The following is a 144,179-nucleotide window of genomic DNA, read 5'->3' as shown; positions in this document are numbered from 1 at the left end:
CAAACATGCATTTCTGAGCTGTGAACATGCGCATGACAGATGTTTCAACCACCAAACAAGTTACTTATGCACTTTGAAATAGTTCCTTGGACTTCGTTGCTTCTCCTATCACCAGTTTCAAGAATCACACTTTGATCCCAGAAAAACCCTCTTGGAGCGAATTCAACCCTAGAGATATGTAATTTGAATAGATTCCTTCAACATGATATTCCGTGTTCCGTACATGTTACATGCATGACGGATTCGACAAACATGCATTCCTGAGTTGTGAGCATGTGGATTACTGATTTTTCATCCTCTATAAAAGGAATAATTTCATATAGACTCGTGTACACATTTTCACAAGCTTTCCCTAACACAAGTTTCGAATTCGTACATTTTTCACCGAAGAATACTTCTGGAGTGTATTCAACCTTATAGATGTATAATTTACATGAATTCCATCAACATGGCCTTCCGGGTTCCGTACATGATACATGCATGACGGATTCGAGAAACATGCGTTTCTGAGTTGTGAGCATGTGGATTAGTGAACTTTCATCCACCAAAGAAGGCATATATTACACTTTGAAATATTTACTCTGACTTCATAAGTTTTTTGTATCACCAGGTTCTAAAATCGGACATGTGGCAGTAGAAAACACTCTTTGAGCGAATTCTCACCAATACACATGTAATTTACTTTGTTTACATAACCATGGCATTCCGTATTCCGAACATGTTTCATGCATCACGGATTCCTCAAACATGCATTTCTGAGCTGTGAACATGCGCATGACAGATGTTTCAACCACCAAACAAGTTACTTATGCACTTTGAAATAGTTCCTTGGACTTCGTTGCTTCTCCTATCACCAGTTTCAAGAATCACACTTTGATCCCAGAAAAACCCTCTTGGAGCGAATTCTACCCTAGAGATATGTAATTTGAATAGATTCCTTCAACATGATATTCCGTGTTCCGTACATGTTACATGCATGACAGATTCGACAAACATGCATTCCTGAGTTGTGAGCATGTGGATTACTGATTTTTCATCCTCTATAAAAGGAATAATTTCATATAGACTCGTGTACACATTTTCACAAGCTTTCCCTAACACAAGTTTCGAATTCGTTCATTTTTCACAGAAGAATACTTCTGGAGTGTATTCAACCTAATAGATATATAATTTACATGAATTCCATCAACATGGCATTCCGGGTTCCGTACATGATACATGCATGACGGATTCGAGAAACATGCGTTTCTGAGTTGTGAGCATGTGGACTAGTGAACTTTCATCCACCAAAGAAGGCATATATTACACTTTGAAATATTTACTCTGACTTCATAAGTTTTTTGTATCACCAGGTTCTAAAATCGGACATTTGGCAGTAGAAAACACTCTTTGAGCGAATTCTCACCAACACACATGTAATTTACATTGTTTACATAACCATGGCATTCCGTATTCCGAACATGTTTCATGCATCACGGATTCCTCAAACATGCATTTCTGAGCTGTGAACATGCGCATGACAGATGTTTCAACCACCAAACAAGTTACTTATGCACTTTGAAATAGTTCCTTGGACTTCGTTGCTTCTCCTATCACCAGTTTCAAGAATCACACTTTGATCCCAGAAAAACCCTCTTGGAGCGAATTCAACCCTAGAGATATGTAATTTGAATAGATTCCTTCAACATGATATTCCGTGTTCTGTACATGTTACATGCATGACGGATTCGGCAAACATGCATTCCTGAGTTGAGAGCATGTGGATTACTGATTTTTCATCCTCTATAAAAGGAATAATTTCATATAGACTCGTGTACACATTTTCACAAGCTTTCCCTAACACAAGTTTCGAATTCGTTCATTTTTCACAGAAGAATACTTCTGGAGTGTATTCAACCTTATAGATGTATAATTTACATGAATTCCATCAACATGGCCTTCCGGGTTCCGTACATGATACATGCATGACGGATTCGAGAAACATGCGTTTCTGAGTTGTGAGCATGTGGATTAGTGAACTTTCATCCACCAAAGAAGGCATATATTACACTTTGAAATATTTACTCTGACTTCATAAGTTTTTTGTATCACCAGGTTCTAAAATCGGACATTTGGCAGTAGAAAACACTCTTTGAGCGAATTCTCACCAATACACATGTAATTTACATTGTTTACATAACCATGGCATTCCGTATTCCGAACATGTTTCATGCATCACGGATTCCTCAAACATGCATTTCTGAGCTGTTAACATGCGCATGACAGATGTTTCAACCACCAAACAAGTTACTTATGCACTTTGAAATAGTTCCTTGGACTTCGTTGCTTCTCCTATCACCAGTTTCAAGAATCACACTTTGATCCCAGAAAAACCCTCTTAGAGCGAATTCTACCCTAGAGATATGTAATTTGAATAGATTCCTTCAAAATGATATTCCGTGTTCCGTACATGTTACATGCATGACGGATTCGGCAAACATGCATTCCTGAGTTGAGAGCATGTGGATTACTGATTTTTCATCCTCTATAAAAGGAATAATTTCATATAGACTCGTGTACACATTTTCACAAGCTTTCCTTAACACAAGTTTCGAATTTGTTCATTTTTCACAGAAGAATACTTCTGGAGTGTATTCAACCTAATAGATATATAATTTACATGAATTCCATCAACATGGCATTCCGGGTTCCGTACATGATACATGCATGACGGATTCGAGAAACATGCGTTTCTGAGTTGTGAGCATGTGGATTAGTGAACTTTCATCCACCAAAGAAGGCATATATTACACTTTGAAATATTTACTCTGACTTCATAAGTTTTTTGTATCACCAGGTTCTAAAATCGGACATTTGGCAGTGGAAAACACTCTTTGAACGAATTCTCACCAATACACATGTAATTTACATTGTTTACATAACCATGGCATTCCGTATTCCGAACATGTTTCATGCATCACGGATTCCTCAAACATGCATTTCTGAGCTGTGAACATGCGCATGACAGATGTTTCAACCACCAAACAAGTTACTTATGCACTTTGAAATAGTTCCTTGGACTTCGTTGCTTCTCCTATCACCAGTTTCAAGAATCACACTTTGATCCCAGAAAAACCCTCTTGGAGCGAATTCAACCCTAGAGATATGTAATTTGAATAGATTCCTTCAACATGATATTCCGTGTTCCGTACATGTTACATGCATGACGGATTCGACAAACATGCATTCCTGAGTTGTGAGCATGTGGATTACTGATTTTTCATCCTCTATAAAAGGAATAATTTCATATAGACTCGTGTACACATTTTCACAAGCTTTCCCTAACACAAGTTTCGAATTCGTTCATTTTTCACAGAAGAATACTTCTGGAGTGTATTCAACCTTATAGATGTATAATTTACATGAATTCCATCAACATGGCCTTCTGGGTTCCGTACATGATACATGCATGACGGATTCGAGAAACATGCGTTTCTGAGTTGTGAGCATGTGGATTAGTGAACTTTCATCCACCAAAGAAGGCATATATTACACTTTGAAATATTTACTCTGACTTCATAAGTTTTTTGTATCACCAGGTTCTAAAATCGGACATTTGGCAGTAGAAAACACTCTTTGTGCGAATTCTCACCAATACACATGTAATTTACATTGTTTACATAACCATGGCATTCCGTATTCCGAACATGTTTCATGCATCACGGATTCCTCAAACATGCATTTCTGAGCTGTGAACATGCGCATGACAGATGTTTCAACCACCAAACAAGTTACTTATGCACTTTGAAATTGTTCCTTGGACTTCGTTGCTTCTCCTATCACCAGTTTCAAGAATCACACTTTGATCCCAGAAAAACCCTCTTAGAGCGAATTCTACCCTAGAGATATGTAATTTGAATAGATTCCTTCAACATGATATTCCGTGTTCCGTACATGTTACATGCATGACGGATTCGGCAAACATGCATTCCTGAGTTGAGAGCATGTGGATTACTGATTTTTCATCCTCTATAAAAGGAATAATTTCATATAGACTCGTGTACACATTTTCACAAGCTTTCCTTAACACAAGTTTCGAATTCGTTCATTTTTCACAGAAGAATACTTCTGGAGTGTATTCAACCTAATAGATATATAATTTACATGAATTCCATCAACATGGCATTCCGGGTTCCGTACATGATACATGCATGACGGATTCGAGAAACATGCGTTTCTGAGTTGTGAGCATGTGGATTAGTGAACTTTCATCCACCAAAGAAGGCATATATCACACTTTGAAATATTTACTCTGACTTCATAAGTTTTTTGTATCACCAGGTTCTAAAATCGGACATTTGGCAGTGGAAAACACTCTTTGAGCGAATTCTCACCAATACACATGTAATTTACATTGTTTACATAACCATGGCATTCCGTATTCCGAACATGTTTCATGCATCACGGATTCCTCAAACATGCATTTCTGAGCTGTGAACATGCGCATGACAGATGTTTCAACCACCAAACAAGTTACTTTTGCACTTTGAAATAGTTCCTTGGACTTCGTTGCTTCTCCTATCACCAGTTTCAAGAATCACACTTTGATCCCAGAAAAACCCTCTTGGAGCGAATTCTACCCTAGGGATATGTAATTTGAATAGATTCCTTCAACATGATATTCCGTGTTCCGTACATGTTACATGCATGACGGATTAGACATACATGCATTCCTGAGTTCTGAGCATGTGGATTACTGATTTTTCATCCTCTATAAAAGGAAAAATTTCATATAGACTTGTGTGCACATTTTCACAAGCTTTCCTTAACACAAGTTTCGAATTCGTTCATTTTTCACAGAAGAATACTTCTGGAGTGTATTCAACCTAATAGATATATAATTTACATGAATTCCATCAACATGGCATTCCGGGTTCCGTACATGATACATGCATGACGGATTCGAGAAACATGCGTTTCTGAGTTGTGAGCATGTGGATTAGTGAACTTTCATCCACCAAAGAAGGCATATATTACACTTTGAAATATTTACTCTGACTTCATAAGTTTTTTGTATCACCAGGTTCTAAAATCGAACATTTGGCAGTGGAAAGCACTCTTTGAGCGAATTCTCACCAATACACATGTAATTTACATTGTTTACATAACCATGGCATTCCGTATTCCGAACATGTTTCATGCATCACGGATTCCTCAAACATGCATTTCTGAGCTGTGAACATGCGCATGACAGATGTTTCAACCACCAAACAAGTTACTTATGCACTTTGAAATAGTTCCTTGGACTTTGTTGCTTCTCCTATCACCAGTTTCAAGAATCACACTTTGATCCCAGAAAAACCCTCTTGGAGCGAATTCTACCCTAGAGATATGTAATTTGAATAGATTCCTTCAACATGATATTCCGTGTTCCGTACATGTTACATGCATGACGGATTCGACAAACATGCATTCCTGAGTTGTGAGCATGTGGATTACTGATTTTTCATCCTCTATAAAAGGAATAATTTCATATAGACTCGTGTACATATTTTCACAAGCTTTCCCTAACACAAGTTTCGAATTCGTTCATTTTTCACAGAAGAATACTTCTGGAGTGTATTCAACCTAATAGATATATAATTTACATGAATTCCATCAACATGGCATTCCGGGTTCCGTACATGATACATGCATGATGGATTCGAGAAACATGCGTTTCTGAGTTGTGAGCATGTGGATTAGTGAACTTTCATCCACCAAAGAAGGCATATATTACACTTTGAAATATTTACTCTGAGTTCATAAGTTTTTTGTATCACCAGGTTCTAAAATCGGACATTTGGCAGTGGAAAGCACTCTTTGAGCGAATTCTCACCAATACACATGTAATTTACATTGTTTACATAACCATGGCATTCCGTATTCCGAACATGTTTCATGCATCACGGATTCCTCAAACATGCATTTCTGAGCTGTTAACATGCGCATGACAGATGTTTCAACCACCAAACAAGTTACTTATGCACTTTGAAATAGTTCCTTGGACTTCGTTGCTTCTCCTATCACCAGTTTCAAGAATCACACTTTGATCCCAGAAAAACCCTCTTGGAGCGAATTCAACCCTAGAGATATGTAATTTGAATAGATTCCTTCAACATGATATTCCGTGTTCCGTACATGTTACATGCATGACGGATTCGACAAACATGCATTCCTGAGTTGTGAGCATGTGGATTACTGATTTTTCATCCTCTATAAAAGGAATAATTTCATATAGACTCGTGTACACATTTTCACAAGCTTTCCTTAACACAAGTTTCGAATTCGTTCATTTTTCACAGAAGAATACTTCTGGAGTGTATTCAACCTAATAGATATATAATTTACATGAATTCCATCAACATGGCATTCCGGGTTCCGTACATGATACATGCATGACGGATTCGAGAAACATGCGTTTCTGAGTTGTGAGCATGTGGATTAGTGAACTTTCATCCACCAAAGAAGGCATATATTACACTTTGAAATATTTACTCTGACTTCATAAGTTTTTTGTATCACCAGGTTCTAAAATCGGACATTTGGCAGTGGAAAACACTCTTTGAGCGAATTCTCATCAATACACATGTAATTTACATTGTTTACATAACCATGGCATTCCGTATTCCGAACATGTTTCATGCATCACGGATTCCTCAAACATGCATTTGTGAGCTGTGAACATGCGCATGACAGATGTTTCAACCACCAAACAAGTTACTTTTGCACTTTGAAATAGTTCCTTGGACTTCGTTGCTTCTCCTATCACCAGTTTCAAGAATCACACTTTGATCTCAGAAAAACCCTCTTGGAGCGAATTCTACCCTAGGGATATGTAATTTGTATAGATTCCTTCAACATGATATTCCGTGTTCCGTACATGTTACATGCATGACGGATTAGACATACATGCATTCCTGAGTTGTGAGCATGTGGATTACTGATTTTTCATCCTCTATAAAAGGAAAAATTTCATATAGACTTGTGTGCACATTTTCACAAGCTTTCCCTAACACAAGTTTCGAATTCGTTCATTTTTCACAGAAGAATACTTCTGGAGTGTATTCAACCTAATAGATATATAATTTACATGAATTCCATCAACATGGCATTCCGGGTTCCGTACATGATACATGCATGACGGATTCGAGAAACATGCGTTTCTGAGTTGTGAGCATGTGGATTAGTGAACTTTCATCCACCAAAGAAGGCATATATTACACTTTGAAATATTTACTCTGACTTCATAAGTTTTTTGTATCACCAGGTTCTAAAATCGGACATTTGGCAGTGGAAAGCACTCTTTGAGCGAATTCTCACCAATACACATGTAATTTACATTGTTTACATAACCATGGCATTCCGTATTCCGAACATGTTTCATGCATCACGGATTCCTCAAACATGCATTTCTGAGCTGTGAACATGCGCATGACAGATGTTTCAACCACCAAACAAGTTACTTATGCACTTTGAAATAGTTCCTTGGACTTCGTTGCTTCTCCTATCACCAGTTTCAAGAATCACACTTTGATCCCAGAAAAACCCTCTTGGAGCGAATTCTACCCTAGAGATATGTAATTTGAATAGATTCCTTCAACATGATATTCCGTGTTCCGTACATGTTACATGCATGACAGATTCGACAAACATGCATTCCTGAGTTGTGAGCATGTGGAATACTGATTTTTCATCCTCTATAAAAGGAATAATTTCATATAGACTCGTGTACACATTTTCACAAGCTTTCCCTAACACAAGTTTCGAATTCGTTCATTTTTCACAGAAGAATACTTCTGGAGTGTATTCAACCTAATAGATATATAATTTACATGAATTCCATCAACATGGCATTCCGGGTTCCGTACATGATACATGCATGACGGATTCGAGAAACATGCGTTTCTGAGTTGTGAGCATGTGGACTAGTGAACTTTCATCCACCAAAGAAGGCATATATTACACTTTGAAATATTTACTCTGACTTCATAAGTTTTTTGTATCACCAGGTTCTAAAATCGGACATTTGGCAGTAGAAAACACTCTTTGAGCGAATTCTCACCAATACACATGTAATTTACATTGTTTACATAACCATGGCATTCCGTATTCCGAACATGTTTCATGCATCACGGATTCCTCAAACATGCATTTCTGAGCTGTGAACATGCGCATGACAGATGTTTCAACCACCAAACAAGTTACTTATGCACTTTGAAATAGTTCCTTGGACTTCGTTGCTTCTCCTATCACCAGTTTCAAGAATCACACTTTGATCTCAGAAAAACCCTCTTGGAGCGAATTCTACCCTAGGGATATGTAATTTGTATAGATTCCTTCAACATGATATTCCGTGTTCCGTACATGTTACATGCATGACGGATTAGACATACATGCATTCCTGAGTTGTGAGCATGTGGATTACTGATTTTTCATCCTCTATAAAAGGAAAAATTTCATATAGACTTGTGTGCACATTTTCACAAGCTTTCCCTAACACAAGTTTCGAATTCGTTCATTTTTCACAGAAGAATACTTCTGGAGTGTATTCAACCTAATAGATATATAATTTACATGAATTCCATCAACATGGCATTCCGGGTTCCGTACATGATACATGCATGACGGATTCGAGAAACATGCGTTTCTGAGTTGTGAGCATGTGGATTAGTGAACTTTCATCCACCAAAGAAGGCATATATTACACTTTGAAATATTTACTCGGACTTCATAAGTTTTTTGTATCACCAGGTTCTAAAATCGGACATTTGGCAGTGGAAAGCACTCTTTGAGCGAATTCTCACCAATACACATGTAATTTACATTGTTTACATAACCATGGCATTCCGTATTCCGAACATGTTTCATGCATCACGGATTCCTCAAACATGCATTTCTGAGCTGTGAACATGCGCATGACAGATGTTTCAACCACCAAACAAGTTACTTATGCACTTTGAAATAGTTCCTTGGACTTCGTTGCTTCTCCTATCACCAGTTTCAAGAATCACACTTTGATCCCAGAAAAACCCTCTTGGAGCGAATTCTACCCTAGAGATATGTAATTTGAATAGATTCCTTCAACATGATATTCCGTGTTCCGTACATGTTACATGCATGACAGATTCGACAAACATGCATTCCTCAGTTGTGAGCATGTGGAATACTGATTTTTCATCCTCTATAAAAGGAATAATTTCATATAGACTCGTGTACACATTTTCACAAGCTTTCCCTAACACAAGTTTCGAATTCGTTCATTTTTCACAGAAGAATACTTCTGGAGTGTATTCAACCTAATAGATATATAATTTACATGAATTCCATCAACATGGCATTCCGGGTTCCGTACATGATACATGCATGACGGATTCGAGAAACATGCGTTTCTGAGTTGTGAGCATGTGGACTAGTGAACTTTCATCCACCAAAGAAGGCATATATTACACTTTGAAATATTTACTCTGACTTCATAAGTTTTTTGTATCACCAGGTTCTAAAATCGGACATTTGGCAGTAGAAAACACTCTTTGAGCGAATTCTCACCAATACACATGTAATTTACATTGTTTACATAACCATGGCATTCCGTATTCCGAACATGTTTCATGCATCACGGATTCCTCAAACATGCATTTCTGAGCTGTGAACATGCGCATGACAGATGTTTCAACCACCAAACAAGTTACTTATGCACTTTGAAATAGTTCCTTGGACTTCGTTGCTTCTCCTATCACCAGTTTCAAGAATCACACTTTGATCCCAGAAAAACCCTCTTGGAGCGAATTCAACCCTAGAGATATGTAATTTGAATAGATTCCTTCAACATGATATTCCGCGTTCCGTACATGTTACATGCATGACGGATTCGACAAACATGCATTCCTGAGTTGTGAGCATGTGGATTACTGATTTTTCATCCTCTATAAAAGGAATAATTTCATATAGACTCGTGTACACATTTTCACAAGCTTTCCCTAACACAAGTTTCGAATTCGTTCATTTTTCACAGAAGAATACTTCTGGAGTGTATTCAACCTTATAGATGTATAATTTACATGAATTCCATCAACATGGCCTTCCGGGTTCCGTACATGATACATGCATGACGGATTCGAGAAACATGCGTTTCTGAGTTGTGAGCATGTGGATTAGTGAACTTTCATCCACCAAAGAAGGCATATATTACACTTTGAAATATTTACTCTGACTTCATAAGTTTTTTGTATCACCAGGTTCTAAAATCGGACATTTGGCAGTAGAAAACACTCTTTGAGCGAATTCTCACCAATACACATGTAATTTACATTGTTTACATAACCATGGCATTCCGTATTCCGAACATGTTTCATGCATCACGGATTCCTCAAACATGCATTTCTGAGCTGTGAACATGCGCATGACAGATGTTTCAACCACCAAACAAGTTACTTATGCACTTTGAAATAGTTCCTTGGACTTCGTTGCTTCTCCTATCACCAGTTTCAAGAATCACACTTTGATCCCAGAAAAACCCTCTTAGAGCGAATTCTACCCTAGAGATATGTAATTTGAATAGATTCCTTCAACATGATATTCCGTGTTCCGTACTTGTTACATGCATGACGGATTCGGCAAACATGCATTCCTGAGTTGAGAGCATGTGGATTACTGATTTTTCATCCTCTATAAAAGGAATAATTTCATATAGACTCGTGTACACATTTTCACAAGCTTTCCTTAACACAAGTTTCGAATTCGTTCATTTTTCACAGAAGAATACTTCTGGAGTGTATTCAACCTAATAGATATATAATTTACATGAATTCCATCAACATGGCATTCCGGGTTCCGTACATGATACATGCATGACGGATTCGAGAAACATGCGTTTCTGAGTTGTGAGCATGTGGATTAGTGAACTTTCATCCACCAAAGAAGGCATATATTACACTTTGAAATATTTACTCTGACTTCATAAGTTTTTTGTATCACCAGGTTCTAAAATCGGACATTTGGCAGTGGAAAACACTCTTTGAGCGAATTCTCACCAATACACATGTAATTTACATTGTTTACATAACCATGGCATTCCGTATTCCGAACATGTTTCATGCATCACGGATTCCTCAAACATGCATTTCTGAGCTGTGAACATGCGCATGACAGATGTTTCAACCACCAAACAAGTTACTTTTGCACTTTGAAATAGTTCCTTGGACTTCGTTGCTTCTCCTATCACCAGTTTCAAGAATCACACTTTGATCCCAGAAAAACCCTCTTGGAGCGAATTCTACCCTAGAGATATGTAATTTGAATAGATTCCTTCAACATGATATTCCGTGTTCCGTACATGTTACATGCATGACGGATTAGACATACATGCATTCCTGAGTTGTGAGCATGTGGATTACTGATTTTTCATCCTCTATAAAAGGAAAAATTTCATATAGACTTGTGTGCACATTTTCACAAGCTTTCCCTAACACAAGTTTCGAATTCGTTCATTTTTCACAGAAGAATACTTCTAGGGTGTATTCAACCTAATAGATATATAATTTACATGAATTCCATCAACATGGCATTCCGGGTTCCGTACATGATACATGCATGACGGATTCGAGAAACATGCGTTTCTGAGTTGTGAGCATGTGGATTAGTGAACTTTCATCCACCAAAGAAGGCATATATTACACTTTGAAATATTTACTCTGACTTCATAAGTTTTTTGTATCACCAGGTTCTAAAATCGGACATTTGGCAGTGGAAAGCACTCTTTGAGCGAATTCTCACCAATACACTTGTAATTTACATTGTTTACATAACCATGGCATTCCGTATTCCGAACATGTTTCATGCATCACGGATTCCTCAAACATGCATTTCTGAGCTGTTAACATGCGCATGACAGATGTTTCAACCACCAAACATGTTAATAATGCACTTTGAAATAGTTCCTTGGACTTCGTTGCTTCTCCTATCACCTGTTTCAAGAATCACACTTTGATCCCAGAAAAACCCTCTTGGAGCGAATTCTACCCTAGAGATATGTAATTTGAATAGATTCCTTCAACATGATATTCCGTGTTCCGTACATGTTACATGCATGACGGATTCGACAAACATGCATTCCTGAGTTGTGAGCATGTGGATTACTGATTTTTCATCCTCTATAAAAGGAATAATTTCATATAGACTCGTGTACACATTTTCACAAGCTTTCCCTAACACAAGTTTCGAATTCGTTCATTTTTCACAGAAGAATACTTCTGGAGTGTATTCAACCTAATAGATATATAATTTACATGAATTCCATCAACATGGCATTCCGGGTTCCGTACATGATACATGCATGACGGATTCGAGAAACATGCGTTTCTGAGTTGTGAGCATGTGGACTAGTGAACTTTCATCCACCAAAGAAGGCATATATTACACTTTGAAATATTTACTCTGACTTCATAAGTTTTTTGTATCACCAGGTTCTAAAATCGGACATTTGGCAGTGGAAAACACTCTTTGAGCGAATTCTCACCAATACACATGTAATTTACATTGTTTACATAACCATGGCATTCCGTATTCCGAACATGTTTCATGCATCACGGATTCCTCAAACATGCATTTCTGAGCTGTGAACATGCGCATGACAGATGTTTCAACCACCAAACAAGTTACTTATGCACTTTGAAATAGTTCCTTGGACTTCGTTGCTTCTCCTATCACCAGTTTCAAGAATCACACTTTGATCCCAGAAAAGCCCTCTTGGAGCGAATTCTACCCTAGGGATATGTAATTTGAATAGATTCCTTCAACATGATATTCCGTGTTCCGTACATGTTACATGCATGACGGATTCGACATACATGCATTCCTGAGTTGTGAGCATGTGGATTACTGATTTTTCATCCTCTATAAAAGGAATAATTTCATATAGACTTGTGTACACATTTTCACAAGCTTTCCCTAACACAAGTTTCGAATTCGTTCATTTTTCACACAAGAATTCTTCTGGAGTGTATTCAACCTAATAGATATATAATTTACATGAATTCCATCAACATGGCATTCCGGGTTCCGTACATGATACATGCATGACGGATTCGAGAAACATGCGTTTCTGAGTTGTGAGCATGTGGATTAGTGAACTTTCATCCACCAAAGAAGGCATATATTACACTTTGAAATATTTACTCTGACTTCATAAGTTTTTTGTATCACCAGGTTTTAAAATCGGACATGTGGCAGTAGAAAACACTCTTTGAGCGAATTCTCACCAATACACATGTAATTTACATTGTTTACATAACCATGGCATTCCGTATTCCGAACATGTTTCATGCATCACGGATTCCTCAAACATGCATTTCTGAGCTGTGAACATGCGCATGACAGATATTTCAACCACCAAACAAGTTACTTATGCACTTTGAAATAGTTCCTTGGACTTCGTTGCTTCTCCTATCACCAGTTTCAAGAATCACACTTTGATCCCAGAAAAACCCTCTTGGAGCGAATTCTACCCTAGAGATATGTAATTTGAATAGATTCCTTCAACATGATATTCCGTGTTCCGTACATGTTACATGCATGACGGATTCGACATACATGCATTCCTGAGTTGTGACCATGTGGATTACTGATTTTTCATCCTCTAAAAAAGGAATAATTTCATATAGACTCGTGTACACATTTTCACAAGCTTTCCCTAACACAAGTTTCGAATTCGTTCATTTTTCACAGAAGAATACTTCTGGAGTGTATTCAACCTAATAGATATATAATTTTCATGAATTCCATCAACATGGCATTCCGGGTTCCGTACATGATACATGCATGACGGATTCGAGAAACATGCGTTTCTGAGTTGTGAGCATGTGGATTAGTGAACTTTCATCCACCAAAGAAGGCATATATTGCACTTTGAAATATTTACTCTGACTTCATAAGTTTTTTGTATCACCAGGTTCTAAAATCGGACATTTGGCAGTAGAAAACATTCTTTGAGCGAATTCTCACCAATACACTTGCAATTTACATTGTTTACATAACCATGGCATTCCGTATTCCGAACATGTTTCATGCATCACGGATTCCTCAAACATGCATTTCTGAGCTGTGAACATGCGCATGACAGATGTTTCAACCACCAAACAAGTTACTTATGCACTTTGAAATAGTTCCTTGGACTTCGTTGCTTCTCCTATCACCAGTTTCAAGAATCACACTTTGATCCCAGAAAAACCCTCTTGGAGCGAATTCTACCCTAGAGATATGTAATTTGAATAGATTCCTTCAACATGATATTCCGTGTTCCGTACATGTTACATGCATGACGGATTCGACATACATGCATTCCTGAGTTGTGAGCATGTGGATTACTGATTTTTCATCCTCTATAAAAGGAATAATTTCATATAGACTCGTGTACACATTTTCACAAGCTTTCCCTAACACAAGTTTCGAATTCGTTCATTTTTCACAGAAGAATACTTCTGGAGTGTATTCAGCCTAATAGATGTATAATTTACATGAATTCCATCAACATGGCATTCCGGGTTCCGTACATGATACATGCATGACGGATTCGAGAAACATGCGTTTCTGAGTTGTGAGCATGTGGATTAGTGAACTTTCATCCACCAAAGAAGGCATATATTACACTTTGAAATATTTACTCTGACTTCATAAGTTTTTTGTATCACCAGGTTCTAAAATCGGACATTTGGCAGTAGAAAACACTCTTTGAGCGAATTCTCACCAATACACATGTAATTTACATTGTTTACATAACCATGGCATTCCGTATTCCAAACATGTTTCATGCATCACGGATTCCTCAAACATGCATTTCTGAGCTGTGAACATGCGCATGACAGATGTTTCAACCACCAAACAAGTTACTTATGCACTTTGAAATAGTTCCTTGGACTTCGTTGCTTCTCCTATCACCAGTTTCAAGAATCACACTTTGATCCCAGAAAAACCCTCTTGGAGCGAATTCTACCCTAGAGATATGTAATTTGAATAGATTCCTTCAACATGATATTCCGTGTTCCGTACATGTTACATGCATGACGGATTCGACATACATGCATTCCTGAGTTGTGAGCATGTGGATTACTGATTTTTCATCCTCTATAAAAGGAATAATTTCATATAGACTTGTGTACCCATTTTCACAAGCTTTCCCTAACACAAGTTTCGAATTCGTTCATTTTTCACACAAGAATACTTCTGGAGTGTATTCAACCTAATAGATATATAATTTACATGAATTCCATCAACATGGCATTCCGGGTTCCGTACATGATACATGCATGACGGATTCGAGAAACATGCGTTTCTGAGTTGTGAGCATGTGGATTAGTGAACTTTCATCCACCAAAGAAGGCATATATTACACTTTGAAATATTTACTCTGACTTCATAAGTTTTTTGTATCACCAGGTTCTAAAATCGGACATGTGGCAGTAGAAAACACTCTTTGAGCGAATTCTCACCAATACACATGTAATTTACATTGTTTACATAACCATGGCATTCCGTATTCCGAACATGTTTCATGCATCACGGATTCCTCAAACATGCATTTCTGAGCTGTGAACATGCGCATGACAGATGTTTCAACCACCAAACAAGTTACTTATGCACTTTGAAATAGTTCCTTGGACTTCGTTGCTTCTCCTATCACCAGTTTCAAGAATCACACTTTGATCCCAGAAAAACCCTCTTGGAGCGAATTCTACCCTAGAGATATGTAATTTGAATAGATTCCTTCAACATGATATTCCGTGTTCCGTACATGTTACATGCATGACGGATTCGACATACATGCATTCCTGAGTTGTGACCATGTGGATTACTGATTTTTCATCCTCTATAAAAGGAATAATTTCATATAGACTCGTGTACACATTTTCACAAGCTTTCCTTAACACAAGTTTCGAATTCGTTCATTTTTCACAGAAGAATACTTCTGGAGTGTATTCAACCTAATAGATATATAATTTACATGAATTCCATCAACATGGCATTCCGGGTTCCGTACATGATACATGCATGACGGATTCGAGAAACATGCGTTTCTGAGTTGTGAGCATGTGGATTAGTGAACTTTCATCCACCAAAGAATGCATATATTGCACTTTGAAATATTTTCTCTGACTTCATAAGTTTTTTGTATCACCAGGTTCTAAAATCGGACATTTGGCAGTAGAAAACACTCTTTGAGCGAATTCTCACCAATACACATGCAATTTACATTGTTTACATAACCATGGCATTCCGTATTCCGAACATGTTTCATGCATCACGGATTCCTCAAACATGCATTTCTGAGCTGTGAACATGCGCATGACAGATGTTTCAACCACCAAACAAGTTACTTATGCACTTTGAAATAGTTCCTTGGACTTCGTTGCTTCTCCTATCACCAGTTTCAAGAATCACACTTTGATCCCAGAAAAACCCTCTTGGAGCGAATTCTACCCTAGAGATATGTAATTTGAATAGATTCCTTCAACATGATATTCCGTGTTCCGTACATGTTACATGCATGACGGATTCGACATACATGCATTCCTGAGTTGTGAGCATGTGGATTACTGATTTTTCATCCTCTATAAAAGGAATAATTTCATATAGACTCGTGTACACATTTTCACAAGCTTTCCCTAACACAAGTTTCGAATTCGTTCATTTTTCACAGAAGAATACTTCTGGAGTGTATTCAGCCTAATAGATGTATAATTTACATGAATTCCATCAACATGGCATTCCGGGTTCCGTACATGATACATGCATGACGGATTCGAGAAACATGCGTTTCTGAGTTGTGAGCATGTGGATTAGTGAACTTTCATCCACCAAAGAAGGCATATATTACACTTTGAAATATTTACTCTGACTTCATATGTTTTTTGTATCACCAGGTTCTAAAATCGGACATGTGGCAGTAGAAAACACTCTTTGAGCGAATTCTCACCAATACACATGTAATTTACATTGTTTACATAACCATGGCATTCCGTATTCCGAACATGTTTCATGCATCACGGATTCCTCAAACATGCATTTCTGAGCTGTGAACATGCGCATGACAGATATTTCAACCACCAAACAAGTTACTTATGCACTTTGAAATACTTCCTTGGACTTCGTTGATTCTCCTATCACCAGTTTCAAGAATCACACTTTGATCCCAGAAAAACCCTCTTGGAGCGAATTCTACCCTAGAGATATGTAACTTGAATAGATTCCTTCAACATGATATTCCGTGTTCCGTACATGTTACATGCATGACGGATTCGACATACATGCATTCCTGAGTTGTGACCATGTGGATTACTGATTTTTCATCCTCTATAAAAGGAATAATTTCATATAGACTCGTGTACACATTTTCACAAGCTTTCCCTAACACAAGTTTCGAATTCGTTCATTTTTCACAGAAGAATACTTCTGGAGTGTGTTCAACCTAATAGATGTATAATTTACATGAATTCCATCAACATGGCATTCCGGGTTCCGTACATGATACATGCATGACGGATTCGAGAAACATGCGTTTCTGAGTTGTGAGCATGTGGATTAGTGAACTTTCATCCACCAAAGAAGGCATATATTACACTTTGAAATATTTACTCTGACTTCATAAGTTTTTTGTATCACCAGGTTCTAAAATCGGACATTTGGCAGTAGAAAACACTCTTTGAGCGAATTCTCACCAATACACATGTAATTTACATTGTTTACATAACCATGGCATTCCGTATTCCGAACATGTTTCATGCATCACGGATTCCTCAAACATGCATTTCTGAGCTGTGAACATGCGCATGACAGATGTTTCAACCACCAAACAAGTTACTTATGCACTTTGAAATAGTTCCTTGGACTTCGTTGCTTCTCCTATCACCAGTTTCAAGAATCACACTTTGATCCCAGAAAAACCCTCTTGGAGCGAATTCTACCCTAGAGATATGTAATTTGAATAGATTCCTTCAACATGATATTCCGTGTTCCGTACATGTTACATGCATGACGGATTCGACATACATGCATTCCTGAGTTGTGACCATGTGGATTACTGATTTTTCATCCTCTATAAAAGGAATAATTTCATATAGACTCGTGTACACATTTTCACAAGCTTTCCCTAACACAAGTTTCGAATTCGTGCTTTTTTCACAGAACAATACTTCTGGAGTGTATTCAACCTAATAGATAAATAATTTACATGAATTCCATCAACATGGCATTCCGGGTTCCGTACATGATACATGCATGACGGATTCGAGAAACATGCGTTTCTGAGTTGTGAGCATGTGGATTAGTGAACTTTCATCCACCAAAGAAGGCATATATTGCACTTTGAAATATTTACTCTGACTTCATAAGTTTTTTGTATCACCAGGTTCTAAAATCGGACATTTGGCAGTAGAAAACACTCTTTGAGCGAATTCTCACCATTACACATGTAATTTACATTGTTTACATAACCATGGCATTCCGTATTCCGAACATGTTTCATGCATCACGGATTCCTCAAACATGCATTTCTGAGCTGTGAACATGCGCATGACAGATGTTTCAACCACCAAACAAGTTACTTATGCACTTTGAAATAGTTCCTTGGACTTCGTTGCTTCTCCTATCACCAGTTTCAAGAATCACACTTTGATCCCAGAAAAACCCTCTTGGAGCGAATTCTACCCTAGAGATATGTAATTTGAATAGATTCCTTCAACATGATATTCCGTGTTCCGTACATGTTACATGCATGACGGATTCGACATACATGCATTCCTGAGTTGTGAGCATGTGGATTACTGATTTTTCATCCTCTATAAAAGGAATAATTTCATATAGACTCGTGTACACATTTTCACAAGCTTTCCCTAACACAAGTTTCGAATTCGTTCATTTTTCACAGAAGAATACTTCTGGAGTGTATTCAACCTAATAGATATATAATTTACATGAATTCCATCAACATGGCATTCCGGGTTCCGTACATGATACATGCATGACGGATTCGAGAAACATGCGTTTCTGAGTTGTGAGCATGTGGATTAGTGAACTTTCATCCACCAAAGAAGGCATATATTGCACTTTGAAATATTTACTCTGACTTCATAAGTTTTTTGTATCACCAGGTTCTAAAATTGGACATTTGGCAGTAGAAAACACTCTTTGAGCGAATTCTCACCAATACACATGCAATTTACATTGTTTACATAACCATGGCATTCCGTATTCCGAACATGTTTCATGCATCACGGATTCCTCAAACATGCATTTCTGAGCTGTGAACATGCGCATGACAGATGTTTCAACCACCAAACAAGTTACTTATGCACTTTGAAATAGTTCCTTGGACTTCGTTGCTTCTCCTATCACCAGTTTCAAGAATCACACTTTGATCCCAGAAAAACCCTCTTGGAGCGAATTCTACCCTAGAGATATGTAATTTGAATAGATTCCTTCAACATGATATTCCGTGTTCCGTACATGTTACATGCATGACGGATTCGACATACATGCATTCCTGAGTTGTGAGCATGTGGATTACTGATTTTTCATCCTCTATAAAAGGAATAATTTCATATAGACTCGTGTACACATTTTCACAAGCTTTCCCTAACACAAGTTTCGAATTCGTTCATTTTTCACAGAAGAATACTTCTGGAGTGTATTCAGCCTAATAGATGTATAATTTACATGAATTCCATCAACATGGCATTCCGGGTTCCGTACATGATACATGCATGACGGATTCGAGAAACATGCGTTTCTGAGTTGTGAGCATGTGGATTAGTGAACTTTCATCCACCAAAGAAGGCATATATTACACTTTGAAATATTTACTCTGACTTCATATGTTTTTTGTATCACCAGGTTCTAAAATCGGACATGTGGCAGTAGAAAACACTCTTTGAGCGAATTCTCACCAATACACATGTAATTTACATTGTTTACATAACCATGGCATTCCGTATTCCGAACATGTTTCATGCATCACGGATTCCTCAAACATGCATTTCTGAGCTGTGAACATGCGCATGACAGATATTTCAACCACCAAACAAGTTACTTATGCACTTTGAAATACTTCCTTGGACTTCGTTGATTCTCCTATCACCAGTTTCAAGAATCACACTTTGATCCCAGAAAAACCCTCTTGGAGCGAATTCTACCCTAGAGATATGTAACTTGAATAGATTCCTTCAACATGATATTCCGTGTTCCGTACATGTTACATGCATGACGGATTCGACATACATGCATTCCTGAGTTGTGACCATGTGGATTACTGATTTTTCATCCTCTATAAAAGGAATAATTTCATATAGACTCGTGTACACATTTTCACAAGCTTTCCCTAACACAAGTTTCGAATTCGTTCATTTTTCACAGAAGAATACTTCTGGAGTGTGTTCAACCTAATAGATGTATAATTTACATGAATTCCATCAACATGGCATTCCGGGTTCCGTACATGATACATGCATGACGGATTCGAGAAACATGCGTTTCTGAGTTGTGAGCATGTGGATTAGTGAACTTTCATCCACCAAAGAAGGCATATATTACACTTTGAAATATTTACTCTGACTTCATAAGTTTTTTGTATCACCAGGTTCTAAAATCGGACATTTGGCAGTAGAAAACACTCTTTGAGCGAATTCTCACCAATACACATGTAATTTACATTGTTTACATAACCATGGCATTCCGTATTCCGAACATGTTTCATGCATCACGGATTCCTCAAACATGCATTTCTGAGCTGTGAACATGCGCATGACAGATGTTTCAACCACCAAACAAGTTACTTATGCACTTTGAAATAGTTCCTTGGACTTCGTTGCTTCTCCTATCACCAGTTTCAAGAATCACACTTTGATCCCAGAAAAACCCTCTTGGAGCGAATTCTACCCTAGAGATATGTAATTTGAATAGATTCCTTCAACATGATATTCCGTGTTCCGTACATGTTACATGCATGACGGATTCGACATACATGCATTCCTGAGTTGTGACCATGTGGATTACTGATTTTTCATCCTCTATAAAAGGAATAATTTCATATAGACTCGTGTACACATTTTCACAAGCTTTCCCTAACACAAGTTTCGAATTCGTGCTTTTTTCACAGAACAATACTTCTGGAGTGTATTCAACCTAATAGATAAATAATTTACATGAATTCCATCAACATGGCATTCCGGGTTCCGTACATGATACATGCATGACGGATTCGAGAAACATGCGTTTCTGAGTTGTGAGCATGTGGATTAGTGAACTTTCATCCACCAAAGAAGGCATATATTGCACTTTGAAATATTTACTCTGACTTCATAAGTTTTTTGTATCACCAGGTTCTAAAATCGGACATTTGGCAGTAGAAAACACTCTTTGAGCGAATTCTCACCATTACACATGTAATTTACATTGTTTACATAACCATGGCATTCCGTATTCCGAACATGTTTCATGCATCACGGATTCCTCAAACATGCATTTCTGAGCTGTGAACATGCGCATGACAGATGTTTCAACCACCAAACAAGTTACTTATGCACTTTGAAATAGTTCCTTGGACTTCGTTGCTTCTCCTATCACCAGTTTCAAGAATCACACTTTGATCCCAGAAAAACCCTCTTGGAGCGAATTCTACCCTAGAGATATGTAATTTGAATAGATTCCTTCAACATGATATTCCGTGTTCCGTACATGTTACATGCATGACGGATTCGACATACATGCATTCCTGAGTTGTGAGCATGTGGATTACTGATTTTTCATCCTCTATAAAAGGAATAATTTCATATAGACTCGTGTACACATTTTCACAAGCTTTCCCTAACACAAGTTTCGAATTCGTTCATTTTTCACAGAAGAATACTTCTGGAGTGTATTCAACCTAATAGATATATAATTTACATGAATTCCATCAACATGGCATTCCGGGTTCCGTACATGATACATGCATGACGGATTCGAGAAACATGCGTTTCTGAGTTGTGAGCATGTGGATTAGTGAACTTTCATCCACCAAAGAAGGCATATATTGCACTTTGAAATATTTACTCTGACTTCATAAGTTTTTTGTATCACCAGGTTCTAAAATTGGACATTTGGCAGTAGAAAACACTCTTTGAGCGAATTCTCACCAATACACATGCAATTTACATTGTTTACATAACCATGGCATTCCGTATTCCGAACATGTTTCATGCATCACGGATTCCTCAAACATGCATTTCTGAGCTGTGAACATGCGCATGACAGATGTTTCAACCACCAAACAAGTTACTTATGCACTTTGAAATAGTTCCTTGGACTTCGTTGCTTCTCCTATCACCAGTTTCAAGAATCACACTTTGATCCCAGAAAAACCCTCTTGGAGCGAATTCTACCCTAGAGATATGTAATTTGAATAGATTCCTTCAACATGATATTCCGTGTTCCGTACATGTTACATGCATGACGGATTCGACATACATGCATTCCTGAGTTGTGAGCATGTGGATTACTGATTTTTCATCCTCTATAAAAGGAATAATTTCATATAGACTCGTGTACCCATTTTCACAAGCTTTCCCTAACACAAGTTTCGAATTCGTTCATTTTTCACAGAAGAATACTTCTGGAGTGTATTCAGCCTAATAGATGTATAATTTACATGAATTCCATCAACATGGCATTCCGGGTTCCGTACATGATACATGCATGACGGATTCGAGAAACATGCGTTTCTGAGTTGTGAGCATTTGGATTAGTGATCTTTCATCCACCAAAGAAGGCATATATTACACTTTGAAATATTTACTCTGACTTCATAAGTTTTTTGTATCACCAGGTTCTAAAATCGGACATTTGGCAGTAGAAAACACTCTTTGAGCGAATTCTCACCAATACACATGTAATTTACATTGTTTACATAACCATGGCATTCCGTATTCCGAACATGTTTCATGCATCACGGATTCCTCAAACATGCATTTCTGAGCTGTGAACATGCGCATGACAGATGTTTCAACCACCAAACAAGTTACTTATGCACTTTGAAATAGTTCCTTGGACTTCGTTTCTTCTCCTATCACCAGTTTCAAGAATCACACTTTGATCCCAGAAAAACCCTCTTGGAGCGAATTCTACCCTAGGGATATGTAATTTGAATAGATTCCTTCAACATGATATTCCGTGTTCCGTACATGTTACATGCATGACGGATTCGACATACATGCATTCCTGAGTTGTGAGCATGTGGATTACTGATTTTTCATCCTCTATAAAAGGAATAATTTCATATAGACTTGTGTACACATTTTCACAAGCTTTCCCTAACACAAGTTTCGAATTCGTTCATTTTTCACACAAGAATACTTCTGGAGTGTATTCAACCTAATAGATATATAATTTACATGAATTCCATCAACATGGCATTCCGGGTTCCGTACATGATACATGCATGACGGATTCGAGAAACATGCGTTTCTGAGTTGTGAGCATGTGGATTAGTGAACTTTCATCCACCAAAGAAGGCATATATTACACTTTGAAATATTTACTCTGACTTCATAAGTTTTTTGTATCACCAGGTTCTAAAATCGGACATGTGGCAGTAGAAAACACTCTTTGAGCGAATTCTCACCAATACACATGTAATTTACATTGTTTACATAACCATGGCATTCCGTATTCCGAACATGTTTCATGCATCACGGATTCCTCAAACATGCATTTCTGAGCTGTGAACATGCGCATGACAGATATTTCAACCACCAAACAAGTTACTTATGCACTTTGAAATACTTCCTTGGACTTCGTTGCTTCTCCTATCACCAGTTTCAAGAATCACACTTTGATCCCAGAAAAACCCTCTTGGAGCGAATTCTACCCTAGAGATATGTAACTTGAATAGATTCCTTCAACATGATATTCCGTGTTCCGTACATGTTACATGCATGACGGATTCGACATACATGCATTCCTGAGTTGTGACCATGTGGATTACTGATTTTTCATCCTCTATAAAAGGAATAATTTCATATAGACTCGTGTACCCATTTTCACAAGCTTTCCCTAACACAAGTTTCGAATTCGTGCTTTTTTCACAGAACAATTCTTCTGGAGTGTATTCAACCTAATAGATAAATAATTTACATGAATTCCATCAACATGGCATTCCGGGTTCCGTACATGATACATGCATGACGGATTCGAGAAACATGCGTTTCTGAGTTGTGAGCATGTGGATTAGTGAACTTTCATCCACCAAAGAAGGCATATATTGCACTTTGAAATATTTACTCTGACTTCATAAGTTTTTTGTATCACCAGGTTCTAAAATCGGACATTTGGCAGTAGAAAACACTCTTTGAGCGAATTCTCACCAATACACATGTAATTTACATTGTTTACATAACCATGGCATTCCGTATTCCGAACATGTTTCATGCATCACGGATTCCTCAAACATGCATTTCTGAGCTGTGAACATGCGCATGACAGATGTTTCAACCACCAAACAAGTTACTTATGCACTTTGAAATAGTTCCTTGGACTTCGTTGCTTCTCCTATCACCAGTTTCAAGAATCACACTTTGATCCCAGAAAAACCCTCTTGGAGCGAATTCTACCCTAGAGATATGTAATTTGAATAGATTCCTTCAACATGATATTCCGTGTTCCGTACATGTTACATGCATGACGGATTCGACATACATGCATTCCTGAGTTGTGAGCATGTGGATTACTGATTTTTCATCCTCTATAAAAGGAATAATTTCATATAGACTCGTGTACACATTTTCACAAGCTTTCCCTAACACAAGTTTCGAATTCGTTCATTTTTCACAGAAGAATACTTCTGGAGTGTATTCAGCCTAATAGATGTATAATTTACATGAATTCCATCAACATGGCATTCCGGGTTCCGTACATGATACATGCATGACGGATTCGAGAAACATGCGTTTCTGAGTTGTGAGCATGTGGATTAGTGAACTTTCATCCACCAAAGAAGGCATATATTACACTTTGAAATATTTACTCTGACTTCATAAGTTTTTTGTATCACCAGGTTCTAAAATCGGACATGTGGCAGTAGAAAACACTCTTTGAGCGAATTCTCACCAATACACATGTAATTTTCATTGTTTACATAACCATGGCATTCCGTATTCCGAACATGTTTCATGCATCACGGATTCCTCAAACATGCATTTCTGAGCTGTGAACATGCGCATGACAGATATTTCAACCACCAAACAAGTTACTTATGCACTTTGAAATACTTCCTTGGACTTCGTTGATTCTCCTATCACCAGTTTCAAGAATCACACTTTGATCCCAGAAAAACCCTCTTGGAGCGAATTCTACCCTAGAGATATGTAACTTGAATAGATTCCTTCAACATGATATTCCGTGTTCCGTACATGTTACATGCATGACGGATTCGACATACATGCATTCCTGAGTTGTGACCATGTGGATTACTGATTTTTCATCCTCTATAAAAGGAATAATTTCATATAGACTCGTGTACCCATTTTCACAAGCTTTCCCTAACACAAGTTTCGAATTCGTTCATTTTTCACAGAAGAATACTTCTGGAGTGTGTTCAACCTAATAGATGTATAATTTACATGAATTCCATCAACATGGCATTCCGGGTTCCGTACATGATACATGCATGACGGATTCGAGAAACATGCGTTTCTGAGTTGTGAGCATGTGGATTAGTGAACTTTCATCCACCAAAGAAGGCATATATTACACTTTGAAATATTTACTCTGACTTCATAAGTTTTTTGTATCACCAGGTTCTAAAATCGGACATTTGGCAGTAGAAAACCCTCTTTGAGCGAATTCTCACCAATACACATGTAATTTACATTGTTTACATAACCATGGCATTCCGTATTCCGAACATGTTTCATGCATCACGGATTCCTCAAACATGCATTTCTGAGCTGTGAACATGCGCATGACAGATGTTTCAACCACCAAACAAGTTACTTATGCACTTTGAAATAGTTCCTTGGACTTCGTTGCTTCTCCTATCACCAGTTTCAAGAATCACACTTTGATCCCAGAAAAACCCTCTTGGAGCGAATTCTACCCTAGAGATATGTAATTTGAATAGATTCCTTCAACATGATATTCCGTGTTCCGTACATGTTACATGCATGACGGATTCGACATACATGCATTCCTGAGTTGTGAGCATGTGGATTACTGATTTTTCATCCTCTATAAAAGGAATAATTTCATATAGACTCGTGTACACATTTTCACAAGCTTTCCCTAACACAAGTTTCGAATTCGTGCTTTTTTCACAGAACAATACTTCTGGAGTGTATTCAACCTAATAGATAAATAATTTACATGAATTCCATCAACATGGCATTCCGGGTTCCGTACATGATACATGCATGACGGATTCGAGAAACATGCGTTTCTGAGTTGTGAGCATGTGGATTAGTGAACTTTCATCCACCAAAGAAGGCATATATTGCACTTTGAAATATTTACTCTGACTTCATAAGTTTTTTGTATCACCAGGTTCTAAAATCGGACATTTGGCAGTAGAAAACACTCTTTGAGCGAATTCTCACCAATACACATGTAATTTACATTGTTTACATAACCATGGCATTCCGTATTCCGAACATGTTTCATGCATCACGGATTCCTCAAACATGCATTTCTGAGCTGTGAACATGCGCATGACAGATGTTTCAACCACCAAACAAGTTACTTATGCACTTTGAAATAGTTCCTTGGACTTCGTTGCTTCTCCTATCACCAGTTTCAAGAATCACACTTTGATCCCAGAAAAACCCTCTTGGAGCGAATTCTACCCTAGAGATATGTAATTTGAATAGATTCCTTCAACATGATATTCCGTGTTCCGTACATGTTACATGCATGACGGATTCGACATACATGCATTCCTGAGTTGTGAGCATGTGGATTACTGATTTTTCATCCTCTATAAAAGGAATAATTTCATATAGACTCGTGTACACATTTTCACAAGCTTTCCCTAACACAAGTTTCGAATTCGTTCATTTTTCACAGAAGAATACTTCTGGAGTGTATTCAACCTAATAGATATATAATTTACATGAATTCCATCAACATGGCATTCCGGGTTCCGTACATGATACATGCATGACGGATTCGAGAAACATGCGTTTCTGAGTTGTGAGCATGTGGATTAGTGAACTTTCATCCACCAAAGAAGGCATATATTGCACTTTGAAATATTTACTCTGACTTCATAAGTTTTTTGTATCACCAGGTTCTAAAATTGGACATTTGGCAGTAGAAAACACTCTTTGAGCGAATTCTCACCAATACACATGCAATTTACATTGTTTACATAACCATGGCATTCCGTATTCCGAACATGTTTCATGCATCACGGATTCCTCAAACATGCATTTCTGAGCTGTGAACATGCGCATGACAGATGTTTCAACCACCAAACAAGTTACTTATGCACTTTGAAATAGTTCCTTGGACTTCGTTGCTTCTCCTATCACCAGTTTCAAGAATCACACTTTGATCCCAGAAAAACCCTCTTGGAGCGAATTCTACCCTAGAGATATGTAATTTGAATAGATTCCTTCAACATGATATTCCGTGTTCCGTACATGTTACATGCATGACGGATTCGACATACATGCATTCCTGAGTTGTGAGCATGTGGATTACTGATTTTTCATCCTCTATAAAAGGAATAATTTCATATAGACTCGTGTACCCATTTTCACAAGCTTTCCCTAACACAAGTTTCGAATTCGTTCATTTTTCACAGAAGAATACTTCTGGAGTGTATTCAGCCTAATAGATGTATAATTTACATGAATTCCATCAACATGGCATTCCGGGTTCCGTACATGATACATGCATGACGGATTCGAGAAACATGCGTTTCTGAGTTGTGAGCATTTGGATTAGTGAACTTTCATCCACCAAAGAAGGCATATATTACACTTTGAAATATTTACTCTGACTTCATAAGTTTTTTGTATCACCAGGTTCTAAAATCGGACATTTGGCAGTAGAAAACACTCTTTGAGCGAATTCTCACCAATACACATGTAATTTACATTGTTTACATAACCATGGCATTCCGTATTCCGAACATGTTTCATGCATCACGGATTCCTCAAACATGCATTTCTGAGCTGTGAACATGCGCATGACAGATGTTTCAACCACCAAACAAGTTACTTATGCACTTTGAAATAGTTCCTTGGACTTCGTTGCTTCTCCTATCACCAGTTTCAAGAATCACACTTTGATCCCAGAAAAACCCTCTTGGAGCGAATTCTACCCTAGAGATATGTAACTTGAATAGATTCCTTCAACATGATATTCCGTGTTCCGTTCATGTTACATGCATGACGGATTCGACATACATGCATTCCTGAGTTGTGACCATGTGGATTACTGATTTTTCATCCTCTATAAAAGGAATAATTTCATATAGACTCGTGTACCCATTTTCACAAGCTTTCCCTAACACAAGTTTCGAATTCGTGCTTTTTTCACAGAACAATACTTCTGGAGTGTATTCAACCTAATAGATAAATAATTTACATGAATTCCATCAACATGGCATTCCGGGTTCCGTACATGATACATGCATGACGGATTCGAGAAACATGCGTTTCTGAGTTGTGAGCATGTGGATTAGTGAACTTTCATCCACCAAAGAAGGCATATATTGCACTTTGAAATATTTACTCTGACTTCATAAGTTTTTTGTATCACCAGGTTCTAAAATCGGACATTTGGCAGTAGAAAACACTCTTTGAGCGAATTCTCACCAATACACATGTAATTTACATTGTTTACATAACCATGGCATTCCGTATTCCGAACATGTTTCATGCATCACGGATTCCTCAAACATGCATTTCTGAGCTGTGAACATGCGCATGACAGATGTTTCAACCACCAAACAAGTTACTTATGCACTTTGAAATAGTTCCTTGGACTTCGTTGCTTCTCCTATCACCAGTTTCAAGAATCACACTTTGATCCCAGAAAAACCCTCTTGGAGCGAATTCTACCCTAGAGATATGTAATTTGAATAGATTCCTTCAACATGATATTCCGTGTTCCGTACATGTTACATGCATGACGGATTCGACATACATGCATTCCTGAGTTGTGAGCATGTGGATTACTGATTTTTCATCCTCTATAAAAGGAATAATTTCATATAGACTCGTGTACCCATTTTCACAAGCTTTCCCTAACACAAGTTTCGAATTCGTTCATTTTTCACAGAAGAATACTTCTGGAGTGTATTCAGCCTAATAGATGTATAATTTACATGAATTCCATCAACATGGCATTCCAGGTTCCGTACATGATACATGCATGACGGATTCGAGAAACATGCGTTTCTGAGTTGTGAGCATTTGGATTAGTGAACTTTCATCCACCAAAGAAGGCATATATTACACTTTGAAATATTTACTCTGACTTCATAAGTTTTTTGTATCACCAGGTTCTAAAATCGGACATTTGGCAGTAGAAAACACTCTTTGAGCGAATTCTCACCAATACACATGTAATTTACATTGTTTACATAACCATGGCATTCCGTATTCCGAACATGTTTCATGCATCACGGATTCCTCAAACATGCATTTCTGAGCTGTGAACATGCGCATGACAGATGTTTCAACCACCAAACAAGTTACTTATGCACTTTGAAATAGTTCCTTGGACTTCGTTGCTTCTCCTATCACCAGTTTCAAGAATCACACTTTGATCCCAGAAAAACCCTCTTGGAGCGAATTCTACCCTAGAGATATGTAACTTGAATAGATTCCTTCAACATGATATTCCGTGTTCCGTTCATGTTACATGCATGACGGATTCGACATACATGCATTCCTGAGTTGTGACCATGTGGATTACTGATTTTTCATCCTCTATAAAAGGAATAATTTCATATAGACTCGTGTACCCATTTTCACAAGCTTTCCCTAACACAAGTTTCGAATTCGTGCTTTTTTCACAGAACAATACTTCTGGAGTGTATTCAACCTAATAGATAAATAATTTACATGAATTCCATCAACATGGCATTCCGGGTTCCGTACATGATACATGCATGACGGATTCGAGAAACATGCGTTTCTGAGTTGTGAGCATGTGGATTAGTGAACTTTCATCCACCAAAGAAGGCATATATTGCACTTTGAAATATTTACTCTGACTTCATAAGTTTTTTGTATCACCAGGTTCTAAAATCGGACATTTGGCAGTAGAAAACACTCTTTGAGCGAATTCTCACCAATACACATGTAATTTACATTGTTTACATAACCATGGCATTCCGTATTCCGAACATGTTTCATGCATCACGGATTCCTCAAACATGCATTTCTGAGCTGTGAACATGCGCATGACAGATGTTTCAACCACCAAACAAGTTACTTATGCACTTTGAAATAGTTCCTTGGACTTCGTTGCTTCTCCTATCACCAGTTTCAATAATCACACTTTGATCCCAGAAAAACCCTCTTGGAGCGAATTCTACCCTAGAGATATGTAATTTGAATAGATTCCTTCAACATGATATTCCGTGTTCCGTACATGTTACATGCATGACGGATTCGACATACATGCATTCCTGAGTTGTGACCATGTGGATTACTGATTTTTCATCCTCTATAAAAGGAATAATTTCATATAGACTCGTGTACACATTTTCACAAGCTTTCCCTAACACAAGTTTCGAATTCGTTCATTTTTCACAGAAGAATACTTCTGGAGTGTATTCAACCTAATAGATATATAATTTACATGAATTCCATCAACATGGCATTCCGGGTTCCGTACATGATACATGCATGACGGATTCGAGAAACATGCGTTTCTGAGTTGTGAGCATGTGGATTAGTGAACTTTCATCCACCAAAGAAGGCATATATTGCACTTTGAAATATTTACTCTGACTTCATAAGTTTTTTGTATCACCAGGTTCTAAAATTGGACATTTGGCAGTAGAAAACACTCTTTGAGCGAATTCTCACCAATACACATGCAATTTACATTGTTTACATAACCATGGCATTCCGTATTCCGAACATGTTTCATGCATCACGGATTCCTCAAACATGCATTTCTGAGCTGTGAACATGCGCATGACAGATGTTTCAACCACCAAACAAGTTACTTATGCACTTTGAAATACTTCCTTGGACTTCGTTGCTTCTCCTATCACCAGTTTCAAGAATCACACTTTGATCCCAGAAAAACCCTCTTGGAGCGAATTCTACCCTAGAGATATGTAATTTGAATAGATTCCTTCAACATGATATTCCGTGTTCCGTACATGTTACATGCATGACGGATTCGACATACATGCATTCCTGAGTTGTGAGCATGTGGATTACTGATTTTTCATCCTCTATAAAAGGAATAATTTCATATAGACTCGTGTACCCATTTTCACAAGCTTTCCCTAACACAAGTTTCGAATTCGTTCATTTTTCACAGAAGAATACTTCTGGAGTTTATTCAGCCTAATAGATGTATAATTTACATGAATTCCATCAACATGGCATTCCGGGTTCCGTACATGATACATGCATGACGGATTCGAGAAACATGCGTTTCTGAGTTGTGAGCATTTGGATTAGTGAACTTTCATCCACCAAAGAAGGCATATATTACACTTTGAAATATTTACTCTGACTTCATAAGTTTTTTGTATCACCAGGTTCTAAAATCGGACATTTGGCAGTAGAAAACACTCTTTGAGCGAATTCTCACCAATACACATGTAATTTACATTGTTTACATAACCATGGCATTCCGTATTCCGAACATGTTTCATGCATCACGGATTCCTCAAACATGCATTTCTGAGCTGTGAACATGCGCATGACAGATGTTTCAACCACCAAACAAGTTACTTATGCACTTTGAAATAGTTCCTTGGACTTCGTTGCTTCTCCTATCACCAGTTTCAAGAATCACACTTTGATCCCAGAAAAACCCTCTTGGAGCGAATTCTACCCTAGAGATATGTAACTTGAATAGATTCCTTCAACATGATATTCCGTGTTCCGTTCATGTTACATGCATGACGGATTCGACATACATGCATTCCTGAGTTGTGACCATGTGGATTACTGATTTTTCATCCTCTATAAAAGGAATAATTTCATATAGACTCGTGTACCCATTTTCACAAGCTTTCCCTAACACAAGTTTCGAATTCGTGCTTTTTTCACAGAACAATACTTCTGGAGTGTATTCAACCTAATAGATATATAATTTACATGAATTCCATCAACATTGCATTCCGGGTTCCGTACATGATACATGCATGACGGATTCGAGAAACATGCGTTTCTGAGTTGTGAGCATGTGGATTAGTGAACTTTCATCCACCAAAGAAGGCATATATTGCACTTTGAAATATTTACTCTGACTTCATAAGTTTTTTGTATCACCAGGTTCTAAAATCGGACATTTGGCAGTAGAAAACACTATTTGAGCGAATTCTCACCAATACACATGTAATTTACATTGTTTACATAACCATGGCATTCCGTATTCCGAACATGTTTCATGCATCACGGATTCCTCAAACATGCATTTCTGAGCTGTGAACATGCGCATGACAAATGTTTCAACCACCAAACAAGTTACTTATGCACTTTGAAATAGTTCCTTGGACTTCGTTGCTTCTCCTATCACCAGTTTCAAGAATCACACTTTGATCCCAGAAAAACCCTCTTGGAGCGAATTCTACCCTAGAGATATGTAATTTGAATAGATTCCTTCAACATGATATTCCGTGTTCCGTACATGTTACATGCATGACGGATTCGACATACATGCATTCCTGAGTTGTGACCATGTGGATTACTGATTTTTCATCCTCTATAAAAGGAATAATTTCATATAGACTCGTGTACACATTTTCACAAGCTTTCCCTAACACAAGTTTCGAATTCGTTCATTTTTCACAGAAGAATACTTCTGGAGTGTATTCAACCTAATAGATATATAATTTACATGAATTCCATCAACATGGCATTCCGGGTTCCGTACATGATACATGCATGACGGATTCGAGAAACATGCGTTTCTGAGTTGTGAGCATGTGGATTAGTGAACTTTCATCCACCAAAGAAGGCATATATTGCACTTTGAAATATTTACTCTGACTTCATAAGTTTTTTGTATCACCAGGTTCTAAAATCGGACATTTGGCAGTAGAAAACACTCTTTGAGCGAATTCTCACCAATACACATGTAATTTACATTGTTTACATAACCATGGCATTCCGTATTCCGAACATGTTTCATGCATCACGGATTCCTCAAACATGCATCTCTGAGCTGTGAACATGCGCATGACAGATATTTCAACCACCAAACAAGTTACTTATGCACTTTGAAATAGTTCCTTGGACTTCGTTGCTTCTCCTATCACCAGTTTCAAGAATCACACTTTGATCCCAGAAAAACCCTCTTGGAGCGAATTCTACCCTAGAGATATGTAATTTGAATAGATTCCTTCAACATGATATTCCGTGTTCCGTACATGTTACATGCATGACGGATTCGACATACATGCATTCCTGAGTTGTGAGCATGTGGATTACTGATTTTTCATCCTCTATAAAAGGAATAATTTCATATAGACTCGTGTACACATTTTCACAAGCTTTCCCTAACACAAGTTTCGAATTCGTTCATTTTTCACAGAAGAATACTTCTGGAGTGTATTCAACCTAATAGATATATAATTTACATGAATTCCATCAACATGGCATTCCGGGTTCCGTACATGATACATGCATGACGGATTCGAGAAACATGCGTTTCTGAGTTGTGAGCATGTGGATTAGTGAACTTTCATCCACCAAAGAAGGCATATATTGCACTTTGAAATATTTACTCTGACTTCATAAGTTTTTTGTATCACCAGGTTCTAAAATTGGACATTTGGCAGTAGAAAACACTCTTTGAGCGAATTCTCACCAATACACATGCAATTTACATTGTTTACATAACCATGGCATTCCGTATTCCGAACATGTTTCATGCATCACGGATTCCTCAAACATGCATTTCTGAGCTGTGAACATGCGCATGACAGATGTTTCAACCACCAAACAAGTTACTTATGCACTTTGAAATAGTTCCTTGGACTTCGTTGCTTCTCCTATCACCAGTTTCAAGAATCACACTTTGATCCCAGAAAAACCCTCTTGGAGCGAATTCTACCCTAGAGATATGTAATTTGAATAGATTCCTTCAACATGATATTCCGTGTTCCGTACATGTTACATGCATGACGGATTCGACATACATGCATTCCTGAGTTGTGAGCATGTGGATTACTGATTTTTCATCCTCTATAAAAGGAATAATTTCATATAGACTCGTGTACCCATTTTCACAAGCTTTCCCTAACACAAGTTTCGAATTCGTTCATTTTTCACAGAAGAATACTTCTGGAGTGTATTCAGCCTAATAGATGTATAATTTACATGAATTCCATCAACATGGCATTCCGGGTTCCGTACATGATACATGCATGACGGATTCGAGAAACATGCGTTTCTGAGTTGTGAGCATTTGGATTAGTGAACTTTCATCCACCAAAGAAGGCATATATTACACTTTGAAATATTTACTCTGACTTCATAAGTTTTTTGTATCACCAGGTTCTAAAATCGGACATTTGGCAGTAGAAAACACTCTTTGAGCGAATTCTCACCAATACACATGTAATTTACATTGTTTACATAACCATGGCATTCCGTATTCCGAACATGTTTCATGCATCACGGATTCCTCAAACATGCATTTCTGAGCTGTGAACATGCGCATGACAGATGTTTCAACCACCAAACAAGTTACTTATGCACTTTGAAATAGTTCCTTGGACTTCGTTGCTTCTCCTATCACCAGTTTCAAGAATCACACTTTGATCCCAGAAAAACCCTCTTGGAGCGAATTCTACCCTAGAGATATGTAACTTGAATAGATTCCTTCAACATGATATTCCGTGTTCCGTTCATGTTACATGCATGACGGATTCGACATACATGCATTCCTGAGTTGTGACCATGTGGATTACTGATTTTTCATCCTCTATAAAAGGAATAATTTCATATAGACTCGTGTACCCATTTTCACAAGCTTTCCCTAACACAAGTTTCGAATTCGTGCTTTTTTCACAGAACAATACTTCTGGAGTGTATTCAACCTAATAGATAAATAATTTACATGAATTCCATCAACATGGCATTCCGGGTTCCGTACATGATACATGCATGACGGATTCGAGAAACATGCGTTTCTGAGTTGTGAGCATGTGGATTAGTGAACTTTCATCCACCAAAGAAGGCATATATTGCACTTTGAAATATTTACTCTGACTTCATAAGTTTTTTGTATCACCAGGTTCTAAAATCGGACATTTGGCATTAGAAAACACTCTTTGAGCGAATTCTCACCAATACACATGTAATTTACATTGTTTACATAACCATGGCATTCCGTATTCCGAACATGTTTCATGCATCACGGATTCCTCAAACATGCATTTCTGAGCTGTGAACATGCGCATGACAAATGTTTCAACCACCAAACAAGTTACTTATGCACTTTGAATTAGTTTCTTGGACTTCGTTGCTTCTCCTATCACCAGTTTCAAGAATCACACTTTGATCCCAGAAAAACCCTCTTGGAGCGAATTCTACCCTAGAGATATGTAATTTGAATAGATTCCTTCAACATGATATTCCGTGTTCCGTACATGTTACATGCATGACGGATTCGACATACATGCATTCCTGAGTTGTGACCATGTGGATTACTGATTTTTCATCCTCTATAAAAGGAATAATTTCATATAGACTCGTGTACACATTTTCACAAGCTTTCCCTAACACAAGTTTCGAATTCGTTCATTTTTCACAGAAGAATACTTCTGGAGTGTATTCAACCTAATAGATATATAATTTACATGAATTCCATCAACATGGCATTCCGGGTTCCGTACATGATACATGCATGACGGATTCGAGAAACATGCGTTTCTGAGTTGTGAGCATGTGGATTAGTGAACTTTCATCCACCAAAGAAGGCATATATTACACTCTGAAATATTTACTCTGACTTCATAAGTTTTTTGTATCACCAGGTTCTAAAATCGGACATTTGGCAGTAGAAAACACTCTTTGAGCGAATTCTCACCAATACACATGTAATTTATATTGTTTACATAAACATGGCATTCCGTATTCCGAACATGTTTCATGCATCACGGATTCCTCAAACATGCATTTCTGAGCTGTGAACATGCGCATGACAGATGTTTCAACCACCAAACAAGTTACTTATGCACTTTGAAATAGTTCCTTGGACTTCGTTGCTTCTCCTATCACCAGTTTCAAGAATCACACTTTGATCCCAGAAAAACCCTCTTGGAGCGAATTCTACCCTAGAGATATGTAACTTGAATAGATTCCTTCAACATGATATTCCGTGTTCTGTACATGTTACATGCATGACGGATTCGACATACATGCATTCCTGAGTTGTGACCAAGTGGATTACTGATTTTTCATCCTCTATAAAAGGAATAATTTCATATAGACTCGTGTACCCATTTTCACAAGCTTTCCCTAACACAAGTTTCGAATTCGTTCATTTTTCACAGAAGAATACTTCTGGAGTGTATTCAACCTAATAGATATATAATTCACATGAATTCCATCAACATGGCATTCCGGGTTCCGTACATGATACATGCATGACGGATTCGAGAAACATGCGTTTCTGAGTTGTGAGCATGTGGATTAGTGAACTTTCATCCACCAAAGAAGGCATATATTGCACTTTGAAATATTTACTCTGACTTCATAAGTTTTTTGTATCACCAGGTTCTAAAATCGGACATTTGGCAGTAGAAAACACTCTTTGAGCGAATTCTCACCAATACACATGTAATTTACATTGTTTACATAACCATGGCATTCCGTATTCCGAACATGTTTCATGCATCACGGATTCCTCAAACATGCATTTCTGAGCTGTGAACATGCGCATGACAGATGTTTCAACCACCAAACAAGTTACTTATGCACTTTGAAATAGTTCCTTGGACTTCGTTGCTTCTCCTATCACCAGTTTCAAGAATCACACTTTGATCCCAGAAAAACCCTCTTGGAGCGAATTCTACCCTAGAGATATGTAATTTGAATAGATTCCTTCAACATGATATTCCGTGTTCCGTACATGTTACATGCATGACGGATTCGACATACATGCATTCCTGAGTTGTGACCATGTGGATTACTGATTTTTCATCCTCTATAAAAGGAATTATTTCATATAGACTCGTGTACACATTTTCACAAGCTTTCCCTAACACAAGTTTCGAATTCGTTCATTTTTCACAGAAGAATACTTCAGGAGTGTATTCAACCTAATAGATATATAATTTACATGAATTCCATCAACATGGCATTCCGGGTTCCGTACATGATACATGCATGACGGATTCGAGAAACATGCGTTTCTGAGTTGTGAGCATGTGGATTAGTGACCTTTCATCCACCAAATAAGGCATATATTGCACTCTGAAATATTTACTCTGACTTCATAAGTTTTTTGTATCACCAGGTTCTAAAATCGGACATTTGGCAGTAGAAAACACTCTTTGAGCGAATTCTCACCAATACACATGTAATTTACATTGTTTACATAACCATGGCATTCCGTATTCCGAACATGTTTCATGCATCACGGATTCCTCAAACATGCATTTCTGAGCTGTGAACATGCGCATGACAGATGTTTCAACCACCAAACAAGTTACTTATGCACTTTGAAATAGTTCCTTGGACTTCGTTGCTTCTCCTATCACCAGTTTCAAGAATCACACTTTGATCCCAGAAAAACCCTCTTGGAGCGAATTCTACCCTAGAGATATGTAATTTGAATAGATTCCTTCAACATGATATTCCGTGTTCCGTACATGTTACATGCATGACGGATTCGACATACATGCATTCCTGAGTTGTGACCATGTGGATTACTGATTTTTCATCCTCTATAAAAGGAATAATTTCATATAGACTCGTGTACACATTTTCACAAGCTTTCCCTAACACAAGTTTCGAATTCGTTCATTTTTCACAGAAGAATACTTCTGGAGTGTATTCAACCTAATAGATATATAATTTACATGAATTCCATCAACATGGCATTCCGGGTTCCGTACATGATACATGCATGACGGATTCGAGAAACATGCGTTTCTGAGTTATGAGCATGTGGATTAGTGAACTTTCATCCACCAAAGAAGGCATATATTGCACTTTGAAATATTTACTCTGACTTCATAAGTTTTTTGTATCACCAGGTTCTAAAATCGGACATTTGGCAGTAGAAAACACTCTTTGAGCGAATTCTCACCAATACACATGTAATTTACATTGTTTACATAACCATGGCATTCCGTATTCCGAACATGTTTCATGCATCACGGATTCCTCAAACATGCATTTCTGAGCTGTGAACATGCGCATGACAGATGTTTCAACCACCAAACAAGTTACTTATGCACTTTGAAATAGTTCCTTGGACTTCGTTGCTTCTCCTATCACCAGTTTCAAGAATCACACTTTGATCCCAGAAAAACCCTCTTGGAGCGAATTCTACCCTAGAGATATGTAATTTGAATAGATTCCTTCAACATGATATTCCGTGTTCCGTACATGTTACATGCATGACGGATTTGACATACATGCATTCCTGAGTTGTGACCATGTGGATTACTGATTTTTCATCCTCTATAAAAGGAATAATTTCATATAGACTCGTGTACACATTTTCACAAGCTTTCCCTAACACAAGTTTCGAATTCGTTCATTTTTCACAGAAGAATACTTCTGGAGTGTATTCAACCTAATAGATATATAATTTACATGAATTCCATCAACATGGCATTCCGGGTTCCGTACATGATACATGCATGACGGATTCGAGAAACATGCGTTTCTGAGTTGTGAGCATGTGGATTAGTGAACTTTCATCCACCAAAGAAGGCATATATTGCACTTTGAAATATTTACTCTGACTTCATAAGTTTTTTGTATCACCAGGTTCTAAAATCGGACATTTGGCAGTAGAAAACACTCTTTGAGCGAATTCTCACCAATACACATGTAATTTACATTGTTTACATAACCATGGCATTCCGTATTCCGAACATGTTTCATGCATCACGGATTCCTCAAACATGCATTTCTGAGCTGTGAACATGCGCATGACAGATGTTTCAACCACCAAAAAAGTTACTTATGCACTTTGAAATAGTTCCTTGAACTTCGTTGCTTCTCCTATCACCAGTTTCTAGAATCACACTTTGATCCCAGAAAAACCCTCTTGGAGCGAATTCTACCCTAGAGATATGTAATTTGAATAGATTCCTTCAACATGATATTCCGTGTTCCGTACATGTTACATGCATGACGGATTCGACATACATGCATTCCTGAGTTGTGACCATGTGGATTACTGATTTTTCATCCTCTATAAAAGGAATAATTTCATATAGACTCGTGTACACATTTTCACAAGCTTTCCCTAACACAAGTTTCGAATTCGTTCATTTTTCACAGAAGAATACTTCTGGAGTGTATTCAACCTAATAGATATATAATTTACATGAATTCCATCAACATGGCATTCCGGGTTCCGTACATGATACATGCATGACGGATTCGAGAAACATGGGTTTCTGAGTTGTGAGCATGTGGATTAGTGAACTTTCATCCACCAAATAAGGCATATATTACACTCTGAAATATTTACTCTGACTTCATAAGTTTTTTGTATCACCAGGTTCTAAATCGGACATTTCGCAGTAGAAAACACTCTTTGAGCGAATTCTCACCAATACACATGTAATTTACATTGTTTACATAACCATGGCATTCCGTATTCCGAACATGTTTCATGCATCACGGATTCCTCAAACATGCATTTCTGAGCTGTGAACATGCGCATGACAGATGTTTCAACCACCAAACAAGTTACTTATGCACTTTGAAATAGTTCCTTGGACTTCGTTGCTTCTCCTATCACCAGTTTCAAGAATCACACTTTGATCCCAGAAAAACCCTCTTGGAGCGAATTCTACCCTAGAGATATGTAATTTGAATAGATTCCTTCAACATGATATTCCGTGTTCCGTACATGTTACATGCATGACGGATTCGACATACATGCATTCCTGAGTTGTGACCATGTGGATTACTGATTTTTCATCCTCTATAAAAGGAATAATTTCATATAGACTCGTGTACACATTTTCACAAGCTTTCCCTAACACAAGTTTCGAATTCGTTCATTTTTCACAGAAGAATACTTCTGGAGTGTATTCAACCTAATAGATATATAATTTACATGAATTCCATCAACATGGCATTCTGGGTTCCGTACATGATACATGCATGACGGATTCGAGAAACATGCGTTTCTGAGTTGTGAGCATGTGGATTAGTGAACTTTCATCCACCAAAGAAGGCATATATTGCACTTTGAAATATTTACTCTGACTTCATAAGTTTTTTGTATCACCAGGTTCTAAAATCGGACATTTGGCAGTAGAAAACACTCTTTGAGCGAATTCTCACCAATACACATGTAATTTACATTGTTTACATAACCATGGCATTCCGTATTCCGAACATGTTTCATGCATCACGGATTCCTCAAACATGCATTTCTGAGCTGTGAACATGCGCATGACAGATGTTTCAACCACCAAACAAGTTACTTATGCACTTTGAAATAGTTCCTTGGACTTCGTTGCTTCTCCTATCACCAGTTTCAAGAATCACACTTTGATCCCAGAAAAACCCTCTTGGAGCGAATTCTACCCTAGAGATATGTAATTTGAATAGATTCCTTCAACATGATATTCCGTGTTCCGTACATGTTACATACATGACGGATTCGACAAACATGCATTCCTGAGTTGTGAGCATGTGGATTACTGATTTTTCATCCTCTATAAAAGGAATAATTTCATATAGACTCGTGTACACATTTTCACTAGCTTTCCCTTACACAAGTTTCGAATTCGTTCATTTTTCACAGAACAATACTTCTGGAGTGTATTCAACCTAATAGATATATAATTTACATGAATTCCATCAACATGGCATTCCGGGTTCCGTATATGATACATGCATGACGGATTCGAGAAACATGCGTTTCTGAGTTGTGAGCATGTGGATTAGTGAACTTTCATCCACCAAAGAAGGCATATATTGCAGTTTGAAATATTTACTCTGACTTCATAAGTTTTTTGTATCACCAGGTTCTAAAATCGGACATTTGGCAGTAGAAAACACTCTTTGAGCGAATTCTCACCAATACACATGTAATTTACATTGTTTACATAACCATGGCATTCCGTATTCCGAACATGTTTCATGCATCACGGATTCCTCAAACATGCATTTCTGAGCTGTGAACATGCGCATGACAGATGTTTCAACCACCAAACAAGTTACTTATGCACTTTGAAATAGTTCCTTGGACTTCGTTGCTTCTCCTATCACCAGTTTCAAGAATCACACTTTGATCCCAGAAAAACCCTCTTGGAGCGAATTCTACCCTAGAGATATGTAATTTGAATAGATTCCTTCAACATGATATTCCGTGTTCCGTACATGTTACATGCATGACGGGTTCGACATACATGCATTCCTGAGTTGTGACCATGTGGATTACTGATTTTTCATCCTCTATAAAAGGAATAATTTCATATAGACTCGTGTACACATTTTCACAAGCTTTCCCTAACACAAGTTTCGAATTCGTGCTTTTTTCACAGAAGAATACTTCTGGAGTGTATTCAACCTAATAGATATATAATTTACATGAATTCCATCAACATGGCATTCCGGGTTCCGTACATGATACATGCATGACGGATTCGAGAAACATGCGTTTCTGAGTTGTGAGCATGTGGATTAGTGAACTTTCATCCACCAAAGAAGGCATATATTGCACTTTGAAATATTTACTCTGACTTCATAAGTTTTTTGTAACACCAGGTTCTAAAATCGGACATTTGGCAGTAGAAAACACTCTTTGAGCGAATTCTCACCAATACACATGTAATTTACATTGTTTACATAACCATGGCATTCCGTATTCCGAACATGTTTCATGCATCACGGATTCCTCAAACATGCATTTCTGAGCTGTGAACATGCGCATGACAGATGTTTCAACCACCAAACAAGTTACTTATGCACTTTGAAATAGTTCCTTGGACTTCGTTGCTTCTCCTATCACCAGTTTCAAGAATCACACTTTGATCCCAGAAAAACCCTCTTGGAGCGAATTCTACCCTAGAGATATGTAATTTGAATAGATTCCTTCAACATGATATTCCGTGTTCCGTACATGTTACATGCATGACGGGTTCGACATACATGCATTCCTGAGTTGTGACCATGTGGATTACTGATTTTTCATCCTCTATAAAAGGAATAATTTCATATAGACTCGTGTACACATTTTCACAAGCTTTCCCTAACACAAGTTTCGAATTCGTTCATTTTTCACAGAAGAATACTTCTGGAGTGTATTCAACCTAATAGATATATAATTTACATGAATTCCATCAACATGGCATTCCGGGTTCCGTACATGATACATGCATGACGGATTCGAGAAACATGCGTTTCTGAGTTGTGAGCATGTGGATTAGTGAACTTTCATCCACCAAAGAAGGCATATATTACACTCTGAAATATTTACTCTGACTTCATAAGTTTTTTGTATCACCAGGTTCTAAAATCGGACATTTGGCAGTAGAAAACACTCTTTGAGCGAATTCTCACCAAAACACATGTAATTTACATTGTTTACATAACCATGGCATTCCGTATTCCGAACATGTTTCATGCATCATGGATTCCTCAAACATGCATTTCTGAGCTGTGAACATGCGCATGACAGATGTTTCAACCACCAAACAAGTTACTTATGCACTTTGAAATAGTTCCTTGGACTTCGTTGCTTCTCCTATCACCAGTTTCAAGAATCACACTTTGATCCCAGAAAAACCCTCTTGGAGCGAATTCTACCCTAGAGATATGTAATTTGAATAGATTCCTTCAACATGATATTCCGTGTTCCGTACATGTTACATGCATGACGGATTCGACATACATGCATTCCTGAGTTGTGACCATGTGGATTACTGATTTTTCATCCTCTATAAAAGGAATAATTTCATATAGACTCGTGTACACATTTTCACAAGCTTTCCCTAACACAAGTTTCGAATTCGTTCATTTTTCACAGAAGAATACTTCTGGAGTGTATTCAACCTAATAGATATATAATTTACATGAATTCCATCAACATGGCATTCCGGGTTCCGTACATGATACATGCATGACGGATTCGAGAAACATGCGTTTCTGAGTTGTGAGCATGTGGATTAGTGACCTTTCATCCACCAAAGAAGGCATATATTGCACTTTGAAATATTTACTCTGACTTCATAAGTTTTTTGTATCACCAGGTTCTAAAATCGGACATTTGGCAGTAGAAAACACTCTTTGAGCGAATTCTCACCAATACACATGTAATTTACATTGTTTACATAACCATGGCATTCCGTATTCCGAACATGTTTCATGCATCACGGATTCCTCAAACATGCATTTCTGAGCTGTGAACATGCGCATGACAGATGTTTCAACCACCAAACAAGTTACTTATGCACTTTGAAATAGTTCCTTGGACTTCGTTGCTTCTCCTATCACCAGTTTCAAGAATCACACTTTGATCCCAGAAAAACCCTCTTGGAGCGAATTCTACCCTAGAGATATGTAATTTGAATAGATTCCTTCAACATGATATTCCGTGTTCCGTACATGTTACATGCATGACGGATTCGACATACATGCATTCCTGAGTTGTGACCATGTGGATTACTGATTTTTCATCCTCTATAAAAGGAATAATTTCATATAGACTCGTGTACACATTTTCACAAGCTTTCCCTAACACAAGTTTCGAATTCGTTCATTTTTCACAGAAGAATACTTCTGGAGTGTATTCAACCTAATAGATATATAATTTACATGAAATCCATCAACATGGCATTCCGGGTTCCGTACATGATACATGCATGACGGATTCGAGAAACATGCGTTTCTGAGTTGTGAGCATGTGGATTAGTGACCTATCATCCACCAAAGAAGGCATATATTACACTTTGAAATATTTACTCTGACTTCATAAGTTTTCTGTATCACCAGGTTCTAAAATCGGACATTTGGCAGTAGAAAACACTCTTTGAGCGAATTCTCACCAATACACATGTAATTTACATTGTTTACATAACCATGGCATTCCGTATTCCGAACATGTTTCATGCATCACGGATTCCTCAAACATGCATTTCTGAGCTGTGAACATGCGCATGACAGATGTTTCAACCACCAAACAAGTTACTTATGCACTTTGAAATAGTTCCTTGGACTTCGTTGCTTCTCCTATCACCAGTTTCAAGAATCACACTTTGATCCCAGAAAAACCCTCTTGGAGCGAATTCTACCCTAGAGATATGTAATTTGAATAGATTCCTTCAACATGATATTCCGTGTTCCGTACATGTTACATGCATGACGGATTCGACATACATGCATTCCTGAGTTGTGACCATGTGGATTACTGATTTTTCATCCTCTATAAAAGGAATAATTTCATATAGACTCGTGTACACATTTTCACAAGCTTTCCCTAACACAAGTTTCGAATTCGTTCATTTTTCACAGAAGAATACTTCTGGAGTGTATTCAACCTAATAGATATATAATTTACATGAAATCCATCAACATGGCATTCCGGGTTCCGTACATGATACATGCATGACGGATTCGAGAAACATGCGTTTCTGAGTTGTGAGCATGTGGATTAGTGACCTATCATCCACCAAAGAAGGCATATATTACACTTTGAAATATTTACTCTGACTTCATAAGTTTTCTGTATCACCAGGTTCTAAAATCGGACATTTGGCAGTAGAAAACACTCTTTGAGCGAATTCTCACCAATACACATGTAATTTACATTGTTTACATAACCATGGCATTCCGTATTCCGAACATGTTTCATGCATCACGGATTCCTCAAACATGCATTTCTGAGCTGTGAACATGCGCATGACAGATGTTTCAACCACCAAACAAGTTACTTATGCACTTTGAAATAGTTCCTTGGACTTCGTTGCTTCTCCTATCACCAGTTTCAAGAATCACACTTTGATCCCAGAAAAACCCTCTTGGAGCGAATTCTACCCTAGAGATATGTAACTTGAATAGATTCCTTCAACATGATATTCCGTGTTCTGTACATGTTACATGCATGACGGATTCGACATACATGCATTCCTGAGTTGTGACCAAGTGGATTACTGATTTTTCATCCTCTATAAAAGGAATAATTTCATATAGACTCGTGTACACATTTTCACAAGCTTTCCCTAACACAAGTTTCGAATTCGTGCTTTTTTCACAGAACAGTACTTCTGGAGTGTATTCAACCTAATAGGTAAATAATTTACATGAATTCCATCAACATGGCATTCCGGGTTCCGTACATGATACATGCATGACGGATTCGAGAAACATGCGTTTCTGAGTTGTGAGCATGTGGATTAGTGAACTTTCATCCACCAAAGAAGGCATATATTGCACTTTGAAATATTTACTCTGACTTCATAAGTTATTTGTATCACCAGGTTCTAAAATCGGACATTTGGCAGTAGAAAACACTCTTTGAGCGAATTCTCACCAATACACATGTAATTTACAATGTTTATATAACCATGGCATTCCGTATTCCGAACATGTTTCACGCATCACGGATTCCTCAAACATGCATTTCTGAGCTGTGAACATGCGCATGACAGATGTTTCAACCACCAAACAAGTTACTTATGCACTTTGAAATAGTTCCTTGGACTTCGTTGCTTCTCCTATCACCAGTTTCAAGAATCACACTTTGATCCCAGAAAAACCCTCTTGGAGCGAATTCTACCCTAGAGATATGTAATTTGAATAGATTCCTTCAACATGATATTCCGTGTTCCGTACATGTTACATGCATGACGGATTCGACAAACATGCATTCCTGAGTTGTGAGCTTGTGGATTACTGATTTTTCATCCTCTATAAAAGGAATAATTTCATATAGACTCGTGTACACATTTTCACAAGCTTTCCCTAACACAAGTTTCGAATTCGTTCATTTTTCACAGAAGAATACTTCTGGAGTGTATTCAACCTAATAGATATATAATTTACATGAATTCCATCAACATGGCATTCCGGGTTCCGTACATGATACATGCATGACGGATTCGAGAAACATGCGTTTCTGAGTTGTGAGCATGTGGATTAGTGAACTTTCATCCACCAAAGAAGGCATATATTGCACTTTGAAATATTTACTCTGACTTCATAAGTTTTTTGTATCACCAGGTTCTAAAATCGGACATTTGCCAGTAGAAAACACTCTTTGAGCGAATTCTCACCAATACACATGTAATTTACATTGTTTACATAACCATGGCATTCCGTATTCCGAACATGTTTCATGCATCACGGATTCCTCAAACATGCATTTCTGAGCTGTGAACATGCACATGACAGATGTTTCAACCACCAAACAAGTTACTTATGCACTTTGAAATAGTTCCTTGGACTTCGTTGCTTCTCCTATCACCAGTTTCAAGAATCACACTTTGATCCCAGAAAAACCCTCTTGGAGCGAATTCTACCCTTGAGATATGTAATTTGAATAGATTCCTTCAACATGATATTCCGTGTTCCGTACATGTTACATGCATGACGGATTCGACATACATGCATTCCTGAGTTGTGACCATGTGGATTACTGATTTTTCATCCTCTATAAAAGGAATAATTTCATATAGACTCGTGTACACATTTTCACAAGCTTTCCCTAACACAAGTTTCGAATTCGTGCTTTTGTCACAGAACAATACTTCTGGAGTGTATTCAACCTAATAGATAAATAATTTACATGAATTCCATCAACATGGCATTCCGGGTTCCGTACATGATACATGCATGACGGATTCGAGAAACATGCGTTTCTGAGTTGTGAGCATGTGGATTAGTGACCTTTCATCCACCAAAGAAGGCATATATTGCACTTTGAAATATTTACTCTGACTTCATAAGTTTTTTGTATCACCAGGTTCTAAAATCGGACATTTGGCAGTAGAAAACACTCTTTGAGCGAATTCTCACCAATACACATGTAATTTACATTGTTTACATAACCATGGCATTCCGTATTCCGAACATGTTTCATGCATCACTGATTCCTCAAACATGCATTTCTGAGCTGTGAACATGCGCATGACAGATGTTTCAACCACCAAACAAGTTACTTATGCACTTTGAAATAGTTCCTTGGACTTCGTTGCTTCTCCTATCACCAGTTTCAAGAATCACACTTTGATCCCAGAAAAACCCTCTTGGAGCGAATTCTACCCTAGAGATATGTAATTTGAATAGATTCCTTCAACATGATATTCCGTGTTCCGTACATGTTACATGCATGACGGATTCGACATACATGCATTCCTGAGTTGTGACCATGTGGATTACTGATTTTTCATCCTCTATAAAAGGAATAATTTCATATAGACTCGTGTACACATTTTCACAAGCTTTCCCTAACACAAGTTTCGAATTCGTTCATTTTTCACAGAAGAATACTTCTGGAGTGTATTCAACCTAATAGATATATAATTTACATGAATTCCATCAACATGGCATTCCGGGTTCCGTACATGATACATGCATGACGGATTCGAGAAACATGCGTTTCTGAGTTGTGAGCATGTGGATTAGTGAACTTTCATCCACCAAAGAAGGCATATATTGCACTTTGAACTATTTACTCTGACTTCATAAGTTTTTTGTATCACCAGGTTCTAAAATCGGACATTTGGCAGTAGAAAACACTCTTTGAGCGAATTCTCACCAATACACATGTAATTTACATTGTTTACATAACCATGGCATTCCGTATTCCGAACATGTTTCATGCATCACGGATTCCTCAAACATGCATTTCTGAGCTGTGAACATGCGCATGACAGATGTTTCAACCACCAAACAAGTTACTTATGCACTTTGAAATAGTTCCTTGGACTTCGTTGCTTCTCCTATCACCAGTTTCAAGAATCACACTTTGATCCCAGAAAAACCCTCTTGGAGCGAATTCTACCCTAGAGATATGTAATTTGAATAGATTCCTTCAACATGATATTCCGTGTTCCGTACATGTTACATGCATGACGGATTCGACATACATGCATTCCTGAGTTGTGACCATGTGGATTACTGATTTTTCATCCTCTATAAAAGGAATAATTTCATATAGACTCGTGTACACATTTTCACAAGCTTTCCCTAACACAAGTTTCGAATTCGTTCATTTTTCACAGAAGAATACTTCTGGAGTGTATTCAACCTAATAGATATATAATTTACATGAATTCCATCAACATGGCATTCCGGGTTCCGTACATGATACATGCATGACGGATTCGAGAAACATGCGTTTCTGAGTTGTGAGCATGTGGATTAGTGAACTTTCATCCACCAAAGAAGGCATATATTACACTCTGAAATATTTACTCTGACTTCATAAGTTTTTTGTATCACCAGGTTCTAAAATCGGACATTTGGCAGTAGAAAACACTCTTTGAGCGAATTCTCACCAATACACATGTAATTTACATTGTTTACATAACCATGGCATTCCGTATTCCGAACATGTTTCATGCATCACGGATTCCTCAAACATGCATTTCTGAGCTGTGAACATGCGCATGACAGATGTTTCAACCACCAAACAAGTTACTTATGCACTTTGAAATAGTTCCTTGGACTTCGTTGCTTCTCCTATCACCAGTTTCAAGAATCACACTTTGATCCCAGAAAAACCCTCTTGGAGCGAATTCTACCCTAGAGATATGTAATTTGAATAGATTCCTTCAACATGATATTCCGTGTTCCGTACATGTTACATGCATGACGGATTCGACATACATGCATTCCTGAGTTGTGACCATGTGGATTACTGATTTTTCATCCTCTATAAAAGGAATAATTTCATATAGACTCGTGTACACATTTTCACAAGCTTTCCCTAACACAAGTTTCGAATTCGTTCATTTTTCACAGAAGAATACTTCTGGAGTGTATTCAACCTAATAGATATATAATTTACATGAATTCCATCAACATGGCATTCCGGGTTCCGTACATGATACATGCATGACGGATTCGAGAAACATGCGTTTCTGAGTTGTGAGCATGTGGATTAGTGACCTTTCATCCACCAAAGAAGGCATATATTGCACTTTGAAATATTTACTCTGACTTCATAAGTTTTCTGTATCACCAGGTTCTAAAATCGGACATTTGGCAGTAGAAAACACTCTTTGAGCGAATTCTCACCAATACACATGTAATTTACATTGTTTACATAACCATGGCATTCCGTATTCCGAACATGTTTCATGCATCACGGATTCCTCAAACATGCATTTCTGAGCTGTGAACATGCGCATGACAGATGTTTCAACCACCAAACAATTTACTTATGCACTTTGAAATAGTTCCTTGGACTTCGTTGCTTCTCCTATCACCAGTTTCAAGAATCACACTTTGATCCCAGAAAAACCCTCTTGGAGTGAATTCTACCCTAGAGATATGTAATTTGAATAGATTCCTTCAACATGATATTCCGTGTTCCATACATGTTACATGCTTGACGGATTCGACAAACATGCATTCCTGAGTTGTGAGCATGTGGATTACTGATTTTTCATCCTCTATAAAAGGAATAATTTCATATAGACTCGTGTACACATTTTCACAAGCTTTCCCTAACACAAGTTTCGAATTCGTGCTTTTTTCACAGAACAATACTTCTGGAGTGTATTCAACCTAATAGGTAAATAATTTACATGAATTCCATCAACATGGCATTCCGGGTTCCGTACATGATACATGCATGACGGATTCGAGAAACATGCGTTTCTGAGTTGTGAGCATGTGGATTAGTGAACTTTCATCCACCAAAGAAGGCATATATTGCACTTTGAAATATTTACTCTGACTTCATAAGTTATTTGTATCACCAGGTTCTAAAATCGGACATTTGGCAGTAGAAAACACTCTTTGAGCGAATTCTCACCAATACACATGTAATTTACAATGTTTATATAACCATGGCATTCCGTATTCCGAACATGTTTCACGCATCACGGATTCCTCAAACATGCATTTCTGAGCTGTGAACATGCGCATGACAGATGTTTCAACCACCAAACAAGTTACTTATGCACTTTGAAATAGTTCCTTGGACTTCGTTGCTTCTCCTATCACCAGTTTCAAGAATCACACTTTGATCCCAGAAAAACCCTCTTGGAGCGAATTCTACCCTAGAGATATGTAATTTGAATAGATTCCTTCAACATGATATTCCGTGTTCCGTACATGTTACATGCATGACGGATTCGACAAACATGCATTCCTGAGTTGTGAGCTTGTGGATTACTGATTTTTCATCCTCTATAAAAGGAATAATTTCATATAGACTCGTGTACACATTTTCACAAGCTTTCCCTAACACAAGTTTCGAATTCGTTCATTTTTCACAGAAGAATACTTCTGGAGTGTATTCAACCTAATAGATATATAATTTACATGAATTCCATCAACATGGCATTCCGGGTTCTGTACATGATACATGCATGACGGATTCGAGAAACATGCGTTTCTGAGTTGTGAGCATGTGGATTAGTGAACTTTCATCCACCAAAGAAGGCATATATTGCACTTTGAAATATTTACTCTGACTTCATAAGTTTTTTGTATCACCAGGTTCTAAAATCGGACATTTGCCAGTAGAAAACACTCTTTGAGCGAATTCTCACCAATACACATGTAATTTACATTGTTTACATAACCATGGCATTCCGTATTCCGAACATGTTTCATGCATCACGGATTCCTCAAACATGCATTTCTGAGCTGTGAACATGCACATGACAGATGTTTCAACCACCAAACAAGTTACTTATGCACTTTGAAATAGTTCCTTGGACTTCGTTGCTTCTCCTATCACCAGTTTCAAGAATCACACTTTGATCCCAGAAAAACACTCTTGGAGCGAATTCTACCCTTGAGATATGTAATTTGAATAGATTCCTTCAACATGATATTCCGTGTTCCGTACATGTTACATGCATGACGGATTCGACATACATGCATTCCTGAGTTGTGACCATGTGGATTACTGATTTTTCATCCTCTATAAAAGGAATAATTTCATATAGACTCGTGTACACATTTTCACAAGCTTTCCCTAACACAAGTTTCGAATTCGTGCTTTTGTCACAGAACAATACTTCTGGAGTGTATTCAACCTAATAGATAAATAATTTACATGAATTCCATCAACATGGCATTCCGGGTTCCGTACATGATACATGCATGACGGATTCGAGAAACATGCGTTTCTGAGTTGTGAGCATGTGGATTAGTGACCTTTCATCCACCAAAGAAGGCATATATTGCACTTTGAAATATTTACTCTGACTTCATAAGTTTTTTGTATCACCAGGTTCTAAAATCGGACATTTGGCAGTAGAAAACACTCTTTGAGCGAATTCTCACCAATACACATGTAATTTACATTGTTTACATAACCATGGCATTCCGTATTCCGAACATGTTTCATGCATCACTGATTCCTCAAACATGCATTTCTGAGCTGTGAACATGCGCATGACAGATGTTTCAACCACCAAACAAGTTACTTATGCACTTTGAAATAGTTCCTTGGACTTCGTTGCTTCTCCTATCACCAGTTTCAAGAATCACACTTTGATCCCAGAAAAACCCTCTTGGAGCGAATTCTACCCTAGAGATATGTAATTTGAATAGATTCCTTCAACATGATATTCCGTGTTCCGTACATGTTACATGCATGACGGATTCGACATACATGCATTCCTGAGTTGTGACCATGTGGATTACTGATTTTTCATCCTCTATAAAAGGAATAATTTCATATAGACTCGTGTACACATTTTCACAAGCTTTCCCTAACACAAGTTTCGAATTCGTGCTTTTTTCACAGAAGAATACTTCTGGAGTGTATTCAACCAAATAGATATATAATTTACATGAATTCCATCAACATGGCATTCCGGGTTCCGTACATGATACATGCATGACGGATTCGAGAAACATGCGTTTCTGAGTTGTGAGCATGTGGATTAGTGAACTTTCATCCACCAAAGAAGGCATATATTGCACTTTGAACTATTTACTCTGACTTCATAAGTTTTTTGTATCACCAGGTTCTAAAATCGGACATTTGGCAGTAGAAAACACTCTTTGAGCGAATTCTCACCAATACACATGTAATTTACATTGTTTACATAACCATGGCATTCCGTATTCCGAACATGTTTCATGCATCACGGATTCCTCAAACATGCATTTCTGAGCTGTGAACATGCGCATGACAGATGTTTCAACCACCAAACAAGTTACTTATGCACTTTGAAATAGTTCCTTGGACTTCGTTGCTTCTCCTATCACCAGTTTCAAGAATCACACTTTGATCCCAGAAAAACCCTCTTGGAGCGAATTCTACCCTAGAGATATGTAATTTGAATAGATTCCTTCAACATGATATTCCGTGTTCCGTACATGTTACATGCATGACGGATTCGACATACATGCATTCCTGAGTTGTGACCATGTGGATTACTGATTTTTCATCCTCTATAAAAGGAATCATTTCATATAGACTCGTGTACACATTTTCACAAGCTTTCCCTAACACAAGTTTCGAATTCGTTCATTTTTCACAGAAGAATACTTCTGGAGTGTATTCAACCTAATAGATATATAATTTACATGAATTCCATCAACATGGCATTCCGGGTTCTGTACATGATACATGCATGACGGATTCGAGAAACATGCGTTTCTGAGTTGTGAGCATGTGGATTAGTGAACTTTCATCCACCAAAGAAGGCATATATTGCACTTTGAAATATTTACTCTGACTTCATAAGTTTTTTGTATCACCAGGTTCTAAAATCGGACATTTGCCAGTAGAAAACACTCTTTGAGCGAATTCTCACCAATACACATGTAATTTACATTGTTTACATAACCATGGCATTCCGTATTCCGAACATGTTTCATGCATCACGGATTCCTCAAACATGCATTTCTGAGCTGTGAACATGCACATGACAGATGTTTCAACCACCAAACAAGTTACTTATGCACTTTGAAATAGTTCCTTGGACTTCGTTGCTTCTCCTATCACCAGTTTCAAGAATCACACTTTGATCCCAGAAAAACACTCTTGGAGCGAATTCTACCCTTGAGATATGTAATTTGAATAGATTCCTTCAACATGATATTCCGTGTTCCGTACATGTTACATGCATGACGGATTCGACATACATGCATTCCTGAGTTGTGACCATGTGGATTACTGATTTTTCATCCTCTATAAAAGGAATAATTTCATATAGACTCGTGTACACATTTTCACAAGCTTTCCCTAACACAAGTTTCGAATTCGTGCTTTTGTCACAGAACAATACTTCTGGAGTGTATTCAACCTAATAGATAAATAATTTACATGAATTCCATCAACATGGCATTCCGGGTTCCGTACATGATACATGCATGACGGATTCGAGAAACATGCGTTTCTGAGTTGTGAGCATGTGGATTAGTGACCTTTCATCCACCAAAGAAGGCATATATTGCACTTTGAAATATTTACTCTGACTTCATAAGTTTTTTGTATCACCAGGTTCTAAAATCGGACATTTGGCAGTAGAAAACACTCTTTGAGCGAATTCTCACCAATACACATGTAATTTACATTGTTTACATAACCATGGCATTCCGTATTCCGAACATGTTTCATGCATCACTGATTCCTCAAACATGCATTTCTGAGCTGTGAACATGCGCATGACAGATGTTTCAACCACCAAACAAGTTACTTATGCACTTTGAAATAGTTCCTTGGACTTCGTTGCTTCTCCTATCACCAGTTTCAAGAATCACACTTTGATCCCAGAAAAACCCTCTTGGAGCGAATTCTACCCTAGAGATATGTAATTTGAATACATTCCTTCAACATGATATTCCGTGTTCCGTACATGTTACATGCATGACGGATTCGACATACATGCATTCCTGAGTTGTGACCATGTGGATTACTGATTTTTCATCCTCTATAAAAGGAATAATTTCATATAGACTCGTGTACACATTTTCACAAGCTTTCCCTAACACAAGTTTCGACTTCGTGCTTTTTTCACAGAAGAATACTTCTGGAGTGTATTCAACCAAATAGATATATAATTTACATGAATTCCATCAACATGGCATTCCGGGTTCCGTACATGATACATGCATGACGGATTCGAGAAACATGCGTTTCTGAGTTGTGAGCATGTGGATTAGTGAACTTTCATCCACCAAAGAAGGCATATATTGCACTTTGAACTATTTACTCTGACTTCATAAGTTTTTTGTATCACCAGGTTCTAAAATCGGACATTTGGCAGTAGAAAACACTCTTTGAGCGAATTCTCACCAATACACATGTAATTTACATTGTTTACATAACCATGGCATTCCGTATTCCGAACATGTTTCATGCATCACGGATTCCTCAAACATGCATTTCTGAGCTGTGAACATGCGCATGACAGATGTTTCAACCACCAAACAAGTTACTTATGCACTTTGAAATAGTTCCTTGGACTTCGTTGCTTCTCCTATCACCAGTTTCAAGAATCACACTTTGATCCCAGAAAAACCCTCTTGGAGCGAATTCTACCCTAGAGATATGTAATTTGAATAGATTCCTTCAACATGATATTCCGTGTTCCGTACATGTTACATGCATGACGGATTCGACATACATGCATTCCTGAGTTGTGACCATGTGGATTACTGATTTTTCATCCTCTATAAAAGGAATAATTTCATATAGACTCGTGTACACATTTTCACAAGCTTTCCCTAACACAAGTTTCGAATTCGTTCATTTTTCACAGAAGAATACTTCTGGAGTGTATTCAACCTAATAGATATATAATTTACATGAATTCCATCAACATGGCATTCCGGGTTCCGTACATGATACATGCATGACGGATTCGAGAAACATGCGTTTCTGAGTTGTGAGCATGTGGATTAGTGACCTTTCATCCACCAAAGAAGGCATATATTGCACTTTGAAATATTTACTCTGACTTCATAAGTTTTTTGTATCACCAGGTTCTAAAATCGGACATTTGGCAGTAGAAAACACTCTTTGAGCGAATTCTCACCAATACACATGTAATTTACATTGTTTACATAACCATGGCATTCCGTATTCCGAACATGTTTCATGCATCACGGATTCCTCAAACATGCATTTCTGAGCTGTGAACATGCGCATGACAGATGTTTCAACCACCAAACAAGTTACTTATGCACTTTGAAATAGTTCCTTGGACTTCGTTGCTTCTCCTATCACCAGTTTCAAGAATCACACTTTGATCCCAGAAAAACCCTCTTGGAGCGAATTCTACCCTAGAGATATGTAATTTGAATAGATTCCTTCAACATGATATTCCGTGTTCCGTACATGTTACATGCATGACGGATTCGACATACATGCATTCCTGAGTTGTGAGCATGTGGATTACTGATTTTTCATCCTCTATAAAAGGAATAATTTCATATAGACTCGTGTACACATTTTCACAAGCTTTCCCTAACACAAGTTTCGAATTCGTTCATTTTTCACAGAAGAATACTTCTGGAGTGTATTCAGCCTAATAGATGTATAATTTACATGAATTCCATCAACATGGCATTCCGGGTTCCGTACATGATACATGCATGACGGATTCGAGAAACATGCGTTTCTGAGTTGTGAGCATGTGGATTAGTGAACTTTCATCCACCAAATAAGGCATATATTGCACTCTGAAATATTTACTCTGACTTCATAAGTTTTTTGTATCACCAGGTTCTAAAATCGGACATTTGGCAGTAGAAAACACTCTTTGAGCGAATTCTCACCAATACACATGTAATTTACATTGTTTACATAACCATGGCATTCCGTATTCCGAACATGTTTCATGCATCACGGATTCCTCAAACATGCATTTCTGAGCTGTGAACATGCGCATGACAGATGTTTCAACCACCAAACAAGTTACTTATGCACTTTGAAATAGTTCCTTGGACTTCGTTGCTTCTCCTATCACCAGTTTCAAGAATCACACTTTGATCCCAGAAAAACCCTCTTGGAGCGAATTCTACCCTAGAGATATGTAATTTGAATTGATTCCTTCAACATGATATTCCGTGTTCCGTACATGTTACATGCATGACGGATTCGACATACATGCATTCCTGAGTTGTGACCATGTGGATTACTGATTTTTCATCCTCTATAAAAGGAATAATTTCATATAGACTCGTGTACACATTTTCACAAGCTTTCCCTAACACAAGTTTCGAATTCGTTCATTTTTCACAGAAGAATACTTCTGGAGTGTATTCAACCTAATAGATATATAATTTACATGAATTCCATCAACATGGCATTCCGGGTTCCGTACATGATACATGCATGACGGATTCGAGAAACATGCGTTTCTGAGTTGTGAGCATGTGGATTAGTGACCTTTCATCCACCAAAGAAGGCATATATTGCACTTTGAAATATTTACTCTGACTTCATAAGTTTTTTGTATCACCAGGTTCTAAAATCGGACATTTGGCAGTAGAAAACACTCTTTGAGCGAATTCTCACCAATACACATGTAATTTACATTGTTTACATAACCATGGCATTCCGTATTCCGAACATGTTTCATGCATCACGGATTCCTCAAACATGCATTTCTGAGCTGTGAACATGCGCATGACAGATGTTTCAACCACCAAACAAGTTACTTATGCACTTTGAAATAGTTCCTTGGACTTCGTTGCTTCTCCTATCACCAGTTTCAAGAATCACACTTTGATCCCAGAAAAACCCTCTTGGAGCGAATTCTACCCTAGAGATATGTAATTTGAATAGATTCCTTCAACATGAAATTCCGTGTTCCGTACATGTTACATGCATGACGGATTCGACATACATGCATTCCTGAGTTGTGACCATGTGGATTACTGATTTTTCATCCTCTATAAAAGGAATAATTTCATATAGACTCGTGTACACATTTTCACAAGCTTTCCCTAACACAAGTTTCGAATTCGTTCATTTTTCACAGAAGAATACTTCTGGAGTGTATTCAACCTAATAGATATATAATTTACATGAATTCCATCAACATGGCATTCCGGGTTCCGTACATGATACATGCATGACGGATTCGAGAAACATGCGTTTCTGAGTTGTGAGCATGTGGATTAGTGAACTTTCATCCACCAAAGAAGGCATATATTGCACTCTGAAATATTTACTCTGACTTCATAAGTTTTCTGTATCACCAGGTTCTAAAATCGGACATTTGGCAGTAGAAAACACTCTTTGAGCGAATTCTCACCAATACACATGTAATTTACATTGTTTACATAACCATGGCATTCCGTATTCCGAACATGTTTCATGCATCACGGATTCCTGAAACATGCATTTCTGAGCTGTGAACATGCGCATGACAGATGTTTCAACCACCAAACAAGTTACTTATGCACTTTGAAATAGTTCCTTGGACTTCGTTGCTTCTCCTATCACCAGTTTCAAGAATCACACTTTGATCCCAGAAAAACCCTCTTGGAGTGAATTCTACCCTAGAGATATGTAATTTGAATAGATTCCTTCAACATGATATTCCGTGTTCCGTACATGTTACATGCTTGACGGATTCGACAAACATGCATTCCTGAGTTGTGAGCATGTGGATTACTGATTTTTCATCCTCTATAAAAGGAATAATTTCATATAGACTCGTGTACACATTTTCACAAGCTTTCCCTAACACAAGTTTCGAATTCGTGCTTTTGTCACAGAACAATACTTCTGGAGTGTATTCAACCTAATAGGTAAATAATTTACATGAATTCCATCAACATGGCATTCCGGGTTCCGTACATGATACATGCATGACGGATTCGAGAAACATGCGTTTCTGAGTTGTGAGCATGTGGATTAGTGAACTTTCATCCACCAAAGAAGGCATATATTGCACTTTGAAATATTTACTCTGACTTCATAAGTTTTTTGTATCACCAGGTTCTAAAATCGGACATTTGGCAGTAGAAAACACTCTTTGAGCGAATTCTCACCAATACACATGTAATTTACAATGTTTACATAACCATGGCATTCCGTATTCCGAACATGTTTCACGCATCACGGATTCCTCAAACATGCATTTCTGAGCTGTGAACATGCGCATGACAGATGTTTCAACCACCAAACAAGTTACTTATGCACTTTGAAATAGTTCCTTGGACTTCGTTGCTTCTCCTATCACCAGTTTCAAGAATCACACTTTGATCCCAGAAAAACCCTCTTGGAGCGAATTCTACCCTAGAGATATGTAATTTGAATAGATTCCTTCAACATGATATTCCGTGTTCCGTACATGTTACATGCATGACGGATTCGACAAACATGCATTCCTGAGTTGTGAGCATGTGGATTACTGATTTTTCATCCTCTATAAAAGGAATAATTTCATATAGACTCGTGTACACATTTTCACAAGCTTTCCCTAACACAAGTTTCGAATTCGTGCTTTTGTCACAGAACAATACTTCTGGAGTGTATTCAACCTAATAGGTAAATAATTTACATGAATTCCATCAACATGGCATTCCGGGTTCCGTACATGATACATGCATGACGGATTCGAGAAACATGCGTTTCTGAGTTGTGAGCATGTGGATTAGTGAACTTTCATCCACCAAAGAAGGCATATATTGCACTTTGAAATATTTACTCTGACTTCATAAGTTTTTTGTATCACCAGGTTCTAAAATCGGACATTTGGCAGTAGAAAACACTCTTTGAGCGAATTCTCACCAATACACATGTAATTTACAATGTTTACATAACCATGGCATTCCGTATTCCGAACATGTTTCACGCATCACGGATTCCTCAAACATGCATTTCTGAGCTGTGAACATGCGCATGACAGATGTTTCAACCACCAAACAAGTTACTTATGCACTTTGAAATAGTTCCTTGGACTTCGTTGCTTCTCCTATCACCAGTTTCAAGAATCACACTTTGATCCCAGAAAAACCCTCTTGGAGCGAATTCTACCCTAGAGATATGTAATTTGAATAGATTCCTTCAACATGATATTCCGTGTTCCGTACATGTTACATGCATGACGGATTCGACAAACATGCATTCCTGAGTTGTGAGCATGTGGATTACTGATTTTTCATCCTCTATAAAAGGAATAATTTCATATAGGCTCGTGTACACATTTTCACAAGCTTTCCCTAAGACAAGTTTCGAATTCGTTCATTTTTCACAGAAGAATACTTCTGGAGTGTATTCAACCTAATAGATATATAATTTACATGAATTCCATCAACATGGCATTCCGGGTTCCGTACATGATACATGCATGACGGATTCGAGAAACATGCGTTTCTGAGTTGTGAGCATGTGGATTAGTGAACTTTCATCCACCAAAGAAGGCATATATTGCACTTTGAAATATTTACTCTGACTTCATAAGTTTTTTGTATCACCAGGTTCTAAAATCGGACATTTGGCAGTAGAAAACACTCTTTGAGCGAATTCTCACCAATACACATGTAATTTACATTGTTTACATAAACATGGCATTCCGTATTCCGAACATGTTTCATGCATCACGGATTCCTCAAACATGCATTTCTGAGCTGTGAACATGCGCATGACAGATGTTTCAACCACCAAACAAGTTACTTATGCACTTTGAAATAGTTCCTTGGACTTCGTTGCTTCTCCTATCACCAGTTTCAAGAATCACACTTTGATCCCAGAAAAACCCTCTTGGAGCGAATTCTACCCTAGAGATATGTAATTTGAATAGATTCCTTCAACATGAAATTCCGTGTTCCGTACATGTTACATGCATGACGGATTCGACATACATGCATTCCTGAGTTGTGACCATGTGGATTACTGATTTTTCATCCTCTATAAAAGGAATAATTTCATATAGACTCGTGTACACATTTTCACAAGCTTTCCCTAACACAAGTTTCGAATTCGTTCATTTTTCACAGAAGAATACTTCTGGAGTGTATTCAACCTAATAGATATATAATTTACATGAATTCCATCAACATGGCATTCCGGGTTCCGTACATGATACATGCATGACGGATTCGAGAAACATGCGTTTCTGAGTTGTGAGCATGTGGATTAGTGAACTTTCATCCACCAAAGAAGGCATATATTACACTCTGAAATATTTACTCTGACTTCATAAGTTTTCTGTATCACCAGGTTCTAAAATCGGACATTTGGCAGTAGAAAACACTCTTTGAGCGAATTCTCACCAATACACATGTAATTTACATTGTTTACATAACCATGGCATTCCGTATTCCGAACATGTTTCATGCATCACGGATTCCTCAAACATGCATTTCTGAGCTGTGAACATGCGCATGACAGATGTTTCAACCACCAAACAAGTTACTTATGCACTTTGAAATAGTTCCTTGGACTTCGTTGCTTCTCCTATCACCAGTTTCAAGAATCACACTTTCATCCCAGAAAAACCCTCTTGGAGTGAATTCTACCCTAGAGATATGTAATTTGAATAGATTCCTTCAACATGATATTCCGTGTTCCATACATGTTACATGCTTGACGGATTCGACAAACATGCATTCCTGAGTTGTGAGCATGTGGATTACTGATTTTTCATCCTCTATAAAAGGAATAATTTCATATAGACTCGTGTACACATTTTCACAAGCTTTCCCTAACACAAGTTTCGAATTCGTGCTTTTTTCACAGAACAATACTTCTGGAGTGTATTCAACCTAATAGGTAAATAATTTACATGAATTCCATCAACATGGCATTCCGGGTTCCGTACATGATACATGCATGACGGATTCGAGAAACATGCGTTTCTGAGTTGTGAGCATGTGGATTAGTGAACTTTCATCCACCAAAGAAGGCATATATTGCACTTTGAAATATTTACTCTGACTTCATAAGTTTTTTGTATCACCAGGTTCTAAAATCGGACATTTGGCAGTAGAAAACACTCTTTGAGCGAATTCTCACCAATACACATGTAATTTACAATGTTTATATAACCATGGCATTCCGTATTCCGAACATGTTTCACGCATCACGGATTCCTCAAACATGCATTTCTGAGCTGTGAACATGCGCATGACAGATGTTTCAACCACCAAACAAGTTACTTATGCACTTTGAAATAGTTTCTTGGAGTTCGTTGCTTCTCCTATCACCAGTTTCAAGAATCACACTTTGATCCCAGAAAAACCCTCTTGGAGCGAATTCTACCCTAGAGATATGTAATTTGAATAGATTCCTTCAACATGATATTCCGTGTTCCGTACATGTTACATGCATGACGGATTCGACAAACATGCATTCCTGAGTTGTGAGCATGTGGATTACTGATTTTTCATCCTCTATAAAAGGAATAATTTCATATAGACTCGTGTACACATTTTCACAAGCTTTCCCTAACACAAGTTTCGAATTCGTTCATTTTTCACAGAAGAATACTTCTGGAGTGTATTCAACCTAATAGATATATAATTTACATGAATTCCATCAACATGGCATTCCGGGTTCCGTACATGATACATGCATGACGGATTCGAGAAACATGCGTTTCTGAGTTGTGAGCATGTGGATTAGTGAACTTTCATCCACCAAAGAAGGCATATATTACACTCTGAAATATTTACTCTGACTTCATAAGTTTTCTGTATCACCAGGTTCTAAAATCGGACATTTGGCAGTAGAAAACACTCTTTGAGCGAATTCTCACCAATACACATGTAATTTACATTGTTTACATAACCATGGCATTCCGTATTCCGAACATGTTTCATGCATCACGGATTCCTCAAACATGCATTTCTGAGCTGTGAACATGCGCATGACAGATGTTTCAACCACCAAACAAGTTACTTATGCACTTTGAAATAGTTCCTTGGACTTCGTTGCTTCTCCTATCACCAGTTTCAAGAATCACACTTTCATCCCAGAAAAACCCTCTTGGAGTGAATTCTACCCTAGAGATATGTAATTTGAATAGATTCCTTCAACATGATATTCCGTGTTCCATACATGTTACATGCTTGACGGATTCGACAAACATGCATTCCTGAGTTGTGAGCATGTGGATTACTGATTTTTCATCCTCTATAAAAGGAATAATTTCATATAGACTCGTGTACACATTTTCACAAGCTTTCCCTAACACAAGTTTCGAATTCGTGCTTTTTTCACAGAACAATACTTCTGGAGTGTATTCAACCTAATAGGTAAATAATTTACATGAATTCCATCAACATGGCATTCCGGGTTCCGTACATGATACATGCATGACGGATTCGAGAAACATGCGTTTCTGAGTTGTGAGCATGTGGATTAGTGAACTTTCATCCACCAAAGAAGGCATATATTGCACTTTGAAATATTTACTCTGACTTCATAAGTTTTTTGTATCACCAGGTTCTAAAATCGGACATTTGGCAGTAGAAAACACTCTTTGAGCGAATTCTCACCAATACACATGTAATTTACAATGTTTATATAACCATGGCATTCCGTATTCCGAACATGTTTCACGCATCACGGATTCCTCAAACATGCATTTCTGAGCTGTGAACATGCGCATGACAGATGTTTCAACCACCAAACAAGTTACTTATGCACTTTGAAATAGTTTCTTGGAGTTCGTTGCTTCTCCTATCACCAGTTTCAAGAATCACACTTTGATCCCAGAAAAACCCTCTTGGAGCGAATTCTACCCTAGAGATATGTAATTTGAATAGATTCCTTCAACATGATATTCCGTGTTCCGTACATGTTACATGCATGACGGATTCGACAAACATGCATTCCTGAGTTGTGAGCATGTGGATTACTGATTTTTCATCCTCTATAAAAGGAATAATTTCATATAGACTCGTGTACACATTTTCACAAGCTTTCCCTAACACAAGTTTCGAATTCGTTCATTTTTCACAGAAGAATACTTCTGGAGTGTATTCAACCTAATAGATATATAATTTACATGAATTCCATCAACATGGCATTCCGGGTTCCGTACATGATACATGCATGACGGATTCGAGAAACATGCGTTTCTGAGTTGTGAGCATGTGGATTAGTGAACTTTCATCCACCAAAGAAGGCATATATTGCACTTTGAAATATTTACTCTGACTTCATAAGTTTTTTGTATCACCAGGTTCTAAAATCGGACATTTGGCAGTAGAAAACACTCTTTGAGCGAATTCTCACCAATACACATATAATTTACATTGTTTACATAACCATGGCATTCCGTATTCCGAACATGTTTCATGCATCACGGATTCCTCAAACATGCATTTCTGAGCTGTGAACATGCGCATGACAGATGTTTCAACCACCAAACAAGTTACTTATGCACTTTGAAATAGTTCCTTGGACTTCGTTGCTTCTCCTATCACCAGTTTCAAGAATCACACTTTGATCCCAGAAAAACCCTCTTGGAGCGAATTCTACCCTAGAGATATGTAATTTGAATAGATTCCTTCAACATGAAATTCCGTGTTCCGTACATGTTACATGCATGACGGATTCGACATACATGCATTCCTGAGTTGTGACCATGTGGATTACTGATTTTTCATCCTCTATAAAAGGAATAATTTCATATAGACTCGTGTACACATTTTCACAAGCTTTCCCTAACACAAGTTTCGAATTCGTGCTTTTGTCACAGAACAATACTTCTGGAGTGTATTCAACCTAATAGATAAATAATTTACATGAATTCCATCAACATGGCATTCCGGGTTCCGTACATGATACATGCATGACGGATTCGAGAAACATGCGTTTCTGAGTTGTGAGCATGTGGATTAGTGAACTTTCATCCACCAAAGAAGGCATATATTGCACTTTGAAATATTTACTCTGACTTCATAAGTTATTTGTATCACCAGGTTCTAAAATCGGACATTTGGCAGTAGAAAACACTCTTTGAGCGAATTCTCACCAATACACATGTAATTTACAATGTTTACATAACCATGGCATTCCGTATTCTGAACATGTTTCATGCATCACGGATTCCTCAAACATGAATTTCTGAGCTGTGAACATGCGCATGACAGATGTTTCAACCACCAAACAAGTTACTTATGCACTTTGAAATAGTTCCTTGGACTTCGTTGCTTCTCCTATCACCAGTTTCAAGAATCACACTTTGATCCCAGAAAAACCCTCTTGGAGCGAATTCTACCCTAGAGATATGTAATTTGAATAGATTCCTTCAACATGAAATTCCGTGTTCCGTACATGTTACATGCATGACGGATTCGACATACATGCATTCCTGAGTTGTGACCATGTGGATTACTGATTTTTCATCCTCTATAAAAGGAATAATTTCATATAGACTCGTGTACACATTTTCACAAGCTTTCCCTAACACAAGTTTCGAATTCGTGCTTTTGTCACAGAACAATACTTCTGGAGTGTATTCAACCTAATAGATAAATAATTTACATGAATTCCATCAACATGGCATTCCGGGTTCCGTACATGATACATGCATGACGGATTCGAGAAACATGCGTTTCTGAGTTGTGAGCATGTGGATTAGTGAACTTTCATCCACCAAAGAAGGCATATATTGCACTTTGAAATATTTACTCTGACTTCATAAGTTATTTGTATCACCAGGTTCTAAAATCGGACATTTGGCAGTAGAAAACACTCTTTGAGCGAATTCTCACCAATACACATGTAATTTACATTGTTTACATAACCATGGCATTCCGTATTCCGAACATGTTTCATGCATCACGGATTCCTCAAACATGCATTTCTGAGCTGTGAACATGCGCATGACAGATGTTTCAACCACCAAACAAGTTACTTATGCACTTTGAAATATTTCCTTGGACTTCGTTGCTTCTCCTATCACCAGTTTCAAGAATCACACTTTGATCCCAGAAAAACCCTCTTGGAGCGAATTCTAACCTAGAGATATGTAATTTGAATAGATTCCTTCAACATGATATTCCGTGTTCCGTACATGTTACATGCATGACGGATTCGACATACATGCATTCCTGAGTTGTGACCATGTGGATTACTGATTTTTCATCCTCTATCAAAGGAATAATTTCATATAGACTCGTGTACACATTTTCACAAGCTTTCCCTAACACAAGTTTCGAATTCGTTCATTTATCACAGAAGAATACTTCTGGAGTGTATTCAACCTAATAGATATATAATTTACATGAATTCCATCAACATGGCATTCCGGGTTCCGTACATGATACATGCATGACGGATTCGAGAAACATGCGTTTCTGAGTTGTGAGCATGTGGATTAGTGAACTTTCATCCACCAAAGAAGGCATATATTACACTCTGAAATATTTACTCTGACTTCATAAGTTTTTTGTATCACCAGGTTCTAAAATCGGACATTTGGCAGTAGAAAACACTCTTTGAGCGAATTCTCACCAATACACATGTAATTTACATTGTTTACATAACCATGGCATTCCGTATTCCGAACATGTTTCATGCATCACGGATTCCTCAAACATGCATTTCTGAGCTGTGAACATGCGCATGACAGATGTTTCAACCACCAAACAAGTTACTTATGCACTTTGAAATAGTTTCTTGGAGTTCGTTGCTTCTCCTATCACCAGTTTCAAGAATCACACTTTGATCCCAGAAAAACCCTCTTGGAGCGAATTCTACCCTAGAGATATGTAATTTGAATAGATTCCTTCAACATGATATTCCGTGTTCCGTACATGTTACATGCATGACGGATTCGACATACATGCATTCCTGAGTTGTGACCATGTGGATTACTGATTTTTCATCCTCTATAAAAGGAATAATTTCATATAGACTCGTGTACACATTTTCACAAGCTTTCCCTAACACAAGTTTCGAATTCGTTCATTTTTCACAGAAGAATACTTCTGGAGTGTATTCAACCTAATAGATATATAATTTACATGAATTCCATCAACATGGCATTCCGGGTTCCGTACATGATACATGCATGATGGATTCGAGAAACATGCGTTTCTGAGTTGTGAGCATGTGGATTAGTGAACTTTCATCCACCAAAGAAGGCATATATTGCACTTTGAATTATTTACTCTGACTTCATAAGTTTTCTGTATCACCAGGTTCTAAAATCGGACATTTGGCAGTAGAAAACACTCTTTGAGCGAATTCTCACCAATACACATGTAATTTACATTGTTTACATAACCATGGCATTCCGTATTCCGAACATGTTTCATGCATCACGGATTCCTCAAACATGCATTTCTGAGCTGTGAACATGCGCATGACAGATGTTTCAACCACCAAACAAGTTACTTATGCACTTTGAAATAGTTCCTTGGACTTCGTTGCTTCTCCTATCACCAGTTTCAAGAATCACACTTTGATCCCAGAAAAACCCTCTTGGAGCGAATTCTACCCTAGAGATATGTAATTTGAATAGATTCCTTCAACATGAAATTCCGTGTTCCGTACATGTTACATGCATGACGGATTCGACATACATGCATTCCTGAGTTGTGACCATGTGGATTACTGATTTTTCATCCTCTATAAAAGGAATAATTTCATATAGACTCGTGTACACATTTTCACAAGCTTTCCCTAACACAAGTTTCGAATTCGTGCTTTTCTCACAGAACAATACTTCTGGAGTGTATTCAACCTAATAGATAAATAATTTACATGAATTCCATCAACATGGCATTCCGGGTTCCGTACATGATACATGCATGACGGATTCGAGAAACATGCGTTTCTGAGTTGTGAGCATGTGGATTAGTGAACTTTCATCCACCAAAGAAGGCATATATTGCACTTTGAAATATTTACTCTGACTTCATAAGTTATTTGTATCACCAGGTTCTAAAATCGGACATTTGGCAGTAGAAAACACTCTTTGAGCGAATTCTCACCAATACACATGTAATTTACAATGTTTACATAACCATGGCATTCCGTATTCCGAACATGTTTCACGCATCACGGATTCCTCAAACATGCATTTCTGAGCTGTGAACATGCGCATGACAGATGTTTCAACCACCAAACAAGTTACTTATGCACTTTGAAATAGTTCCTTGGACTTCGTTGCTTCTCCTATCACCAGTTTCAAGAATCACACTTTGATCCCAGAAAAACCCTCTTGGAGCGAATTCTACCCTAGAGATATGTAATTTGAATAGATTCCTTCAACATGATATTCCGTGTTCCGTACATGTTACATGCATGACGGATTCGACAAACATGCATTCCTGAGTTTTGAGCATGTGGATTACTGATTTTTCATCCTCTATAAAAGGAATAATTTCATATAGACTCATGTACACATTTTCACAAGCTTTCCCTAACACAAGTTTCGAATTCGTTCATTTTTCACAGAAGAATACTTCTGGAGTGTATTCAACCTAATAGATATATAATTTACATGAATTCCATCAACATGGCATTCCGGGTTCCGTACATGATACATGCATGACGGATTCGAGAAACATGCGTTTCTGAGTTGTGAGCATGTGGATTAGTGAACTTTCATCCACCAAAGAAGGCATGTATTACACTTTGAAATATTTACTCTGACTTCATAAGTTTTTTGTATCACCAGGTTCTAAAATCGGACATTTGGCAGTAGAAAACACTCTTTGAGCGAATTCTCACCAATACACATGTAATTTACATTGTTTACATAACCATGGCATTCCGTATTCCGAACATGTTTCATGCATCACGGATTCCTCAAACATGCATTTCTGAGCTGTGAACATGCGCATGACAGATGTTTCAACCACCAAACAAGTTACTTATGCACTTTGAAATAGTTCCTTGGACTTCGTTGCTTCTCCTATCACCAGTTTCAAGAATCACACTTTGATCCCAGAAAAACCCTCTTGGAGCGAATTCTACCCTAGAGATATGTAATTTGAATAGATTCCTTCAACATGATATTCCGTGTTCCGTACATGTTACATGCATGACGGATTCGACATACATGCATTCCTGAGTTGTGACCATGTGGATTACTGATTTTTCATCCTCTATAAAAGGAATAATTTCATATAGACTCGTGTACACATTTTCACAAGCTTTCCCTAACACAATTTCGAATTCGTTCATTTTTCACAGAAGAATACTTCTGGAGTGTATTCAACCTAATAGATATATAACTTACATGAATTCCATCAACATGGCATTCCGGGTTCCGTACATGATACATGCATGACGGATTCGAGAAACATGCGTTTCTGAGTTGTGAGCATGTGGATTAGTGAACTTTCATCCACCAAAGAAGGCATATATTACACTCTGAAATATTTACTCTGACTTCATAAGTTTTTTGTATCACCAGGTTCTAAAATCGGACATTTGGCAGTAGAAAACACTCTTTGAGCGAATTCTCACCAATACACATGTAATTTACATTGTTTACATAACCATGGCATTCCGTATTCCGAACATGTTTCATGCATCACGGATTCCTCAAACATGCATTTCTGAGCTGTGAACATGCGCATGACAGATGTTTCAACCACCAAACAAGTTACTTATGCACTTTGAAATAGTTCCTTGGACTTCGTTGCTTCTCCTATCACCAGTTCCAAGAATCACACTTTGATCCCAGAAAAACCCTCTTGGAGCGAATTCTACCCTAGAGATATGTAATTTGAATAGATTCCTTCAACATGATATTCCGTGTTCCGTACATGTTACATGCATGACGGATTCGACATACATGCATTCCTGAGTTGTGACCATGTGGATTACTGATTTTTCATCCTCTATAAAAGGAATAATTTCATATAGACTCGTGTACACATTTTCACAAGCTTTCCCTAACACAAGTTTCGAATTCGTTCATTTATCACAGAAGAATACTTCTGGAGTGTATTCAACCTAATAGATATATAATTTACATGAATTCCATCAACATGGCATTCCGGGTTCCGTACATGATACATGCATGACGGATTCGAGAAACATGCGTTTCTGAGTTGTGAGCATGTGGATTAGTGAACTTTCATCCACCAAATAAGGCATATATTACACTTTGAAATAGTTACTCTGACTTCATAAGTTTTTTGTATCACCAGGTTCTAAAATCGGACATTTGGCAGTAGAAAACACTCTTTGAGCGAATTCTCACCAATACACATGTAATTTACATTGTTTACATAACCATGGCATTCCGTATTCCGAACATGTTTCATGCATCACGGATTCCTCAAACATGCATTTCTGAGCTGTGAACATGCGCATGACAGATGTTTCAACCACCAAACAAGTTACTTATGCACTTTGAAATAGTTCCTTGGACTTCGTTGCTTCTCCTATCACCAGTTTCAAGAATCACACTTTGATCCCAGAAAAACCCTCTTGGAGCGAATTCTACCCTAGAGATATGTAATTTGAATAGATTCCTTCAACATGATATTCCGTGTTCCGTACATGTTACATGCATGACGGATTCGACATACATGAATTCCTGAGTTGTGACCATGTGGATTACTGATTTTTCATCCTCTATAAAAGGAATAATTTCATATAGACTCGTGTACACATTTTCACAAGCTTTCCTAACACAAGTTTTGAATTCGTTCATTTTTCACAGAAGAATACTTCTGGAGTGTATTCAACCTAATAGATGTATAATTTACATGAATTCCATCAACATGGCATTCCGGGTTCCGTACATGATACATGCATGACGGATTCGAGAAACATGCGTTTCTGAGTTGTGAGCATGTGGATTAGTGAACTTTCATCCACCAAAGAAGGCATATATTACACTTTGAAATATTTACTCTGACTTCATAAGTTTTTTGTATCACCAGGTTCTAAAATCGGACATTTGGCAGTAGAAAACACTCTTTGAGCGAATTCTCACCAATACACATGTAATTTACATTGTTTACATAACCATGGCATTCCGTATTCCGAACATGTTTCATGCATCACGGATTCCTCAAACATGCATTTCTGAGCTGTGAACATGCGCATGACAGATGTTTCAACCACCAAACAAGTTACTTATGCACTTTGAAATAGTTCCTTGGACTTCGTTGCTTCTCCTATCACCAGTTTCAAGAATCACACTTTGATCCCAGAAAAACCCTCTTGGAGCGAATTCTACCCTAGAGATATGTAATTTGAATAGATTCCTTCAACATGATATTCCGTGTTCCGTACATGTTACATGCATGACGGATTCGACATACATGCATTCCTGAGTTGTGACCATGTGGATTACTGATTTTTCATCCTCTATAAAAGGAATAATTTCATATAGACTCGTGTACACATTTTCACAAGCTTTCCCTAACACAAGTTTCGAATTCGTTCATTTTTCACAGAAGAATACTTCTGGAGTCTATTCAACCTAATAGATATATAATTTACATGAATTCCATCAACATGGCATTCCGGGTTCCGTACATGATACATGCATGACGGATTCGAGAAACATGCGTTTCTGAGTTGTGAGCATGTGGATTAGTGAACTTTCATCCACCAAAGAAGGCATATATTGCACTTTGAAATATTTTCTCTGACTTCATAAGTTTTCTGTATCACCAGGTTCTAAAATCGGACATTTGGCAGTAGAAAACACTCTTTGAGCGAATTCTCACCAATACACATGTAATTTACATTGTTTACATAACCATGGCATTCCGTATTCCGAACATGTTTCATGCATCACGGATTCCTCAAACATGCATTTCTGAGCTGTGAACATGCGCATGACAGATGTTTCAACCACCAAACAAGTTACTTATGCACTTTGAAATAGTTCCTTGGACTTCGTTGCTTCTCCTATCACCAGTTTCAAGAATCACACTTTGATCCCAGAAAAACCCTCTTGGAGCGAATTCTACCCTAGAGATATGTAATTTGAATAGATTCCTTCAACATGATATTCCGTGTTCCGTACATGTTACATGCATGACGGATTCGACATACATGCATTCCTGAGTTGTGAGCATGTGGATTACTGATTTTTCATCCTCTATCAAAGGAATAATTTCATATAGACTCGTGTACACATTTTCACATGCTTTCCCTAACACAAGTTTCGAATTCGTTCATTTTTCACAGAAGAATACTTCTGGAGTGTATTCAACCTAATAGATATATAATTTACATGAATTCCATCAACATGGCATTCCGGGTTCCGTACATGATACATGCATGACGGATTCGAGAAACATGCGTTTCTGAGTTGTGAGCATGTGGATTAGTGAAATTTCATCCACCAAAGAAGGCATATATTGCACTTTGAAATATTTAGTCTGACTTCATAAGTTTTTTGTATCACCAGGTTCTAAAATCGGACATTTGGCAGTAGAAAACACTCTTTGAGCGAATTCTCACCAATACACATGTTATTTACATTGTTTACATAACCATGGCATTCCGTATTCCGAACATGTTTCATGCATCACGGATTCCTCAAACATGCATTTCTGAGCTGTGAACATGCGCATGACAGATGTTTCAACCACCAAACAAGTTACTTATGCACTTTGAAATAGTTCCTTGAACTTCGTTGCTTCTCCTATCACCAGTTTCAAGAATCACACTTTGATCCCAGAAAAACCCTCTTGGAGCGAATTCTACCCTAGAGATATGTAATTTGAATAGATTCCTTCAACATGATATTCCGTGTTCCGTACATGTTACATGCATGACGGATTCGACATACATGCATTCCTGAGTTGTGACCATGTGGATTACTGATTTTTCATCCTCTATAAAAGGAATAATTTCATATAGACTCGTGTACACATTTTCACAAGCTTTCCCTAACACAAGTTTCGAATTCGTTCATTTTTCACAGAAGAATACTTCTGGAGTGTATTCAACCTAATAGATATATAATTTACATGAATTCCATCAACATGGCATTCCGGGTTCCGTACATGATACATGCATGATGGATTCGAGAAAAATGCGTTTCTGAGTTGTGAGCATGTGGATTAGTGAACTTTCATCCACCAAAGAAGGCATATATTGCACTTTGAATTATTTACTCTGACTTCATAAGTTTTCTGTATCACCAGGTTCTAAAATCGGACATTTGGCAGTAGAAAACACTCTTTGAGCGAATTCTCACCAATACACATGTAATTTACATTGTTTACATAACCATGGCATTCCGTATTCCGAACATGTTTCATGCATCACGGATTCCTCAAACATGCATTTCTGAGCTGTGAACATGCGCATGACAGATGTTTCAACCACCAAACAAGTTACTTATGCACTTTGAAATAGTTCCTTGGACTTCGTTGCTTCTCCTATCACCAGTTTCAAGAATCACACTTTGATCCCAGAAAAACCCTCTTGGAGCGAATTCTACCCTAGAGATATGTAATTTGAATAGATTCCTTCAACATGATATTCCGTGTTCCATACATATTACATGCTTGACGGATTCGACAAACATGCATTCCTGAGTTTTGAGCATGTGGATTACTGATTTTTCATCCTCTATAAAAGGAATAATTTCATATAGACTCGTGTACACATTTTCACAAGCTTTCCCTAACACAAGTTTCGAATTCGTTCATTTTTCACAGAAGAATACTTCTGGAGTGTATTCAACCTAATAGATATATAATTTACATGAATTCCATCAACATGGCATTCCGGGTTCCGTACATGATACATGCATGACGGATTCGAGAAACATGCGTTTCTGAGTTGTGAGCATGTGGATTAGTGAACTTTCATCCACCAAAGAAGGCATATATTGCACTTTGAAATATTTACTCTGACTTCATAAGTTTTTTGTATCACCAGGTTCTAAAATCGGACATTTGGCAGTAGAAAACACTCTTTGAGCGAATTCTCACCAATACACATGTAATTTACATTGTTTACATAACCATGGCATTCCGTATTCCGAACATGTTTCATGCATCACGGATTCCTCAAACATGCATTTCTGAGCTGTGAACATGCACATGACAGAAGTTTCAACCACCAAACAAGTTACTTATGCACTTTGAAATAGTTCCTTGGACTTCGTTGCTTCTCCTATCACCAGTTTCAAGAATCACACTTTGATCCCAGAAAAACCCTCTTGGAGCAAATTCTACCCTAGAGATATGTAATTTGAATAGATTCCTTCAACATGATATTCCGTGTTCCGTACATGTTACATGCATGACGGATTCGACATACATGCATTCCTGAGTTGTGACCATGTGGATTACTGATTTTTCATCCTCTATAAAAGGAATAATTTCATATAGACTCGTGTACACATTTTCACAAGCTTTCCCTAACACAAGTTTCGAATTCGTGCTTTTGTCACAGAACAATACTTCTGGAGTGTATTCAACCTAATAGATAAATAATTTACATGAATTCCATCAACATGGTATTCCGGGTTCCGTACATGATACATGCATGACGGATTCGAGAAACATACGTTTCTGAGTTGTGAGCATGTGGATTAGTGAACTTTCATCCACCAAAGAAGGCATATATTGCACTTTGAAATATTTACTCTGACTTCATAAGTTTTTTGTATCACCAGGTTCTAAAATCGGACATTTGGCAGTAGAAAACACTCTTTGAGCGAATTCTCACCAATACACATGTAATTTACATTGTTTACATAACCATGGCATTCCGTATTCCGAACATGTTTCATGCATCACGGATTCCTCAAACATGCATTTCTGAGCTGTGAACATGCGCATGACAGATGTTTCAACCACCAAACAAGTTACTTATGCACTTTGAAATAGTTCCTTGGACTTCGTTGCTTCTCCTATCACCAGTTTCAAGAATCACACTTTGATCCCAGAAAAACCCTCTTGGAGCGAATTCTACCCTAGAGATATGTAATTTGAATAGATTCCTTCAACATGATATTCCGTGTTCCGTACATGTTACATGCATGACGGATTCGACATACATGCATTCCTGAGTTGTGAGCATGTGGATTACTGATTTTTCATCCTCTATAAAAGGAATAATTTCATATAGACTCGTGTACACTTTTTCACAAGCTTTCCCTAACACAAGTTTCGAATTCGTTCATTTTTCACAGAAGAATACTTCTGGAGTGTATTCAACCTAATAGATATATAATTTACATGAATTCCATCAACATGGCATTCCGGGTTCCGTACATGATACATGCATGACGGATTCGAGAAACATGCGTTTCTGAGTTGTGAGCATGTGGATTAGTGAACTTTCATCCACCAAAGAAGGCATATATTGCACTTTGAAATATTTACTCTGACTTCATAAGTTTTTTGTATCACCAGGTTCTAAAATCGGACATTTGGCAGTAGAAAACACTCTTTGAGCGAATTCTCACCAATACACATGTAATTTACATTGTTTACATAACCATGGCATTCCGTATTCCGAACATGTTTCATGCATCACGGATTCCTCAAACATGCATTTCTGAGCTGTGAACATGCGCATGACAGATGTTTCAACCACCAAACAAGTTACTTATGCACTTTGAAATAGTTCCTTGGACTTCCTTGCTTCTCCTATCACCAGTTTCAAGAATCACACTTTGATCCCAGAAAAACCCTCTTGGAGCGAATTCTACCCTAGAGATATGTAATTTGAATAGATTCCTTCAACATGATATTCCGTGTTCCGTACATGTTACATGCATGACGGATTCGACATACATGCATTCCTGAGTTGTGACCATGTGGATTACTGATTTTTCATCCTCTATAAAAGGAATAATTTCATATAGACTCGTGTACACATTTTCACAAGCTTTCCCTAACACAAGTTTCGAATTCGTTCATTTTTCACAGAAGAATACTTCTGGAGTGTATTCAACCTAATAGATATATAATTTACATGAATTCCATCAACATGGCATTCCGGGTTCCGTACATGATACATGCATGACGGATTCGAGAAACATGCGTTTCTGAGTTGTGAGCATGTGGATTAGTGAACTTTCATCCACCAAAGAAGGCATATATTGCACTTTGAAATATTTACTCTGACTTCATAAGTTTTCTGTATCACCAGGTTCTAAAATCGGACATTTGGCAGTAGAAAACACTCTTTGAGCGAATTCTCACCAATACACATGTAATTTACATTGTTTACATAACCATGGCATTCCGTATTCCGAACATGTTTCATGCATCACGGATTCCTCAAACATGCATTTCTGAGCTGTGAACATGCGCATGACAGATGTTTCAACCACAAAACAAGTTACTTATGCACTTTGAAATAGTTCCTTGGACTTCGTTGCTTCTCCTATCACCAGTTTCAAGAATCACACTTTGATCCCAGAAAAACCCTCTTGGAGCGAATTCTACCCTAGAGATATGTAATTTGAATAGATTCCTTCAACATGATATTCCGTGTTCCGTACATTTTACATGAATGATGGATTCGACAAACATGCATTCCTGAGTTGTGAGCATGTGGATTACTGATTTTTCATCCTCTATAAAAGGAATAATTTCATATAGACTCGTGTACACATTTTCACTAGCTTTCCCTTACACAATTTTCGAATTCGTTCATTTTTCACAGAAGAATAATTCTGGAGTGTATTCAACCTAATAGATATATAATTTACATGAATTCCATCAACATGGCATTCCGGGTTCCGTACATGATACATGCATGACGGATTCGAGAAACATGCGTTTCTGAGTTGTGAGCATGTGGATTAGTGAACTTTCATCCACCAAAGAAGGCATATATTGCACTTTGAAATATTTACTCTGACTTCATAATTTTTTTTGTATCACCAGGTTCTAAAATCGGACATTTGGCAGTAGAAAACACTCTTTGAGCGAATTCTCACCAATACACATGTAATTTACATTGTTTACATAACCATGGCATTCCGTATTCCGAACATGTTTCATGCATCACGGATTCCTCAAACATGCATTTCTGAGCTGTGAACATGCGCATGACAGATGTTTCAACCACCAAACAAGTTACTTATGCACTTTGAAATAGTTCCTTGGACTTCGTTGCTTCTCCTATCACCAGTTTCAAGAATCACACTTTGATCCCAGAAAAACCCTCTTGGAGTGAATTCTACCCTAGAGATATGTAATTTGAATAGATTCCTTCAACATGAAATTCCGTGTTCCGTACATGTTACATGCATGACGGATTCGACATACATGCATTCCTGAGTTGTGAGCATGTGAATTACTGATTTTTCATCCTCTATCAAAGGAATAATTTCATATAGACTCGTGTACACATTTTCACAAGCTTTCCCTAACACAAGTTTCGAATTCGTTCATTTTTCACAGAAGAATACTTCTGGAGTATATTCAACCTAATAGATATATAATTTACATGAATTCCATCAACATGGCATTCCGGGTTCCATACATGATACATGCATGACGGATTCGAGAAACATGCGTTTCTGAGTTGTGAGCATGTGGATTAGTGAACTTTCATCCACCAAAGAAGGCATATATTGCACTTTGAAATATTTACTCTGACTTCATAAGTTTTTTGTATCACCAGGTTCTAAAATCGGACATTTGGCAGTAGAAAACACTCTTTGAGCGAATTCTCACCAATACACATGTAATTTACATTGTTTACATAACCATGGCATTCCGTATTCCGAACATGTTTCATGCATCACGGATTCCTCAAACATGCATTTCTGAGCTGTGAACATGCGCATGACAGATGTTTCAACCACCAAACAAGTTACTTATGCACTTTGAAATAGTTCCTTGGACTTCGTTGCTTCTCCTATCACCAGTTTCAAGAATCACACTTTGATCCCAGAAAAACCCTCTTGGAGCGAATTCTACCCTAGAGATATGTAATTTGAATAGATTCCTTCAACATGATATTCCGTGTTCCGTACATGTTACATGCATGACGGATTCGACATACATGCATTCCTGAGTTGTGACCATGTGGATTACTGATTTTTCATCCTCTATAAAAGGAATAATTTCATATAGACTCGTGTACACATTTTCACAAGCTTTCCCTAACACAAGTTTCGAATTCGTTCATTTTTCACAGAAGAATACTTCTGGAGTGTATTCAACCTAATAGATATATAATTTACATGAATTCCATCAACATGGCATTCCGGGTTCCGTACATGATACATGCATGACGGATTCGAGAAACATGCGTTTCTGAGTTGTGAGCATGTGGATTAGTGAACTTTCATCCACCAAAGAAGGCATATATTGCACTTTGAAATATTTACTCTGACTTCATAAGTTTTCTGTATCACCAGGTTCTAAAATCGGACATTTGGCAGTAGAAAACACTCTTTGAGCGAATTCTCACCAATACACATGTAATTTACATTGTTTACATAACCATGGCATTCCGTATTCCGAACATGTTTCATGCATCACGGATTCCTCAAACATGCATTTCTGAGCTGTGAACATGCACATGACAGATGTTTCAACCACAAAACAAGTTACTTATGCACTTTGAAATAGTTCCTTGGACTTCGTTGCTTCTCCTATCACCAGTTTCAAGAATCACACTTTGATCCCAGAAAAACCCTCTTGGAGCGAATTCTACCCTAGAGATATGTAATTTGAATAGATTCCTTCAACATGATATTCCGTGTTCCGTACATTTTACATGAATGATGGATTCGACAAACATGCATTCCTGAGTTGTGAGCATGTGGATTACTGATTTTTCATCCTCTATAAAAGGAATAATTTCATATAGACTCGTGTACACATTTTCACTAGCTTTCCCTTACACAATTTTCGAATTCGTTCATTTTTCACAGAAGAATAATTCTGGAGTGTATTCAACCTAATAGATATATAATTTACATGAATTCCATCAACATGGCATTCCGGGTTCCGTACATGATACATGCATGACGGATTCGAGAAACATGCGTTTCTGAGTTGTGAGCATGTGGATTAGTGAACTTTCATCCACCAAAGAAGGCATATATTGCACTTTGAAATATTTACTCTGACTTCATAAGTTTTTTTGTATCACCAGGTTCTAAAATCGGACATTTGGCAGTAGAAAACACTCTTTGAGCGAATTCTCACCAATACACATGTAATTAACATTGTTTACATAACCATGGCATTCCGTATTCCGAACATGTTTCATGCATCACGGATTCCTCAAACATGCATTTCTGAGCTGTGAACATGCGCATGACAGATGTTTCAACCACCAAACAAGTTACTTATGCACTTTGAAATAGTTCCTTGGACTTCGTTGCTTCTCCTATCACCAGTTTCAAGAATCACACTTTGATCCCAGAAAAACCCTCTTGGAGTGAATTCTACCCTAGAGATATGTAATTTGAATAGATTCCTTCAACATGAAATTCCGTGTTCCGTACATGTTACATGCATGACGGATTCGACATACATGCATTCCTGAGTTGTGAGCATGTGAATTACTGATTTTTCATCCTCTATCAAAGGAATAATTTCATATAGACTCGTGTACACATTTTCACAAGCTTTCCCTAACACAAGTTTCGAATTCGTTCATTTTTCACAGAAGAATACTTCTGGAGTATATTCAACCTAATAGATATATAATTTACATGAATTCCATCAACATGGCATTCCGGGTTCCATACATGATACATGCATGACGGATTCGAGAAACATGCGTTTCTGAGTTGTGAGCATGTGGATTAGTGAACTTTCATCCACCAAAGAAGGCATATATTGCACTTTGAAATATTTACTCTGACTTCATAAGTTTTTTGTATCACCAGGTTCTAAAATCGGACATTTGGCAGTAGAAAACACTCTTTGAGCGAATTCTCACCAATACACATGTAATTTACATTGTTTACATAACCATGGCATTCCGTATTCCGAACATGTTTCATGCATCACGGATTCCTCAAACATGCATTTCTGAGCTGTGAACATGCGCATGACAGATGTTTCAACCACCAAACAAGTTACTTATGCACTTTGAAATAGTTCCTTGGACTTCGTTGCTTCTCCTATCACCAGTTTCAAGAATCACACTTTGATCCCAGAAAAACCCTCTTGGAGCGAATTCTACCCTAGAGATATGTAATTTGAATAGATTCCTTCAACATGATATTCCGTGTTCCGTACATGTTACATGCATGACGGATTCGACATACATGCATTCCTGAGTTGTGACCATGTGGATTACTGATTTTTCATCCTCTATAAAAGGAATAATTTCATATAGACTCGTGTACACATTTTCACAAGCTTTCCCTAACACAAGTTTCGAATTCGTTCATTTTTCACAGAAGAATACTTCTGGAGTGTATTCAACCTAATAGATATATAATTTACATGAATTCCATCAACATGGCATTCCGGGTTCCATACATGATACATGCATGACGGATTCGAGAAACATGCGTTTCTGAGTTGTGAGCATGTGGATTAGTGAACTTTCATCCACCAAAGAAGGCATATATTGCACTTTGAAATATTTACTCTGACTTCATAAGTTTTTTGTATCACCAGGTTCTAAAATCGGACATTTGGCAGTAGAAAACACTCTTTGAGCGAATTCTCACCAATACACATGTAATTTACATTGTTTACATAACCATGGCATTCCGTATTCCGAACATGTTTCATGCATCACGGATTCCTCAAACATGCATTTCTGAGCTGTGAACATGCGCATGACAGATGTTTCAACCACCAAACAAGTTACTTATGCACTTTGAAATAGTTCCTTGGACTTCGTTGCTTCTCCTATCACCAGTTTCAAGAATCACACTTTGATCCCAGAAAAACCCTCTTGGAGCGAATTCTACCCTAGAGATATGTAATTTGAATAGATTCCTTCAACATGATATTCCGTGTTCCGTACATGTTACATGAATGACGGATTCGACAAACATGCATTCCTGAGTTGTGAGCATGTGGATTACTGATTTTTCATCCTCTATAAAAGGAATAATTTCATATAGACTCGTGTACACATTTTCACTAGCTTTCCCTTACACAATTTTCGAATTCGTTCATTTTTCACAGAAGAATACTTCTGGAGTGTATTCAACCTAATAGATATATAATTTACATGAATTCCATCAACATGGCATTCCGGGTTCCGTACATGATACATGCATGACGGATTCGAGAAACATGCGTTTCTGAGTTGTGAGCATGTGGATTAGTGAACTTTCATCCACCAAAGAAGGCATATATTACACTTTGAAATATTTACTCTGACTTCATAAGTTTTTTGTATCACCAGGTTCTAAAATCGGACATTTGGCAGTAGAAAACACTCTTTGAGCGAATTCTCACCAATACACATGTAATTTACATTGTTTACATAACCATGGCATTCCGTATTCCGAACATGTTTCATGCATCACGGATTCCTCAAACATGCATTTCTGAGCTGTGAACATGCGCATGACAGATGTTTCAACCACCAAACAAGTTACTTATGCACTTTGAAATAGTTCCTTGGACTTCGTTGCTTCTCCTATCACCAGTTTCAAGAATCACACTTTGATCCCAGAAAAACCCTCTTGGAGCGAATTCTACCCTAGAGATATGTAATTTGAATAGATTCCTTCAACATTAAATTCCGTGTTCCGTACATGTTACATGCATGACGGATTCGACATACATGCATTCCTGAGTTGTGACCATGTGGATTACTGATTTTTCATCCTCTATAAAAGGAATAATTTCATATAGACTCGTGTACACATTTTCAAAAGCTTTCCTAACACAAGTTTCGAATTCGTTCATTTTTCACAGAAGAATACTTCTGGAGTATATTCAACCTTATAGATATATAATTTACATGAATTCCATCAACATGGCATTCCGGGTTCCGTACATGATACATGCATGACGGATTCGAGAAACATGCGTTTCTGAGTTGTGAGCATGTGGACTAGTGAACTTTCATCCACCAAAGAAGGCATATATTACACTTTGAAATATTTACTCTGACTTCATAAGTTTTTTGTATCACCAGGTTCTAAAATCGGACATTTGGCAGTAGAAAACACTCTTTGAGCGAATTCTCACCAATACACATGTAATTTACATTGTTTACATAACCATGGCATTCCGTATTCCGAACATGTTTCATGCATCACGGATTCCTCAAACATGCATTTCTGAGCTGTGAACATGCGCATGACAGATGTTTCAACCACCAAACAAGTTACTTATGCACTTTGAAATAGTTCCTTGGACTTCGTTGCTTCTCCTATCACCAGTTTCAAGAATCACACTTTGATCCCAGAAAAACCCTCTTGGAGCGAATTCTACCCTAGAGATATGTAATTTGAATAGATTCCTTCAACATGATATTCCGTGTTCCATACATGTTACATGCATGACGTATTCGACATACATGCATTCCTGAGTTGTGAGCATGTGGATTACTGATTTTTCATCCTCTATAAAAGGAATAATTTCATATAGACTCGTGTACACATTTTCACAAGCTTTCCCTAACACAAGTTTCGAATTCGTTCATTTTTCACAGAACAATACTTCTGGAGTGTATTCAACCTAATAGATATATAATTTACATGAATTCCATCAACATGGCATTCCGGGTTCCGTACATGATACATGCATGATGGATTCGAGAAACATGCGTTTCTGAGTTGTGAGCATGTGGATTAGTGAACTTTCATCCACCAAAGAAGGCATATATTGCACTTTGAATTATTTACTCAGACTTCATAAGTTTTCTGTATCACCAGGTTCTATAATCGGACATTTGGCAGTAGAAAACACTCTTTGAGCGAATTCTCACCAATACACATGTAATTTACATTGTTTACATAACCATGGCATTCCGTATTCCGAACATGTTTCATGCATCACGGATTCCTCAAACATGCATTTCTGAGCTGTGAACATGCGCATGACAGATGTTTCAACCACCAAACAAGTTACTTATGCACTTTGAAATAGTTCCTTGGACTTCGTTGCTTCTCCTATCACCAGTTTCAAGAATCACACTTTGATCCCAGAAAAACCCTCTTGGAGCGAATTCTACCCTAGAGATATGTAATTTGAATAGATTCCTTCAACATGATATTCCGTGTTCCGTACATGTTACATGCATGACGGATTCGACATACATGCATTCCTGAGTTGTGAGCATGTGGATTACTGATTTTTCATCCTCTATAAAAGGAATAATTTCATATAGACTCGTGTACACATTTTCACAAGCTTTCCCTAACACAAGTTTCGAATTCGTTCATTTTTCACAGAAGAATACTTCTGGAGTGTATTCAACCTAATAGATATATAATTTACATGAATTCCATCAACATGGCATTCCGGGTTCCATACATGATACATGCATGACGAATTCGAGAAACATGCGTTTCTGAGTTGTGAGCATGTGGATTAGTGAACTTTCATCCACCAAAGAAGGCATATATTGCACTTTGAAATATTTACTCTGACTTCATAAGTTTTTTGTATCACCAGGTTCTAAAATCGGACATTTGGCAGTAGAAAACACTCTTTGAGCGAATTCTCACCAATACACATGTAATTTACATTGTTTACATAACCATGGCATTCCGTATTCCGAACATGTTTCATGCATCATGGATTCCTCAAACATGCATTTCTGAGCTGTGAACATGCGCATGACAGATGTTTCAACCACCAAACAAGTTACTTATGCACTTTGAAATAGTTCCTTGGACTTCGTTGCTTCTCCTATCACCAGTTTCAAGAATCACACTTTGATCCCAGAAAAACCCTCTTGGAGCGAATTCTACCCAAGAGATATGTAATTTGAATAGATTCCTTCAACATGATATTCCGTGTTCCGTACATGTTACATGAATGATGGATTCGACAAACATGCATTCCTGAGTTGTGAGCATGTGGATTACTGATTTTTCATCCTCTATAAAAGGAATAATTTCATATAGACTCGTGTACACATTTTCACTAGCTTTCCCTAACACAAGTTTCGAATTCGTTCATTTTTCACAGAAGAATACTTCTGGAGTGTATTCAACCTAATAGATATATAATTTACATGAATTCCATCAACATGGCATTCCGGGTTCCGTACATGATACATGCATGACGGATTCGAGAAACATGCGTTTCTGAGTTGTGAGCATGTGGATTAGTGAACTTTCATCCACCAAAGAAGGCATATATTACACTTTGAAATATTTACTCTGACTTCATAAGTTTTTTGTATCACCAGGTTCTAAAATCGGACATTTGGCAGTAGAAAACACTCTTTGAGCGAATTCTCACCAATACACATGTAATTTACATTGTTTACATAACCATGGCATTCCGTATTCCGAACATGTTTCATGCATCACGGATTCCTCAAACATGCATTTCTGAGCTGTGAACATGCGCATGACAGATGTTTCAACCACCAAACAAGTTACTTATGCACTTTGAAATAGTTCCTTGGACTTCGTTGCTTCTCCTATCACCAGTTTCAAGAATCACACTTTGATCCCAGAAAAACCCTCTTGGAGCGAATTCTACCCTAGAGATATGTAATTTGAATAGATTCCTTCAACATTAAATTCCGTGTTCCGTACATGTTACATGCATGACGGATTCGACATACATGCATTCCTGAGTTGTGAGCATGTGGATTACTGATTTTTCATCCTCTATAAAAGGAATAATTTCATATAGACTCGTGTACACATTTTCACAAGCTTTCCCTAACACAAGTTTCGAATTCGTTCATTTTTCACAGAAGAATACTTCTGGAGTGTATTCAACCTAATAGATATATAATTTACATGAATTCCATCAACATGGCATTCCGGGTTCCGTACATGATACATGCATGATGGATTCGAGAAACATGCGTTTCTGAGTTGTGAGCATGTGGATTAGTGAACTTTCATCCACCAAAGAAGGCATATATTGCACTTTGAATTATTTACTCTGACTTCATAAGTTTTCTGTATCACCAGGTTCTATAATCGGACATTTGGCAGTAGAAAACACTCTTTGAGCGAATTCTCACCAATACACATGTAATTTACATTGTTTACATAACCATGGCATTCCGTATTCCGAACATGTTTCATGCATCACGGATTCCTCAAACATGCATTTCTGAGCTGTGAACATGCGCATGACAGATGTTTCAACCACCAAACAAGTTACTTATGCACTTTGAAATAGTTCCTTGGACTTCGTTGCTTCTCCTATCACCAGTTTCAAGAATCACACTTTGATCCCAGAAAAACCCTCTTGGAGCGAATTCTACCCTAGAGATATGTAATTTGAATAGATTCCTTCAACATGATATTCCGTGTTCCGTACATGTTACATGCATGACGGATTCGACATACATGCATTCCTGAGTTGTGAGCATGTGGATTACTGATTTTTCATCCTCTATAAAAGGAATAATTTCATATAGACTCGTGTACACATTTTCACAAGCTTTCCCTAACACAAGTTTCGAATTCGTTCATTTTTCACAGAAGAATACTTCTGGAGTGTATTCAACCTAATAGATATATAATTTACATGAATTCCATCAACATGGCATTCCGGGTTCCATACATGATACATGCATGACGGATTCGAGAAACATGCGTTTCTGAGTTGTGAGCATGTGGATTAGTGAACTTTCATCCACCAAAGAAGGCATATATTGCACTTTGAAATATTTACTCTGACTTCATAAGTTTTTTGTATCACCAGGTTCTAAAATCGGACATTTGGCAGTAGAAAACACTCTTTGAGCGAATTCTCACCAATACACATGTAATTTACATTGTTTACATAACCATGGCATTCCGTATTCCGAACATGTTTCATGCATCATGGATTCCTCAAACATGCATTTCTGAGCTGTGAACATGCGCATGACAGATGTTTCAACCACCAAACAAGTTACTTATGCACTTTGAAATAGTTCCTTGGACTTCGTTGCTTCTCCTATCACCAGTTTCAAGAATCACACTTTGATCCCAGAAAAACCCTCTTGGAGCGAATTCTACCCAAGAGATATGTAATTTGAATAGATTCCTTCAACATGATATTCCGTGTTCCGTACATGTTACATGAATGATGGATTCGACAAACATGCATTCCTGAGTTGTGAGCATGTGGATTACTGATTTTTCATCCTCTATAAAAGGAATAATTTCATATAGACTCGTGTACACATTTTCACTAGCTTTCCCTTACGCAATTTTCGAATTCGTTCATTTTTCACAGAAGAATACTTCTGGAGTGTATTCAACCTAATAGATATATAATTTACATGAATTCCATCAACATGGCATTCCGTTTTCCGTACATGATACATGCATGACGGATTCGAGAAACATGCGTTTCTGAGTTGTGAGCATGTGGATTAGTGAACTTTCATCCACCAAAGAAGGCATATATTACACTTTGAAATATTTACTCTGACTTCATAAGTTTTTTGTATCACCAGGTTCTAAAATCGGACATTTGGCAGTAGAAAACACTCTTTGAGCGAATTCTCACCAATACACATGTAATTTACATTGTTTACATAACCATGGCATTCCGTATTCCGAACATGTTTCATGCATCACGGATTCCTCAAACATGCATTTCTGAGCTGTGAACATGCGCATGACAGATGTTTCAACCACCAAACAAGTTACTTATGCACTTTGAAATAGTTCCTTGGACTTCGTTGCTTCTCCTATCACCAGTTTCAAGAATCACACTTTGATCCCAGAAAAACCCTCTTGGAGCGAATTCTACCCTAGAGATATGTAATTTGAATAGATTCCTTCAACATTAAATTCCGTGTTCCGTACATGTTACATGCATGACGGATTCGACATACATGCATTCCTGAGTTGTGACCATGTGGATTACTGATTTTTCATCCTCTATAAAAGGAATAATTTCATATAGACTCGTGTACACATTTTCACAAGCTTTCCCTAACACAAGTTTCGAATTCGTTCATTTTTCACAGAAGAATACTTCTGGAGTATATTCAACCTAATAGATATATAATTTACATGAATTCCATCAACATGGCATTCCGGGTTCCGTACATGATACATGCATGACGGATTCGAGAAACATGCGTTTCTGAGTTGTGAGCATGTGGATTAGTGAACTTTCATCCACCAAAGAAGGCATATATTGCACTTTGAAATATTTACTCTGACTTCATAAGTTTTTTGTATCACCAGGTTCTAAAATCGGACATTTGCCAGTAGAAAACACTCTTTGAGCGAATTCTCACCAATACACATGTAATTTACATTGTTTACATAACCATGGCATTCCGTATTCCGAACATGTTTCATGCATCACGGATTCCTCAAACATGCATTTCTGAGCTGTGAACATGCGCATGACAGATGTTTCAACCACCAAACAAGTTACTTATGCACTTTGAAATAGTTCCTTGGACTTCGTAGCTTCTCCTATCACCAGTTTCAAGAATCACACTTTGATCCCAGAAAAACCCTCTTGGAGCGAATTCTACCCTAGAGATATGTAATTTAAATAGATTCCTTCAACATGATATTCCGTGTTCCGTACATGTTACATGCATGACGGATTCGACAAACATGCATTCCTGAGTTGTGAGCATGTGGATTACTGATTTTTCATCCTCTATAAAAGGAATAATTTCATATAGACTCGTGTACACATTTTCACAAGCTTTCCCTAACACAAGTTTCGAATTCGTTCATTTTTCACAGAAGAATACTTCTGGAGTGTATTCAACCTAATAGATATATAATTTACATGAATTCCATCAACATGGCATTCCGGGTTCCGTACATGATACATGCATGACGGATTCGAGAAACATGCGTTTCTGAGTTGTGAGCATGTGGACTAGTGAACTTTCATCCACCAAAGAAGGCATATATTACACTTTGAAATATTTACTCTGACTTCATAAGTTTTTTGTATCACCAGGTTCTAAAATCGGACATTTGGCAGTAGAAAACACTCTTTGAGCGAATTCTCACCAATACACATGTAATTTACATTGTTTACATAACCATGGCATTCCGTATTCCGAACATGTTTCATGCATCACGGATTCCTCAAACATGCATTTCTGAGCTGTGAACATGCGCATGACAGATGTTTCAACCACCAAACAAGTTACTTATGCACTTTGAAATAGTTCCTTGGACTTCGTTGCTTCTCCTATCACCAGTTTCAAGAATCACAATTTGATCCCAGAAAAACCCTCTTGGAGCGAATTCTACCCTAGAGATATGTAATTTGAATAGATTCCTTCAACATGATATTCCGTGTTCCGTACATGTTACATGCATGACGGATTCGACATACATGCATTCCTGAGTTGTGAGCATGTGGATTACTGATTTTTCATCCTCTATAAAAGGAATAATTTCATATAGACTCGTGTACACATTTTCACAAGCTTTCCCTAACACAAGTTTCGAATTCGTTCATTTTTCACAGAAGAATACTTCTGGAGTATATTCAACCTTATAGATATATAATTTACATGAATTCCATCAACATGGCATTCCGGGTTCCGTATATGATACATGCATGACGGATTCGAGAAACATGCGTTTCTGAGTTGTGAGCATGTGGATTAGTGAACTTTCATCCACCAAAGAAGGCATATATTACACTTTGAAATATTTACTCTGACTTCATAAGTTTTTTGTATCACCAGGTTCTAAAATCGGACATTTGGCAGTAGAAAACACTCTTTGAGCGAATTCTCACCAATACACATGTAATTTACATTGTTTACATAACCATGGCATTCCGTATTCCGAACATGTTTCATGCATCACGGATTCCTCAAACATGCATTTCTGAGCTGTGAACATGCGCATGACAAATGTTTCAACCACCAAACAAATTACTTATGCACTTTGAAATAGTTCCTTGGACTTCGTTGCTTCTCCTATCACCAGTTTCAAGAATCACACTTTGATCCCAGAAAAACCCTCTTGGAGCGAATTCTACCCTAGAGATATGTAATTTGAATAGATTCCTTCAACATGATATTCCGTGTTCCGTACATGTTACATGCATGACGGATTCGACAAACATGCATTCCTGAGTTGTGAGCATGTGGATTACTGATTTTTCATCCTCTATAAAAGGAATAATTTCATATAGACTCGTGTACACATTTTCACAAGCTTTCCCTAACACAAGTTTCGAATTCGTTCATTTTTCACAGAAGAATACTTCTGGAGTGTATTCAACCTAATAGATATATAATTTACATGAATTCCATCAACATGGCATTCCGGGTTCCGTACATGATACATGCATGACGGATTCGAGAAACATGCGTTTCTGAGTTGTGAGCATGTGGATTAGTGAACTTTCATCCACCAAAGAAGGCATATATTACACTTTGAAATATTTACTCTGACTTCATAAGTTTTTTGTATCACCAGGTTCTAAAATCGGACATTTGGCAGTAGAAAACACTCTTTGAGCGAATTCTCACCAATACACATGTAATTTACATTGTTTACATAACCATGGCATTCCGTATTCCGAACATGTTTCATGCATCACGGATTCCTCAAACATGCATTTCTGAGCTGTGAACATGCGCATGACAGATGTTTCAACCACCAAACAAGTTACTTATGCACTTTGAAATAGTTCCTTGGACTTCGTTGCTTCTCCTATCACCAGTTTCAGGAATCACACTTTGATCCCAGAAAAACCCTCTTGGAGCGAATTCTACCCTAGAGATATGTAATTTGAATAGATTCCTTCAACATGATATTCCGTGTTCCGTACATGTTACATGCATGACGGATTCGACAAACATGCATTCCTGAGTTGTGAGCATGTGGATTACTGATTTTTCATCCTCTATAGAAGGAATAATTTCATATAGACTCGTGTACACATTTTCACAAGCTTTCCCTAACACAAGTTTCGAATTCGTTCATTTTTCACAGAAGAATACTTCTGGAGTGTATTCAACCTAATAGATATATAATTTACATGAATTCCATCAACATGGCATTCCGGGTTCCGTACATGATACATGCATGACGGATTCGAGAAACATGCGTTTCTGAGTTGTGAGCATGTGGACTAGTGATCTTTCATCCACCCAGGAAGGCATATATTACACTTTGAAATATTTACTCTGACTTCATAAGTTTTTTGTATCACCAGGTTCTAAAATCGGACATTTAGCAGTAGAAAACACTCTTTGAGCGAATTCTCACCAATACACATGTAATTTACATTGTTTACATAACCATGGCATTCCGTATTCCGAACATGTTTCATGCATCACGGATTCCTCAAACATGCATTTCTGAGCTGTGAACATGCGCATGACAGATGTTTCAACCACCAAACAAGTTACTTATGCACTTTGAAATAGTTCCTTGGACTTCGTTGCTTCTCCTATCACCAGTTTCAAGAATCACACTTTGATCCCAGAAAAACCCTCTTGGAGCGAATTCTACCCTAGAGATATGTAATTTGAATAGATTCCTTCAACATGATATTCCGTGTTCCGTACATGTTACATGCATGACGGATTCGACAAACATGCATTCCTGAGTTGTGAGCATGTGGATTACTGATTTTTCATCCTCTATAGAAGGAATAATTTCATATAGACTCGTGTACACATTTTCACAAGCTTTCCCTAACACAAGTTTCGAATTCGTGCTTTTTTCACAGAAGAATACTTCTGGAGTGTATTCAACCTAATAGATATATAATTTACATGAATTCCATCAACATGGCATTCCGGGTTCCGTACATGATACATGCATGACGGATTCGAGAAACATGCGTTTCTGAGTTGTGAGCATGTGGACTAGTGAACTTTCATCCACCCAGGAAGGCATATATTACACTTTGAAATATTTACTCTGACTTCATAAGTTTTTTGTATCACCAGGTTCTAAAATCGGACATTTGGCAGTAGAAAACACTCTTTGAGCGAATTCTCAACAATACACATGTAATTTACATTGTTTACATAACCATGGCATTCCGTATTCCGAACATGTTTCATGCATCACGGATTCCTCAAACATGCATTTCTGAGCTGTGAACATGCGCATGACAGATGTTTCAACCACCAAACAAGTTACTTATGCACTTTGAAATAGTTCCTTGGACTTCGTTGCTTCTCCTATCACCAGTTTCAAGAATCACACTTTGATCCCAGAAAAACCCTCTTGGAGTGAATTCTACCCTAGAGATATGTAATTTGAATAGATTACTTCAACATGAAATTCCGTGTTCCGTACATGTTACATGCATGACGGATTCGACATACATGCATTCCTGAGTTGTGACCATGTGGATTACTGATTTTTCATCCTCTATAAAAGGAATAATTTCATATAGACTCGTGTACACATTTTCACAAGCTTTCCCTAACACAAGTTTCGAATTCGTGCTTTTTTCACAGAAGAATACTTCTGGAGTGTATTCAACCTAATAGATATATAATTTACATGAATTCCATCAACATGGCATTCCGGGTTCCGTACATGATACATGCATGACGGATTCGAGAAACATGCGTTTCTGAGTTGTGAGCATGTGGATTAGTGAACTTTCATCCACCAAAGAAGGCATATATTGCACTTTGAAATATTTACTCTGACTTCATAAGTTTTTTGTATCACTAGGTTCTAAAATCGGACATTTGCCAGTAGAAAACACTCTTTGAGCGAATTCTCACCAATACACATGTAATTTTCATTGTTTAAATAACCATGGCATTCCGTATTCCGAACATGTTTCATGCATCACGGATTCCTCAAACATGCATTTCTGAGCTGGGAACATGCGCATGACAGATGTTTCAACCACCAAACAAGTTACTTATGCACTTTGAAATAGTTCCTTGGACTTCGTTGCTTCTCCTATCACCAGTTTCAAGAATCACACTTTGATCCCAGAAAAACCCTCTTGGAGTGAATTCTACCCTAGAGATATGTAATTTGAATAGATTCCTTCAACATGAAATTCCGTGTTCCGTACATGTTACATGCATGACGGATTCGACATACATGCATTCCTGAGTTGTGAGCATGTGGATTACTGATTTTTCATCCTCTATAAAAGGAATAATTTCATATAGACTCGTGTACACATTTTCACAAGCTTTCCCTAACACAAGTTTCGAATTCGTTCATTTTTCACAGAAGAATACTTCTGGAGTGTATTCAACCTAATAGATATATAATTTACATGAATTCCATCAACATGGCATTCCGGGTTCCGTACATGATACATGCATGACGGATTCGAGAAACATGCGTTTCTGAGTTGTGAGCATGTGGATTAGTGAACTTTCATCCACCAAAGAAGGCATATATTGCACTTTGAAATATTTACTCTGACTTCATAAGTTTTTTGTATCACCAGGTTCTAAAATCGGACATTTGGCAGTAGAAAACACTCTTTGAGCGAATTCTCACCAATACACATGTAATTTACATTGTTTACATAACCATGGCATTCCGTATTCCGAACATGTTTCATGCATCACGGATTCCTCAAACATGCATTTCTGAGCTGTGAACATGCGCATGACAGATGTTTCAACCACCAAACAAGTTACTTATGCACTTTGAAATAGTTCCTTGGACTTCGTTGCTTCTCCTATCACCAGTTTCAAGAATCACACTTTGATCCCAGAAAAACCCTCTTGGAGCGAATTCTACCCTAGGGATATGTAATTTGAATAGATTCCTTCAACATGATATTCCGTGTTCCGTACATGTTACATGCATGACGGATTCGACAAACATGCATTCCTGAGTTGTCAGCATGTGGATTACTGATTTTTCATCCTCTATAAAAGGAATAATTTCATATAGACTCGTGTACACATTTTCACAAGCTTTCCCTAACACAAGTTTCGAATTCGTTCATTTTTCACAGAAGAATACTTCTGGAGTGTATTCAACCTAATAGATATATAATTTACATGAATTCCATCAACATGGCATTCCGGGTTCCGTACATGATACATGCATGACGGATTCGAGAAACATGCGTTTCTGAGTTGTGAGCATGTGGATTAGTGAACTTTCATCCACCAAAGAAGGCATATATTACACTTTGAAATATTTACTCTGACTTCATAAGTTTTTTGTATCACCAGGTTCTAAAATCGGACATTTGGCAGTAGAAAACACTCTTTGAGCGAATTCTCACCAATACACATGTAATTTACATTGTTTACATAACCATGGCATTCCGTATTCCGAACATGTTTCATGCATCACGGATTCCTCAAACATGCATTTCTGAGCTGTGAACATGCGCATGACAGATGTTTCAACCACCAAACAAGTTACTTATGCACTTTGAAATAGTTCCTTGGACTTCGTTGCTTCTCCTATCAAAAGTTTCAAGAATCACACTTTGATCCCAGAAAAACCCTCTTGGAGCGAATTCTACCCTAGAGATATGTAATTTGAATAGATTCCTTCAACATTAAATTCCGTGTTCCGTACATGTTACATGCATGACGGATTCGACATACATGCATTCCTGAGTTGTGAGCATGTGGATTACTGATTTTTCATCCTCTATAAAAGGAATAATTTCATATAGACTCGTGTACACATTTTCACAAGCTTTCCCTAACACAAGTTTCGAATTCGTTTATTTTTCACAGAAGAATACTTCTGGAGTATATTCAACCTAATAGATATATAATTTACATGAATTCCATCAACATGGCATTCCGGGTTCCGTATATGATACATGCATGACGGATTCGAGAAACATGCATTTCTGAGTTGTGAGCATGTGGATTAGTGAACTTTCATCCACCAAAAAGGCATATATTGCACTTTGAAATATTTACTCTGACTTCATAAGTTTTTTGTATCACCAGGTTCTAAAATCGGACATTTGGCAGTAGAAAACCCTCTTTGAGCGAATTCTCACCAATACACATGTAATTTACATTGTTTACATAACCATGGCATTCCGTATTCCGAACATATTTCATGCATCACGGATTCCTCAAACATGCATTTCTGAGCTGTGAACATGCGCATGACAGATGTTTCAACCACCAAACAAGTTACTTATGCACTTTGAAATAGTTCCTTGGACTTCGTTGCTTCTCCTATCACCAGTTTCAAGAATCACACTTTGATCCCAGAAAAACCCTCTTGGAGCGAATTCTACCCTAGAGATATGTAATTTGAATAGATTCCTTCAACATGATATTCCGTGTTCCGTACATGTTACATACATGACGGATTCGACAAACATGCATTCCTGAGTTGTCAGCATGTGGATTACTGATTTTTCATCCTCTATAAAAGGAATAATTTCATATAGACTCGTGTACCCATTTTCAAAAGCTTTCCCAAACACAAGTTTCGAATTCGTTCATTTTTCACAGAAGAATACTTCTGGAGTGTATTCAACCTAATAGATGTATAATTTACATGAATTCCATCAACATGGCATTCCGGGTTCCGTACATGATACATGCATGACGGATTCGAGAAGCATGCGTTTCTCAGTTGTGAGCATGTGGATTAGTGAACTTTCATCCACCAAAGAAGGCATATATTACACTTTGAAATATTTACTCTGACTTCATAATTTTTTTGTATGACCAGGTTCTAAAATCGGACATTTGGCAGTAGAAAACACTCTTTGAGCGAATTCTCACCAATACACATGTAATTTACATTGTTTACATAACCATGGCATTCCGTATTCCGAACATGTTTCATGCATCACGGATTCCTCAAACATGCATTTCTGAGCTGTGAACATGCGCATGATAGATGTTTCAACCACCAAACAAGTTACTTATGCACTTTGAAATAGTTCCTTGGACTTCGTTGCTTCTCCTATCACCAGTTTCAAGAATCACACTTTGATCCCAGAAAAACCCTCTTGGAGCGAATTCTACCCTAGAGATATGTAATTTGAATAGATTCCTTCAACATGATATTCCGTGTTCCGTACATGTTACATGCATGACGGATTCGACAAACATGCATTCCTGAGTTGTCAGCATGTGGATTACTGATTTTTCATCCTCTATAAAAGGAATAATTTCATATAGACTCGTGTACACATTTTCACAAGCTTTCCCTAACACAAGTTTCGAATTTGTTCATTTTTCACAGAAGAATACTTCTGGAGTTTATTCAACCTAATAGATGTATAATTTACATGAATTCCATCAACATGGCATTCCGGGTTCCGTACATGATACATGCATGACGGATTCGAGAAACATGCGTTTCTGAGTTGTGAGCATGTGGATTAGTGAACTTTCATCCACCAAAGAAGGCATATATTACACTTTGAAATATTTACTCTGACTTCATAAATTTGTTGTATCACCAGGTTCTAAAATCGGACATTTGGCAGTAGAAAACACTCTTTGAGCGAATTCTCACCAATACACATGTAATTAACATTGTTTACATAACCATGGCATTCCGTATTCCAAACATGTTTCATGCATCACGGATTCCTCAAACATGCATTTCTGAGCTGTGATCATGCGCATGACAGATGTTTCAACCACCAAACAAGTTACTTATGCACTTTGAAATAGATCCTTGGACTTCGTTGCTTCTCCTATCACCAGTTTCAAGAATCACACTTTGATCCCAGAAAAACCCTCTTGGAGCGAATTCTACCCTAGAGATATGTAATTTGAATAGATTCCTTCAACATGATATTCCGTGTTCCGTACATGTTACATGCATGACGGATTCGACAAACATGCATTCCTGAGTTGTGAGCATGTGGATTACTGATTTTTCATCCTCTATAAAAGGAATAATTTCATATAGACTCGTGTACACATTTTCACAAGCTTTCCCTAACACAAGTTTCGAATTCGTTCATTTTTCACAGAAGAATACTTCTGGAGTGTATTCAACCTAATAGATATATAATTTACAAGAATTCCATCAACATGGCATTCCGGGTTCCGTACATGATACATGCATGACGGATTCGAGAAACATGCGTTTCTGAGTTGTGAGCATGTGGATTAGTGAACTTTCATCCACCAAAGAAGGCATGTATTACACTTTGAAATATTTACTCTGACTTCATAAGTTTTTTGTATCACCAGGTTCTAAAATCGGACATTTGGCAGTAGAAAGCACTCTTTGAGCGAATTCTCACCAATACACATGTAAATTACATTGTTTACATAACCATGGCATTCCGTATTCCGAACATGTTTCATGCATCACGGATTCCTCAAACATGCATTTCTGAGCTGTGAACATGCGCATGACAGATGTTTCAACCACCAAACAAGTTACTTATGCACTTTGAAATAGTTCCTTGGACTTCGTTGCTTCTCCTATCACCAGTTTCAAGAATCACACTTTTATCCCAGAAAAACCCTCTTGGAGCGAATTCTACCCTAGAGATATGTAATTTGAATAGATTCCTTCAACATGATATTCCGTGTTCCGTACATGTTACATGCATGACGGATTCGACAAACATGCATTCCTGAGTTGTCAGCATGTGGATTACTGATTTTTCATCCTCTATAAAAGGAATAATTTCATATAGACTCGTGTACACATTTTCACAAGCTTTCCCTAACACAAGTTTCGAATTCGTTCATTTTTCACAGAAGAATACTTCTGGAGTGTATTCAAACTAATAGATAAATAATTTACATGAATTCCATCAACATGGCATTCCGGGTTCCGTACATGATACATGCATGACGGATTCGAGAAACATGCGTTTCTGAGTTGTGAGCATGTGGATTAGTGAACTTTCATCCACCAAAGAAGGCATATATTGCACTTTGAAATATTTACTCTGACTTCATAAGTTTTTTGTATCACCAGGTTCTAAAATCGGACATTTGGCAGTAGAAAACACTCTTTGAGCGAATTCTCACCAATACACATGTAATTTACATTGTTTACATAACCATGGCATTCCGTATTCCGAACATGTTTCATGCATCACGGATTCCTCAAACATGCATTTCTGAGCTGTGAACATGCGCATGACAGATGTTTCAACCACCAAACAAGTTACTTATGCACTTTGAAATAGTTCCTTGGACTTCGTTGCTTCTCCTATCACCAGTTTCAAGAATCACACTTTGATCCCAGAAAAACCCTCTTGGAGCGAATTCTACCCTAGAGATATGTAATTTGAATAGATTCCTTCAACATGATATTCCGTGTTCCGTACATGTTACATGCATGACGGATTCGACAAACATGCATTCCTGAGTTGTCAGCATGTGGATTACTGATTTTTCATCCTCTATAAAAGGAATAATTTCATATAGACTCGTGTACACATTTTCACAAGCTTTCCCTAACACAAGTTTCGAATTTGTTCATTTTTCACAGAAGAATACTTCTGGAGTGTATTCAACCTAATAGATGTATAATTTACATGAATTCCATCAACATGGCATTCCGGGTTCCGTACATGATACATGCATGACGGATTCGAGAAACATGCGTTTCTGAGTTGTGAGCATGTGGATTAGTGAACTTTCATCCACCAAAGAAGGCATATATTACACTTTGAAATATTTACTCTGACTTCATAAATTTGTTGTATCACCAGGTTCTAAAATCGGACATTTGGCAGTAGAAAACACTCTTTGAGCGAATTCTCACCAATACACATGTAATTAACATTGTTTACATAACCATGGCATTCCGTATTCCAAACATGTTTCATGCATCACGGATTCCTCAAACATGCATTTCTGAGCTGTGATCATGCGCATGACAGATGTTTCAACCACCAAACAAGTTACTTATGCACTTTGAAATAGATCCTTGGACTTCGTTGCTTCTCCTATCACCAGTTTCAAGAATCACACTTTGATCCCAGAAAAACCCTCTTGGAGCGAATTCTACCCTAGAGATATGTAATTTGAATAGATTCCTTCAACATGATATTCCGTGTTCCGTACATGTTACATGCATGACGGATTCGACAAACATGCATTCCTGAGTTGTGAGCATGTGGATTACTGATTTTTCATCCTCTATAAAAGGAATAATTTCATATAGACTCGTGTACACATTTTCACAAGCTTTCCCTAACACAAGTTTCGAATTCGTTCATTTTTCACAGAAGAATACTTCTGGAGTGTATTCAACCTAATAGATATATAATTTACAAGAATTCCATCAACATGGCATTCCGGGTTCCGTACATGATACATGCATGACGGATTCGAGAAACATGCGTTTCTGAGTTGTGAGCATGTGGATTAGTGAACTTTCATCCACCAAAGAAGGCATGTATTACACTTTGAAATATTTACTCTGACTTCATAAGTTTTTTGTATCACCAGGTTCTAAAATCGGACATTTGGCAGTAGAAAGCACTCTTTGAGCGAATTCTCACCAATACACATGTAAATTACATTGTTTACATAACCATGGCATTCCGTATTCCGAACATGTTTCATGCATCACGGATTCCTCAAACATGCATTTCTGAGCTGTGAACATGCGCATGACAGATGTTTCAACCACCAAACAAGTTACTTATGCACTTTGAAATAGTTCCTTGGACTTCGTTGCTTCTCCTATCACCAGTTTCAAGAATCACACTTTTATCCCAGAAAAACCCTCTTGGAGCGAATTCTACCCTAGAGATATGTAATTTGAATAGATTCCTTCAACATGATATTCCGTGTTCCGTACATGTTACATGCATGACGGATTCGACAAACATGCATTCCTGAGTTGTCAGCATGTGGATTACTGATTTTTCATCCTCTATAAAAGGAATAATTTCATATAGACTCGTGTACACATTTTCACAAGCTTTCCCTAACACAAGTTTCGAATTCGTTCATTTTTCACAGAAGAATACTTCTGGAGTGTATTCAAACTAATAGATAAATAATTTACATGAATTCCATCAACATGGCATTCCGGGTTCCGTACATGATACATGCATGACGGATTCGAGAAACATGCGTTTCTGAGTTGTGAGCATGTGGATTAGTGAACTTTCATCCACCAAAGAAGGCATATATTGCACTTTGAAATATTTACTCTGACTTCATAAGTTTTTTGTATCACCAGGTTCTAAAATCGGACATTTGGCAGTAGAAAACACTCTTTGAGCGAATTCTCACCAATACACATGTAATTTACATTGTTTACATAACCATGGCATTCCGTATTCCGAACATGTTTCATGCATCACGGATTCCTCAAACATGCATTTCTGAGCTGTGAACATGCGCATGACAGATGTTTCAACCACCAAACAAGTTACTTATGCACTTTGAAATAGTTCCTTGGACTTCGTTGCTTCTCCTATCACCAGTTTCAAGAATCACACTTTGATCCCAGAAAAACCCTCTTGGAGCGAATTCTACCCTAGAGATATGTAATTTGAATAGATTCCTTCAACATGATATTCCGTGTTCCGTACATGTTACATGCATGACGGATTCGACAAACATGCATTCCTGAGTTGTCAGCATGTGGATTACTGATTTTTCATCCTCTATAAAAGGAATAATTTCATATAGACTCGTGTACACATTTTCACAAGCTTTCCCTAACACAAGTTTCGAATTTGTTCATTTTTCACAGAAGAATACTTCTGGAGTGTATTCAACCTAATAGATGTTTAATTTACATGAATTCCATCAACATGGCATTCCGGGTTCCGTACATGATACATGCATGACGGATTCGAGAAACATGCGTTTCTGAGTTGTGAGCATGTGGATTAGTGAACTTTCATCCACCAAAGAAGGCATATATTACACTTTGAAATATTTACTCTGACTTCATAAATTTTTTGTATCACCAGGTTCTAAAATCGGACATTTGGCAGTAGAAAACACTCTTTGAGCGAATTCTCACCAATACACATGTAATTAACATTGTTTACATAACCATGGCATTCCGTATTCCAAACATGTTTCATGCATCACGGATTCCTCAAACATGCATTTCTGAGCTGTGAACATGCGCATGACAGATGTTTCAACCACCAAACAAGTTACTTATGCACTTTGAAATAGATCCTTGGACTTCGTTGCTTCTCCTATCACCAGTTTCAAGAATCACACTTTGATCCCAGAAAAACCCTCTTGGAGCGAATTCTACCCTAGAGATATGTAATTTGAATAGATTCCTTCAACATGATATTCCGTGTTCCGTACATGTTACATGCATGACGGATTCGACAAACATGCATTCCTGAGTTGTGAGCATGTGGATTACTGATTTTTCATCCTCTATAAAAGGAATAATTTCATATAGACTCGTGTACACATTTTCACAAGCTTTCCCTAACACAAGTTTCGAATTCGTTCATTTTTCACAGAAGAATACTTCTGGAGTGTATTCAACCTAATAGATTAATAATTTACATGAATTCCATCAACATGGCATTCCGGGTTCCGTACATGATACATGCATGACGGATTCGAGAAACATGCGTTTCTGAGTTGTGAGCATGTGGATTAGTGAACTTTCATCCACCAAAGAAGGCATATATTACACTTTGAAATATTTACTCTGACTTCATAAATTTTTTGTATCACCAGGTTCTAAAATCGGACATTTGGCAGTAGAAAACACTCTTTGAGCGAATTCTCACCAATACACATGTAATTAACATTGTTTACATAACCATGGCATTCCGTATTCCAAACATGATTCATGCATCACGGATTCCTCAAACATGCATTTCTGAGCTGTGAACATGCGCATGACAGATGTTTCAACCACCAAACAAGTTACTTATGCACTTTGAAATAGATCCTTGGACTTCGTTGCTTCTCCTATCACCAGTTTCAAGAATCACACTTTGATCCCAGAAAAACCCTCTTGGAGCGAATTCTACCCTAGAGATATGTAATTTGAATAGATTCCTTCAACATGAAATTCCGTGTTCCGTACATGTTACATGCATGACGGATTCGACAAACATGCATTCCTGAGTTGTGAGCATGTGGATTACTGATTTTTCATCCTCTATAAAAGGAATAATTTCATATAGACTCGTGTACACATTTTCACAAGCTTTCCCTAACACAAGTTTCGAATTCGTTCATTTTTCACAGAAGAATACTTCTGGAGTGTATTCAACCTAATAGATATATAATTTACATGAATTCCATCAACATGGCATTCCGGGTTCCGTACATGATACATGCATGACGGATTCGAGAAACATGCGTTTCTGAGTTGTGAGCATGTGGATTAGTGAACTTTCATCCACCAAAGAAGGCATATATTGCACTTTGAAATATTTACTCTGACTTCATAAGTTTTTTGTATCACCAGGTTCTAAAATCGGACATTTGGCAGTAGAAAACACTCTTTGAGCGAATTCTCACCAATACACATGTAATTTACATTGTTTACATAACCATGGCATTCCGTATTCAGAACATGTTTCATGCATCACGGATTCCTCAAACATGCATTTCTGAGCTGTGAACATGCGCATGACAGATGTTTCAACCACCAAACAAGTTACTTATGCACTTTGAAATAGTTCCTTGGACTTCGTTGCTTCTCCTATCACCAGTTTCAAGAATCACACTTTGATCCCAGAAAAACCCTCTTGGAGCGAATTCTACCCTAGAGATATGTAATTTGAATAGATTCCTTCAACATGAAATTCCGTGTTCCGTACATGTTACATGCATGACGGATTCGACATACATGCATTCCTGAGTTGTGAGCATGTGGATTACTGATTTTTCATCCTCTATAAAAGGAATAATTTCATATAGACTCGTGTACACATTTTCACAAGCTTTCCCTAACACAAGTTTCGAATTCGTTCATTTTTCACAGAAGAATACTTCTGGAGTGTATTCAACCTAATAGATATATAATTTACAAGAATTCCATCAACATGGCATTCCGGGTTCCGTACATGATACATGCATGACGGATTCGAGAAACATGCGTTTCTGAGTTGTGAGCATGTGGATTAGTGAACTTTCATCCACCAAAGAAGGCATGTATTACACTTTGAAATATTTACTCTGACTTCATAAGTTTTTTGTATCACCAGGTTCTAAAATCGGACATTTGGCAGTAGAAAGCACTCTTTGAGCGAATTCTCACCAATACACATGTAATTTACATTGTTTACATAACCATGGCATTCCGTATTCCAAACATGTTTCATGCATCACGGATTCCTCAAACATGCATTTCTGAGCTGTGAACATGCGCATGACAGATGTTTCAACCACCAAACAAGTTACTTATGCACTTTGAAATAGTTCCTTGGACTTCGTTGCTTCTCCTATCACCAGTTTCAAGAATCACACTTTGATCCCAGAAAAACCCTCTTGGAGCGAATTCTACCCTAGAGATATGTAATTTGAATAGATTCCTTCAACATGATATTCCGTGTTCCGTACATGTTACATGCATGACGGATTCGACAAACATGCATTCCTGAGTTGTGACCATGTGGATTACTGATTTTTCATCCTCTATAAAAGGAATAATTTCATATAGACTCGTGTACACATTTTCACAAGCTTTCCCTAACACAAGTTTCGAATTCGTTCATTTTTCACAGAAGAATACTTCTGGACTGTATTCAAACTAATAGATGTATAATTTACATGAATTCCATCAACATGGCATTCCGGGTTCCGTACATGATACATGCATGACGGATTCGAGAAACATGCGTTTCTGAGTTGTGAGCATGTGGATTAGTGAACTTTCATCCACCAAAGAAGGCATATATTGCACTTTGAAATATTTACTCTGACTTCATAAGTTTTTTGTATCACCAGGTTATAAAATCTTACATTTGGCAGTAGAAAACACTCTTTGAGCGAATTCTCACCAATACACATGTAATTTACATTGTTTACATAACCATGGCATTCCGTATTCCGAACATGTTTCATGCATCACGGATTCCTCAAACATGCATTTCTGAGCTGTGAACATGCGCATGACAGATGTTTCAACCACCAAACAAGTTACTTATGCACTTTGAAATAGTTCCTTGGACTTCGTTGCTTCTCCTATCACCAGTTTCAAGAATCACACTTTCATCCCAGAAAAACCCTCTTGGAGCGAATTCTACCCTAGAGATATGTAATTTGAATAGATTCCTTCAACATGAAATTCCGTGTTCCGTACATGTTACATGCATGACGGATTCGACATACATGCATTCCTGAGTTGTGAGCATGTGGATTACTGATTTTTCATCCTCTATAAAAGGAATAATTTCATATAGACTCGTGTACACATTTTCACAAGCTTTCCCTAACACAAGTTTCGAATTCGTTCATTTTTCACAGAAGAATACTTCTGGAGTGTATTCAACCTAATAGATATATAATTTACATGAATTCCATCAACATGGCATTCCGGGTTCCGTACATGATACATGCATGACGGATTCGAGAAACATGCGTTTCTGAGTTGTGAGCATGTGGATTAGTGAACTTTCATCCACCAAAGAAGGCATGTATTACACTTTGAAATATTTACTCTGACTTCATAAGTTTTTTGTATCACCAGGTTCTAAAATCGGACATTTGGCAGTAGAAAACACTCTTTGAGCGAATTCTCACCAATACACATGTAATTTACATTGTTTACATAACCATGGCATTCCGTATTCCGAACATGATTCATGCATCACGGATTCCTCAAACATGCATTTCTGAGCTGTGAACATGCGCATGACAGATGTTTCAATCATTACAAGTAACATATGCACTTAAATATATATACTCTATCTTCGTAGCTTCTTCCTATCACCAGTTTCAAGAATCACACTTTGATCCCAGAAAAACCCTCTTGGAGCGAATTCTACCATAGTGATATTTAATTTGAATAGATTCTATCTACATGATATTCCGTGATCCGTACATGCTTCATGCATAACCGATTCGAAAAAATGCATTCCTGAGTTGAGAGCATGTGGATTACTGATGTTTCATCCTCTATAAGAAGAAAATTTTATTCTAGACACGTGTAGAGATTTTCACAAGCTTTTCCTAACAGCAGTTTAGAATTCCTACATTTTTCACAGAAAAATACTTCTGGAGCGATTTCCACCTAACAGATATGTAATTTAAATGCATTCCATCAACAGGGCATTCCGGATTCCGTAAATGCTACATGCATGACTGATTCGGCAAACATGTGTTTCTGAGTTGTGAGCATGTGGATTAGAGAACTTTCATCCACCAAAGAAGGCATATATTGCACTTTGAAATATTTACTCTGACTTCATAAGTTTTTTGTATCACCAGGTTCTAAAATCGGACATTTGGCAGTAGAAAACACTCTTTGAGCGAATTCTCAACAATACACATGTAATTTACATTGTTTACATAACCATGGCATTCCGTATTCCGAACATGTTTCATGCATCACGGATTCCTCAAACATGCATTTCTGAGCTGTGAACATGCGCATGACAGATGTTTCAACCACCAAACAAGTTACTTATGCACTTTGAAATAGTTCCTTGGACTTCGTTGCTTCTCCTTTCACCAGTTTCAAGAATCACACTTTGATCCCAGAAAAACCCTCTTGGAGCGAATTCTACCCTAGAGATATGTAATTTGAATAGATTCCTTCAACATGATATTCCGTGTTCCGTACATGTTACATGCATGACGGATTCGACAAACATGCATTCCTGAGTTGTGAGCATGTGGATTACTGATTTTTCATCCTCTATAAAAGGAATAATGTCATACAGACTCGTGTACACATTTTCACAAGCTTTCCCTAACACAAGTTTCGAATTCGTTCATTTTTCACAGAAGAATACTTCTGGACTGTATTCAAACTAATAGATGTATAATTTACATGAATTCCATCAACATGGCATTCCGGGTTCCGTACATGATACATGCATGACGGATTCGAGAAACATGCGTTTCTGAGTTGTGAGCATGTGGATTAGTGAACTTTCATCCACCAAAGAAGGCATATATTGCACTTTGAAATATTTACTCTGACTTCATAAGTTTTTTGTATCACCAGGTTATAAAATCGGACATTTGGCAGTAGAAAACACTCTTTGAGCGAATTCTCACCAATACACATGTAATTTACATTGTTTACATAACCATGGCATTCCGTATTCCGAACATGTTTCATGCATCACGGATTCCTCAAACATGCATTTCTGAGCTGTGAACATGCGCATGACAGATGTTTCAACCACCAAACAAGTTACTTATGCACTTTGAAATAGTTCCTTGGACTTCGTTGCTTCTCCTATCACCAGTTTCAAGAATCACACTTTCATCCCAGAAAAACCCTCTTGGAGCGAATTATACCCTAGAGATATGTAATTTGAATAGATTCCTTCAACATGAAATTCCGTGTTCCGTACATGTTACATGCATGACGGACTCGACATACATGCATTCCTGAGTTGTGAGCATGTGGATTACTGATTTTTCATCCTCTATAAAAGGAATAATTTCATATAGACTCGTGTACACATTTTCACAAGCTTTCCCTAACACAAGTTTCGAATTCGTTCATTTTTCACAGAAGAATACTTCTGGAGTGTATTCAACCTAATAGATATATAATTTACATGAATTCCATCAACATGGCATTCCGGGTTCCGTACATGATACATGCATGACGGATTCGAGAAACATGCGTTTCTGAGTTGTGAGCATGTGGATTAGTGAACTTTCATCCACCAAAGAAGGCATGTATTACACTTTGAAATATTTACTCTGACTTCATAAGTTTTTTGTATCACCAGGTTCTAAAATCGGACATTTGGCAGTAGAAAACACTCTTTGAGCGAATTCTCACCAATACACATGTAATTTACATTGTTTACATAACCATGGCATTCCGTATTCCGAACATGTTTCATGCATCACGGATTCCTCAAACATGCATTTCTGAGCTGTGAACATGCGCATGACAGATGTTTCAACCACCAAACAAGTTACTTATGCACTTTGAAATAGTTCCTTGGACTTCGTTGCTTCTCCTATCACCAGTTTCAAGAATCACACTTTGATCCCAGAAAAACCCTCTTGGAGCGAATTCTACCCTAGAGATATGTAATTTGAATAGATTCCTTCAACATGATATTCCGTGTTCCGTACATGTTACATGCATGACGGATTCGACAAACATGCATTCCTGAGTTGTGAGCATGTGGATTACTGATTTTTCATCCTCTATAAAAGGAATAATTTCATATAGACTCGTGTACACATTTTCACAAGCTTTCCCTAACACAAGTTTCGAATTCGTTCATTTTTCACAGAAGAATACTTCTGGAGTGTATTCAACCTAATAGATTTATAATTTACATGAATTCCATCAACATGGCATTCCGGGTTCCGTACATGATACATGCATGACGGATTCGAGAAACATGCGTTTCTGAGTTGTGAGCATGTGGATTAGTGAACTTTCATCCACCAAAGAAGGCATATATTGCACTTTGAAATATTTACTCTGACTTCATAAGTTTTTTGTATCACCAGGTTCTAAAATCGGACATTTGGCAGTAGAAAACACTCTTTGAGCGAATTCTCACCAATACACATGTAATTTACATTGTTTACATAACCATGGCATTCCGTATTCCGAACATGTTTCATGCATCACGGATTCCTCAAACATGCATTTCTGAGCTGTGAACATGCGCATGACAGATGTTTCAACCACCAAACAAGTTACTTATGCACTTTGAAATAGTTCCTTGGACTTCGTTGCTTCTCCTATCACCAGTTTCAAGAATCACACTTTGATCCCAGAAAAACCCTCTTGGAGCGAATTCTACCCTAGAGATATGTAATTTGAATAGATTCCTTCAACATGATATTCCGTGTTCCGTACATGTTACATGCATGACGGATTCGACAAACATGCATTCCTGAGTTGTCAGCATGTGGATTACTGATTTTTCATCCTCTATAAAAGGAATAATTTCATATAGACTCGTGTACACATTTTCACAAGCTTTCCCTAACACAAGTTTCGAATTTGTTCATTTTTCACAGAAGAATACTTCTGGAGTGTATTCAACCTAATAGATGTTTAATTTACATGAATTCCATCAACATGGCATTCCGGGTTCCGTACATGATACATGCATGACGGATTCGAGAAACATGCGTTTCTGAGTTGTGAGCATGTGGATTAGTGAACTTTCATCCACCAAAGAAGGCATATATTACACTTTGAAATATTTACTCTGACTTCATAAATTTTTTGTATCACCAGGTTCTAAAATCGGACATTTGGCAGTAGAAAACACTCTTTGAGCGAATTCTCACCAATACACATGTAATTAACATTGTTTACATAACCATGGCATTCCGTATTCCAAACATGTTTCATGCATCACGGATTCCTCAAACATGCATTTCTGAGCTGTGAACATGCGCATGACAGATGTTTCAACCACCAAACAAGTTACTTATGCACTTTGAAATAGATCCTTGGACTTCGTTGCTTCTCCTATCACCAGTTTCAAGAATCACACTTTGATCCCAGAAAAACCCTCTTGGAGCGAATTCTACCCTAGAGATATGTAATTTGAATAGATTCCTTCAACATGATATTCCGTGTTCCGTACATGTTACATGCATGACGGATTCGACAAACATGCATTCCTGAGTTGTGAGCATGTGGATTACTGATTTTTCATCCTCTATAAAAGGAATAATTTCATATAGACTCGTGTACACATTTTCACAAGCTTTCCCTAACACAAGTTTCGAATTCATTCATTTTTCACAGAAGAATACTTCTGGAGTGTATTCAACCTAATAGATTAATAATTTACATGAATTCCATCAACATGGCATTCCGGGTTCCGTACATGATACATGCATGACGGATTCGAGAAACATGCGTTTCTGAGTTGTGAGCATGTGGATTAGTGAACTTTCATCCACCAAAGAAGGCATATATTACACTTTGAAATATTTACTCTGACTTCATAAATTTTTTGTATCACCAGTTTCTAAAATCGGACATTTGGCAGTAGAAAACACTCTTTGAGCGAATTCTCACCAATACACATGTAATTAACATTGTTTACATAACCATGGCATTCCGTATTCCAAACATGTTTCATGCATCACGGATTCCTCAAACATGCATTTCTGAGCTGTGAACATGCGCATGACAGATGTTTCAACCACCAAACAAGTTACTTATGCACTTTGAAATAGATCCTTGGACTTCGTTGCTTCTCCTATCACCAGTTTCAAGAATCACACTTTGATCCCAGAAAAACCCTCTTGGAGCGAATTCTACCCTAGAGATATGTAATTTGAATAGATTCCTTCAACATGAAATTCCGTGTTCCGTACATGTTACATGCATGACGGATTCGACAAACATGCATTCCTGAGTTGTGAGCATGTGGATTACTGATTTTTCATCCTCTATAAAAGGAATAATTTCATATAGACTCGTGTACACATTTTCACAAGCTTTCCCTAACACAAGTTTCGAATTCGTTCATTTTTCACAGAAGAATACTTCTGGAGTGTATTCAACCTAATAGATATATAATTTACATGAATTCCATCAACATGGCATTCCGGGTTCCGTACATGATACATGCATGACGGATTCGAGAAACATGCGTTTCTGAGTTGTGAGCATGTGGATTAGTGAACTTTCATCCACCAAAGAAGGCATATATTGCACTTTGAAATATTTACTCTGACTTCATAAGTTTTTTGTATCACCAGGTTCTAAAATCGGACATTTGGCAGTAGAAAACACTCTTTGAGCGAATTCTCACCAATACACATGTAATTTACATTGTTTACATAACCATGGCATTCCGTATTCCGAACATGTTTCATGCATCACGGATTCCTCAAACATGCATTTCTGAGCTGTGAACATGCGCATGACAGATGTTTCAACCACCAAACAAGTTACTTATGCACTTTGAAATAGTTCCTTGGACTTCGTTGCTTCTCCTATCACCAGTTTCAAGAATCACACTTTGATCCCAGAAAAACCCTCTTGGAGCGAATTCTACCCTAGAGATATGTAATTTGAATAGATTCCTTCAACATGAAATTCCGTGTTCCGTACATGTTACATGCATGACGGATTCGACATACATGCATTCCTGAGTTGTGAGCATGTGGATTACTGATTTTTCATCCTCTATAAAAGGAATAATTTCATATAGACTCGTGTACACATTTTCACAAGCTTTCCCTAACACAAGTTTCGAATTCGTTCATTTTTCACAGAAGAATACTTCTGGAGTGTATTCAACCTAATAGATATATAATTTACAAGAATTCCATCAACATGGCATTCCGGGTTCCGTACATGATACATGCATGACGGATTCGAGAAACATGCGTTTCTGAGTTGTGAGCATGTGGATTAGTGAACTTTCATCCACCAAAGAAGGCATGTATTACACTTTGAAATATTTACTCTGACTTCATAAGTTTTTTGTATCACCAGGTTCTAAAATCGGACATTTGGCAGTAGAAAGCACTCTTTGAGCGAATTCTCACCAATACACATGTAATTTACATTGTTTACATAACCATGGCATTCCGTATTCCAAACATGTTTCATGCATCACGGATTCCTCAAACATGCATTTCTGAGCTGTGAACATGCGCATGACAGATGTTTCAACCACCAAACAAGTTACTTATGCACTTTGAAATAGTTCCTTGGACTTCGTTGCTTCTCCTATCACCAGTTTCAAGAATCACACTTTGATCCCAGAAAAACCCTCTTGGAGCGAATTCTACCCTAGAGATATGTAATTTGAATAGATTCCTTCAACATGATATTCCGTGTTCCGTACATGTTACATGCATGACGGATTCGACAAACATGCATTCCTGAGTTGTGACCATGTGGATTACTGATTTTTCATCCTCTATAAAAGGAATAATTTCATATAGACTCGTGTACACATTTTCCCAAGCTTTCCCTAACACAAGTTTCGAATTCGTTCATTTTTCACAGAAGAATACTTCTGGACTGTATTCAAACTAATAGATGTATAATTTACATGAATTCCATCAACATGGCATTCCGGGTTCCGTACATGATACATGCATGACGGATTCGAGAAACATGCGTTTCTGAGTTGTGAGCATGTGGATTAGTGAACTTTCATCCACCAAAGAAGGCATATATTGCACTTTGAAATATTTACTCTGACTTCATAAGTTTTTTGTATCACCAGGTTATAAAATCTTACATTTGGCAGTAGAAAACACTCTTTGAGCGAATTCTCACCAATACACATGTAATTTACATTGTTTACATAACCATGGCATTCCGTATTCCGAACATGTTTCATGCATCACGGATTCCTCAAACATGCATTTCTGAGCTGTGAACATGCGCATGACAGATGTTTCAACCACCAAACAAGTTACTTATGCACTTTGAAATAGTTCCTTGGACTTCGTTGCTTCTCCTATCACCAGTTTCAAGAATCACACTTTCATCCCAGAAAAACCCTCTTGGAGCGAATTCTACCCTAGAGATATGTAATTTGAATAGATTCCTTCAACATGAAATTCCGTGTTCCGTACATGTTACATGCATGACGGATTCGACATACATGCATTCCTGAGTTGTGAGCATGTGGATTACTGATTTTTCATCCTCTATAAAAGGAATAATTTCATATAGACTCGTGTACACATTTTCACAAGCTTTCCCTAACACAAGTTTCGAATTCGTTCATTTTTCACAGAAGAATACTTCTGGAGTGTATTCAACCTAATAGATATATAATTTACATGAATTCCATCAACATGGCATTCCGGGTTCCGTACATGATACATGCATGACGGATTCGAGAAACATGCGTTTCTGAGTTGTGAGCATGTGGATTAGTGAACTTTCATCCACCAAAGAAGGCATGTATTACACTTTGAAATATTTACTCTGACTTCATAAGTTTTTTGTATCACCAGGTTCTAAAATCGGACATTTGGCAGTAGAAAACACTCTTTGAGCGAATTCTCACCAATACACATGTAATTTACATTGTTTACATAACCATGGCATTCCGTATTCCGAACATGATTCATGCATCACGGATTCCTCAAACATGCATTTCTGAGCTGTGAACATGCGCATGACAGATGTTTCAATCATTACAAGTAACATATGCACTTAAATATATATACTCTATCTTCGTAGCTTCTTCCTATCACCAGTTTCAAGAATCACACTTTGATCCCAGAAAAACCCTCTTGGAGCGAATTCTACCGTAGTGATATTTAATTTGAATAGATTCTATCTACATGATATTCCGTGATCCGTACATGCTTCATGCATAACCGATTCGAAAAAATGCATTCCTGAGTTGAGAGCATGTGGATTACTGATGTTTCATCCTCTATAAGAAGAAAATTTTATTCTAGACACGTGTAGAGATTTTCACAAGCTTTTCCTAACAGCAGTTTAGAATTCCTACATTTTTCACAGAAAAATACTTCTGGAGCGATTTCCACCTAACAGATATGTAATTTAAATGCATTCCATCAACAGGGCATTCCGGATTCCGTAAATGCTACATGCATGACTGATTCGGCAAACATGTGTTTCTGAGTTGTGAGCATGTGGATTAGAGAACTTTCATCCACCAAAGAAGGCATATATTGCACTTTGAAATATTTACTCTGACTTCATAAGTTTTTTGTATCACCAGGTTATAAAATCGGACATTTGGCAGTAGAAAACACTCTTTGAGCGAATTCTCACCAATACACATGTAATTTACATTGTTTACATAACCATGGCATTCCGTATTCCGAACATGTTTCATGCATCACGGATTCCTCAAACATGCATTTCTGAGCTGTGAACATGCGCATGACAGATGTTTCAACCACCAAACAAGTTACTTATGCACTTTGAAATAGTTCCTTGGACTTCGTTGCTTCTCCTATCACCAGTTTCAAGAATCACACTTTCATCCCAGAAAAACCCTCTTGGAGCGAATTATACCCTAGAGATATGTAATTTGAATAGATTCCTTCAACATGAAATTCCGTGTTCCGTACATGTTACATGCATGACGGACTCGACATACATGCATTCCTGAGTTGTGAGCATGTGGATTACTGATTTTTCATCCTCTATAAAAGGAATAATTTCATATAGACTCGTGTACACATTTTCACAAGCTTTCCCTAACACAAGTTTCGAATTCGTTCATTTTTCACAGAAGAATACTTCTGGAGTGTATTCAACCTAATAGATATATAATTTACATGAATTCCATCAACATGGCATTCCGGGTTCCGTACATGATACATGCATGACGGATTCGAGAAACATGCGTTTCTGAGTTGTCAGCATGTGGATTAGTGAACTTTCATCCACCAAAGAAGGCATGTATTACACTTTGAAATATTTACTCTGACTTCATAAGTTTTTTGTATCACCAGGTTCTAAAATCGGACATTTGGCAGTAGAAAACACTCTTTGAGCGAATTCTCACCAATACACATGTAATTTACATTGTTTACATAACCATGGCATTCCGTATTCCGAACATGTTTCATGCATCACGGATTCCTCAAACATGCATTTCTGAGCTGTGAACATGCGCATGACAGATGTTTCAACCACCAAACAAGTTACTTATGCACTTTGAAATAGTTCCTTGGACTTCGTTGCTTCTCCTATGACCAGTTTCAAGAATCACACTTTGATCCCAGAAAAACCCTCTTGGAGCGAATTCTACCCTAGAGATATGTAATTTGAATAGATTCCTTCAACATGATATTCCGTGTTCCGTACATGTTACATGCATGACGGATTCGACAAACATGCATTCCTGAGTTGTGAGCATGTGGATTACTGATTTTTCATCCTCTATAAAAGGAATAATTTCATATAGACTCGTGTACACATTTTCACAAGCTTTCCCTAACACAAGTTTCGAATTCGTTCATTTTTCACAGAAGAATACTTCTGGAGTGTATTCAACCTAATAGATTTATAATTTACATGAATTCCATCAACATGGCATTCCGGGTTCCGTACATGATACATGCATGACGGATTCGAGAAACATGCGTTTCTGAGTTGTGAGCATGTGGATTAGTGAACTTTCATCCACCAAAGAAGGCATATATTACACTTTGAAATATTTACTCTGACTTCATAAATTTTTTGTATCACCAGGTTCTAAAATCGGACATTTGGCAGTAGAAAACACTCTTTGAGCGAATTCTCACCAATACACATGTAATTAACATTGTTTACATAACCATGGCATTCCGTATTCCAAACATGTTTCATGCATCACGGATTCCTCAAACATGCATTTCTGAGCTGTGAACATGTGCATGACAGATGTTTCAACCACCAAACAAGTTACTTATGCACTTTGAAATAGATCCTTGGACTTCGTTGCTTCTCCTATCACCAGTTTCAAGAATCACACTTTGATCCCAGAAAAACCCTCTTGGAGCGAATTCTACCCTAGAGATATGTAATTTGAATAGATTCCTTCAACATGAAATTCCGTGTTCCGTACATGTTTCATGCATGACGGATTCGACAAACATGCATTCCTGAGTTGTGAGCATGTGGATTACTGATTTTTCATCCTCTATAAAAGGAATAATTTCATATAGACTCGTGTACACATTTTCACAAGCTTTCCCTAACACAAGTTTCGAATTCGTTCATTTTTCACAGAAGAATACTTCTGGAGTGTATTCAACCTAATAGATATATAATTTACATGAATTCCATCAACATGGCATTCCGGGTTCCGTACATGATACATGCATGACGGATTCGAGAAACATGCGTTTCTGAGTTGTCAGCATGTGGATTAGTGAACTTTCATCCACCAAAGAAGGCATGTATTACACTTTGAAATATTTACTCTGACTTCATAAGTTTTTTGTATCACCAGGTTCTAAAATCGGACATTTGGCAGTAGAAAACACTCTTTGAGCGAATTCTCACCAATACACATGTAATTTACATTGTTTACATAACCATGGCATTCCGTATTCCGAACATGTTTCATGCATCACGGATTCCTCAAACATGCATTTCTGAGCTGTGAACATGCGCATGACAGATGTTTCAACCACCAAACAAGTTACTTATGCACTTTGAAATAGTTCCTTGGACTTCGTTGCTTCTCCTATGACCAGTTTCAAGAATCACACTTTGATCCCAGAAAAACCCTCTTGGAGCGAATTCTACCCTAGAGATATGTAATTTGAATAGATTCCTTCAACATGAAATTCCGTGTTCCGTACATGTTACATGCATGACGGATTCGACAAACATGCATTCCTGAGTTGTGAGCATGTGGATTACTGATTTTTCATCCTCTATAAAAGGAATAATTTCATATAGACTCGTGTACACATTTTCACAAGCTTTCCCTAACACAAGTTTCGAATTTGTTCATTTTTCACAGAAGAATACTTCTGGAGTGTATTCAACCTAATAGATGTATAATTTACATGAATTCCATCAACATGGCATTCCGGGTTCCGTACATGATACATGCATGACGGATTCGAGAAACATGCGTTTCTGAGTTGTGAGCATGTGGATTAGTGAACTTTCATCCACCAAAGAAGGCATATATTACACTTTGAAATATTTACTCTGACTTCATAAATTTTTTGTATCACCAGGTTCTAAAATCGGACATTTGGCAGTAGAAATCACTCTTTGAGCGAATTCTCACCAATACACATGTAATTAACATTGTTTACATAACCATGGCATTCCGTATTCCAAACATGTTTCATGCATCACGGATTCCTCAAACATGCATTTCTGAGCTGTGAACATGCGCATGACAGATGTTTCAACCACCAAACAAGTTACTTATGCACTTTGAAATAGATCCTTGGACTTCGTTGCTTCTCCTATCACCAGTTTCAAGAATCACTCTTTGATCCCAGAAAAACCCTCTTGGAGCGAATTCTACCCTAGAGATATGTAATTTGAATAGATTCCTTCAACATGATATTCCGTGTTCCGTACATGTTACATGCATGACGGATTCGACAAACATGCATTCCTGAGTTGTGACCATGTGGATTACTGATTTTTCATCCTCTATAAAAGGAATAATTTCATATAGACTCGTGTACACATTTTCACAAGCTTTCCCTAACACAAGTTTCGAATTCGTTCATTTTTCACAGAAGAATACTTCTGGACTGTATTCAAACTAATAGATGTATAATTTACATGAATTCCATCAACATGGCATTCCGGGTTCCGTACATGATACATGCATGACGGATTCGAGAAACATGCGTTTCTGAGTTGTGAGCATGTGGATTAGTGAACTTTCATCCACCAAAGAAGGCATATATTGCACTTTGAAATATTTACTCTGACTTCATAAGTTTTTTGTATCACCAGGTTCTAAAATCGGACATTTGGCAGTAGAAAACACTCTTTGAGCGAATTCTCACCAATACACATGTAATTAACATTGTTTACATAACCATGGCATTCCGTATTCCAAACATGTTTCATGCATCACGGATTCCTCAAACATGCATTTCTGAGCTGTGAACATGCGCATGACAGATGTTTCAACCACCAAACAAGTTACTTATGCACTTTGAAATAGATCCTTGGACTTCGTTGCTTCTCCTATCACCAGTTTCAAGAATCACACTTTGATCCCAGAAAAACCCTCTTGGAGCGAATACTACCCTAGAGATATGTAATTTGAATAGATTCCTTCAACATGATATTCCGTGTTCCGTACATGTTACATGCATGACGGATTCGACAAACATGCATTCCTGAGTTGTGAGCATGTGGATTACTGATTTTTCATCCTCTATAAAAGGAATAATTTCATATAGACTCGTGTACACATTTTCACAAGCTTTCCCTAACACAAGTTTCGAATTCGTTCATTTTTCACAGAAGAATACTTCTGGAGTGTATTCAACCTAATAGATTTATAATTTACATGAATTCCATCAACATGGCATTCCGGGTTCCGTACATGATACATGCATGACGGATTCGAGAAACATGCGTTTCTGAGTTGTGAGCATGTGGATTAGTGAACTTTCATCCACCAAAGAAGGCATATATTACACTTTGAAATATTTACTCTGACTTCATAAATTTTTTGTATCACCAGGTTCTAAAATCGGACATTTGGCAGTAGAAAACACTCTTTGAGCGAATTCTCACCAATACACATGTAATTAACATTGTTTACATAACCATGGCATTCCGTATTCCAAACATGTTTCATGCATCACGGATTCCTCAAACATGCATTTCTGAGCTGTGAACATGCGCATGACAGATGTTTCAACCACCAAACAAGTTACTTATGCACTTTGAAATAGATCCTTGGACTTCGTTGCTTCTCCTATCACCAGTTTCAAGAATCACACTTTGATCCCAGAAAAACCCTCTTGGAGCGAATTCTACCCTAGAGATATGTAATTTGAATAGATTCCTTCAACATGAAATTCCGTGTTCCGTACATGTTACATGCATGACGGATTCGACAAACATGCATTCCTGAGTTGTGAGCATGTGGATTACTGATTTTTCATCCTCTATAAAAGGAATAATTTCATATAGACTCGTGTACACATTTTCACAAGCTTTCCCTAACACAAGTTTCGAATTCGTTCATTTTTCACAGAAGAATACTTCTGGAGTGTATTCAACCTAATAGATATATAATTTACATGAATTCCATCAACATGGCATTCCGGGTTCCGTACATGATACATGCATGACGGATTCGAGAAACATGCGTTTCTGAGTTGTCAGCATGTGGATTAGTGAACTTTCATCCACCAAAGAAGGCATGTATTACACTTTGAAATATTTACTCTGACTTAATAAGTTTTTTGTATCACCAGGTTCTAAAATCGGACATTTGGCAGTAGAAAACACTCTTTGAGCGAATTCTCACCAATACACATGTAATTTACATTGTTTACATAACCATGGCATTCCGTATTCCGAACATGTTTCATGCATCACGGATTCCTCAAACATGCATTTCTGAGCTGTGAACATGCGCATGACAGATGTTTCAACCACCAAACAAGTTACTTATGCACTTTGAAATAGTTCCTTGGACTTCGTTGCTTCTCCTATGACCAGTTTCAAGAATCACACTTTGATCCCAGAAAAACCCTCTTGGAGCGAATTCTACCCTAGAGATATGTAATTTGAATAGATTCCTTCAACATGAAATTCCGTGTTCCGTACATGTTACATGCATGACGGATTCGACAAACATGCATTCCTGAGTTGTGAGCATGTGGATTACTGATTTTTCATCCTCTATAAAAGGAATAATTTCATATAGACTCGTGTACACATTTTCACAAGCTTTCCCTAACACAAGTTTCGAATTTGTTCATTTTTCACAGAAGAATACTTCTGGAGTGTATTCAACCTAATAGATGTATAATTTACATGAATTCCATCAACATGGCATTCCGGGTTCCGTACATGATACATGCATGACGGATTCGAGAAACATGCGTTTCTGAGTTGTGAGCATGTGGATTAGTGAACTTTCATCCACCAAAGAAGGCATATATTACACTTTGAAATATTTACTCTGACTTCATAAATTTTTTGTATCACCAGGTTCTAAAATCGGACATTTGGCAGTAGAAAACACTCTTTGAGCGAATTCTCACCAATACACATGTAATTAACATTGTTTACATAACCATGGCATTCCGTATTCCAAACATGTTTCATGCATCACGGATTCCTCAAACATGCATTTCTGAGCTGTGAACATGCGCATGACAGATGTTTCAACCACCAAACAAGTTACTTATGCACTTTGAAATAGATCCTTGGACTTCGTTGCTTCTCCTATGACCAGTTTCAAGAATCACACTTTGATCCCAGAAAAACCCTCTTGGAGCGAATTCTACCCTAGAGATATGTAATTTGAATAGATTCCTTCAACATGATATTCCGTGTTCCGTACATGTTACATGCATGACGGATTCGACAAACATGCATTCCTGAGTTGTGAGCATGTGGATTACTGATTTTTCATCCTCTATAAAAGGAATAATTTCATATAGACTCGTGTACACATTTTCAGAAGCTTTCCCTAACACAAGTTTTGAATTCGTTCATTTTTCACAGAAGAATACTTCTGGAGTGTATTCAACCTAATAGATTTATAATTTACATGAATTCCATCAACATGGCATTCCGGGTTCCGTACATGATACATGCATGACGGATTCGAGAAACATGCGTTTCTGAGTTGTGAGCATGTGGATTAGTGAACTTTCATCCACCAAAGAAGGCATATATTACACTTTGAAATATTTACTCTGACTTCATAAATTTTTTGTATCACCAGGTTCTAAAATCGGACATTTGGCAGTAGAAAACACTCTTTGAGCGAATTCTCACCAATACACATATAATTAACATTGTTTACATAACCATGGCATTCCGTATTCCAAACATGTTTCATGCATCACGGATTCCTCAAACATGCATTTCTGAGCTGTGAACATGCGCATGACAGATGTTTCAACCACCAAACAAGTTACTTATGCACTTTGAAATAGATCCTTGGACTTCGTTGCTTCTCCTATCACCAGTTTCAAGAATCACACTTTGATCCCAGAAAAACCCTCTTGGAGCGAATTCTACCCTAGAGATATGTAATTTGAATAGATTCCTTCAACATGAAATTCCGTGTTCCGTACATGTTACATGCATGACGGATTCGACAAACATGCATTCCTGAGTTGTGAGCATGTGGATTACTGATTTTTCATCCTCTATAAAAGGAATAATTTCATATAGACTCGTGTACACATTTTCACAAGCTTTCCCTAACACAAGTTTCGAATTCGTTCATTTTTCACAGAAGAATACTTCTGGAGTGTATTCAACCTAATAGATATATAATTTACATGAATTCCATCAACATGGCATTCCGGGTTCCGTACATGATACATGCATGACGGATTCGAGAAACATGCGTTTCTGAGTTGTGAGCATGTGGATTAGTGAACTTTCATCCACCAAAGAAGGCATATATTGCACTTTGAAATATTTACTCTGACTTCATAAGTTTTTTGTATCACCAGGTTCTAAAATCGGACATTTGGCAGTAGAAAACACTCTTTGAGCGAATTCTCACCAATACACATGTAATTTACATTGTTTACATAACCATGGCATTCCGTATTCAGAACATGTTTCATGCATCACGGATTCCTCAAACATGCATTTCTGAGCTGTGAACATGCGCATGACAGATGTTTCAACCACCAAACAAGTTACTTATGCACTTTGAAATAGTTCCTTGGACTTCGTTGCTTCTCCTATCACCAGTTTCAAGAATCACACTTTGATCCCAGAAAAACCCTCTTGGAGCGAATTCTACCCTAGAGATATGTAATTTGAATAGATTCCTTCAACATGAAATTCCGTGTTCCGTACATGTTACATGCATGACGGATTCGACATACATGCATTCCTGAGTTGTGAGCATGTGGATTACTGATTTTTCATCCTCTATAAAAGGAATAATTTCATATAGACTCGTGTACACATTTTCACAAGCTTTCCCTAACACAAGTTTCGAATTCGTTCATTTTTCACAGAAGAATACTTCTGGAGTGTATTCAACCTAATAGATATATAATTTACAAGAATTCCATCAACATGGCATTCCGGGTTCCGTACATGATACATGCATGACGGATTCGAGAAACATGCGTTTCTGAGTTGTGAGCATGTGGATTAGTGAACTTTCATCCACCAAAGAAGGCATGTATTACACTTTGAAATATTTACTCTGACTTCATAAGTTTTTTGTATCACCAGGTTCTAAAATCGGACATTTGGCAGTAGAAAGCACTCTTTGAGCGAATTCTCACCAATACACATGTAATTTACATTGTTTACATAACCATGGCATTCCGTATTCCGAACATGTTTCATGCATCACGGATTCCTCAAACATGCATTTCTGAGCTGTGAACATGCGCATGACAGATGTTTCAACCACCAAACAAGTTACTTATGCACTTTGAAATATTTCCTTGGACTTCGTTGCTTCTCCTATGACCAGTTTCAAGAATCACACTTTGATCCCAGAAAAACCCTCTTGGAGCGAATTCTACCCTAGAGATATGTAATTTGAATAGATTCCTTCAACATGAAATTCCGTGTTCCGTACATGTTACATGCATGACGGATTCGACATACATGCATTCCTGAGTTGTGAGCATGTGGATTACTGATTTTTCATCCTCTATAAAAGGAATAATTTCATATAGACTCGTGTACACATTTTCACAAGCTTTCCCTAACACAAGTTTCGAATTCGTTCATTTTTCACAGAAGAATACTTCTGGAGTGTATTCAACCTAATAGATATATAATTTACATGAATTCCATCAACATGGCATTCCGGGTTCCGTACATGATACATGCATGACGGATTCGAGAAACATGCGTTTCTGAGTTGTGAGCATGTGGATTAGTGAACTTTCATCCACCAAAGAAGGCATGTATTACACTTTGAAATATTTACTCTGACTTCATAAGTTTTTTGTATCACCAGGTTCTAAAATCGGACATTTGGCAGTGGAAAGCACTCTTTGAGCGAATTCTCACCAATACACATGTTATTTACATTGTTTACATAACCATGGCATTCCGTATTCCGAACATGATTCATGCATCACGGATTCCTCAAACATGCATTTCTGAGCTGTGAACATGCGCATGACAGATGTTTCAATCATTACAAGTAACATATGCACTTAAATATATATACTCTATCTTCGTAGCTTCTTCCTATCACCAGGTTCAAGAATCACACTTTGATCCCAGAAAAACCCTCTTGGAGCGAATTCTACCGTAGAGATATTTAATTTGAATAGATTCTATCTACATGATATTCCGTGATCCGTACATGCTTCATGCATAACCGATTCGAAAAACATGCATTCCTGAGTTGAGAGCATGTGGATTACTGATGTTTCATTCTCTATAAAAAGAAAATTTTATTCTAGACACGTGTAGAGATTTTCACAAGCTTTTCCTAACAGCAGTTTAGAATTCCTGCATTTTTCACAGAAAAATACTTCTGGAGCGATTTCCACCTAACAGATATGTAATTTAAATGCATTCCATCAACAGGGCATTCCAGATTCCGTAAATGCTACATGCATGACTGATTCGGCAAACATGTGTTTCTGAGTTGTGAGCATGTGGATTAGTGAACTTTCATCCACCAAAGAAGGCATATATTACACTTTGAAATATTTACTCTGACTTCATAAGTTTTTTGTATCACCAGGTTCTAAAATCGGACATTTGGCAGTAGAAAACACTCTTTGAGCGAATTCTCACCAATACACATGTAATTTACATTGTTTACATAACCATGGCATTCCGTATTCCGAACATGTTTCATGCATCACGGATTCCTCAAACATGCATTTCTGAGCTGTGAACATGCGCATGACAGATGTTTCAACCACCAAACAAGTTACTTATGCACTTTGAAATAGTTCCTTGGACTTCGTTGCTTCTCCTATCACCAGTTTCAAGAATCACACTTTGATCCCAGAAAAACCCTCTTGGAGCGAATTCTACCCTAGAGATATGTAATTTGAATAGATTCCTTCAACATGATATTCCGTGTTCCGTACATGTTACATGCATGACGGATTCGACAAACATGCATTCCTGAGTTGTGAGCATGTGGATTACTGATTTTTCATCCTCTATAAAAGGAATAATGTCATACAGACTCGTGTACACATTTTCACAAGCTTTCCCTAACACAAGTTTCGAATTCGTTCATTTTTCACAGAAGAATACTTCTGGAGTGTGTTCAAACTAATAGATATATAATTTACATGAATTCCATCAACATGGCATTCCGGGTTCCGTACATGATACATGCATGACGGATTCGAGAAACATGCGTTTCTGAGTTGTGAGCATGTGGATTAGTGATCTTTCATCCACCAAAGAAGGCATATATTACACTTTGAAATATTTACTCTGACTTCATAAGTTTTTTGTATCACCAGGTTCTAAAATCGGACATTTGGCAGTAGAAAACACTCTTTGAGGGAATTCTCACCAATACACATGTAATTTACATTGTTTACATAACCATGGCATTCCGTATTCCGAACATGATTCATGCATCACGGATTCCTCAAACATGCATTTCTGAGCTGTGAACATGCGCATGACAGATGTTTCAATCATTACAAGTTACATATGCACTTAAATATATATACTCTATCTTCGTAGCTTCTTCCTATCACCAGGTTCAAGAATCACACTTTGATCCCAGAAAAACCCTCTTGGAGCGAATTCTACCGTAGAGATATTTAATTTGAAGAGATTCTATCTACATGATATTCCGTGATCCGTACATGCTTCATGCATAACGGATTCGAAAAACATGCATTCCTGAGTTGAGAGCATGTGGATTACTGATGTTTCATCCTCTATAAAAGGAAAATTTTATTCTAGACACGTGTAGAGATTTTCACAAGCTTTTCCTAACAGCAGTTTAGAATTCCTGCATTTTTCACAGAAAAATACTTCTGGAGCGATTTCCACCTAACAGATATGTAATTTAAATGTATTCCATCAACAGGGCATTCCGGATTCCGTAAATGCTACATGCATGACTGATTCGGCAAACATGTGTTTCTGAGTTGTGAGCATGTGGATTAGTGAACTTTCTTCCACCGAAGAAGGCATATATTACACTTTGAAATATTTACTCTGACTTCATAAGTTTTTTGTATCACCAGGTTCTAAAATCGGACATTTGGCAGTAGAAAACACTCTTTGAGCGAATTCTCAACAATACACATGTAATTTACATTGTTTACATAACCATGGCATTCCGTATTCCCAACATGTTTCATGCATCACGGATTCCTCAAATATGCATTTCTGAGCTTTGAACATGCGCATGACAGATGTTTCAACCACCAAACAAGTTACTTATGCACTTTGAAATAGTTCCTTGGACTTCGTTGCTTCTCCTATCACCAGTTTCAAGAATCACACTTTGATCCCAGAAAAACCCTCTTGGAGTGAATTCTACCCTAGAGATATGTAATTTGAATAGATTCCATCTAAATGATATTCAGTGTTCCGTACATGTTAAATGCATGACGGATTCGACAAACATGCATTCCTGAGTTGTGAGCATGTGGATTACTGATTTTTCATCCTCTATAAAAGGAATAATTTCATATAGACTCATGTACACATTTTCACAAGCTTTCCCTTACACAAGTTTCGAATTCGTTCATTTTTCACAGAAGAATACTTCTGGAGTGTATTCAACCTAATAGATATATAATTTACATGAATTCCATCAACATGGCATTCCGGGTTCCGTACATGATACATGCATGACGGATTCGAGAAACATGCGTTTCTGAGTTGTCAGCATGTGGATTAGTGAACTTTCATCCACCAAAGAAGGCATATATTACACTTTGAAATATTTACTCTGACTTCATAAGTTTTTTGTATCACCAGGTTCTAAAATCTTATATTTGGCAGTAGAAAACACTCTTTGAGCGAATTCTCACCAATACACATGTAATTTACATTGTTTACATAACCATGGCATTCCGTATTCCGAACATGTTTCATGCATCACGGATTCCTCAAACATGCATTTCTGAGCTGTGAACATGCGCATGACAGATGTTTCAACCACCAAACAATTTACTTATGCACTTTGAAATAGTTCCTTGGACTTCGTTGCTTCTCCTATCACCAGTTTCAAGAATCACACTTTGATCCCAGAAAACCCTCTTGGAGCGAATTCTACCCTAGAGATATGTAATTTGAATAGATTCCTTCAACATGATATTCCGTGTTCCGTACATGTTACATGCATGACGGATTCGACAAACATGCATTCCTGAGTTGTGAGCATGTGGATTACTGATTTTTCATCCTCTATAAAAGGAATAATTTCATATAGACTCGTGTACACATTTTCACAAGCTTTCCCTAACACAAGTTTCGAATTCGTTCATTTTTCACAGAAGAATATTTCTGGAGTGTGTTCAACCTAATAGATATATAATTTACATGAATTCCATCAACATGGCATTCCGGGTTCCGTACATGCTACATGCATGACGGATTCGAAAAACATGCATTTCTGAGTTGTGAGCATGTGGATTAGTGAACTTTCATCCACCAAAGAAGGCATATATTGCACTTTGAAATATTTACTCTGACTTCATAAGTTTTTTGTATCACCAGGTTCTAAATTCGGCATTTGGCAGTAGAAAAACCTCTTTCATCGAATTCTCACCAATACACATGTAATTTATATTGTTTACATAAACATGGCATTCCGTATTTTGAACATGATTCATGCATCACGGATTCCTCAAACATGCATTTCTGAGCTGTGAACATGCGCATGACAGATGTTTCAATCATTACAAGTTTCATATGCACTTAAATATATATACTCTATCTTCGTAGCTTCTTCCTATCACCAGGTTCACGAATCACACTTTGATCCCAGAAAAACCCTCTTGGAGCGAATTCTACCATAGAGATATTTAATTTGAATAGATTCTATCTACATGATATTCCGTGTTCCGTACATGCTACATGCATAACGGATTCGAAAAACATGCATTCCTGAGTTGAGAGCATGTGGATTACTGATGTTTCATCCTCTATAAAAGGAAAATTTTATTCTAGACACGTGTAGAGATTTTCACAAGCTTTTCCTAACAGCAGTTTAGAATTCGTGCATTTTTCACAGAAAAATACTTCTGGAGCGATTTCCACCTAACAGATATGTAATTTAAATGCCTTCCATCGACAGGGCATTCCGGATTCCAAAAATGCTACATGCATGACTGATTCGGCAAACATGCGTTTCTGAGTTGTGAGCATGTGGATTAGTGAACTTTCATCCACCAAAGAAGGCATATATTACACTTTGAAATATTTACTCTGACTTCATAAGTTTTTTGTATCACTAGGTTCTAAAATCGGACATTTGGCAGTAGAAAACACTCTTTGAGCTAATTCTCACCAATACACATGTAATTTACATTGTTTACATAACCATGGCATTCCGTATTCCGAACATGTTTCATGCATCACGGATTCCTCAAACATGCATTTCTGAGCTGTGAACATGCGCATGACAGATGTTTCAACCACCAAACAAGTTACTTATGCACTTTGAAATAGTTCCTTGGACTTCGTTGCTTCTCCTATCACCAGTTTCAAGAATCACACTTTGATCCCAGAAAAACCCTCTTGGAGCGAATTCTACCCTAGAGATATGTAATTTGAATAGATTCCTTCAACATGATATTCCGTGTTCCGTACATGTTACATGCATGACGGATTCGACAAACATGCATTCCTGAGTTGTGAGCATGTGGATTACTGATTTTTCATCCTCTATAGAAGGAATAATTTCATATAGACTCGTGTACACATTTTCACAAGCTTTCCCTAACACAAGTTTCGAATTCGTGCTTTTTTCACAGAAGAATACTTCTGGAGTGTATTCAACCTAATAGATATATAATTTACATGAATTCCATCAACATGGCATTCCGGGTTCCGTACATGATACATGCATGACGGATTCGAGAAACATGCGTTTCTGAGTTGTGAGCATGTGGACTAGTGAACTTTCATCCACCCAGGAAGGCATATATTACACTTTGAAATATTTACTCTGACTTCATAAGTTTTTTGTATCACCAGGTTCTAAAATCGGACATTTGGCAGTAGAAAACACTCTTTGAGCGAATTCTCACCAATACACATGTAATTTACATTGTTTACATAACCATGGCATTCCGTATTCCGAACATGTTTCATGCATCACGGATTCCTCAAACATGCATTTCTGAGCTGTGAACATGCGCATGACAGATGTTTCAACCACCAAACAAGTTACTTATGCACTTTGAAATAGTTCCTTGGACTTCGTTGCTTCTCCTATCACCAGTTTCAAGAATCACACTTTGATCCCAGAAAAACCCTCTTGGAGCGAATTCTACCCTAGAGATATGTAATTTGAATAGATTCCTTCAACATGATATTCCGTGTTCCGTACATGTTACATGCATGACGGATTCGACATACATGCATTCCTGAGTTGTGAGCATGTGGATTACTGATTTTTCATCCTCTATAAAAGGAATAATTTCATATAGACTCGTGTACACATTTTCACAAGCTTTCCCTAACACAAGTTTCGAATTCGTTCATTTTTCACAGAAGAATACTTCTGGACTGTATTCAAACTAATAGATGTATAATTTACATGAATTCCATCAACATGGCATTCCGGGTTCCGTACATGATACATGCATGACGGATTCGAGAAACATGCGTTTCTGAGTTGTGAGCATGTGGATTAGTGAACTTTCATCCACCAAAGAAGGCATATATTGCACTTTGAAATATTTACTCTGACTTCATAAGTTTTTTGTATCACCAGGTTCTAAAATCGGACATTTGGCAGTAGAAAACACTCTTTGAGCGAATTCTCACCAATACACATGTAATTAACATTGTTTACATAACCATGGCATTCCGTATTCCAAACATGTTTCATGCATCACGGATTCCTCAAACATGCATTTCTGAGCTGTGAACATGCGCATGACAGATGTTTCAACCACCAAACAAGTTACTTATGCACTTTGAAATAGATCCTTGGACTTCGTTGCTTCTCCTATCACCAGTTTCAAGAATCACACTTTGATCCCAGAAAAACCCTCTTGGAGCGAATACTACCCTAGAGATATGTAATTTGAATAGATTCCTTCAACATGATATTCCGTGTTCCGTACATGTTACATGCATGACGGATTCGACAAACATGCATTCCTGAGTTGTGAGCATGTGGATTACTGATTTTTCATCCTCTATAAAAGGAATAATTTCATATAGACTCGTGTACACATTTTCACAAGCTTTCCCTAACACAAGTTTCGAATTCGTTCATTTTTCACAGAAGAATACTTCTGGAGTGTATTCAACCTAATAGATTTATAATTTACATGAATTCCATCAACATGGCATTCCGGGTTCCGTACATGATACATGCATGACGGATTCGAGAAACATGCGTTTCTGAGTTGTGAGCATGTGGATTAGTGAACTTTCATCCACCAAAGAAGGCATATATTACACTTTGAAATATTTACTCTGACTTCATAAATTTTTTGTATCACCAGGTTCTAAAATCGGACATTTGGCAGTAGAAAACACTCTTTGAGCGAATTCTCACCAATACACATGTAATTAACATTGTTTACATAACCATGGCATTCCGTATTCCAAACATGTTTCATGCATCACGGATTCCTCAAACATGCATTTCTGAGCTGTGAACATGCGCATGACAGATGTTTCAACCACCAAACAAGTTACTTATGCACTTTGAAATAGTTCCTTGGACTTCGTTGCTTCTCCTATCACCAGTTTCAAGAATCACACTTTGATCCCAGAAAAACCCTCTTGGAGCGAATTCTACCCTAGAGATATGTAATTTGAATAGATTCCTTCAACATGATATTCCGTGTTCCGTACATGTTACATGCATGACGGATTCGACAAACATGCATTCCTGAGTTGTGAGCATGTGGATTACTGATTTTTCATCCTCTATAGAAGGAATAATTTCATATAGACTCGTGTACACATTTTCACAAGCTTTCCCTAACACAAGTTTCGAATTCGTGCTTTTTTCACAGAAGAATACTTCTGGAGTGTATTCAACCTAATAGATATATAATTTACATGAATTCCATCAACATGGCATTCCGGGTTCCGTACATGATACATGCATGACGGATTCGAGAAACATGCGTTTCTGAGTTGTGAGCATGTGGACTAGTGAACTTTCATCCACCCAGGAAGGCATATATTACACTTTGAAATATTTACTCTGACTTCATAAGTTTTTTGTATCACCAGGTTCTAAAATCGGACATTTGGCAGTAGAAAACACTCTTTGAGCGAATTCTCAACAATACACATGTAATTTACATTGTTTACATAACCATGGCATTCCGTATTCCGAACATGTTTCATGCATCACGGATTCCTCAAACATGCATTTCTGAGCTGTGAACATGCGCATGACAGATGTTTCAACCACCAAACAAGTTACTTATGCACTTTGAAATAGTTCCTTGGACTTCGTTGCTTCTCCTATCACCAGTTTCAAGAATCACACTTTGATCCCAGAAAAACCCTCTTGGAGTGAATTCTACCCTAGAGATATGTAATTTGAATAGATTCCTTCAACATGAAATTCCGTGTTCCGTACATGTTACATGCATGACGGATTCGACATACATGCATTCCTGAGTTGTGAGCATGTGGATTACTGATTTTTCATCCTCTATAAAAGGAATAATTTCATATAGACTCGTGTACACATTTTCACAAGCTTTCCCTAACACAAGTTTCGAATTCGTTCATTTTTCACAGAAGAATACTTCTGGAGTGTATTCAACCTAATAGATATTTAATTTACATGAATTCCATCAACATGGCATTCCGGGTTCCGTACATGATACATGCATGACGGATTCGAGAAACATGCGTTTCTGAGTTGTGAGCATGTGGATTAGTGAACTTTCATCCACGAAAGAAGGCATATATTGCACTTTGAAATATTTACTCTGACTTCATAAGTTTTTTGTATCACCAGGTTCTAAAATCGGACATTTGCCAGTAGAAAACACTCTTTGAGCGAATTCTCACCAATACACATGTAATTTTCATTGTTTACATAACCATGGCATTCCGTATTCCGAACATGTTTCATGCATCACGGATTCCTCAAACATGCATTTCTGAGCTGTGAACATGCGCATGACAGATGTTTCAACCACCAAACAAGTTACTTATGCACTTTGAAATAGTTCCTTGGACTTCGTTGCTTCTCCTATCACCAGTTTCAAGAATCACACTTTGATCCCAGAAAAACCCTCTTGGAGCGAATTCTACCCTAGAGATATGTAATTTGAATAGATTCCTTCAACATGAAATTCCGTGTTCCGTACATGTTACATGCATGACGGATTCGACATACATGCATTCCTGAGTTGTGAGCATGTGGATTACTGATTTTTCATCCTCTATAAAAGGAATAATTTCATATAGACTCGTGTACACATTTTCACAAGCTTTCCCTAACACAAGTTTCGAATTCGTTCATTTTTCACAGAAGAATACTTCTGGAGTGTATTCAACCTAATAGATGTATAATTTACATGAATTCCATCAACATGGCATTCCGGGTTCCGTACATGATACATGCATGACGGATTCGAGAAACATGCGTTTCTGAGTTGTGAGCATGTGGATTAGTGAACTTTCATCCACCAAAGAAGGCATATATTGCACTTTGAAATATTTACTCTGACTTCATAAGTTTTTTGTATCACCAGGTTCTAAAATCGGACATTTGGCAGTAGAAAACACTCTTTGAGCGAATTCTCACCAATACACATGTAATTTACATTGTTTACATAACCATGGCATTCCGTATTCCGAACATGTTTCATGCATCACGGATTCCTCAAACATGCATTTCTGAGCTGTGAACATGCGCATGACAGATGTTTCAACCACCAAACAAGTTACTTATGCACTTTGAAATAGTTCCTTGGACTTCGTTGCTTCTCCTATCACCAGTTTCAAGAATCACACTTTGATCCCAGAAAAACCCTCTTGGAGCGAATTCTACCCTAGAGATATGTAATTTGAATAGATTCCTTCAACATGATATTCCGTGTTCCGTACATGTTACATGCATGACGGATTCGACAAACATGCATTCCTGAGTTGTCAGCATGTGGATTACTGATTTTTCATCCTCTATAAAAGGAATAATTTCATATAGACTCGTGTACACATTTTCACAAGCTTTCCCTAACACAAGTTTCGAATTCGTTCATTTTTCACAGAAGAATACTTCTGGAGTGTATTCAACCTAATAGATATATAATTTACATGAATTCCATCAACATGGCATTCCGGGTTCCGTACATGATACATGCATGACGGATTCGAGAAACATGCGTTTCTGAGTTGTGAGCATGTGGATTAGTGAACTTTCATCCACCAAAGAAGGCATATATTACACTTTGAAATATTTACTCTGACTTCATAAGTTTTTTGTATCACCAGGTTCTAAAATCGGACATTTGGCAGTAGAAAACACTCTTTGAGCGAATTCTCACCAATACACATGTAATTTACATTGTTTACATAACCATGGCATTCCGTATTCCGAACATGTTTCATGCATCACGGATTCCTCAAACATGCATTTCTGAGCTGTGAACATGCGCATGACAGATGTTTCAACCACCAAACAAGTTACTTATGCACTTTGAAATAGTTCCTTGGACTTCGTTGCTTCTCCTATCACCAGTTTCAAGAATCACAATTTGATCCCAGAAAAACCCTCTTGGAGCGAATTCTACCCTAGAGATATGTAATTTGAATAGATTCCTTCAACATGATATTCCGTGTTCCGTACATGTTACATGCATGACGGATTCGACATACATGCATTCCTGAGTTGTGAGCATGTGGATTACTGATTTTTCATCCTCTATAAAAGGAATAATTTCATATAGACTCGTGTACACATTTTCACAAGCTTTCCCTAACACAAGTTTCGAATTCGTTCATTTTTCACAGAAGAATACTTCTGGAGTGTATTCAACCTAATAGATATATAATTTACATGAATTCCATCAACATGGCATTCCGGGTTCCGTACATGATACATGCATGACGGATTCGAGAAACATGCGTTTCTGAGTTGTGAGCATGTGGATTAGTGAACTTTCATCCACCAAAGAAGGCATATATTACACTTTGAAATATTTACTCTGACTTCATAAGTTTTTTGTATCACCAGGTTCTAAAATCGGACATTTGGCAGTAGAAAACACTCTTTGAGCGAATTCTCACCAATACACATGTAATTTACATTGTTTACATAACCATGGCATTCCGTATTCCGAACATGTTTCATGCATCACGGATTCCTCAAACATGCATTTCTGAGCTGTGAACATGCGCATGACAGATGTTTCAACCACCAAACAAGTTACTTATGCACTTTGAAATAGTTCCTTGGACTTCGTTGCTTCTCCTATCACCAGTTTCAAGAATCACACTTTGATCCCAAAAAAACCCTCTTGGAGCGAATTCTACCCTAGAGATATGTAATTTGAATAGATTCCTTCAACATGATATTCCGTGTTCCGTACATGTTACATGCATGACGGATTCGACAAACATGCATTCCTGAGTTGTGAGCATGTGGATTACTGATTTTTCATCCTCTATAGAAGGAATAATTTCATATAGACTCGTGTACACATTTTCACAAGCTTTCCCTAACACAAGTTTCGAATTCGTGCTTTTTTCACAGAAGAATACTTCTGGAGTGTATTCAACCTAATAGATATATAATTTACATGAATTCCATCAACATGGCATTCCGGGTTCCGTACATGATACATGCATGACGGATTCGAGAAACATGCGTTTCTGAGTTGTGAGCATGTGGACTAGTGAACTTTCATCCACCCAGGAAGGCATATATTACACTTTGAAATATTTACTCTGACTTCATAAGTTTTTTGTATCACCAGGTTCTAAAATCGGACATTTGGCAGTAGAAAACACTCTTTGAGCGAATTCTCACCAATACACATGTAATTTACATTGTTTACATAACCATGGCATTCCGTATTCCGAACATGTTTCATGCATCACGGATTCCTCAAACATGCATTTCTGAGCTGTGAACATGCGCATGACAGATGTTTCAACCACCAAACAAGTTACTTATGCACTTTGAAATAGTTCCTTGGACTTCGTTGCTTCTCCTATCACCAGTTTCAAGAATCACACTTTGATCCCAGAAAAACCCTCTTGGAGTGAATTCTACCCTAGAGATATGTAATTTGAATAGATTCCTTCAACATGAAATTCCGTGTTCCGTACATGTTACATGCATGACGGATTCGACATACATGCATTCCTGAGTTGTGAGCATGTGGATTACTGATTTTTCATCCTCTATAAAAGGAATAATTTCATATAGACTCGTGTACACATTTTCACAAGCTTTCCCTAACACAAGTTTCGAATTCGTTCATTTTTCACAGAAGAATACTTCTGGAGTGTATTCAACCTAATAGATGTATAATTTACATGAATTCCATCAACATGGCATTCCGGGTTCCGTACATGATACATGCATGACGGATTCGAGAAACATGCGTTTCTGAGTTGTGAGCATGTGGATTAGTGAACTTTCATCCACCAAAGAAGGCATATATTGCACTTTGAAATATTTACTCTGACTTCATAAGTTTTTTGTATCACCAGGTTCTAAAATCGGACATTTGGCAGTAGAAAACACTCTTTGAGCGAATTCTCACCAATACACATGTAATTTACATTGTTTACATAACCATGGCATTCCGTATTCCGAACATGTTTCATGCATCACGGATTCCTCAAACATGCATTTCTGAGCTGTGAACATGCGCATGACAGATGTTTCAACCACCAAACAAGTTACTTATGCACTTTGAAATAGTTCCTTGGACTTCGTTGCTTCTCCTATCACCAGTTTCAAGAATCACACTTTGATCCCAGAAAAACCCTCTTGGAGCGAATTCTACCCTAGGGATATGTAATTTGAATAGATTCCTTCAACATGATATTCCGTGTTCCGTACATGTTACATGCATGACGGATTCGACAAACATGCATTCCTGAGTTGTCAGCATGTGGATTACTGATTTTTCATCCTCTATAAAAGGAATAATTTCATATAGACTCGTGTACACATTTTCACAAGCTTTCCCTAACACAAGTTTCGAATTCGTTCATTTTTCACAGAAGAATACTTCTGGAGTGTATTCAACCTAATAGATATATAATTTACATGAATTCCATCAACATGGCATTCCGGGTTCCGTACATGATACATGCATGACGGATTCGAGAAACATGCGTTTCTGAGTTGTGAGCATGTGGATTAGTGAACTTTCATCCACCAAAGAAGGCATATATTACACTTTGAAATATTTACTCTGACTTCATAAGTTTTTTGTATCACCAGGTTCTAAAATCGGACATTTGGCAGTAGAAAACACTCTTTGAGCGAATTCTCACCAATACACATGTAATTTACATTGTTTACATAACCATGGCATTCCGTATTCCGAACATGTTTCATGCATCACGGATTCCTCAAACATGCATTTCTGAGCTGTGAACATGCGCATGACAGATGTTTCAACCACCAAACAAGTTACTTATGCACTTTGAAATAGTTCCTTGGACTTCGTTGCTTCTCCTATCACCAGTTTCAAGAATCACACTTTGATCCCAGAAAAACCCTCTTGGAGCGAATTCTACCCTAGAGATATGTAATTTGAATAGATTCCTTCAACATGATATTCCGTGTTCCGTACATGTTACATGCATGACGGATTCGACATACATGCATTCCTGAGTTGTGAGCATGTGGATTACTGATTTTTCATCCTCTATAAAAGGAATAATTTCATATAGACTCGTGTACACATTTTCACAAGCTTTCCCTAACACAAGTTTCGAATTCGTTTATTTTTCACAGAAGAATACTTCTGGAGTATATTCAACCTAATAGATATATAATTTACATGAATTCCATCAACATGGCATTCCGGGTTCCGTACATGATACATGCATGACGGATTCGAGAAACATGCGTTTCTGAGTTGTGAGCATGTGGATTAGTGAACTTTCATCCACCAAAGAAGGCATATATTGCACTTTGAAATATTTACTCTGACTTCATAAGTTTATTGTATCACCAGGTTCTAAAATCGGACATTTGGCAGTAGAAAACACTCTTTGAGCGAATTCTCACCAATACACATGTAATTTACATTGTTTACATAACCATGGCATTCCGTATTCCGAACATATTTCATGCATCACGGATTCCTCAAACATGCATTTCTGAGCTGTGAACATGCGCATGACAGATGTTTCAACCACCAAACAAGTTACTTATGCACTTTGAAATAGTTCCTTGGACTTCGTTGCTTCTCCTATCACCAGTTTCAAGAATCACACTTTGATCCCAGAAAAACCCTCTTGGAGCGAATTCTACCCTAGAGATATGTAATTTGAATAGATTCCTTCAACATGATATTCCGTGTTCCGTACATGTTACATACATGACGGATTCGACAAACATGCATTCCTGAGTTGTCAGCATGTGGATTACTGATTTTTCATCCTCTATAAAAGGAATAATTTCATATAGACTCGTGTACCCATTTTCAAAAGCTTTCCCAAACACAAGTTTCGAATTCGTTCATTTTTCACAGAAGAATACTTCTGGAGTGTATTCAACCTAATAGATGTATAATTTACATGAATTCCATCAACATGGCATTCCGGGTTCCGTACATGATACATGCATGACGGATTCGAGAAGCATGCGTTTCTCAGTTGTGAGCATGTGGATTAGTGAACTTTCATCCACCAAAGAAGGCATATATTACACTTTGAAATATTTACTCTGACTTCATAATTTTTTTGTATCACCAGGTTCTAAAATCGGACATTTGGCAGTAGAAAACACTCTTTGAGCGAATTCTCACCAATACACATGTAATTAACATTGTTTACATAACCATGGCATTCCGTATTCCAAACATGTTTCATGCATCACGGATTCCTCAAACATGCATTTCTGAGCTGTGAACATGCGCATGACAGATGTTTCAACCACCAAACAAGTTACTTATGCACTTTGAAATAGTTCCTTGGACTTCGTTGCTTCTCCTATCACCAGTTTCAAGAATCACACTTTGATCCCAGAAAAACCCTCTTGGAGCGAATTCTACCCTAGAGATATGTAATTTGAATAGATTCCTTCAACATGATATTCCGTGTTCCGTACATGTTACATGCATGACGGATTCGACAAACATGCATTCCTGAGTTGTGACCATGTGGATTACTGATTTTTCATCCTCTATAAAAGGAATAATTTCATATAGACTCGTGTACACATTTTCACAAGCTTTCCCTAACACAAGTTTCGAATTCGTTCATTTTTCACAGAAGAATACTTCTGGACTGTATTCATACTAATAGATGTATAATTTACATGAATTCCATCAACATGGCATTCCGGGTTCCGTACATGATACATGCATGACGGATTCGAGAAACATGCGTTTCTGAGTTGTGAGCATGTGGATTAGTGAACTTTCATCCACCAAAGAAGGCATATATTGCACTTTGAAATATTTACTCTGACTTCATAAGTTTTTTGTATCACCAGGTTATAAAATCGGACATTTGGCAGTAGAAAACACTCTTTGAGCGAATTCTCACCAATACACATGTAATTTACATTGTTTACATAACCATGGCATTCCGTATTCCGAACATGTTTCATGCATCACGGATTCCTCAAACATGCATTTCTGAGCTGTGAACATGCGCATGACAGATGTTTCAACCACCAAACAAGTTACTTATGCACTTTGAAATAGTTCCTTGGACTTCGTTGCTTCTCCTATCACCAGTTTCAAGAATCACACTTTCATCCCAGAAAAACCCTCTTGGAGCGAATTATACCCTAGAGATATGTAATTTGAATAGATTCCTTCAACATGAAATTCCGTGTTCCGTACATGTTACATGCATGACGGATTCGACATACATGCATTCCTGAGTTGTGAGCATGTGGATTACTGATTTTTCATCCTCTATAAAAGGAATAATTTCATATAGACTCGTGTACACATTTTCACAAGCTTTCCCTAACACAAGTTTCGAATTCGTTCATTTTTCACAGAAGAATACTTCTGGAGTGTATTCAACCTAATAGATATATAATTTACATGAATTCCATCAACATGGCATTCCGGGTTCCGTACATGATACATGCATGACGGATTCGAGAAACATGCGTTTCTGAGTTGTGAGCATGTGGATTAGTGAACTTTCATCCACCAAAGAAGTCATGTATTACACTTTGAAATATTTACTCTGACTTCATAAGTTTTTTGTATCACCAGGTTCTAAAATCGGACATTTGGCAGTAGAAAACACTCTTTGAGCGAATTCTCACCAATACACATGTAATTTACATTGTTTACATAACCATGGCATTCCGTATTCCGAACATGTTTCATGCATCACGGATTCCTCAAACATGCATTTCTGAGCTGTGAACATGCGCATGACAGATGTTTCAACCACCAAACAAGTTACTTATGCACTTTGAAATAGTTCCTTGGACTTCGTTGCTTCTCCTATCGCCAGTTTCAAGAATCACACTTTGATCCCAGAAAAACCCTCTTGGAGCGAATTCTACCCTAGAGATATGTAATTTGAATAGATTCCTTCAAAATGATATTCCGTGTTCCGTACATGTTACATGCATGACGGATTCGACAAACATGCATTCCTGAGTTGTGAGCATGTGGATTACTGATTTTTCATCCTCTATAGAAGGAATAATTTCATATAGACTCGTGTACACATTTTCACAAGCTTTCCCTAACACAAGTTTCGAATTCGTGCTTTTTTCACAGAAGAATACTTCTGGAGTGTATTCAACCTAATAGATATATAATTTACATGAATTCCATCAACATGGCATTTCGGGTTCCGTACATGATACATGCATGACGGATTCGAGAAACATGCGTTTCTGAGTTGTGAGCATGTGGATTAGTGAACTTTCATCCACCAAAGAAGGCATATATTACACTTTGAAATATTTACTCTGACTTCATAAGTTTTTTGTATCACCAGGTTCTAACATCGGACATTTGGCAGTAGAAAACACTCTTTGAGCGAATTCTCACCAATACACATGTAATTTACATTGTTTACATAACCATGGCATTCCGTATTCCGAACATGTTTCATGCATCACGGATTCCTCAAACATGCATTTCTGAGCTGTGAACATGCGCATGACAGATGTTTCAACCACCAAACAAGTTACTTATGCACTTTGAAATAGTTCCTTGGACTTCGTTGCTTCTCCTATCACCAGTTTCAAGAATCACACTTTGATCCCAGAAAAACCCTCTTGGAGCGAATTCTACCCTAGAGATATGTAATTTGAATAGATTCCTTCAACATGATATTCCGTGTTCCGTACATGTTACATGCATGACGGATTCGACAAACATGCATTCCTGAGTTGTCAGCATGTGGATTACTGATTTTTCATCCTCTATAAAAGGAATAATTTCATATAGACTCGTGTACACATTTTCACAAGCTTTCCCTAACACAAGTTTCGAATTTGTTCATTTTTCACAGAAGAATACTTCTGGAGTGTATTCAACCTAATAGATGTATAATTTACATGAATTCCATCAACATGGCATTCCGGGTTCCGTACATGATACATGCATGACGGATTCGAGAAACATGCGTTTCTGAGTTGTGAGCATGTGGATTAGTGAACTTTCATCCACCAAAGAAGGCATATATTACACTTTGAAATATTTACTCTGACTTCATAAATTTTTTGTATCACCAGGTTCTAAAATCGGACATTTGGCAGTAGAAAACACTCTTTGAGCGAATTCTCACCAATACAAATGTAATTAACATTGTTTACATAACCATGGCATTCCGTATTCCTAACATGTTTCATGCATCACGGATTCCTCAAACATGCATTTCTGAGCTGTGAACATGCGCATGACAGATGTTTCAACCACCAAACAAGTTACTTATGCACTTTGAAATAGATCCTTGGACTTCGTTGCTTCTCCTATCACCAGTTTCAAGAATCACACTTTGATCCCAGAAAAACCCTCTTGGAGCGAATTCTACCCTAGAGATATGTAATTTGAATAGATTCCTTCAACATGATATTCCGTGTTCCGTACATGTTACATGCATGATGGATTCGACAAACATGCATTCCTGAGTTGTGAGCATGTGGATTACTGATTTTTCATCCTCTATAAAAGGAATAATTTCATATAGACTCGTGTACACATTTTCACAAGCTTTCCCTAACACAAGTTTCGAATTCGTTCATTTTTCACAGAAGAATACTTCTGGAGTGTATTCAACCTAATAGATGTATAATTTACATGAATTCCATCAACATGGCATTCCGGGTTCCGTACATGATACATGCATGACGGATTCGAGAAACATGCGTTTCTGAGTTGTGAGCATGTGGATTAGTGAACTTTCATCCACCAAAGAAGGCATATATTACACTTTGAAATATTTACTCTGACTTCATAAATTTTTTGTATCACCAGGTTCTAAAATCGGACATTTGGCAGTAGAAAACACTCTTTGAGCGAATTCTCACCAATACACATGTAATTAACATTGTTTACATAACCATGGCATTCCGTATTCCAAACATGTTTCATGCATCACGGATTCCTCAAACATGCATTTCTGAGCTGTGAACATGCGCATGACAGATGTTTCAACCACCAAAAAAGTTACTTATGCACTTTGAAATAGATCCTTGGACTTCGTTGCTTCTCCTATCACCAGTTTCAAGAATCACACTTTGATCCCAGAAAAACCCTCTTGGAGCGAATTCTACCCTAGAGATATGTAATTTGAATAGATTCCTTCAACATGAAATTCCGTGTTCCGTACATGTTACATGCATGACGGATTCGACAAACATGCATTCCTGAGTTGTGAGCATGTGGATTACTGATTTTTCATCCTCTATAAAAGGAATAATTTCATATAGACTCGTGTACACATTTTCACAAGCTTTCCCTAACACAAGTTTCGAATTCGTTCATTTTTCACAGAAGAATACTTCTGGAGTGTATTCAACCTAATAGATATATAATTTACATGAATTCCATCAACATGGCATTCCGGGTTCCGTACATGATACATGCATGACGGATTCGAGAAACATGCGTTTCTGAGTTGTGAGCATGTGGATTAGTGAACTTTCATCCACCAAAGAAGGCATATATTGCACTTTGAAATATTTACTCTGACTTCATAAGTTTTTTGTATCACCAGGTTCTAAAATCGGACATTTGGCAGTAGAAAACACTCTTTGAGCGAATTCTCACCAATACACATGTAATTTACATTGTTTACATAACCATGGCATTCCGTATTCCGAACATGTTTCATGCATCACGGATTCCTCAAACATGCATTTCTGAGCTGTGAACATGCGCATGACAGATGTTTCAACCACCAAACAAGTTACTTATGCACTTTGAAGTAGTTCCTTGGACTTCGTTGCTTCTCCTATCACCAGTTTCAAGAATCACACTTTGATCCCAGAAAAACCCTCTTGGAGCGAATTCTACCCTAGAGATATGTAATTTGAATAGATTCCTTCAACATGATATTCCGTGTTCCGTACATGTTACATGCATGACGGATTCGACATACATGCATTCCTGAGTTGTGACCATGTGGATTACTGATTTTTCATCCTCTATAAAAGGAATAATTTCATATAGACTCGTGTACACATTTTCACAAGCTTTCCCTAACACAAGTTTCGAATTCGTTCATTTTTCACAGAAGAATACTTCTGGAGTGTATTCAACCTAATAGATATATAATTTACATGAATTCCATCAACATGGCATTCCGGGTTCCGTACATGATACATGCATGACGGATTCGAGAAACATGCGTTCCTGAGTTGTGAGCATGTGGATTAGTGAACTTTCATCCACCAAAGAAGGCATATATTACACTTTGAAATATTTACTCTGACTTCATAAGTTTTTTGTATCACCAGGTTCTAAAATCGGACATTTGGCAGTAGAAAACACTCTTTGAGCGAATTCTCACCAATACACATGTAATTTACATTGTTTACATAACCATGGCATTCCGTATTCCAAACATGTTTCATGCATCACGGATTCCTCAAACATGCATTTCTGAGCTGTGAACATGCGCATGACAGATGTTTCAACCACCAAACAAGTTACTTATGCACTTTGAAATAGTTCCTTGGACTTCGTTGCTTCTCCTATCACCAGTTTCAAGAATCACACTTTCATCCCAGAAAAACCCTCTTGGAGCGAATTCTACCCTAGAGATATGTAATTTGAATAGATTCCTTCAACATGAAATTCCGTGTTCCGTACATGTTACATGCATGACGGATTCGACAAACATGCATTCCTGAGTTGTGAGCATGTGGATTACTGATTTTTCATCCTCTATAAAAGGAATAATTTCATATAGACTCGTGTACACATTTTCACAAGCTTTCCCTAACACAAGTTTCGAATTCGTTCATTTTTCACAGAAGAATACTTCTGGAGTGTATTCAACCTAATAGATGTTTAATTTACATGAATTCCATCAACATGGCATTCCGGGTTCCGTACATGATACATGCATGACGGATTCGAGAAACATGCGTTTCTGAGTTGTGAGCATGTGGATTAGTGAACTTTCATCCACCAAAGAAGGCATATATTGCACTTTGAAATATTTACTCTGACTTCATAAGTTTTTTGTATCACCAGGTTATAAAATCGGACATTTGGCAGTAGAAAACACTCTTTGAGCGAATTCTCACCAATACACATGTAATTTACATTGTTTACATAACCATGGCATTCCGTATTCCGAACATGTTTCATGCATCACGGATTCCTCAAACATGCATTTCTGAGCTGTGAACATGCGCATGACAGATGTTTCAACCACCAAACAAGTTACTTATGCACTTTGAAATAGTTCCTTGGACTTCGTTGCTTCTCCTATCACCAGTTTCAAGAATCACACTTTGATCCCAGAAAAACCCTCTTGGAGCGAATTCTACCCTAGAGATATGTAATTTGAATAGATTCCTTCAAAATGATATTCCGTGTTCCGTACATGTTACATGCATGACGGATTCGACAAACATGCATTCCTGAGTTGTGAGCATGTGGATTACTGATTTTTCATCCTCTATAGAAGGAATAATTTCATATAGACTCGTGTACACATTTTCACAAGCTTTCCCTAACACAAGTTTCGAATTCGTGCTTTTTTCACAGAAGAATACTTCTGGAGTGTATTCAACCTAATAGATATATAATTTACATGAATTCCATCAACATGGCATTTCGGGTTCCGTACATGATACATGCATGACGGATTCGAGAAACATGCGTTTCTGAGTTGTGAGCATGTGGATTAGTGAACTTTCATCCACCAAAGAAGGCATATATTACACTTTGAAATATTTACTCTGACTTCATAAGTTTTTTGTATCACCAGGTTCTAAAATCGGACATTTGGCAGTAGAAAACACTCTTTGAGCGAATTCTCACCAATACACATGTAATTTACATTGTTTACATAACCATGGCATTCCGTATTCCGAACATGTTTCATGCATCACGGATTCCTCAAACATGCATTTCTGAGCTGTGAACATGCGCATGACAGATGTTTCAACCACCAAACAAGTTACTTATGCACTTTGAAATAGATCCTTGGACTTCGTTGCTTCTCCTATCACCAGTTTCAAGAATCACACTTTGATCCCAGAAAAACCCTCTTGGAGCGAATTCTACCCTAGAGATTTGTAATTTGAATAGATTCCTTCAACATGAAATTCCGTGTTCCGTACATGTTACATGCATGACGGATTCGACATACATGCATTCCTGAGTTGTGAGCATGTGGATTACTGATTTTTCATCCTCTATCAAAGGAATAATTTCATATAGACTCGTGTACACATTTTCACAAGCTTTCCCTAACACAAGTTTCGAATTCGTTCATTTTTCACAGAAGAATACTTCTGGAGTGTATTCAACCTAATAGATATATAATTTACAAGAATTCCATCAACATGGCATTCCGGGTTCCGTACATGATACATGCATGACGGATTCGAGAAACATGCGTTTCTGAGTTGTGAGCATGTGGATTAGTGAACTTTCATCCACCAAAGAAGGCATGTATTACACTTTGAAATATTTACTCTGACTTCATAAGTTTTTTGTATCACCAGGTTCTAAAATCGGACATATGGCAGTAGAAAGCACTCTTTGAGCGAATTCTCACCAATACACATGTAATTAACATTGTTTACATAACCATGGCATTCCGTATTCCGAACATGTTTCATGCATCACGGATTCCACAAACATGCATTTCTGAGCTGTGAACATGCGCATGACAGATGTTTCAACCACCAAACAAGTTACTTATGCACTTTGAAATAGTTCCTTAGACTTCGTTGCTTCTCCTATCACCAGTTTCAAGAATCACACTTTGATCCCAGAAAAACCCTCTTGGAGCGAATTCTACCCTAGAGATATGTAATTTGAATAGATTCCTTCAACATGATATTCCGTGTTCCGTACATGTTACATGCATGACGGATTCGACAAACATGCATTCCTGAGTTGTGACCATGTGGATTACTGATTTTTCATCCTCTATAAAAGGAATAATTTCATATAGACTCGTGTACACATTTTCACAAGCTTTCCCTAACACAAGTTTCGAATTCGTTCATTTTTCACAGAAGAATACTTCTGGACTGTATTCATACTAATAGATGTATAATTTACATGAATTCCATCAACATGGCATTCCGGGTTCCGTACATGATACATGCATGACGGATTCGAGAAACATGCGTTTCTGAGTTGTGAGCATGTGGATTAGTGAACTTTCATCCACCAAAGAAGGCATATATTGCACTTTGAAATATTTACTCTGACTTCATAAGTTTTTTGTATCACCAGGTTATAAAATCGGACATTTGGCAGTAGAAAACACTCATTGAGCGAATTCTCACCAATACACATGTAATTTACATTGTTTACATAACCATGGCATTCCGTATTCCGAACATGTTTCATGCATCACGGATTCCTCAAACATGCATTTCTGAGCTGTGAACATGCGCATGACAGATGTTTCAACCACCAAACAAGTTACTTATGCACTTTGAAATAGTTCCTTGGACTTCGTTGCTTCTCCTATCACCAGTTTCAAGAATCACACTTTCATCCCAGAAAAACCCTCTTGGAGCGAATTATACCCTAGAGATATGTAATTTGAATAGATTCCTTCAACATGAAATTCCGTGTTCCGTACATGTTACATGCATGACGGATTCGACATACATGCATTCCTGAGTTGTGAGCATGTGGATTACTGATTTTTCATCCTCTATAAAAGGAATAATTTCATATAGACTCGTGTACACATTTTCACAAGCTTTCCCTAACACAAGTTTCGAATTCGTTCATTTTTCACAGAAGAATACTTCTGGAGTGTATTCAACCTAATAGATATATAATTTACATGAATTCCATCAACATGGCATTCCGGGTTCCGTACATGATACATGCATGACGGATTCGAGAAACATGCGTTTCTGAGTTGTGAGCATGTGGATTAGTGAACTTTCATCCACCAAAGAAGTCATGTATTACACTTTGAAATATTTACTCTGACTTCATAAGTTTTTTGTATCACCAGGTTCTAAAATCGGACATTTGGCAGTAGAAAACACTCTTTGAGCGAATTCTCACCAATACACATGTAATTTACATTGTTTACATAACCATGGCATTCCGTATTCCGAACATGTTTCATGCATCACGGATTCCTCAAACATGCATTTCTGAGCTGTGAACATGCGCATGACAGATGTTTCAACCACCAAACAAGTTACTTATGCACTTTGAAATAGTTCCTTGGACTTCGTTGCTTCTCCTATCGCCAGTTTCAAGAATCACACTTTGATCCCAGAAAAACCCTCTTGGAGCGAATTCTACCCTAGAGATATGTAATTTGAATAGATTCCTTCAAAATGATATTCCGTGTTCCGTACATGTTACATGCATGACGGATTCGACAAACATGCATTCCTGAGTTGTGAGCATGTGGATTACTGATTTTTCATCCTCTATAGAAGGAATAATTTCATATAGACTCGTGTACACATTTTCACAATCTTTCCCTAACACAAGTTTCGAATTCGTGCTTTTTTCACAGAAGAATACTTCTGGAGTGTATTCAACCTAATAGATATATAATTTACATGAATTCCATCAACATGGCATTTCGGGTTCCGTACATGATACATGCATGACGGATTCGAGAAACATGCGTTTCTGAGTTGTGAGCATGTGGATTAGTGAACTTTCATCCACCAAAGAAGGCATATATTACACTTTGAAATATTTACTCTGACTTCATAAGTTTTTTGTATCACCAGGTTCTAACATCGGACATTTGGCAGTAGAAAACACTCTTTGAGCGAATTCTCACCAATACACATGTAATTTACATTGTTTACATAACCATGGCATTCCGTATTCCGAACATGTTTCATGCATCACGGATTCCTCAAACATGCATTTCTGAGCTGTGAACATGCGCATGACAGATGTTTCAACCACCAAACAAGTTACTTATGCACTTTGAAATAGTTCCTTGGACTTCGTTGCTTCTCCTATCACCAGTTTCAAGAATCACACTTTGATCCCAGAAAAACCCTCTTGGAGCGAATTCTACCCTAGAGATATGTAATTTGAATAGATTCCTTCAACATGATATTCCGTGTTCCGTACATGTTACATGCATGACGGAT

The sequence above is a fragment of the Vicugna pacos genome, unplaced genomic scaffold (genome assembly GCF_048564905.1).
Source record: "Vicugna pacos unplaced genomic scaffold, VicPac4 scaffold_19, whole genome shotgun sequence".
NCBI classification, from domain to species: domain Eukaryota; kingdom Metazoa; phylum Chordata; class Mammalia; order Artiodactyla; family Camelidae; genus Vicugna; species Vicugna pacos.
Note: the sequence above shows the minus strand (reverse complement) of the source record.